We start from the raw sequence: 113,945 nt of genomic DNA, 5'->3' as shown, positions 1-113,945 counted from the left end.
AAGAGAATTTATCAAAGAGCAAGAGATGCCACTGGGGGACTTGCAGGCAGACAGAGGGAGCATTTGCTCAGCAGCCCAGGATATTACATCTCCTGTCTCTCTTCCAATGCAAAGAGCACTGCCATTCATTTTTAATAACAATGACACAGGGAGTGAACCTGACTTCAAGGCTGGAATATCATCTTCTTCCCTCTGCATATCTGTCCTGACTCATCTTCTGTTCCAAGAGCTCTCCACAACTTTGTAACCCAGCAAAGAAAGAAAGGAAGAACAAAACTGAAAAAAAAAAAAAAAAAAAGTGGATCAGACAGCAAAGCATCAGAGTTAGAGAATCATTCTGGGCAAGCTACAGTAAACATTGGGACTTCACTGGCTCAGGGAGCCAGGGAAAATTAAGGGTCTGGGAGACCTAAGTATATCAGGGGGCAGGCTGATCAGAGGCTGGGATCACTTGGAGAGCTGAGCAGGGATCTGATAGCATCTGGATACTTGTAGGTCTTGAAGATCTGCAAAAGGGGCTGGACAAAGCAGGGGCAGAGCTGGAGCTGCCCAAGCCTGTGGTGGCTGGGGGGGGGACAAGCTGAAGAGCCCTGCAGTGGCAGAAGTCTCCAATTTCAGTGCCACAAAAGGGACAAGTCTCTGCACTGTTCTAACTGCAGAGGTAAAGAGTGAGTGCAAGTGTGAGGAGCATAACCAGAGGTGGAGAGGCTGCTGTGCAGCCTAAGGACACAAAAAGCTGTGCTTTTATCCCAGAGATGATCTGTCTTAGCTGGGGAGTGAGAACAGTGCACCAGGCAATGCAGAAACCCTTTTGTGCCTCGAGATGGGGCAGGAGAGGTGGGACTGATGTCCATGTGTGCTGTTGGCCTCGATCTTCATTGGACTGTGTGGCCCCTTTGGGCATCCACCATGGACCAAGATAGTGCAAAACTGTATTTCTGCACTTTGGTGGGTGAATATGAAGTGAATACAGCTTTGTCAGATGTTTAAGGTTTTCCCCTACAAAATTGGTATTCAGACATCTCAGAAATTCAGGGGCTGCTGAGAGAAGCCATGCCCCAGGCCTGCCCTGAGTACTGGGGTCTCACCCTTTGCTCCTCGGCTCCCAAGGGCTGGAGCATGGTGTGATAGGCTCTGCCCAGGGCTGAAGCAAGGCACAGTGACACAGGGTCAGTCCTGGCTCATTGTCCCAGTGTTTGCACAGCCTCATGGCTGGGAGCACCTCAGAGCAGGCTGGAGCAAGCCAGCCAGCTCAGTGCCACTCCATGCCCATGGTACCGCCAGGAGCTTAGTTGTAGCCATGCCACAGCACTGTAGCAGGGTGGACAGGCTCCAAATTGTAGCCAATGCAGCAGATGGCCATGATGAGCAGGCAGGGGAGCACAAGAATGTGGCACCGAGGAGCTGTCAATTTGGGCATATCCATCTGCCCTAGAACAATCCCTTTCCAGTTCCCAAGGCAGGGTGTCTGGTGCTGTGCCAGCCTCCTGCTTGGGCTCTGCCCAGCCTCCTGGAAGAATAACGTGGAAGATGCTCTGACATTCCTATGTTGCCAGGTCTTGTGCAGGGGCATGGGGTGTTGGGTTTGGGCTGACATGGCAACACGGCTTTGAGCACAAGGACATGCTGGCCACCTCGTCTGCACCAGTGGTGCAGACAGAATTGTTAACCCAGTTTGTCATCAGGCAGGTACATCCTTGTCCAGAGGACAGCGTGCAGGCTGCCCTCACAGAGCCCTCCTTGCTGCCAGGAGCATGGGCAGGACACAACAAGGGGCAGGGTATCAGAGCACAGCCTCAGCTGTGCCTTCTCCCTTCCCCTGCTCAGAGCAGCTGCAAATGCCCTCTTACCCATGAGCAAACTTGTCGGTGTTCTACAAAGGCCACCTGCAAGGCTGGCTGAGGGAGGCGCAGGTGGGAGAATGTTCCTCCCACGGAACCCATTAAGATGGTTTTCAAAATCTAGGGGTTTGGTGTGTGACTGAAAACCTAAAGGGATCATTTTTTCATGTCTGTTCTGTTAAATGTCCACCTAGGACAGGGGCTGGAAAAAGGCCTATGCTGACATTAGTCAAGAGCAAATTCGTGGCATTCCCATGGGGACCCTCTCTTCCAACTCCTGTGACATGACTTCAGATATCCACGGGAGTAAATCAGAGGAGAATTTGACCAATCCTATCCAAAGATGGTTTTTCTTGATAGGTTTCATTACATAAAGTATTTAATGGGTTAAATCACTAAAACATCCAATCTCTTCACAATACTGTGAGGTCCAACCACTGTCTTGATCCCTTGGGAGGGGAGAGAGACAGTCCCTGTCCCTGCCGTGTGACACTTTTTAAATTTTGGAGCCCACAGAACCTCTGCCGGGGGAAACACCTGCTCTGCTGCAGTGAAGGCAAATTTGCATGGATACATTGCATCAGCTTTCATCTTGGGAAGGAGAAATCTCCCAAACTTCTCTCCTCCGGGGCATCTCCAAAGCCGGGAGGAAGGGAATTCCCCCTTCTGCCTGCTCTCACCCACCTTCTCATCTCTATTTTTTTGTCCAACCGTGAGTGAACGGTCCGCTGCTCCTTTGCCAAACCGGTTACATTTAAAAAGCCAAAGTGATCCGTCTGGACGAGAGAGTCAGTCCGAGAGCAGAGAGGAGCAAACCGCAAAGCCACAGAGCTGCTTTTTGGAGCGGCCGATCTTTGCATGGAGCAGCCTGGGGGCATCCGGAGGAGAGAGGAATACCCGCCGCGAGCACAGGCATTTACAGGCTGCGGGACCCTTCTGGGATGCGAGAGGAGATCGGCAGAACCGAGAGCGCTGTGACATCTGCGAGACTTTGCCTTTGATGAGTCTCTTTGATGAGTCTTCTAATGCGATGTTCATTTTCCTCTCTCCGGGAAACAGAGGGAGACTACAAAAGTCACTCGTCTTCCGCACATTTCAAGGCTGCAGATTTGCCTCGGTGCTTCTGCCAGCTGCGAGGGGGGACGGGAGCTTTGTGAGACAAAGTTCTGCTGTGATGTACATTTTTTTCTGCTTTCAAAACGTAGGAGTTGCCTTTCAGATACAGCCATGGGAGGGCTCGTAAGATGGTTTTATTTCCCTCTCAAAACAGGGCTCAATAATGTCAACGAGTCGCAGGACCTCATGCAGTGTTACATGAAACACAATGTGAGTGTTTCCAACTGAGATTCAGCTTTGCTGGATCGCTCTGGTGTATTTTAATGATGTTACTTCGCACCAGCCCGTGGGATAAGTGCTTATTCCTGGATATTACCAGTAAGACAATTGCCGGCCAAAAGCGGGGACTACACATATCTTGCTTTGGGAAAAAAAAAAAGAGAAAAAATTTATGATGGGGAACAGGACAAAGACAATTCATTTGCGTAGTTCTGGGATCATTTCCTAAAACGAGCAGTAATAAAAACCTACCACCAGATGTCATCTTAAAGCCAACTAATAACTCCCAAACCAGCAGGGACGAGGATACTGGGGAGTAGGGAGATACTGGGGTTTTTTAACGGGGTACAAAGTCGCAGAAATCACTGGACCCTGACATGGTGAAGGACCACGTAGAGGTTCCAGAGCTGGCTTTGTAAAGTCTTGCTGGGATAAATCCCAGCAAAATGTAAAGCATTGAAATTTGACTTAAAAATAATAAGTTCTAAAAAAAAACTTGCTAAAAATCCCCATTCTGAGACTCAGTTCTGCTTGAGTATAGAGAGAAGACACTGATGGATCTGGGTAGTTCCATCTGCTTTGTCACTCATTAAAATATGATGGCTATAATAATAATTTTTTAATGGCTTAATTACTAAAGCATTGCTGCACCCTGTGTTTGAGCTGTCATTAGAATAGATGTTTGCATGTGGTTGATATTTACCATTTGTGAGTGTGGGAAAATTTCCTGTGAAGGAAAGCCAGGAGGAAATTAAGAAAACAAGACATTTTTTGCCCACACACAAAGTACTTTTAATCTGTTACCTGTGCAAAAAAAATTATTGTATTTTTTGTAGTTAAACATACAGAGAAAGTTTCACTGTAGACTCGATTGAAATTCTGAGACTAAATTTAATCAAGACATTGCAGAGTAGAGAGATTTTAATCCAACTGTAAGAATAAGTCTCTGTTCAGTATTTAGAGTGGGTGCTAATATTTCCAGCATTGAACTCCCTCAAGCACATTTTGGATCATGCTGACAACACTAGATATAAAATTAATGACTAACGATAATGAGAAAACTTATTACAAATATGGTATGGCAAACATTCTTGTCCAAGACCCTTTTTAGTTACAACTCCTCTGGTTTTTAACTGTTCGGGATTTGGTTATTGTATCCAAGACTGTACAGTATATGAACTTTGTTTGTTGAAGAGCTTCAGTAAAAATAGCTCAGCCTCTGCCAAAGATGAGGTCAGGGAAAAAATCAGCCTCTCGCCAATGTAAAACAAAACCAAACCCCCCTCACAACTGTTTAATGAGATGTTCTAGTCCTGCCGTGCTTTGGAATGGATACTTGGAATCAAGCAGTGCGTCGCAGCAGGAAGAAAGGTATCTTTTTCCATACCTGTTACAGGCTGCCTACATGTGGATAAGTGATAATTTGAAAAATAACAGTTTGTACGTGAAAAACCCCAGGCTTATTTCATCTTGGCAGCCGAACCCTCAGAATATCTGAGCTGGATTAAGCAGGCTCCAGGCAGGGACCAGGAGGGCCGAGCCGTGTGACCGACACCAGGAGCAGGGTGCAGGCAGATGGGAAGAACGGGAAGAGTAAACGCTGAAGTTTCAAGTCCTTGAGAGAAGAGGAGACCAGAGAAAGAGATGAATCCTGTGGGCAACAGAGCAGGGGACGGGTAATTAGGCAGTAACAGCAGCGTTACAATCACGGAGCCCAGCTGCGGTCACCGAGAGCTGCGTGCGAAGGGGTCAGGGGTGGGCTGGGGTGGGCTGGGGACGGGGACCGGGACCGGGACCGGGACCGGGACGGGGACGGGGACCGGGGACCGGGGACCGGGGACCGGGGACCGGGACCGGGACCGGGACCGGGACCGGGACCGGGACCGGCCGCGAGTTCGGGACGTCCAAGCACCCGCCCCGCTGACAGCTTCAGCCACGGCCGCTATAAACACGCGATGATTGGCTGCCCTGCCCGTCCATCACCGCCTACCCCGCTCTCCTACTGGCTAATTCTCTTATTTATAACCCGCCCTCAGGGGCTGACCAATGAGAGCGAGGCGCCCCTAGCAACGCCCCCTCTCTTTCCTGCCGCTGCCTCCCGCGTGTCTCCCGGGAGTTGTTGTCGCTCCTGTGATTGGTCAGACTGTCTGTCGCTCAAACGGCCCACGACCAATTGGAAAGGGGCACTCACGTGGACTACCTGCGAATCCCTCCGCCCGGTTTCCTTTCTCCATTGGCCGAGAGGCACTGTCCATCACGCTGCGCCTGGCGCCGATTAGCTGCTGGGGAGGGGCGGTTCCCGCAGCCCGGCGCTGTGGGCGGTGGCGCTCGTGTGGAGGAGGAGGAGGAGGAGGCGGAGCCGGCGGTCGCGTCCCCGGGTCCCGCAGCCGGGCTCCCGCCTCACATGGGCCCCCCGCGCCGGCCGCAGCGGCGGGGCGGACCCGCGCTGGGGTGCTGAGGGGCCGCGGGTGGGGGATGCGGCCATGAAAGCCCGCGCCGCCCGCGGGCCCTGCAGGCGCCGCCGCTCAGGTAACGGCCGGCGCGGGGGCGGCGCGGGGCAGGTCCGGGCGGGTCGGCGGCGGGGAGCGGGGCCGCCCTGGGGAAGGGGCTCTCCGCTAGCGGAGGGGTCTCCCTGCGGTGAGGTGAGCGGGGCGTTCCCGGGAGCAGGTGCGCGGAGGGGCCGTGTCCGCCCCGGCGGCGGCAGGTGAGGGGTGGCGGGCGCCGCGGGAAAGCCGCGCTCTGCTCCAGGGGCAGGGGTCTGGGAGCGCCCGGCGCGGGTCTTTGCCCGGCCAGGATTGCCTTGGAAATGTTCGCTTTGCCAAGAGGTGTGAGGGCTTGGCTCAGGTTTTGCTGTTTAAGTGCTACCCTGTAAGAATACGTGAATCACGCGTTAATGACAGGCTCGAGTGTTCAAGTGTATGTGCATATATGCTTGCTTTATGGCCTTCAGGTGAGACGCGCTGTATAAATGTACGTGGTCACTCTTAATGTTGTATTCCTTGGAGGGTCGGAAGGGTTTTTGCTTCAAGTGCGGGGGACTTTCCACTTTGGTGTTCCTGTAAGCGGTGCTGCAGTAGTTGAAAGCTACAATTTCAAGAGTAATGAATTGAATTTGAAGACTACGGAGTTCAATTTTATTTAAAACTTTTTGTTTGCCCCTCTAAAAAAAGCAACAGCTAACATTTAGGCTAGTTTATGAGAAGCCTTTGTGCTTCAACTGATTTTTTTTTTTTTTTAAATAGAGATCAGAGTTCTAGCATATTTTACTGTCTGCAAAATCAACAGACTTACAGTTCCATGGACTTAATTAGGCAGTGGAATTTGCAACCTAAGATAAGAATTTTTATGAGAAACTCTGACATGCCCTGTGGACTAGTCATAAACCTTTCCATTTAGTCATCATCCTTGGAAATTATTGTTGCATGCCAATAAAAATGTCATTTTCTGATTCTTGCAGTGTTCAGCTGTAGACATGGCTGAGTAATTCCATTGTCCGTTTTGGTTTGTGTAAAACTTTTCATGCAAAACGAATAGTTTAAACTGAAGGCAGAGGTGTGTTTGCTGTACCTGGTGGCAAGTGTTTGCTCTCCTGTTTTTTGCTTTGATTTATTTTGTGGCTTTTCATTGGGATGAACAGCTGGCAGTGGGGCCGAGCACAAATTAGGGCCTACAGAGCAATCCTTGCTTCAGTTCTTAATATTTTTGTGACTGTGGAAGGACACAGTTAGTTCAAAAGACCAGCTCTGGTGGCACAGGCCTCCTTTAACCTAGTTACACCCTCTAATTCCAGATATTTGCTTTTGCCATTGTAATCCTTTATGCAAATGGTTTCACAGACTCATGAAAGAAATACAGGGTTAAAGGAGGGGACTGTTGCTTCTGTGTTTGCTGCAGAAAAGAATGAAGCTTGTGGTTCACTTGCATCATAGGTTCCTTTTCTGTATTCTTCCTGTAGCAGACAACCATGCATTTGCACAATGGCAAAGCTCTTTATTGTGTCCTTGCAGAGTGGCATCTTGCAAACTGGCACAAAAATAAGAGCTCTGCTAGGCAAGATCAAAAAAAGGTCAATGTTAATAATTTTTTCTTAAAGCCCTTTTCTTGCTTGTTAGTTCACTAATATATTCATTTGGAGTGGTGTATTCATCAGTAAGTCCATCTAATAATCAGCAACTGTATCACACTGGCTCCATCTGTTGTCTGTTGCCAAGTCTTCTTTCTGACTTAGATTGTAAGCTTCTTTTCATATGATCCTGTCACTTTTTGTTAAGTTGAACACATTGCTGGTAGTGGCTAAGCCACTTTCTGGTGTGATTGTCCTGTTGGTTGCATTGGAGAAATGTAACAGCTTTCGCAGCCAGGAGTGGGGTTGGTTGAGATAACTTTGCTTTTGAAGGATGACCTTGTACACTCCAGGTCCATGGCTCTCAAACTATGAGTTAGGCATTTTCCATTGTACAGGGAGCTTCAGACTGGTTTGTAAATACCAGCAGACTTCAGTGTCTGCAGTGCCTTAAGAACAATGTATTTGGGAAGCCCTGTTCTCACTTCAAAAATTCATAAATTAGTGAAGGTTGTGTTACTGTTCCATTTGTGCAGCCGCTACCTGCAGTAAACAAGGTACTTGGTGTTTCACTGTAAGGTGAAACCAGTAACACAGGCTTGTGCTTAGTAAGGGTACACTACAGAATGTGTCTTAAATATTTGTTGAGATGATACTTTTAGCTGGAAAATACAAATATTGACTGCCTTGTGCATAAATATAAGATTGTGTCCAAGAGATGTCAGTCAGGTATGAAATTCAGCCTGTTTACTTTGCCTTCATCCCTCTTTCAGGCATTCATGTTCTCTTCCCTTTGCTTTGCTGTGCTGGATTGTCTCACTGGCTGCATTGAAACAACAAAAGTTGCTTCCAGTCTCATGTGAAACCCCCAGTGCTAATAGAGCTGTCAGCCCTCATCCAAAACCCAGCGGAGAGACTGGGGAGGAAATTCCTAGATTGAGATGTTACAATACCTGTTGGTATTAGAAGGCTTTGATTCCCTTTCTTTTTGTTAAGAGCTCAGCAAATGTCAGCCTGCTGACACCTGGAAGGCATGAACAGCTTCTCAGTGTCTCTACTGAGCTCTGTTTTGTTAAGCAAACACAATGTATTAAAATTATCCATTTAAAGCAGCAGCTGTGTCTTGCACATGATCAACTTGAGTGGTTATTTAACTCTAGCGATGCTCTGTAACTAGGCTAGAGCCTGTCTGCACTGTGGATTGGAGTGACTGAAACCAGGCTAGGGGAGGAATGGATTGTTGCAAGGTTCCTTGTATTGTAACTGGACCCTAGAAAATGCTGGCAATTACACTGTGGGCATAAGGATTTCTTAGTTTTTAATATTCTCCCTCAGTTACATTTGCCTTCTAAATATGTGCTAGAATTTATGCCTATGCATGATGAAAATATTTTTAAACCTACAACCTTGGCCCTGAATCCTGAGCTCTGCAGTAATAGCTGGTCTCTCTTACTCATTTTAAACTTGGCTACAGTCACAAAATAAATGAACTGTTTGTTTCAGCTTAGCCTCTCGTGGAGGTCTGTTTGCATTATAAAACCATGATGCAGTTCAGCAGACTTCCAGTTTCTGGAGTGGTGTAGTAGGGCTAATGCAGGTCTCTTCTGACGAATGTCAGTCCTAATTTGCAGGAAGGTTGTGCTATGACAGTACTCGCTAGAACTGCGAATTATTCTGTATGGGGGAGATGAAATGAAAGCAAAATGTTATGTAAGTGAGAATAGAAAATATTGGGATTTTCGTGTTCAAATGCAGTGTTGTAACTAAGACTATAAACTAAACCTAAAGACTTGTCCCATAAAGTAGTCAAAAAAGGCTTCAAGTTCAGGATGAGCTGGGCCAAACATAGCCCAAGCTCTGGTATTTGTAGCTACCTCATCTGTAAATATTTCATATTGTCTTCCTCTCAACGACAAGAAGCTAAGTTATGGACAAACCAAGGAACTTTCCTCTGCTAGGGAAGCAGATGACAGCAGCTGAGAACAAAATTGTTGAGTTTAAATTCTTGTGTTTAATTTTTAAGCCTTTTTTCCTTGTTTTTATTTTTTTTTCCTCCAGGCTAAGGACCTCAGTCAATTCAGTCTTTGGAAAATTTTGTTCCTTACATTTCTTTGAAATCCTTCTGAAATTTGCACAGTACTACAGTGAAGTCTTCTTCCCCCTCAAGTTATTTTGTTGAGTGACACTTGCCAGCATAATTCCTTTAATTCCTTTATGTTTTTGTAGTGCTGGCTGTTGGAGCTGCATCAGTCTACAAGTTTAAATAGTTAACTCTTGGCAAATGACTTTTGTCAAAGCTTTGGCATCTTGTTCTTCAGAAAACCTTTTCAAATTAGTAACATGCGTCCACCAGATTTATTGCTTTCCAGGCTGAACGCCTAGCGACTGTCTGTGTGTCTAAAAATGGTTGTTGTTATTAGGGCCATCTTTTAGGAAACTGAGTTTGACATTTGAGTGCAAATATGCACGTATTTATAAAGATACTGGGGACAGAAAACCTCTTAGTAATGAGTTGAAAAGTTTTTTGGAAGGATCTTGTTTTATACTCTGGGGCATTAAAGGGATGCTGCTGAAGTTGAGGAGCCTTACCCATTTTTATATCTGTGATGTATAAAATGTTAATTACTGGCTAATATATGCCACCTGTTAGTTTGACACTGATGTTTAGTGTATAACTTGATGTGCTGTTGTGGGGTTTCCATCTTTAAATAATTACAGGCTCAGGCACTGGTTTTGAAAGGTAAATCTCTAATTAACCAAATTAATGCTGATAGTTGTATTTATAGTAATTTCTACAATTAAAAAATTAATGCATTCATGCAGTGAAGAACCTCATCTTAATATAATATTAATATGGCTTTTTTTCTTCAAGGTGTTTTTTGGTAAGCCAAGAAGTTAAAATGTGGTAGGGCATGAAACATTCTGAAATTGTGCTTTTTAGAAATGTAAGAAATGGCTGAATGGGGCAGATGTGCATTTTGAGAGGTGAATTTCAGAATTATTTTGGTCTTGGCAGAGTGGGGCTGCATTTTTCTTACGTAAGGGTGTCAGAAAAATTGTTCTGAAAGGTGAGAATTTATTAGGAAATGTTTTTTCTAGTGTGTAGTGTGTCTGTTGAGCACAACTTAAGAGTTTTTGAGCTGAACCTTAATATGAAAAAAATCACCCAACAACCTTTTAGTTGGTTACAGGATTTGCAGGATAGTCTTGGATTCTGTTCAGTGCACTTTAATTAACCATACAAGGTAGTAAATTAAAGTACCTCAGGCTGACTTGACAGTCAATTAAACCTTGGTTGATTTCATTGAGAATGTGATCATTAGTGTAATTGGCCAAAATGACAGGAGGCCCACTTGGAATTAGGCCCACTTGAAATTTTCCTCTGATTCTGTGTATGCAATCCTGGGCAAGATAATGGAGCTGTATCCTAATAATTTCCAAGGATTTTGCGTAGCTGTCTGGAAAGGTAAACTCTAGCAGGCAAAAATGAAGGAATGGTTTACTTGGGAATCCAGATGGCAAAACCTTTTGGGGTTTATTTTGTGTGAAGTACATAGAATCTCTTCTTTCACTGTGGAATTTGTATAGTTTTGCAAAGTTCACCATGTGATTTCAATCAAAAGGATGTGTATATGTGTGAAGGAGATTTTTTGCTTTATTAAATAGATGTGGAAACTGTGTTGCGGCCATCTTTTGTTAATGGCATCTGGTACTTAAGAGAGTTAGTCTTTTCCTCCTGTTTAATATTACTTATCTAACTTGGTATCTTCCTCTAGTTAAAACAATAGCAGTCTTTCCTATTTTGTTTTTTTGTTTTTTTAATCTTGCTTTGCCTGAGAACTTTTGGTCTTTAGTTTGCTGGGTTTCGGTGTGGATGTGTTGTTTCACTGGATTTATTGGGGGGTTCTGCAAGCTCCACTTTCTGTGGAGTGGTGATCCTATGGTATCCTGTGATACTGGATTGTCACACTGTGCCCTTCCAGGGGCAAATGCTTGCCTCCTTCCAAGGGAAGTGTCTGGTGCATGTGGGTGCTACTCTGATGGAAATAAGTTCTAAAAAGTTGTTTATTCAGTTGCAGTAGGTTTTCTGGTCAGTCTTCAAAAATAGCATCTCCTGATCCAAAAAACAAATTGTTAATACTATGATTTCCTCTGTCTGTCCTCCTTCCATAGACAGTTCTTTCTTTATCTCCTTGAAAAGTAACCAAAAGATAGCTTGTCTTTTTCAGATCAAAAGGAATTATTTAAGTGGGCCTTGAAAATTCTGAGGCATCTTGTCCGTAGCTGAAGAAGTTCCCTGGGCTGTTTTTCTCCATTGAGGACATGTAATGGGCTTTATCTTCCTGTGGTGCTTCTGTGCCTTTTCCAGACCCTCAAGGCTCCTGAGTCAAGAATATGAGATCAGAAACTGGATCCTGATCTCCTGTGTGGCAGTTGGCCACCATCATCTGAAAAGTGCAGTAAGATCAGGCATATGGGAGTTTCCATATAAAATTCTGTAGGAAAACCATGATGTGGGATTTGATAGAGATTAAATTTTTGTAATCAGGCCTTGGTAAGAGTCTCTTATACCCACTGGCATCCATTTAGAGAGGTGTTAAGATGTTTGAAATAAACACCCTTCTTTTTTGGAGCGGACAACCTCAAATTAATTCCAGACAGTTCAACAGAGCTTATTTCTGAAAGCAGGGAAGGACTATGTGTTTGCCTGATGTGTTGGCACAGAGCATCTCTAAAAGATACACTGCATACAAAACATGGGTATAGCAGCACTGCTGTATTTTCAGAGGACAGCTGGTGTGCCTCTGGTTTTGAGATGCTTTTCAAATTTAGTGTATTGTTCAGGTTCTGTACATCTTTGTAAATAGAAGTGTAATTGCCTGCTCTGTGGTTATTTTGCCCACCTTTTTAAAAAATTATTTTATTGTTTCCTTCCCCTCCCTCTAGCTTTTTATTTACCCTCAGGGGAAAAAAAAAAAAGAAATGTATCCTCTTTGTGACTGTTCACTTTGTTCAGGCTTTGTAGGTGCTCAACAAAGTGCTGTAAATGAACAGTGAAGTTTGGAAAAGATGAATAACCTCCTAAGTCTAAGGTTTAAAGAAAAAATAAAAGCAGGCCACCTGTCAAGTTTGCCGGTCCAAGCTGAATTTGATGGGCTCCAGAGTCATCCTGATTACTTCATCATCCTCTTAAAAAGAAAAAAAATTGTTGGTCCCCCTCCCTTTTTTCCCCCTTTTCTCCTACTTGGCAAATGTAGCTTGTTTCCTGTGTTTTCAGTTGAACTGAAATTAATATAGTTTTGAAAAGTAGCTTTGTGGGGAAAATTTGTCTGGCAGATTGTTATAAGAATACTTTCTTTTTGTAGCAGGATTGTAGGTGTTTTTATAAATTTTGGGGCTACGTGTTCAGTGGATATAAACTTGTGTTCCTAACAGGTAAGGAATTGGTCTTGGAATACTTATAAGTGGAAACTTTAAAAACAAGGTTTTGATACTTCAAGCTAATAACTTTCTTTATGTCAATTGAAAGTTGATCTTTTTTTTTTTTATAATTTGGGATCCCTTGTTCACTCACGAAAGTGAAATTGTTTCTTGCTGTTGTAGATTGGCCACCAACTGCAACTGAAGTAGAATAGACTGTTACATTTTGTGGGTTTCCTCCTGCTTGGTTGCTTGCTTTAGCAACCAGAACTTAAGTAAAAAAAAGAATGGGTTTGACGGGAAGGGAATGAGAGTTGTTACCAGCTAAATTTTGAGTTCCAAGCCTATTTGTTTCAGAACAGCCAGAGCACAGGGTATTTCCATTAATCTAAAGGAAAAGTTTATTAGATTGCTGTCTTTACTGTTGATGTTATGTGGTGGTTTGTTATATTTCTTTATTTTTTGTGCCACTGCTTGGATATCTTCTTTCTTTTCTTACTCTCTTAAACTGGTGTAAGCTGGGTGTTGGAGTCCTATCAAACTTACTAGGTATCTTCACAATAATGGCAATCTCAATTTCTTGTATTTTAGGATCCCACAAGAGTAGAGAAGACAGCAAATTGTCTAAGATGTGAGAAGTCCTCCCGTAGTGAAATAAAGTCTTGTTTTCAAGATGGACCGAAGTAAGCGGAACTCAATAGCAGGATTTCCACCACGCCTGGAGCGCGCTGAAGACTTTGATGGTGGCACTGGAGAAGGGACTGCATCCCAGATGGGAAGAGTTTGTACCTCTTCATACAGAGCCCTGATAAGTGCCTTTTCCAGACTTACTCGTCTTGATGACTTCACATGTGAGAAAATTGGCTCTGGTTTCTTCTCTGAGGTGTTCAAGGTGTGTGTTTAGTTTTTTCCTCTCAATGTTGATTGCTTCCTGTTTTATGATGAGAATGTACGAGAGTGTCAGCCAAAGTGCTCTCCACTGAAGTCAAATGGTAGTCCTTGTATTTGCTTCACTCAGGATGAGTGAGTGGTGAAGAACTTTCAGGCTCCAAATACTTCTCCTATCACTCTTCCAACTGTTTTTTTGTCACTTATAATTTATTTGAGGAATTGAAGAGCTATTTGGGAGAAACAGAAACAGCTAAAAATAATTCATTTTATTTTTTGACCTCTGCCATGTATTTTTGCATTCATGGAGTGTTAAACACTGATGGCTGTTGGTTCTCCCATATGTAAGTGTAAACGTCTTTAATTTAGCTCGTTTATTGGTTTTGTGGGATGGTACACATTTGTTTGGTAGTCTTTGCCTCACAACACTTAGATGCATGTGTTAAGGAATTCCATACATGGTTGCTGAATTTGGAACCACAGATTTTATTGCACTGAAATTGCAGTACAATTAACTGCTCTTCTCTGTTTCTTTTGCTACTAATGCCACACTTCTAACTTGAAGAGTCAGAGATTGGTTTGAAGTAAATAATATGAATGAGAAAATCTGATGTTGTCAGTGGCTTGCTGCTGTGAATGTCGGATATGGAAAAGATCTTCTTAAAGCAACTTGTCAAACCACTTTTATAGTGTTTCTGCTGCTCTAACTGTTCTGGTAAAGTTTATTGTAGAGGAGCAGGACATTGAGTTGACTTTCAGGCATTGAAAAAATAATTTGTTTCCTTGTTCTAGTTCCTGGCTTTACATGAAGTTACCCTCCACGTTACTTCCATTTCAGTGAAATGCCAGAAGACTATCTTACAGTATATTATGTCCATTCCGTGACAATTCATGTATTTTTTTTCTTGAAGTTAAACCAAAAAACCCTTTATCCAGTTTTATTGCTGTAAATAGATACCTGCATTAGAAAATGGAAATTATTTTTGTATTGCTTTAATACCCAAAGGCATTCAGATCTCCGTGTATACATCTCCCCTTGTGTAAAGGCAAGTCACTCCACAAAAGTTATTCTGTTTAGCTAGATATATGAAATTTTAGTTTTCACTAACACAAGTTTTAAATTCTTTCACATGGGTAGACATGAAGAACTTTATTTGGAGTGTGTAGGAGACTTGGTACAGGATATTTGTTTATAAAGCCAGCTTCTGTAACAGTTGAAAACAAGGGTTTGTTTGGTGGTTTTTGGTAGGTTGTTTTTTTTTCTTATTTCCGTGTTTGGAAAACTTTCTGTAATGCATTTTGTAGCAACTGGTCTCGTACTGAGACATTTCCTAATGTTAAACGAATTGAATTTTAAAGTTCTGTGTTCCTGGAATTTATCTTTGCAGCTTCTGTGGCGAAGGTGCTGTGACATGTATAAAGGTACCCATAGACTTGGGTCGTGCCTAAGTAACTAGGTTTATTTTTGTGTGAATTTCAGAATTCAGGTGGAGGGAAAAAAGTATCTAAAAGTAAAGGTGAATTTCCAGCATTCATAGTAATTGATTAATTTGAGAATTTATTGACTGAGAGAAATCCCTGATATCCAGTTTATTTTTGTGTGCATAAACAAGTCCTCTAATTCTTTAAAAACCTTCCCCTGCTATTCTCCTTTGCAGTGAGCTAAACTAGGCATCCCAAGGTGTTGGATAGAGTTGGTGGCATTACTGGGGGAGTGATGGTGATAGTCTGAGTATCTGGTGTCTGTTTTCCCAGAAACAACCACAGTCCTCCTGCAGGCAGACACTGAGTGATAAAGTCTTTTCTTTCGCATCAGTTTCAACCAGAGTCTCTCCGCAGTTCTGGCGCGAAGGGGTGAGAATGCATTACGACCTTATCATAGATGCAGTTCCAAACTCATTTAAGCAGGTTTCTGTTCTGCTGCTTTATCAGCCTGACCACCTCTGTCATTAATCCTACTGTGCTGATGATCAGATTTCATGTGAGAACCTTGATGTGCTTCCAGTAAGGAGAGCCTTGTGGCTTGCCACAGTTAAATTTCAGTTTGATCTGCAGGCTCACAGGTAAATGATTGAAGTTGAGAAGAATCCAGGATAGTTCTAGACTTACTGTGTAAATAATTTTACAAGAGCAACAAAGCTTTCCCTTTAAATCATCAAAGGTGTCTCAAAACCCACCATGTCCCCAGAGCTTTTCCAGTAATGTATTTGTCTATTGTTTTGTGTCATATGTTGGGTTCACTCAAGTGATTTAGCAAAAAATGCTTGGACAGTTTGAGGATTTGGGATTTTTGTTTTGCTATGTAGCTGACAGGTTTTTTTCAGTGATTTCTTCCCCTCCATCCTTTTCTGTGGAACTTTCTTTTAAAATATAGTCTATTGTGGTGGATAGAAGTTGCTTTCTCTTAACTTGGGAATAGGAGTATGTTACAGCTCAGATCTGTATGTTAATGGTCATATGTGCTATGAAAGATCTTTTAACATTTCTAGTTCTTGTTTATTCATAAATATATTAAAATTTGTGGTTTATTCAGAACAGAGTATTAAACTAGCATTTTGACTTGGTGAGCCATCACTACAACACTTCGTGTTCACTGAATACTAGATGTTATAGAAACTAATTTAGAAAAACTGAACTTTGTCAAAATACCAGCAATCTAGTTTGAAACAGCTGACTGACTAATACCTGTTCTAAATTTCAATGGCAAGTGCAGCACCCTGAGGTTTGCTTTTAAGATCAAGCTAGGCAGAGACTGTTTGTATAAATGAACAGTGCCCATGATCCGAAACCCTTAAACTCCTAGTTGGGAAAACCAGTAATGGCTGATGAAGGTGTAAGGAATTGTGGGGGCATTCAGGCATCATACTGAAATGAAGTATTGTATTAGGAAATAGATACTATTGATTATAAAATGTGTGTTTTGTAACAGCAGTCAGACTAAAATCCAGGATGATCTTCTATTCAAATTTACCTTCAGGTTCAAAGTCAGTACTAAATATTCAAGTTGCTGTAAATTTCCTTCAGGTGTTCTTGTTGACTCCTCATTCTGTAGCTGAACTTTTGAGAGAGACTGGAAATACTTGTGACATTCCAGCATTAAAAATGGACTTTTGCAGTTTGTTATTTGGTATACATGAGAACAGGAGTCATTGATCCAATATAGAATTGTACAGATTTGGAGTCCTGTGCGTTTGTTTGTAGGGAAGTTGTGTTGCTGTACAGGTTGGTCACTGGGGAGTTTGCGCGTTTAGGCTGTTGAGGAACGATGAAGTCTTTGGACAGCCGGGAAGCAGTGTATCAGTAGAGTTTGTATCTTGAGTGTACACCTGGGGAGGTTATTTATGTGAGCAGTGAAAAAGGGGTGTAATACTTTAAAAAACAGTTAATGAGATGGTTGTTTTATGATAGATGGGCAAAGGTGAATATAAGATGTACAAGACACAGTGCAGAACAAATGCCTTTTAGAACAGAAGCACTAAGCAGCTGTGTGGGTGTCTCCATAGAAAAATTTTGAGATGAAAATCAGCCCTCCTATTTCAGCATATTTACTGACAGCACCATATGCTAAGCACTCAGTTTATGATCCCCTATAACTTGAGATCCTTTCTGTAGAACTTCTGGCTACATGGTTTTCTTGGTTTTGCACTTGTGCAGCAGATTGCCCTTTTTTTGGTATTGCTTCCCATTCAAGCATTTCTAAAATTTTCAAGAGATTCCTTCAGTCTTGATAATCTTGAAGTTTACCTGTGATCCACAAGCTACTTTTTTGATTATGATTTTACGTTGCTACTTTATAGTATTTCCTTTTAGATCACATTTGTCTCACTTATTTATGAAAATGTCTAGAGAGGTACATTGAAGCCATATGAGAAATAAGATACAGTGAATCTTAGTGCTGATATGACTTGGAAACAAATGCTGGCAAAATGTTAGTGCTATTTGATGATGTATGGACTCCACACATAACGAAACTGGCACTACGAGAATGCAAGGCCAAGTATAAATACAAAGAGAGGGCATCATACTTTTGGATGACTTAAGATGGGTGGTGGGTGCAAAAGGGTCTGTATCCTCAGGGTATTTGTGCTGTATGGGCTTGTACTGTGAGGCCTCCTGTTTGAATACCCTGGAGTGATGGTCCTCATCAATTAGTTGCTAGTCTTTATTTGTGTGGTCAAATTTATGTTCTCTGAGTTTCAAAAGTGCTGACTGATCAGGAAAGGTGTGCCTGTCCAAATATGTACCTTGTACCTGAGGCTAGGATCCCGTTTCTTGTATTTATTTAATGTCTTTGAGGTGTTTAAAGATAAGCAGCATCCAACTGTCTAATGTGAAAGGAGAAATGGGGCTGGAGCTGTGCTCAGAGGTACTGTGAAGAACACATATATAATTCTTTTTATCACGTACTTGTAATGCACTTCTGGTAAAACTGGTAGTTCTGTTGCCTCTAACATACAAATCATAAATGATACTAGATAGTGTATAATTTGTGATATTATGTCTCATGGGTGCATTGTCATGCTGGTGGGCTTGATCTCTGGAACATCTTGTTCTAGACTGTGGGAGATTGGAGAGATTACTGATCTGGCTTTCCCAAAGTGACTCAATGGGAAGTTTGGGGTTTTTTTGTACTTTATGACTTCATTTCCATTCGGATTAACACTTCTCTCTGTCTGTAATTTTGCAGGCCTTGAGGAGTCTAGTGCAGAAATGTTTGATGTCACTTTCTTCTGTTGCCTCTGACCTCGGTATGACAGGACTTGCTTACTAGAATAACAGTGCAGAGTAGGAACTGAATAGTACAGTAAGTGAGGGATTAACTCACGAGATTTCAGACCCAAAAGTTATGAGAGGTTACTTGACCAAAAAAAAGAGTATCCGTCTTGGTGGGCATGAATATCTCTATCATGTTATACTTTGCCTGTTATGTCTTACAGTTGAACTGTATATATAAAAAATAAAGGCATTATGAACTTCTCAAACAGTTACGGTTTGGAAGATTTACTGGGTCATCTACATGCAGCCACATCATCTGAGGTCTTTAAATTTTACCAGCAACTGGAACTTTGTCTAGAGTGTATATTGACACCACATACAGAACAGGTATACCTCCCTTGCTGGTTTTTTAATTCAGTTCTGAATTGAAGATCTCAAAAACAATACCATGCCCTAGTTTTCTCAACAATGGCATGTAAAAACCATCCTTCAGCTTTGTGTCACACTCTTATAATGCCCATCACTTGTTGCTATCATGGCACATTAGTGCCTTATGTTTAATGGGTGTGGAGCTCCTGTTCTGTAGCCTTCAGTCCTTGTTTGTAATGAAAGTTTTCATTTGGATATGTTGATTTTTGCTCAGATAGATTTAAGATATGAAGTAGCCTTCACTATTTAGTGAAATAACATGAACAGGGTATAGGTTTGAATGCTCCAAACTTAGAAGTTTCAGATTGTCTGAGTGGCAGCTTCCATCAGGAGGAAGGCAATGCAGAATACTGGGTGAGAGGAGCCCTTGCTTGGTTCTTCAGGAAGCTCCATGAGGAGACTCCCCTGTCTTACACTTGGATATGACCAAGCAGGGTATCTTCAGCTGTCAGAGGCCAGGCCCTAACCTGGTGGTAGTTGGTTGTGGCATGGAGTCAGATGCCTTACAGAAGTCTATGTATGTTGCTATTTCAAAACATGTATACATTTTGCTTAATCAATCTTATCACCTAAATTGACAATTAATGTAAATCTAGGTAGGGGTCTTGTGAGAATTACTACAGTATCCTTAGGTAAGCCAGGCATAAGTATTTCTGCTCTGTTCTTGCCAGCTACTTTTGGCTTGTCCTGTAAACTTCAATTATAAAAGATTCTACAGCCTCCTTTGGTGTATCCAGGCTGTAATTTATTATTTTTAAATGATCCTTCTATAGATAGAACCTCCCAGTTTGAGTTGTTTCTACAGCTGGTCCTTCCTATTTGCTTATTGACTCTACTAGCAACTCATTACTGACAGAGGGTTCCATTTTCCTGTGGCATTTAGTCAGAAGAGTAACACGTCTGCGAGTATGTGGAAGGAGGGAAGCAGATATTTGAGTAGTTATAAAAATGAACGTGCAAGGAAGGGAATGCAAGTTCATATTAAAAGGAGAGTATGACTGCAAAAAGGACATGGAAAAGGTACAGGGAAAAGGGCAAGGGACCTGCTGCTTGCTTTTCAGCCCACACTCAGCAAAATCCCACTGGAGAAGGTGTTGGAAACAGTGTCTCAGAGTTTGCAGACAGCACTTTCCTGGACTGGAATCTTTTTTAACTTGGGTTTTATCAGATGGACAGGCACTGCAATATTTGAGCTGTCAGTGTGTTTTAAATCTGAGTCTGTGTGTTACTGCTGATCTTTGCAGGATGGCCAAGAACAGAATTGGTTTGGAGCTCCCACCTGCAGGACAGGGCCTCAGCACTCTCCCAGGGCTCTACAAGCAAGTTCTTACTCTGCTCTGTGTGCCTGTTTGCTGCATAAATGGGATGTCAGTCTTCAAGACTGTCAAGCCAGTACCTTCCCTGCTGAATTCTTTTGAGGAGGAAGGGGTTAATTGTCAGCATAAATCAAGGCGAATCTGGGTATTTCAACTGGAGGCAAACTTTTCTCAATTCTATCATACCCTTTTGATTATTATTTCAAAACTCCCAACATAAACACTGACAACAGGAAGAAGTTTATTTTTTTGTTAATACCAAACTAAGAGATAAATTTGATTCAGTACATCTCTGGCTTTTGCTTATGAACAGTTTCACTGCTTTGTCGCCAGACTTTAGGCCAACATGACATTCTTCAAGGTGATGTTAATATCACCATAAAGTGACTTAATTGGGGGGAATGTTTGTGTAGAGGAAGATAGGAAGGCTGACTGTGTGTAGCTGTTTTTCTTTATGGTAACTGTTGTCCATGAGACTGAGAGTTGCTGGAACCATAGCTTGGTTAGCACTGTGTGTGTATCATGTCCCCAGACTTATAAGGCAGTAACAAGAGTTCTCCTCTTGTCATTAGTATTGTATTGCAGATAATCACACTGATTTTTTTTTTTCTTCCCCCTGAAAACTAATTCTTTCCCAGTAGGCATAATTGCTTTCTGTAAGTTTTGCTTAACAACAAGGTTTGGTGTTTTTATTGCTGTCTAGGCCTTCTTGCCTCACTTTAAACCTATGTTTTTCTTGGCTTTATAGATTTATGGAGTCAAAAAGCATGGAGAGTGGGAAAAGGCTTCTTGTCATCTTGCTCTTAATCCTTTTGTCACAGGGCAAGAGCAGCTTTATGTCATTCTGTGTGGACAACTCCTTAACTTAGTGTTTAAAGCTAATAGTAGAGATGACTGCAGTGGGAGGTACCCAGGAGTTAGTATCTCTGAAGAATCAATTTTATTGAGCAAGAGAGGAGTAGTTGCATCATAACCACACTGGACTGAAAAGTCTCCAACAGTAGATCAGGCTGCTCTGACTTCCTGTGAAGATGATGTGCATGGTTAGTCCCTTCACCTGGTTGAGGTGGAAGGGCAGAAGCTCCTGGAAAAGGGATGGTACAAATTTACTGAGGAATTGAGAAAGCATCTGGAAGAATTGTTTTCCATCATCAATAAATGCTTTCCTCATGCGTTCTCTATCTAGAATGATTGTCACTTTGTCTTAAGGAACAAAATAGTAACAGTCAATTTAGAAATTTGAAACACAACAAAAACATCTTTCTGTATAACACAGATTTTCTGGTATTCAGGTTAAAAATATTCTGAGAGCAGCACTGATAATGTAAAATTTCACTGGAAATCTCAAATCTTTCTCATGCTTTTTCTTTGTCCTTATGGCTTCAGTTTCAAAGTTCTCTCACTTTGTCATGTGTTGCTCTGAACATTTAATGAAAGGTTTGCACTGGAAAAGGATCTTATTTGCCTCTGGAATTAGGAGCCTGATCAGACTGAACATGTAAGTGTTCTTCAAAAACTGTAAAACATTAGAGGTGAGATCACACAATATCCATTATATTTGTGGTACTATTTGATAGGCTTAAAAGATACTTCATTTTAGTTATTCTATGAAATATTTGTAGGAAACTTTCAAGTTGTAGGCTTTAAATACTTTTTCAACATTGGATATTTGACTTGTCTGAAGTTGGAGATCTGTAACACTTGGTGTTAACACATGAGGACAAAAAAACCAATAAAAATTGTTTTACTAGAGAAGTGATTCAGTGGATGACTTCAGTCTTAATGTGTTTGCTGTACAAAAATTGTCATTACAGTGCATAAACAGTCTTACAGTAAGGAAATAGTTGTTTGAAGGTGCTCTTCAGTGTAATGAGAAAGGCAGGATAAAGCCCTATGGCTACAAGCTGTGATAAGAATTGTGCTTTTTTTAGAAAATTAAGCGTCTATGGGACCTGCCTTACCAACCAAAAATGTTCTCTCTCCTGTTGCTTTATTTGTGATATTTGTGGCCATCTTTATTTTTTTAATAATGTTCTTGATTAAGCTTGGCAAAGTGTTGAGAAATTTAGAGCTTCCAGCAATTTAAGACCACCAATTCTGGAAAGCAGTGGTCTGGACAATTAGAATTTTTTTTTTAACTGATGTGTGTATTTTTTTCCTCTTGAAACTGCTGTAGTTACATCAGGTGAAATGAGATACTTCAAGATCTGCTTATGACAAATAGTGGTAGAAGCCATCCTTTTAGGTGGAAAAGGAGTAGGGAATGAGTTAAGTGGATTATCCTACGTTTTGGTTATGCAGATATAATATTTGATCTTGTAGGCACAGGGTATATGCTTTGTGACTGAAAAGTGGCACCCATTTGACCAGGGCATATCTTCCCTCACTCAAGTGTAGAGCCATTGGACTTGTCCCTGCTCTCCCTGTGTGATAAGATGCCTGTTAGAAAAACAGACAGCAAGTCTTCTTGTCCATGTATGCCTTTTGGCCTGATTTTTTATAGGATTAAATTTTAAGCTGAAAATCTTTTCCTTTTGACTAGTGAAGGAAACTCACCTTGCTCAAGGTGACAGAAACAAGGTATTGGAGGCCAAAGGTCTCTTCTGTGAAGTTACAATGTTAAAACAAACTACTAATTGTTTGGGAACACAGTCACTGTATTATGTAATCTAGCCAAGGAGGCTAGAATAACTCTGAAACTTCACTTCAAGCTCTGGAGTTGTATCAGAGAGGTGATTCTGATCTGTTTCTTTCTATTCTGGTTCTTGTCAGGAGTAGGAAGAGGCACCATTGCAGGATTGAGATGAGGCATAAATCCTGAGGATGCTGGTGCTTTCTTAGTCAAAGTAGAACTCTTGTGAGTTTGATTTTTCTTACGCTGTGTGAAGTATAAGCCTTTTGGAGCCCTTCTTCCAACTGCTAAGATGATTTGTATGGTAACCACTTAACCAGGCAGTTGTCTTGCTAATGGTTTTTTTTGCTATTGAGGTGCCAAGCTGTTGTCATCCTAGTCCTTGTCACTTAATTAGCAAATGCTTTTGTAGGGCATAGGCTACAGTGAGAAGTAGTAATAAATAGGCAATACTCCAACAGATCATAATATAGGAATTAAAAACCTCATCTGTGTTGTTAGTCTTTACAGATTGCACCATTGGGTCAAAACACTTCCTCCCCACTTAGGCAATTCTGAATTTTAATGATATTTGCATATATTTGAGGTGTAGAGCACTCTTACTTTTAGCAGAACTGAAAATGCTTTGAAATGCAAGGTAGAACAGAGGGCTAATTAATATTTGTTACCTGAAACAAGTTCTGGTATTTATTGATTTATTTTCTGGGTAGAAGTCTTAAGATATGTGTGTTATAATAATCTTAAAACATCATCTGAGGAAACACTGGGATTAAATAAAAAGCCATCACCAGGCAGCAGATTTAATGAAAGCCTTGTGTTTTGTAGTGGTGTTGAAATACTTTAAGAAAATTTTCGAAACTGTACTTCCATTATGCTTCTTCCTACAATCCTGCTTGGCATCACTACAGTAAAGTCTAGAACTCTACTGAGTAACACAAATTAAAACAGGGTGAAACACTTCTTACACAATGTTTCACTTTCTCTGTTTGGGTCAGACAGCTTCTCTGCTGAAGAAAGAAATATTTAGAAAGTATGATAGAACTACCCGTAAAATGAAGGATTTGTTTGATGACTAAAAAGCCAGAACAAAAATCACTGAAATAAACTTAAATGTTAAAAGAATACTCAGTCAAAAAAAAGGAACATAGTTTAATGTAAAATTATCCATTTTGAAATGTATATTTCACCTGTTTGGAAACTTGGCCTCTTCTCAGCCTTGCTGAACATCTGATACGTAGAATGTCCGAGGTAAATCTTTGCTGTCCTCGCAAATAGAGAGAACGCTTACAAATTCTGTCAACAGTAAGAAAGACACTTTGATACTGTAACAAGCACCTTGCAATAGGAGATAACCCCTGGTTGCATTTTGTGTTTAGTACAGTGACTGCTGTAGTTCAGAGTCCTTTGGGCCTTTGATTTTCTTCTCTAGGAAAAGTTGTGCCAATCTGAGTATCATTGTGCAGTTTTCCCAGGGCAAAACAGGTGGCAAGTTTCCCTTGGCACTGAAATGTTTGTGTGCTTTTTGTCTTGTTTTCCATAATAATTTCTCAAGCACGGTTAAATGAGATCTGTTTAGTTTTCTGTTCTGGATGGAGATGTGCTGGGTTGGCAGCTCTGGGATTTTCTGTGTTTTGCCAGCTGGCAAACATGCACATTTGTGTAAGCTCATTCATAGCTGATACTGAGAGACAGGTGCTGATTTACTGTTCTTCAAATAACTGTGCTGGCATATGTCCAGTATTAACATGACTGTGCCTAGAGAACAAGAGTGCATCACTCAAAATCTTTGTGAGACACCTCTGAGGCACCTCTCTGAATGCTTATTTACTGGTATTGGCAGCAGGGGAAAATTAAATATATTTCAGTCATGGATTTCACTGCCTGTGCCTGGGGAGTGTCTGTGATGTTAATGCACACAAATGCATATGTGTTACTGCCTAATATGAAATGTAAAAATGAGAACTGAAAACTATTATTGATGGCACTAACAGAAAAGAGATGCTTACAGTTGCAGATCTATAGGGAACGCTTCTCCTTAGCTCCTTAACAGCATTGGAAGTGATTAGAGAAAGGAACTCCAAAGCCTGTATGGCAGGGCTTCTGTTAATCTTTCCTGCTCCAGTTGTTGGTATTCTGTATGCAAGTGATCCAGAACTCCTCTTCCCAGTAGAATCTGAGGCCGTATCCAAACTGTAGGAATGTCTTCCCCCATCCCTGTCCTTCCTGTGTCTGGGAGTCGCCGCAGCTGTCGCCCCTCGCTGTGCTTGGCACAGCCTGGGAATGCTTTCAGGTGGCTGCAGGGCCCTTTGTGCTGGCAGCAGCTCTGCAAGGTGGGGGCTCTCTGTTGGATGGTCTGGTGGCATTAGGGGTTGAGGGGAGGACAGAGGTCCGAAACATCCGCTGGAGTGATCGATACCGAGACAGCGTTGCTTTGTTAACTAATCCGGAGCTGACAATGTGTCTAACACTGACTCACTGGTGTCTCTTCGTAACTTTCACGTGAGCTGCTGCAATTAAGTCCTGCAAATCTAATTCTTGTGTTTCCTAGCCTTTATAGGAGATGATGAGAAATAAGAAATTGTATGGCATATTTAATTAGCTACTTGTGTAAGAAGGGGAACCTAATTCTCAAGAAGAGCAGCTTCATGAAGGCATAAATAACAAGAAATGACTTGGAATTTTTGGTTTTGGCTGTAACCTGAAAGTTATTAACTGTATCAATTTATAAAAGCTGAATTATCTTCAAGTAAGCAAAATGTGGCTTCTTCCTGCTCTCTTTTTATTTGTGGTTGTGGTCAAGTTCTAAGTGCTGTGATTATAATAGTAATAGTTGTATGTCAGTGGGCTCTGTTCTGAAAGGTGAGACAGACTTCCTTACTCATGCATAGTAATGTTTATTTGAAAGATTTATAAAGGGAATCTAAGGAAACTATTTCTGCCCCAAACAGAACTTTCTGTCAAGTCTCCCATACAGATTTTGAAAACAAACCCAACAAATGTGTTTGAATACCAATGATGACGTTATTGGTGTAGTGGGGGGATTGTGTGCTCAGTGCCAAACTGTTCTTATACTGTAAAAGATAGAAGATACAATTTCTGTGTCAAGAAAATTCAGTCCAAAGTATTGTTTTGCTTCGAAAACATCTGCAGATTATGTAAGTATAATTATCTTTCATACAGGATAAACCCTTAGTAACATGGGAAATACTTGATCCTAAGTATTAAAAATTAAATGGGAAAATAGGAACACAGATACAGTATCTGATTATGTATTATCTTTGGATGTTACAGCAGTCATTCGCAGATGTAAATCTTCCAGTTTTCTGACAGGTAGATAATACCACCTCAATTTTATAGAACAGTTAGAGAGGTAAGAAAAGAAAAGTAGTAGCATGCTCAGGGCTGCTTAGTGAGCTGAGGATAGCTAACATTGGAAATTAAGAACAAGCTCCCAGTTCTGTACTTCAAACTCAATATTTCTTTTTCTTTCCTGACTATGGTACTACTCAGGTATAAAGTACATGGCTGAGCTGTTTACTGAGGTTGTGGTAAAACAGTGCTCACCCAGTGTCCATGTTCCATGTCCTGGATTGCAGAGAAAAATTTATATGGTTACGTTCTGCTGAACTGGCTAAAATCAGTCAGCTTCCCCACCCTGGGCTGTGCCTGTTTATATCTCATCTCAAACTGTGGAACAACAGTCCTCTGATGAATTTGTGCTTTCTCTCAAAATAAGACTGTAGTCTTTTTTTGCCTTTATGGCTTGATTGAAATCAAGTTAATGGCAGAGATATGTGCACAGATTGCTATCAATAAATGGTTTGTTTAAAATAAAAGGGTGCTCTATTTTGGGTCCTGGTTCTACATTTCAGTGGCCAATGAAGAAAAACAAAATACAAAAGAAAAATTGAGGGGTTTTTGGCACACAAGTGGATTTACAAAGTATCAATGGTACTGATGTCTTACTAATTAGAAATTCACTTAATTTGGAAAAAAAAATTTGAAGAATTAATTTGACTGTAGATGTGGAATATTCTCTAGTAACTGAACTTATTTCTTCGCTGAATTGGCAATGCTAGAAGTTACTCAAGTTATCAAATTAGGACCTTTGTTTTACTAATACTGAGCTTTTGTACTAAAGGGAGAACAGTAAACTCTCCAGCTTTTTCTGTGTATTTCTCTCAACTCTTTTTAGTAGTAGAAATTAGTAGTCACAATTACTGTCTGGTGTTTGAAAGGTTTTGGGGTTTATTTTGTGCCTAGTTTCTGTAGATCTTCTGAACCTGTGCTAAAGCTCTTGTAACACATGCTGACTAGTTTTGTTTGGCAAAGTTTTGTTGCATTTGGCAGGTCTCTTTCTTGCTGCAAGAAGTTAGAGTATAGCAACACTGAGTATTACTACTCTGAAAACAGCCACAACCTATGTGACTCTCTGGCATCAACACAGCAGCTTAGTACTATTTGGACTGATGTGTTTCTTTCAGCTTCTATTTGTCATTGCAAGTTTTCCTAGTGATATGAAATTTTTGACTTGACATAGGCACCACTACTATGAATACGTGTATCTGACAGTGGGTATGTTTTAATGTTGAGAAAAACATTTCAGATTACAGACTTACAAGCAGTGTGATCTGAAGAACAGGTTTGTCTTCCTTGCTGAAGGGAGCTCTTTTCAATCAACCATAGAGTTAAAGTGTTCTTCTAACACATTCATCCTTGAGGCATGAATATATGTCCCTCTAAATGTGATGACTTAGTGGCTTGACTGAGAGACTTGGATAAAATACAGCTGACCCTATTTTTTTTTTTTAAGATTTCTTCTGCTGTCACAGCAAGGAAGTAGTCAGTTTTTGAGAGAAGTTTTGTATCAGAGCCAAATTGCTGGTCTGCTTCCCTATGAAAGACTTTTCCCCTGTCATTTAGTAGGCACTCTTATGATGAAGCCTTTTCTCTTTTACAGTGATTACTTCTATCCTCTCTTGTGCCTCACAAGCTTTATTAACTCAGTCAATCAGAATTAAACTGTGTAACATTTAGTGCAAATGGCCTAGAATGGTAGCTAAGGGAATGTCTTCATCTGTTGTCATCAAAAGGAAAATACTTGTAAATGAAGATGAAGAGAGATATGCAAACTCAGGGAAGGTCAAATATTTGGACCAGATGGGACTGCTTTTAAAATGGTGCTTTGGACACATGGCAGCAAAGGTGAAGGTGAAATGGCCAGATGAAGACCAAGGTGTGTAAAAGAATGAACAAAAAATTGTGTGTGCTAGAGCAGCAACATGATTTTATGGAGTAGGTTGTGTAAGTAAAGATCTGTAAATGTATTTAAGCAGTGAGGCTGGATGCCAGAAGAGGGGAAGGTAAGGAAAAACTGGAAAGCAGTTAAATGAAGTTTTGGAAGAGAACTGTGACAAAATACTACCAGCTCTATAATGATGATTTGGAAAATAATGAAAATGCAGTGAAAAACTAGGAGAACAGCTGAAAGCTGTGTTGGCAGATTTATAATATCAGTATTAGGAAATGTTCTTCAGATGTTTTTTCCAGGGCCACCTGGAAAGGTATGGTGAATACAGATCAAAAAGTCCTTGTGAAAGATGAAATCAGGCTAGATTTCAGCTATTGCTTAAAAATACCTCCCCTTCAGTCCAGCAGAAAGTGGAAGTAGTATAAATGTTTGGATTTTCAGAGAGCCATGACAGACCTGTAAGACATAATAAATAAATAATAATCTAAATTATATTTAATTTTTTTAATAATAAAAAACTTTACAGCTAAGCAACAAGCTGAACATTAAACCCACCAATTTTTGCATGATAATCCTCATAAACTTTATGTAGTGACTACTTCTCTGGAATGTGAGCCCTGCTCAATCATTATTATTAGATATTCTGTAAATACATTGCTATTTCTTTACCTGTATCCATGAGTTCTGCTTCCCACTTTCTTCTAAAGAAAGGGGTAAGGATCAGAACGTGGTCTGATGTGAGCAGACAGGCCATGCAGGTAACCATAGCCAGGTCAAGGTACAAAGTACTTTAGTCCTGGGAGAATCAGAGTGCAAAGGGACAGTTTAACTGCCTGTCAGCAATAAAACAGGGAGGCAATATCTGGTTACTGTGACCTTGGAGATGGAGTCACACACATAGGTAAGCAGACTGAGAAGCTGGAAGCATGTGCAAGGCAGTTGTAGGATTGTCAGAATGTTTCTAAGCAGAGGCGCCATGATCCAGACATTCCTGAAAGCTTATTTGGTCTGATATGCAAGGGGCCCTAATTAATAATGTCAACAGCTTTAAAAGCTTCACAGCAATCAGCAAGTTGCATCAGTGAGAGGTTTGAATTGCATGAGTGCATCCCTGTTTATGTTGAGTATACAGGGATATGCCTGAGGCAAACTGGCTTTTAAACAAATGTTAAATTGGATCAGCAGTATTGCCAAATTATTTACTCATTTTCCTTCTGGAGTGGTCAGGTGGTTGAAACATCACTTGTGTTTTTATGGCACAGAGCAGGCCTGAAAGGGGATGAAGGATTAAAAACCTAAATAGCTTGGCAGGGCTTTGGCAAGGGATGCCAGGATAGACCCTAATTTTGTCTAGGGTGTGACTGATGGGTAAGTAGGCGGAGGGCAGAGCTGACAGCTCCTTCCACCTTGATGATTCAGAGTTTGACCGAGACCTTAAAGACAGAACCTGTCAGTTCCTTGTTGTCAATTTGTTCTTGCCATAGAAATGCTGTTTGCCAGTTGTGCTTCACAAGAGACACATGGTTAGTCTTGAGTATATTCCAAGTGATTAACGTTGTGCTCTATAATTTATAAGCTAATACTTGATTTTATTCATAATATTGAGTATTGTCCTCTTGAAAAAGATGTCCTCTCACCTCCAGTTCTGCTTCTTCCTCCTAGCTTTTAAAGGATAGCTAGCAAGAAAGGAAGAGTCCCTTTTTTCCCCATCTCTCCTTTGGTTTGATTAGGAATTTTGCTGTTGTGTCAGATCTTGGCAGAACTTCAAATAGAATTGCTGATGTTATCTTACCGGTGTCTCCTTAAGTGAAACAAAACATAGTGTGATGTAGGGTACTGTTTTAGAGACCAGTTAATTGGACAGAATATGCTGCTCTATGTGTAAGAAACTCGAGAAATTTCCAAGCATGGGAAGAGTGATTTTATAAAGCAAACAAAAGAAAAACATGCTGACCTTGCGACTGAACCTCGTTCAGTCTATCAAGATTGAAAAGACTGCAGGATAGCCTAAAACAGAGGACGAAAAGTTTTGTCTTTGCAAAAGCAGCTCAATTTTCTCTGGATGTGGAGAGTCAGACCTTTGAGAAGCAGTTGTTGACCACTTCTTGTTGCATATCAGACGTGAATATCCAGGAAGCATGCAGGACACAGTGACCCAGAAAATTACCCACCTTCTTTTCTGAGGTTTCCTTAGCTTAAGAAGAGCAGTCTGAACAAGGAGAAAGGCCCTATGATAAATTCTACTTTTACCTCAGAGTTGAGGCAGAAGAGCAGGAAATTTTGGCATGAAACTGAGTGAATTATAGAAATGGGCAAGAAATTAAGAGGTAGCTGGCAGAGTTAATGAGAAGGGAAAATACCGTTTAAGACCACGTTCCATCTGAGTTCCTGCTCACCTTCTACCTCTATTCATTCCCTTTTGGCAGACCTTGAAGCTTCTGTGTTGGTGGAAAGCTCGTTTCTGAGGAAGTTCTGTTGAGAGCATCTCTGACTGTAGGAATTAAGTTACTTCAAATTCTTTCCTGTTCCCTGAAAACCCCAAATTACTTCACCACAACACCCAAGATTCCTAATTTTCCTCTCAGAGGAAATGTGTTAATTTAGCTGCTGCTGTGTATAGATTCAAAGCATAGTCCTTTTTTCTTAATTTAAATTTACATTGTTGAAGTTTTCTATTCGTAAGTCTGTGAAAGCATTTTAAAGTTTTTTCCCCTCACCCAAGGCATTGCTCCTAGTAAAACTAATGTATAACTAAAATATGTTTTTAAAGTCTGTATATAGACATTGACCTGTCCAACTTAGTTGGTTCATTCAAGTTGGCTGGGTATGCAAAAGCTGCATAAAATTAAAAATTAATGAAAGTACACAACAGACACAAGAAACCTGGCAAGTAACAATAAACCTCATCAACTTAACATGCAATCATCCTGCTTAAAACCCATAAGCATGCCAAACAGGCAAGACAGGTTGTGTTGAGAATGATTCTAGATTATCTTGTTGTAATGCACTAAAGCTGTAGTTTGACCAGTTTTATTTTAAAACCAATATTACCATGGAAAGGAGGAGTCCCATGCTTGTGAACTTGCTGTTGGTTTCTACTCGGTGCTGATTTCTATATCCTTCTCCACCCCCTTTCCCTGATCCTTCTTGCACTGGGATTACTGGGTGACTGTAGGTGAGGCATCTGAGGAGCTCGTGTACATAAGCAGGGGGGAAGCAGGAGGAAAAGCATGAGAGCTATTTTTCTACTCAGTCCCTCGATCTTGTTTACCACACTCACCTGTAATGTTTCCATTGCTACCCTATACTTGAAACTAGGGCGGGAAGAGGCAACTTAGAAGCATTAAACCAGACACACGCCTGAAACATGACACCCTTTCCTCCCAGTACATCCCGGTACTGAATTCATGGGCTTTGTGTCCAGATGAGAATGTTTAGCTGAAATATGCCCCTTGTTCTTGCAGATAGTGGTGTGCAAATAAAACTTGAAAATAGGTATCACGTGCTGCCTCAGAGCTACCAGGCAGCCTTACCTTCAGAACCCATACCCTATTTTCTTCTTGCATCTGCTTATCATGGGTTCAGTTGTTCTTTCTGTAATTAACATATCACAGCTAAAGGAGCCTCTTACTGGAAAAAATGAATAGTCTTCTGGAATAAAGACAGATGAGCTGCCGTTGTTTAAAATGTAGGTAGTTTGTATGTACCTATGTCATAATCTTGATTTCAGTTTTAAATTAGAAAGCTGATGAGTCTTAAATTCCTGGAACACAGACTTTCCTGAGCTAATCTCCATAAACGTGAATGAATTTGCCATGGGGTAATTCAGTGTTTTGGGAAGTACTTGTTGTCTATTTATGAGCTGCAGATACTGATGTAGGAAGACGATGGGAACATAATTTCCAGGAATACTACCAGTACATGTGTGGGAATGCCCAACTGCAAGGAAATTCAAAGGGTTGGCAAGACTTATGCTATTGTGACAGCTCCTTTCTAATAGTAGCACACATCTACATAACACTTGACAGATGGGCTAATTTGAGTACCAAGTTAAAAATGGCCACAGTCCTGCATTTCTGACCAGGGAAAGTCACTCTGAATGAGGTGCTGGTGCAGCGCAGTTGCCAGAGAATCCTCTTGTTCCTGCTGACACTCTGCAGCCACTACTGACACCCTGGGAGAGGTGATCCCATGTGCAGGAACCTCTCTGCTTTGCAGCAGGGGTTGGCAGGAATTCTTTCTGTCCCCTCAGTGTGGAAGCTGGATCATTGTTTATTTTCAGAAGTAAACACTGAGTACGTCCGAAATCTTCCCTGTAGCTGTAAGCAACATATAACACATTCTGTGAACAGTGACGGCAACCACTGCAGGGGGAGAAGAAGGATATGAGTGGAATAAAGATGAATTTCATAGGTCTTGGAGTGGGAAACTTTTTCTCTGTGGACAAACAGATGGCTTCCTTAACTTGTACTAAGAAGCTGATAGTTGAGTTTTTTTCAACTTCTCAAGCTTTCTGTCATCATGAGTTGCAAGAGAAGAGCAAAATGTCATTTCACATTTGCATAGTATGCTTATAGAAAGTCATCTCTCTGATAAAGATTACAGAAACTGGTGTATAGATCACTTTTGTCATGAAGGATCTCTGCATTGCACTACAACAATACTGGTTCTTCACTCTTTCTTTTCATATCCTTACCATTCTTTTGCTTCTATCCAATAGGTAAGGCACAGAACTTCAGACCAGGTAATGGCTTTGAAGATGAACACACTGAACAGCAACAGAGCAAACATGCTGAAAGAGGTTCAACTTATGAATAGACTCTCACATCCAAACATCTTAAGGTACACTGGCTTTTTTCTGAATCATATAGGTTGTCTTTAGTAGAGCTCTCCTCTTTCCAATTGTTCCTTATTTTTTGTTGTAGATTTATCTGTTGTGAATGTGTTAGGATCAGTTGCTAATTTAATAGGTGAATGGGAGGAAGAAAAGACTTAAGAGAAAAAAACCAAACATGGACATGATTTTGGTATCTGGAGTTTGCCAGTAATGAGTAAGTTATGTAAGAGTAAAACAAATGCTCACATTTGAAATTTCTGATGAATCAATAAAGTGATACAAAGAGTGAAATTTGGCTTCTTATTGTGAATTTAAATTATTGCAAATTTAACACTATTCAACTAACTTATGGTTACTAATCTTAAACAATGTAAAGTGCCATAGGTGTTTCCTATTCTTAGGTCTGCCTCCTAGTTTTTAGCATTTTCTTATTGCAGTATTGCAAGGTGGGATAAGAGGGACTAAAGAAAAGAAGCTAGCGTTGAACTAATCTAATTTTTATGCTCCTGAAAGGAAAAGGGTAATTTTTCCTTTGCATTAGGTTACTGCATGCAAATCCAAAGTGTTCCAATGTGTGTCTTGTTATTTCTTGAACCATTTTACTCTTGATTTCTCTTCTATGGTGATGTGACAAGCAATTAACATAATTGGCTGAAGCCATAACATTATGAAATTTAAAGATGTGATGACAGTGCACCAAATGACCAGTTCTCCTAAGCTGCTGTTGCATACCTGGGATCCGTTTCTGATCTCAGCTCTTTTTGAAGTTTTGGAGACACAGTGAGGTCTGCTACTTAATTTCCTTTTCTTCATCATTCTGTTACATAGTACAGACATTCCTAAAATCCTTTATAACCAACTTTTCTGATCCTTGAAATCCTATCTCAGTCTTCATCAACTGATTTGTAACAATATTATCATGTTTGTTTCCTTCAGTATCTACGTCAGAAGCATTTGAAATACCTTTAGGGAGCATTCCGTTAATTGACATCTGTTTTCTATTATTCTTTTTCTTAAAACCACAAGAACCTATTAAATTAAAGAATTCTTACTTGTAGTAAACTGTGTTGGTTTTATCACAATATATTTATTCACACGTTGTAGTAAGCTGTCCCTAATTACAATTCTTAGCCTGTTTTCTCTGCTGCAAAGTGAGGTGCATTCCAAGCAACTCCTCCTTCTGTTTGTTTGTTGTTGTTCTTTTTTTTTTTAAAATTAGAATTATATCATCTGTCTGATTATTTAGGTTTCAGGATCATGAATTGTTTCTTACATCTATCTCCCATGTCTTTTCCCTCATTTCCTTTTTTTCTGAATCCTTTGATAAGTAGCATATGACCCTGGGGACTGATAAAGCTGCTTTTTTAGTACACTTTGTAGAAAGAGTAACTTTCCAAAGTAAGATTGGCATTGTCAGAATCATCAACTCAGTATGCTTTATCAGTTTCTTTATCAACTTTGTGTTCTTGGTAAATCTTACTTTAAAAAAAAAAATCTAGCTCTACAGCTCTGTTCAAAATGAAGAATTTAATTGGGGTTGTGATGAGGGAAAGTAGGAGAGGGATATCTTGACAGGCCAAAAGCATTTCGTTGTACCTTAATGTAACCCTGCCCCCTCTTGAATGGAATTACAGAGGTGTTGCTGAGAACAGAAATTATTGTGCTTAGTCCTGAGTAATTGCTGAAATTTAGGTGTCTTGTGATATAAAAGAGATCATATTTGTGATGTACTGGTCCCCTCTGGCCCTAGAGCCTATGAATAATTGGAAGTCAGCAGTGTTACACAGATGGTCCTGAAGGAAGAACAATAATGTATTGATTTATGTATGAAGCAGAAAAGGAATTTCATTTGTTCTTCCAGTTATTACCCAGGATTGACAGAGAAATCTTTTTTGTGTGTGCTCAAATAAGCAGTTATGAGTGAATACATCAGAAATAAATTACTTAAATAGAAATGGTCTATCTTTGCACAGTTTGGTTAGAAGAATAAACTGCATTTGATTTATGAATTGCTTGATTTGAGGCTTCCTCAAAAGTAGGCTCTCTGGTAAAAAATACTGCCTTTTTCTTATTGGTTAGGTAAGTCCCCTTGTTACAGGGGGCAAAGATATTCCTACAGGAAATGCAAATGATAGAACAGTATTTAGTTTTAGTTGTTCTTTTATTCAATTGTAATACACAGTAAAAACTATTACTTTTCTGTGTAGCAGATAGCTTGATGGTTTTGTGTGTTAATTATGTGTCATTTAAGTTTTTGTCTAAATTTTACTGCAGTGTTTCCAATCCCTTTATGTCTGGGAGAAGATTTTGCCCCTCTTAAATGTTACCTGCCTGTGTGTCTGTATATACCTGTATATAAACACACACACGCAAGTATCTCTATTTAGCTTTCATAAATGTGTAAATCATTGGTGCTTTTACTAGTCATGTAAAACAACCTGTTTCCCAATTTAGAAACACATTAAAAATAACTATGAATAGTAGTTTGTGCTTAAAGTGGTGAGGTTGTGTTGCTTGTTTGACAACATTGTGCTGTCAGATAAGAGCAGCTGGAGTTGTATTGTCTTTAGGAAAATCTTCTGCAGCAACATATTCCCACTGAAACATTTTCTGGGATTATTTTTGGAAGTTCCAAGCTTGTATTAGTATTTAAAGGGAACATCCTCTTCCAAGAAGTTCTAATATATAACTTTTCCAGGGGCTATGAGCTATCTCAGTTTGCTGTTAAATATTTTCTTCATTTAATTTCTTTCCTTTGAAGTTCTTCTGTATTACTGAATAAGGTGTTTTGTCACCAGCATCAAGTTCACTTCTCTATTGATTAGTCACTGGATCTCCTCCGCATGCCTTGAAGATGTTCTCTGATTTTTATGTAATATATCTCTGAGCTTCTTAATCTCCTCTGAGCTCTGGGACTACCTGCGTTAACTTACACTATGAACAAGTTTCTTTCCTTCCTGTTGTTAGCTAGTAAGGATAATAATGGGTTCTTAGGCTGAAATGTTGAGATCATGTTGTGCAGCTGTTACAGCAGCTGAGGGCTGTGAGGTGCTCTGCTATCAAACGGCTTGTAAAACTATGAAATTGGGTAGATACTGGCTTCACAGCCTCCAAAATTTGCTCTCAAACCATTTCAACATGTGCAACATAGCAAGTTAATGTTCTAGAAAGCAAATGTCATGCTCATCAATGAGGCATTTAGTTTAGTACCCTAAAAACTTCCTTAAGCTGGGAGCATGATTGTGTTTTTGGACATCTTGATGCATAATACCTCAAATTTGTTATTGAATCAGTGTTTTTGTCCAAAAGCTTCTGTGGTTTATATAGTTAAGTGTTAAGGAAGGGAGAAGTTTATCTTCCTCGTAGTGTGTTTGGCAGCCCAGGATCATCATTATCCTTTGGGTGATTAAAAAACCCATCCCTTTGCCAGTGCTCTAAAATATATAGCAACTTTTTACAAGTTGTCAATTCCAATGTGCCCACAGTTAATTTCAAGATGTTATTGCAAAGAATTTGGTATTTTTGCCATTGATTGCACTGATGTGACTAATAAATATTGCTGACTGTTTGAAACTGCTTTTGCTTTTGTGCTGTGCGTATCAACTCCTTTTCAGAGTTACAGATGCCTCTTGAGGTTTTTTTCCAGGCTCTGGTCACTTTTCTGGCGTGTGAGTTTGTCAGTAGTTGCTGACTTCCTTCCATTCCTTAGCTTGGTAGAGGTTACCTACAGGCGGGTCTGTGTTTTTACCTTACTGACACTTTTGTACATCTTGAGGAGATGGAATTGGGTCAAGGTGTTTCAGTTTCTCTTGGTGAGTTTGTTTTACTTGGTGAAGTACTGATCTGGGTATTTAGGCTTTAAAAGCAACATGCTTTATTCACCATGGAGTGAAAGCCTAACTTTAAATCTCCATACTCATTTCAGTATTTCTGCACTCAAATTCTGCTCTTGGCCAGCTATATAAATCCATCTTGATTAGAAGAGAGATGTAAGCGAAGAGCTTAGTTTTCACTTACCAAGTCCCCAGTAGGTCTACCATCCCCATGGTAGGATCATAAAGATTCCAGTGGTCAAATAAGTTTCTAATGTGTTTTCCATGAAGAAAATGAGAGACTGCCCTCTATCAGAGGATTTATTTTGGCAAAATGGAACTTCTTTTCAGTCTGCTAAGGATATTTTAGAATAGAAGACTCCAGCTCTTGCGGCTACACAGGCATGATGGTAAAAAATAAGGGGATTTGGGAGTTTTTTTGTCTCCCTTCCCCTTGATTCCTATTTCAGCTAGCAGATGTGATTCTAGAGGCAGAGGAGGTTTTAATTACAATATAGTAACTTTTCGTTCAGTCACTGTCTGGTGTTCGTAACAAACTATGTATGAGAGCTGCTTATCTTTTTGGTTTGCTGTTTTTTTCCCCAGGGTCCAGGTTAGGGACATTTTAGGAGTGGGCAGGGCAGAAGCAGACGAATGGTGTTCAAGAAGTGTTTTATTCTGTTTCTTCCATCAACCTCATCTCCTGTCTCCATCTCTCTCCTGCACACAAGTTAAACATGGAGAACTAAAATGCTTTTCTACCACTGATCTACATTTCTTCCTGCCTTGGATGTGGGATGTGCTGGTTTTATCACATCTTCCCTCAGACAGATGGTGAGAGGAGGTGTGGAAAAGTGAGCTGAGGCTGGGGTTTGTACCATGTGATGTTTACTATAGCCACTTTAATATAGGTTAGCTGATACATGGCAAGACTGTAATTGCTGGGGTTAGGGAAAGCAGGGGTTTGGAGCATTTATCTACTTCCTTATTAGCTTGTGTCCTATTTAAAGTGCAGTGCTGTTCAAGGATTGGGTTAGATCAGGTACCGTGGTTATGAAAGGTCTGGTTTATGCTTGTAAATGTGTTTTACCATTTTGCTACTTCTCTGAATGCTGATGTACTGCTGTAGCCATGAGTTTTTACCTAAATCAAAGTAAGAAAATAGGTCTGGAAAGGACTCAAATCTCCATCCTTGTGTCCTGAGCTTGGGAGCCTTCAGGCTGCAGCCTGACAGACCTGATACCTTTTCTTTTTGGTAATATCTTACAGGTGTGTTTTTCTCATACAAATGAAGCGGTGTGCTACCAGAGATTCTCCATCTCTTGTGCTGTCTCTTAAATTAGTGTATCTTCAATTTTGAGGTAGAATTTCAGTCTTTAGTATCACTATTGTTTGCATGAAAAAGTATTTCTTTATTTGATCTGTACCTTGGGGACTTAATTTAAAACATTCTGTACACAGAAAGTCTTAGCTCATGTCTTAAGTGTTCTCATGGGAGCACTTGGAGGTATTGCTGTGTGTTTGGCTGTGAGTGTGCAGACAGATTGACTCATTGATTAAATCCACCTTCTTGTGTGTGCAGGCACACAAATAAGCACACTGTGTGCATATTCCATGAACTCCTTTCAAGGAGAATTTTATTTCATCTCCTTTGAGACAAATCTATCACCCTGGGAACACAATACCAGAGATTTTTTGTCTGTGTAGTTTTATCTGTTCAAACCTTCCTATTCGTGAAATTGCTTGTGATGGACTTTGTTACAATAGCCAGAAGGATGGACTTTGTCTTTTAGCATCCTGTACTGAACAGTGCTTTAACAGGAAAGAAAATAGCTTTTGCTTCTCTTGGTGTAACGTGGTTATCAAAAAGGAGTGTTTTAGAAATACAGTGTACAAGGCAGCAGAAGAGGCTGTATGTGTTGTGTATAATATGTTGCAGAAATGATAGATTAAATGCATTACCTCTGTCTAGAATCAAAATGCAAGTGTAGAAAACTTAAAATGCGTTTTTAATCTAGCATGGTGCCTAAACCATATAGGAGGACCTTAATGCAGGCTTGATACTTTTAGTCACCCTCTTCCAACAGTCAGTGCAATGAAATAAGCATATGTCTTCTGACCTTTTGTCTCTGTTACTGAGCTTGTACTATAGACTTTTGCATTGGTGTGTTTGGTTTGTTTCTTTTGTTTAATGTTATCAAAATGCTGCATTTTCTCATACAAGCAGTAAATTTTTGAGGGCATCAATTTCTTTTGTTGAACTGTAGCTCTCTGGGTTTATCCACAGAACAGGAATGTGTCCCAGTGAAGTTCTTTTAACTGGAAGCATGTGTTCAGTGTCTGGATATTCACAGAGGCTATATGATCTGGATATTAGTTTTGTTTGATAAATTAAGGCAAAGATTGCAGACTGAGGCTACAGTATTTAGTCTCCCATTTTCTGTCCAGGATTTTCTCCCTTGCCATCTGAGTGAACTGGAAGTAGTTTGTGTAACTGCTGTGAGGGGCTAAGAAATATCCAGACTTCTCTTGGTCTTGTTTAGGAGGACAGGTTTTCCAGATTGATTGTTTATAAATGAGATTTCTAACAGCTGTATAGATTGCTGACATTTAGAAAGCATTAGGTGGTGGAAATGTGCTGCGCTGTATTTAGTTGGGTGGACTCGAGTATCATCCTTCCTATTTTCAGCTTCTAGGAAAACTCTCCCAACCAGATTTTGGAAGTGTTTGCTGATAAGGCCAGATACACTGTCTTGAAAAGAAACTTCCTTAAATCTGCAAATAGTCTCCTATTTTGTGGATGACTGGCTTATTTGAGCTCCTTCCAACTAGAAATGCTTATAGGAAGTGTAACCTTTGGCTGACAAGACATTCTGCTGAAGTTCACCTACAAGCACATTTTGGCTCAAGAGACAATGTGTCTAGCCAACAGGAATAATCTCAGCTGTGCTGGACCAGCATGTCAGCTTCCTATCCACAGAACTTGGAATCTCATCTGGGACAATCTCAGAAATTGAAACCATGTTAAATCTTGCTTGGTAATTGTATTTCCTGGTAGCAGCTGGGTGTATTATCTTTTAGTGAAAATCCTTTCTGACAATGTTTTGTAGCAGTTCTTGGCTTAACCAAGTGGCTTATTATTGCTTGATAAAACAGCTAAGCAGAAGTTTTCCAGGAATTTGGATCACTACAGGTCTGTTCTATCAATCTATTTTCCAGAGCCTGAAAACTGAGATTCATTCACACAAAGTTTAAATGGCTTCAGTATGTTGCTTGTAAACTCAGTAATTCTGTCTTTATCAGTGTATCTGGTTTCTCTTTTCCTGGGTAATAGTTTCTAAATATGTGGGGTTTATAAATGTGTCTTTATGTCCAGATTTTTTTCCATGAGATCATGATATGGAGCTTTGTTTTTGACTTAAAGTTAGAAATGTATGTCTATTTCTTAGTAGAAATCCTAAGCATTTAAGAATTTTTAAACTCTTGGTAACTTGATTCAATATGTCTTGGCTGCCTTAAGCATAGGTTCACAAAGGTAATGAATATGTTTCCGTTGAGACTTCGCTTGACCGAAACAGGTTGGCAGAAAACGTTAAATTCTACCAGTCTTTAAGTGACAGTGATGTTTTTCCTGTTTGGTAAAGATGAGACAAGAAATTAAGTTTTTCCAAAATTTTGATAAATTCTTAAGTGTATTTTAGAATTAAGTGAAATACAATGAATTCTTAATTTGTAAGTAGTGTGAAACACTGTTACAAAGGAAGAATTGATCTATAGATGAAAACATTATTCTTTTAAATTACTTAATCTCAGTTTTTGTTGAATGAAAATATTGCCATAGCAGGTTAACTTTGTGTAATTGATAGAGAAAATAATACAGAAAATAATACTTTAAAAAGTTGTCTTATAGAGGAATTAAATATTGGATTGGTGTGCTTTCCACTTTTGCTTGTGAATAAAGCCATTAACACCATGCCTGATAGCTCTGGAGACTTTCAGAATGCACTAAGAAATAGATGTCTGCTCTGTAGAAGTCTGGGTTTCATCATCTCAGGAAGCTTAATTTGTCAACTTCTTTACAAAATTGTTCATTGCTGTATGAAGTGAAACTCAGGAACAGCAATGTTTTGCGTAGATGGTGTATCTAAAAGAAGCTGCTTCTCTTTCCTCTGAGTACCTGATCATGCCTTATGATTCTACATTAAACAAGAGGAATTGGATTTTCAGTGTCTCTAATGAAAATTCCTATATTCAGGGAATATTGTTTGAGGTGAGAGCAGGCAGTAGATGTTCTAACACAAGTCTTGCTGCTTCTCTGGTTATAAAAACAGATTTCCACAGCTCAGCTTATGCAAAGGACCTTACCTATATTATTTTTCTTTGGCTGCTTGTAATTTACCAGTCAGCTGTTAGACAAGAGAACAGTGAGGATCATTCATTTCTTCAAAAGCAGCTTAGCTGAACTAGCACTACGTGTCTTTCATCATTTTGTTTTTAAATTCGGAAGTGTTTCAGGATATAAAAGGTCCTTTTCCTTTGAGTTGTTGTCCACGAGATTCCTGTCACATTTAATGAGATCATACATGTCTACCTCTTACTTGCAAAATGGAAATTTCTGAACATTATGGAAATGACAGACAATTTGTTTTTGCTTGCCAAGACCAAAATCTAAATGCTAAAACTGAGAATTAGGTAATCTATAAAGAATAAACACTTGTACTCTGCAGGAAAGGCTCTAAAATGTTTAAAATTTCAGCTTTACTGAACTTTCTCGTGGGAGATGTTTACTAGTAGTATTATTTTGCATTTTGTCACTTTTAAGTTCAGCTTGTATGGTGGTAAAAATGAGCTTTCAGTTGTTTATGGCACATTCTGTTGCTTTCCAGACAAACCCAAGGGTGGCAATCATTACTGTTCACAGCGGGAGTCTGAAAATTGTGCAGTGTAGGTAACATTTGTGGAATGCTGGATACTATTGAAACTTGCTTCAATCCAAGTGTTGGAAAGAGGAGTTTGGGAAGGGGAAGTATACATTGCATATGTGCCCTCATATTCCTGAGTGGTTAAGAATAGGATAGGAAGAAACATCTTTATGCTTGAACAGCAAAATGCAAAGGGAAGTAATTTTCTGTTTATGCAGACCAGCAGTGGTTTACTTGGCTTAAACTTCCTTAAAACAGAATTCGGAGACTGCTCCTCTCTGCATAAATCATTATATGCTGGCCTTTGCTTATAGTCAAACTAGTAACTTTCCATTTTGAGGTTGAGCTGTCTCTTGTGCTCTCTTGGAACTGCTAATTCAAATTATATTGTAGTGTAGATACATGGTTTTGTTTTGTGCTGAGATGTTTAAATAATCAATGGTGAGGTATGCAGTGTCTGTGAGGCTGAATTTTTTCTCTTTTCTACTTTTCTGGTGTATCTTATATTAGTTTCTTTAAAGAACAAAAAAGAGGGGGGGAAAAAAAGCCCAAACCACTTTTCTTTTCTTGTTTCTTGTAGGTTTATGGGTGTCTGTGTGCATAAAGGACAGCTGCACGCTCTTACTGAGGTAAGGCTATTTCAAAATATACATACTGAATATGAAATACTCAGTTCTCGGGAGAGATTCTGCAATTGCCATTCACCTTGAGTGAAGTTTCTTTTATGGTGACTGGTGAGTTAACCACTCACTATTTCCTATGCTAAGGGAAGACTGCAGAATCAGTCCTCAGAACTCCACTCACAGCCCTTGTATGTCTTTTTTCCTCATAAGCACTTATTGAGGTGGAAGAAAAATCACAGTAAGAACATAAAACTTCACTGATAATGTTCTAAATGAGAGATGTGCACTACCACTGAGCTGCCCCATAATATTGTTTCAGTGGCATTGCATTGTATTTAAGTCTTATTTATACTGCAGTTTTACATTTTGCAAGTGAATCTATAACATTTCAGCTGGGTCATATTGTATTCAGCCCCTACCATTTTCATATTACAGGTTAGTCTGGGTACCATAAGAAGGAATTATTCCATTGCCCAGGTACCCTGGCGAAGATCTAGGTATCAAATAGGAAGCTGAAGTTTCCATTCATATGAATTCCCACCCAGCTTTATTGAGTTGTGTGTTTAATCCCCCTGTAAACTGCTCAGGAAAAACAAGAAGAGAGTATTCTCTTGTTAGGAATAGTGTTGCCTGTTTTGAGTCAAAATCAATAGAATGCTTTGCCCATTATATTGGTTTGAGTACAGACTGAAAGAAAACTCATGGTTTGTAACGTTAATGTTTCTTATTTTCTTCTGTGTTGTAAGAACTGCTCAATTAAAAGATTACCCTTTCCCACCCTGCCAAAGACAAGTCTGTTATTAATTAGCAATTTAAGCAGGTTCCTGGTATGGTGTGCTTGCCAAGAACTACTGTAAAATGAGGAGACCGGGGAGCTGTATGCCAATTAGCAGGATATGTGTCACCATCACTTTCTGTAACTTACGTATGCAACTCTGAGGCAGAGAGGCACATATGTGGGCAGTGAATTTCTTCACCTTCTGGGGTGACAATTTTGCAGTTCTCATTCTAGCTGCTGTTGGAGTGATGCACTCTGGTTCAGTGTCTGTATTTCTAGTGGAGCAAAGGTAAAGACACTTCCAGAAATGTCAACATACAGCATGCTTGAGCACTTTGCTAAGACAGGGACAGTTTATTTGATTTTTTTTTCTCAACTTTTTTTTTTCCCCCTCTCCCTGTGCTCAGTAGAGGAAATACTTCTAAAATGGCTGATCAAGTTCTTCAGGCAGGCTTTGCTAACATTATTGCTAATTTCTTTCGAATATTCGATCAATTAAAACAGGGAGGTTTTGGGCCATTCCACTCACTAAACATTATCATAGAAGAGGTGGAGCTTCATAATGCTTTATCGTACCAAAAATTGGAAGATTTTGCTCAATGTGGTTTTTTTTTGTTTGGTTGTTTTTTTCCCTTCCTTCACAGCAGTTGCTTACCATTTAAATAACCCTCCCCACCCAAAAAGCCAAGAAAATGAAAACAGCACAGATGCTTCCTCATAGTGAGCTAACTTTGTAGCTGCTGCTTTGTGCAGCTATTTTTGAGTTCTTGGCAAGCAAATAAATCTAAGAAAGACTTCAAAGAATAACTTTTTATAATTATAATTCAGAATAGCAGAAGAGATTCTTGAACCATCTTGAGACCAAAAAGGAAAAGTTTTACACTGAAGAAGTTTGCTGCAACATTTTGAAAAACAGACTAGCTTTAGTGACATATTATAAAAGTATAATTAGTAATTACTGCTTTTCTTCTGTGGACAAAGGTAGGCATTTAATGCCTTCAATAGGAAAATCTATGACAGAAATTGATGTTGTAGGGAATCCACACACAATTTTGCCCAGTGCCATAACTATTTTGTTTTTTGAGAGCTTTTCGAAGTTAAAAATTATTTATGTTCCAAGTGGCAGAATTAATTGTCTTTTCTAGCAACAGTAGTGACACTTTTCATCTTCAAGTGTGTGTAGAGTAATAGTTGAATTCTGAAGACTTCTGGAGGTTGGAGAAGGGGGCTGAAATTATGAGCTGAAGGAGTTATTAGTAAGACAGGCAGGGTGAATCACCAACTCAAATATAGCCCAGGAGGATAAACAAATCAGCCACTGTCGTGTCGCTTTTTTCAGCTTGTGGTCGAGAAAGGTGGCCTCCTTGCTTCCAGTGCTCAGCATAATTGACACCAGCCTGGCCCTACAAGTGCTCAGAACTTCTGCCAGGGTTTCAGTTCTTTGGAGATGAAACTGTTGATTCAGAGACCCGTTGGTCAATAGGTGTCTGAGTCACTGCAGGGAGAATCCTCTCATGCTTGCCTGTGCTGGACTTGTTCTGTAAGGAGCTTAATTGTCTATCCCCTCTTGTGTTTTGAGAGTACAGTTGATGATATGCCCATGTAAAAGGGATGCAGCATCACTTAGAGCTTATGTCTGAGGGCAGCATGATGGGAAATCATGTTTATTTTATATATATATATATATATATGTTTCCATAACAGAAGAAGTTGAAAACGTGTGCCAAATGTTTTGGTGACTAGATTTAGACAACTTGTACTATTAACAGGCAAGGCAACCACAAATGTTGTTAGAGGAGCCTTGAGGATTTTGTAAGCCTGTTAAGGGGCTATATTAGTAATATGCAGCACTTTGTTGTTGGAAGGCAGAGTTTGAAGCATTACAGATTTCTTTTCTTGCATGTTTACAGACACAGGAGGCTTAAACACAGGAGTGGATCGTGCAGAACAGGTTTTTTGCTTGAGGAAGGTGTTGATCCTGTGTATGCCTTGGGATTTTCCCTTTTGGCAGCATTTTGCGTTGTTTTAATTTTCCCCTCTCAAGTGGCTTTTGTTTTTAAAACTCTTGAGCAAGAGGCAGTTTCTGTTTGTTTTGGTTTGGTTTTTTCAAAATAAGAATGGAATTGTTTAATTATAGACTGCACTAGGACTTTGGCCTTATTCTGAATCCACAGTCTTATCAGTTTTGATAATCCAAGATTGTTTTTGAAGTTCTCAAGCCAGAAGCTATGGCATATGCCTCTTCTGAAGTAATTCAATATCCTTAGATTGACAGAATAGCTTAGACTGTCAAGGACCTCTATCCCTGCAAGCACTAAGTTAAGAAACATTTAAGGAAAGCAAAGTAAAGGCTTTAATAGGTGTATCACCCAGAAGAGCTGGCAGGCGTTAGACTGCCTCACTAATGTTGAGCTCATGAGCACAGATTTGCCATGCTTGTTTTCTCTAAAACCAGAAACTGGGTATTCCTTTCTCAGCATTCAGCTCTAATCCGAAGCTGCTGGTTTGTTTCTTTAGCTACAGGAATCTGCTGTGCTTCCTGCTGTACTCACATGCCTTTCCAAACTAATTTCAGCCTTTCCCTCAAGCCTCTCTGTGTTTTCCAGACACTTTCCTAATCTGACAACTCTCTTCACTTCCATTTCCTGGCACACAGCAGCATCCTAAGTCTTGGAGAAACTTGCACAGTAGTGGAGTGTCTGGTATCAGCATGAGATGCTGCTGAGCATTGAGAGGCCGGATTGGAGCTGCTGCCAGGCGAGCAGCCAGACAGGGTGTGCTCAGGGGACATGGAGCCTGAGCCAGTGGGGAACAGCCATGGCTCAATAGCAGTTGTGTATGATTTTATCCCATACACATGTACCATGGAATGGCTGCTTGAGCAAACATCCATTTTAGATGGGAGGCAAACAAATTTATTTGTGTGTTGGAGATTTTATAGGCCTGTGCTATTATACTGAAGTAGATAACACAGCAGCATGAAATCTAGCATATAAAAACACTTAATATCTTCTTGCAGATCTTGAATTGTTTGTTGAATTCAGTTAAACAGGTTTATCTGAATTTCTGACAGACAGGTCAGGCTAAAATCTTGTTATAATTAGGTGTATATTTATATATGCACAGAATGAGTCGTCATACCTTGGTAATTCCTTCTTGAAGGAAGGGAAAGCCTTGGCAGTTGTGTGTATAGAAGATGAGGAATGGAAAGTTATTATGTGTTGATTGGGATATCTTGAAATTGCAGTGCTTCAGGGACAATAGTTAATTGTTGACACTGAAGTTTTATGGCTGTTAATTCATACTGGATGATAGTAAAAATGTGTGCAAATGCCCTGCTGCCACCATCTGATTGCTCAGTGTGGGACCTGACATTCATTGGAGCTTTCTCAGGTAGAGAGCAGGGCTGTTGCAGTGTGATAGGAGCCATGTGGTAGGTGATGGAGGGGTAGGACAGTATTATTTCAGCCAGCACCTGGATCTGCTGTCTGCCTGGCATGGTCTCCTGAAGTCTCTCAGGTTTGGTCCTTGCTGGTGAATTGCAGTGTCAGACTCGTGGAACATGTAATACCACACCAGATATGTGGGGTGGAATCAGAAGGACTGAGTGTAGTTGGGCAGCCATGGTTTTCAGGTGCTGTATGTGTCAGTGGGACAAGTGCTGAAGCTCATCTTAATGAAATGCCCATTTGAAGATGGAATGCACTCTCCTTTGAAGAGAGAGGGTTCTTTTCAGTAAGTTCTTCTGTGATAACTGGAAACTTCCCTTCTCTGCTTTCCCTCCCAACAGCAATCGTGTAAGTAAACTGTAAATGCAATTAGTGGAGTTTTGGGTTTTTGGAGACCTTCCTCTTTTAGCATTTTTTCATTTTTACTTTTGGAGATAACACTGATTAGAAAGAAAAAATATTAAAAGCTTAAAAATCTCAGAATTGTTTCAGTTGTGCTGAGTTCCCCTTTTACAAGGAATAGAAAGTAAGTTCTTAAAGCAAGAACGTTCTTCTGAAATACAGCTTTCACAAGCAGAATATATCATTAAAAGTATTTCATTCTTCTTTCTTTTTTCCTTCCCTCAGTTCTTGGTTATCTTTCTGTGGAGAGCCTTTGACCCTAGAATGGAGAAAACCATACAGACATCACTTAGCTCTCCCCTTCTGAAGCTTTATGCTACAGCTAAAATTGTAGTCATACATTGCCTTCCACATGGCAATTGCACACTTGTGAGAGTTTTAAAAAGCCCTGAAATACCATTCCTTTCCTGCTCCCTCCTTTCCTCATCTCCTGTAAGACTCCCTAATCTCTGCTTTTGTTCCCCCAGTGTGATTCATATTGTTTGAACAACTTTAGTTTTACTCATGTAGCACTGTAAATATTTAACCCGGCTTTGGTGATGGCAGTAGGCTGTCAGTTCTAGAGAACTTGGTGTCTTTGGAACTGTAGTTCCTATTGTCAGTCATTCTGCAAATACTTCATGCAGCAAAGGAATTGTTCCTGCCTTAGGTATTACCTGTTTACCAGCTGACATTTAGTTCCTGGGTAAGTTGGCTCTGGTGGTTGTTTCTCCCAAAAAAAAAAAAAAAGAGAGAATAGCTGTAGTGTGAAGTTGATAAGCCTGAACTGGGAGACAACTGAAGAGACAGTTACAGTTGTGTTTAAGGTGGCACTAAGTAGAAAATGAATAGAAATTAAAGGATTCTTTTTCATCCTGTTAGAAAATATTACTTATTTGCTGGATACTACTGTCCAATTTCTAGCAAGAAACCCCAACAATTCAGAGAATTGTTAGAGAAGCCCTCGAATTCATGTAAGATGAAAGGTTTAGGTACTACCTAATGTGTTCAGTGAAGCCATACTGAGTAGAGGCTCTGAGATCCATTTGTATTCCTTAATATCATGTACTTAGCTAATGCTTGTGCATTACCTCCCCATGCTCATTTAAATCTTTCTTAGACACTTTATATAGTCCTTCTGACTGAAGCATTGAAAAAAGAAAACTCAAAAGTAGGAGCAAAAAAGCAGAGGGGTGTGAGAACTCTAAAGGTAATTTTGTCCTTTATCTCCCCTCAGATTTGGGACCTAATTCTGCTCCAATTTGGTCTCATTTACATACATAAAGCATCTTCCTTGAATCTATTAGAGGTCTTGGGCAGTATGTAAAGTTATTTGGTTTATGGCTTTGTGGCACTGGTCACTGCTTTGACTTTCTGGAGGAACAAAATGAACAACGGTGCAAGCGTTCTCTTGGATGTTTCTGTTGACAGCTCTGAAGATACAGAATGTACTTGTTAATTCTAAATGTCTTTGCTTTGGGGGAATGAGTCTTGATACAGAATAGTGTAAAAGAAAAAAAAAAAGGGCATTTACTTTGGAGTAACTTTTAAAAAAAGGTTATCATGAGATGATGACAAAAGATCTTTCGGATGACTTTCAACAACTGACGGCCAGAATTTTTAAATGCCTCCGGCTGTAGGATGCAGCAGAAGGACTGTGGTTTCAACTTTATAAGAACTCTAAGTATGTGTAGAATTCTGCAGATTAAATTGGTCCTTGTGATCTCTCAGCCAATTAATAACATGACCTGTGGATTAATACTGTAATAAACCTCTACTTGCAGGCTCTATCTTTTTTGTCCATAGTTCGGATACTTTTTGTAGCATTAATTGGAACTACAGCTGCTCTTCAGGAAAGAAGAGTTCTTTCAGTGGTGCTGTACTAGTGGTGGAAAGTAACACGCAGAGGCAATTCACAGGTACAAAACCCAAGCTGCAGAAGAGTAAGTTTAGCCCTATTGAAAGTATGTCAGAGGCATTGAGTCCTCTGCTAAACTATGGTTAGTTTGTATCTTTTCTGGAATGAACTTGAGTTTTAGACCTGGATGTATTTGGTTCCAGGAATATATGCTCTGATGACAAGAATGGTTATGTGGTATACAACTAGAAGTATCTATTGCTATTATTTGCTTGCTTTTTTTGCTGCTTCTGTCATAAGACTGGAAGTCCAGCCAGTACATATCCATGTTATTTCCTCTGTTAATTTGGTTGTTTGGGTTGTTTAGCTTTTCCCTTACAGGAGTCATTAAGAGTTAGACCTTGCATATACTTGCCTCAGGGTGAAGAGAGCACCATTGACTCAGAGCCCAGGGATTTGACCTCTAGAGAAGAGTAATGGTAACCTTGTCTGGTGCAGCAGCAGTAGTTACACTCCCCATTAATGACTGTGTTAGGATTCACTGTAGGACCTGAGAAGAGCAAGGTTATGGCAGCAGAAGTAGAGTTTAGGACAGACTGGGGAAATAGCTCAGGTGTTAATAAGACTAGGCTACTCTGAAATGTAAAAGGTGAGAAATCATTCCATTTCATTGGCACTGTTTTTTCCAGCGCCGAGTTAGAATGAATGGATCATGAGATCTCTCAGGGCTGTTTGCTCTCTGTATAGTATTTTCACAGAATGGTTGAGGCTGGAAGGGACCTCTGGAGATCACCTGGTCCAACCCCCCTGCTCAAGCAGGGCCACCTGGGGCTGGTTAGGTCTGGTTGCCAAGGTCCTTGTCATAGAATCACAGAATGTTTTGGGTTGAAAGGCACCTTTAAAGATCATCTGGTTCAAACTCCCCTGCCATGGACACGGACACCTTTGAATAGGCCAGGTTGCTCAAAGCAATTATAAAACCCCTGATTCTTTAAAGTGAAAAGCTTTGGGATGTGCTTCAGATTTCTTATATCAAAGTTTAATTTTTAGCTTTTGCTTAAATTATTGTGACAAAAAGAGAGATCTATAAATTTGAATATTAAGTACATGTATTTTTTTATGTATCTGACAAGTTATTTGTTTGGTACTACATGTAGACCTTGGGCTTACTTGTTTCTGTGGGTTGCAAAATGATTTCTACTACATCTTTGATCATTTTGAAATGCAGTTATAATTCTTTTTATAAACTTGGTTCAGTGCAGACACTTCCCTTCATCTCTTGATTGTTCATAATAGAATTTAAAAAATACTTGTCAACACTCGAGCTGTATTTGGTCTTATTTTTGCGCTCTTCACAGCATATGGACTGTCAGTTTCAGTTTTGCTGGAACAGTTCTCTTAGGTTCCCAGTTTAATTTATAAAAAGTGGCTGAATGCAGTCTCAGCAAATGTAGTTTGTGGCTTGACAGCCAGCTCTACTTCATCCTTTCTCTGTGCTATGCAAGGCATCATATTGTTTCATCTTCAAAGCAGTGTCCTTTTTCCTCTGGTTTTATTTATTCAGGGGAGTACAGCATGTCTCTCTTCACCCTGAGAGATCCCCATATGAAAGACGCATACCAGCTTGCAAAACTGAAGAGAGCATTCCTGTCCCCTTGATCCTGTCAAGAAGCACAGGTACCTCTAGAAGCAGCCATGCCCTGATTAACTGGAGAGTGCTAGACTAAACCAGCTGTACTGGCTTAGTGGGAGGGGTGTCTGCCCAAACTATATTTTTTGAAGGAGTGCGGGAGAAAGCAACAAAAATTAAAATTCTATTTTCAGTGACAGTTCAATATAGGTTATCAACTCTGAGAAAGCTGAGTGAGGGTCAGAAGAATGTGAGCACCTTCATCTGTTTTATCAGCTAAAGATGTTTGATTTTTGTTGAAATAATTCTGTAAACACTTGGACTCAGCTTGTTCCAACAGCTGAAGAGTTGCAGACTCTGATGCCCATCTCTACCTTGTTATGAGATCTGAGTCAGGCTGAGTAAAGGTAGGTGTTAACCTGACATTTGTATGCAGCAGTGGATGCAAAATCACATCTAAACATGGTACATGTAGTAAGTAAATTAGGCTGTTCAAAGTAAGTAGAGTTTAAAAAGCTTGTAGAAAAGGGAGTTGGGTTGGTGGTATTTGGGGAATGTCACACCGTTTAAACCTTGTTATAACTTTAAGGCTTCATGTATTATTTTGTAACAAAAAAAAAGCACGGTGTGTCTAAGAGTGAAGTTATTTCACAGAAGTTTAAACAAAGTACATATTCTTTACTTTGTGTATATGATTTTCCTTGGAACCCAATATTTTTGTGGATTTGTTAAAAAGGAAAAACATTTCAGTCCCAAGCACAGCTTGATGTGATGCACATACCAAAAAAGTCCATTTAAAATCACACAAGGGGGCCTGGCTTTTGATGACAGGAGGCAGGAAATTTAGTGTTCTGACTGAAATTCCATCTCAGTTCATACTCTTGCCAGCTTCATGTTGTGGCATATGTGGTGTGCTTGACCCTTTGGTTCTCTCTCCAGCAAAAATGATACATTTCTCCACAGGAGTTTCAGCTAAGTCTCTCTGATTTGTAGCTTTGCAGTTTTGAGTGCTTAAATATCAAAAGTCAGGTTTTTGGAAAGCATGTAAAGGACCTTATTTAAGTTAGGTGATAGTTCAAATTTTTTTCCCCTACATCTGATGCTTACTTTTTTTTTAATGAATGAAAGCTAACCATTTTGTCTGATTGCAGTGATCAAAGACCTGGGTTTCCAGAAAAACACTTAACAGAGCATTTAAAAAAAAATCTATTTGGGCAGGTTGTACCTAGTCACACAGAATTCAGGGGCCTTCATTTTGGTAGGAAATTCATGCTGCTGTACCTGGTCATGACACTTGTTCTGAGGACAGAAAGGTGGAATCAATTCTCAAGAAGTTGCAGTAAAAAGCTCAGTTACAGATAGAAAAAAGCTGACAAAAATATTTGCTTCTGGAGGACACAAGCTGGCCTTACCGGCAGTCGTTGAAGTGGGAAGTGTTGGCAAGTCAGTTAAAGGAAAAACCTATTGTGGGCTGGTGGTGATCAGGTAAATTAAGCACACAGAGAGCAACTCTCCAGACAAAGTCTGTGCTTTTACCAAAAGCAGATAAGCAGTGAAAGCTCTGTGAGCCCTGCGTTGTGCTGGAGGCAGTGGGAAGCTGCTCAGATGCATCTGCACTGTGTGGTTAGGCGAGAAGAGTGGGTTCTCACAAAAAGAAAGTTCAGATGTGAAAGGAACTATAATCAAAGACACTAAAGAAGTCCTCATGTAAAGGCAGAAACCAGGGCTTTAAAACTAAGAGTCTAACTTGAGGTGCACAGTCTATATTATGCATGCAGGTGCTAGATCAGAAGTGATGAGCAACCAGTTATTTCAGCGAGAACTTCTGGACGTGCAAGCTCTGCAATTCTAGTCTTTCTTAAATGCTTGCATATGAGCTTAAGAGCTCATAGTTAAACCTCCTTTTCTCCCTTCCCTCCTCCCCTTTATTTTTAAAAATTAAATCTTGGCTCTGCAGGCTATACATTGGCTTTAATTATTTTCCCCTCCTCTCTCATAGGAGGATGATTGACTTGTTTTATGACTTCAGAGCCTGTAATAGTGCACAGGCAACTTTTATTCATTATTTTATTTGTGATAGGTGCATCTAAATGTGTTCTGAGGAAGGCTTGCTAAATATCTTGCTAGTACTAAGCTCTTCCTCCTTTTTAGAATGTCTCAAGGATAGAGGAAAGATAAGAGGCAGATAAATATTCTACTGCAAACAGCAAGTTCCATTGTCTCATTCCTTCTCTCCCTTCCCCCCTTGTGTGAGGCACACACAGGTGGGTGGGTGCTCTGTGTGTGGGTTTTTATGGAGATGGGTTTTTAATATCTCTGTTTTGACACTCACAGTAAGCCTACTGGACCATTTACCATTGCCTCAAGCAAAAAAGTAAAACATTTTTGAATTTCAACCTCTAAATTCTTTTATTGGTGGCTGGGTTAACAAGAGTGAGATGTAAACTTCTCAGCTATCACAGTATGAGGGGGAGAGAGGGGAGGAGAACTGAATACTGTCTTGAGTGCTAGATTTTCCTGTTACTTCTGTATATGAAGAGATGCAGTCCAGATAGGTACTGTGATGCTGGCCACTTCAGAGCCTGTAATAGTGCACAAGCAACTTTTATTCATTATTTTATTTGAGATAGGTACATCTAAATATGTTGTGTTCTGAGGAAGGCTTGCTAAATATCTTGCTGGCACTAACCTCTTCCTCCTTTTTAGAATTGGAATTTTCTTACATATTTTCAGTAAATTCAGTTTTAGTGCTTTCTTTTCCTTCCCCACTCTTCAGCCTGGATCCCAGGAAACATGCTCTAGAATTAACAAGTGTTTCTGTAGTTTCACTTCCTCATTTTGCTTTACTTATCAGCCATCCAAAACATTCAGAAACTGAGTTGTACAAGAAAATTCCTTTAATGTTTGCTTTTGCACACACTATTAATAGAGGATCTTGGTGCCTTCTATAATTTGAGCACCCTCAAGCAGTGGATGTGTTGAGCGGACGTGGGTGTGTTGAAGCTTGGAGATACACTCTGAAACAGCTCAAAAAGAGTATTCCTTGTGCAGAATTTAAACAAAGTTTGTACTATGAGAGGTGTTCATGTGCTATAAGCTTTGCTCTCAGTAGATCCTTGTATCTGTTTCACAGACTTCAAAAAGTGAAGCAAAGGGGTTATTTTTCTGCCATTTTGCAGGCATATAATCTGTGGGCTGCTGCTGCTGGTATTTTTGTGGGGAAGGTGAGAAAGACCTTATTTAAATAAGAGGCTTCTTGTCAGGGATTGCAGCTTCTCGGCAGAACTGAATCTAGTATGTTCAAAATGCTGTCAGTGTGGATAGAGCCTTCTGCTCTTAACAGAAGTGTTATTGTAGAGATGCTGTTTCTCTTGCCTGTGTCAGCAACAAGGTACTTTCTCTTCTATGCCTGTGTGCTAATTTATGCCATATCCCAGATTCTTATCTGCTCTGAGACTGGGCTCCACTTAAAATCCAAATGATTGTGACTTCAGATTATAAATGCAGGGGTTTTTGTTAGGCCTTCTTTGCTTTCTGTTTTTTTTTTCTACTAATAGAATTACAGGAAAAATGGTTATCAAGGTTAGTTTGTATAGACATACTGGGAGTGTTTTCCGGTTCCAACAAAATAAGCTTATTTCCTGCAGCATTTTAAACCTGAGTGTGAGTGAGCGTCCATAAAATTTCCTTCAGCCATATGGGTTGCAGCAGTGCATTGTTGCTATGTGTCTCAGCTAAAGCCTTACCAACAAGAATCTGTAGCAGCAGGCAACCAAGTGAACATTACATTTTGATTGAACGAAATGACAGAAAAGGACTAAATTCAGCATACTGACCATAAGAGCTGTTGGAATTAGAGAATTAAAGGGAGACAAATCTTGCTGTATTCTTTTCCATGCCAACGCTTGAATGTTTGGAATGCAACAAATGGTTTTCATTACAGCTCCTTCCTGAGCTAGTGCATGTTAATTCTTGTTTGCCCTTATAAAAGATGCTGTGCCTGTACATGCCTTTTCAGAAGGAGGAGCCAATGAATTAATCAATGCCACAACTGACACAGAAGAAGAAAGAGGTAGATCTGTTGCATTTCTTGGCTTTTGGTTCTGAGTTCTGATGAGTAACCAGGCTATGGCAGTTGACAAAGCTGACCCTCTCCTCTGTGAATAGCTGGCCCTTTTAAAGTTTATTTTAATCCTGTAATGGTTAACACCTTTAAAGAAAATACATAATTTTTTATTAAAGGACAGGATTGTTTGTATTGGTTGAAAAGCAGAAGAGAAATTGATTTTAGGTTACAGATTATTTTCCTTTGGTTTTCAGGAACTGAGAAGCAGGAAAGTAAAGCGGCCTTTAGATGAAGACTTTTGGCTTTGCTTCTGGTCTTTCAGTCAGGCTGTTTTTTCCAAGCCACTTGTGCCCTTCTGATCCCTCATGAAAAAGTTTGAGCTTTGGTCTGAAACGTGTTCACTTCACCTGTGTTCCCTTGCAGTGCTTGTGCGTTTCTCCCTGGCAACATTGGTTGACCTGCTGACCAAAAGTGTACTTGCACAGCCCAAATTCAATATTCAACTTGTTCTGTTTCAATGATTAATTTATTTTGTTTTATGCAATCAATGCATTAGATATTTAATGGAAATGGAAGATTACTGCTTAGAGGTACTTGGGTCAGATGGTTTTGTAGATTTTTAAATTGTGGGATTTTTAACAAGTGGAGGTTTATGAACAACTTCAAATTTAAAAAATGTTTAATCTCATAGTCAAACTCAGTGTATCATCTTTTAGTATCTCATATTGTAGTTTTGAACATACTGATACTCTTTTCCAGTTCTACACAGCTGAAGCTAATGAAAACAGGTTGAGGGAACAAGAAAACTTCCAGTCCTTCCACTGTAGCTAATTATGCCAGTTGTCACAGAAGGGTGCATTGGCTCATACAAAAGCCAGAAGTCTTCAGAGCAGTCACTTAGAGACTGCACGGTGTGACAGATGACTGTTAAACATGAGAACTGAAGATGAGGTTGTGTCCTCCTTAAGACAGGTGGTTTAAAACTGATTTTAAACTTCTGCAGCAAGCTTAGTGAAAAGCTCTCAACCTTCTCACTTTAGGCATGAGTGTTACCTTCTTACTTGCAGCATTAGAAATGATACAAATGTGCAAGCTCTGTCTGTTTTGACACTCTTCAATGCATTTGTCAGTAGTGTCTGCAATACTTTATTTTGCTTTCCAGGCCTCCCTTCAGAGTACAGCTTCTTGCTCTGGCTTTTGCTCTGACATCTGTCTTGCTTCTCCACACTGAAGGTGCTGCTGCCACAATTCTAGTTTCTCTTCTCTCCTGCATCTCTACCTGTTTCTTCAATGGGCTTTTGTAGTATATTCACTTGTTGCTATCTCAGTGTTTGTCTTGTAGTGTTCTGGGTCCCTGGAGCTCTTACTCTTTACTTGCTTCAGTTGGTTTGTCACCTTAAATGCACTCTCCACACCTACTTTTCTTAACCACTTAATGCCTTGTCTTTGGCAACATTTGGCCTACAGTACAGGGGTGTCTTGTGATTATTTGTTACTTTTTAAATGGCAGGCAGTGACATTTAAAGTCATCTAAATAGCAGGCCAACTTCTTTTTTTCTGGCTTTCCTGTGCAGTATCCGTTGGCTTATTTATATCAGACCTACACACTGAAACACCATTGGTTTTCAAAATAGCATTGAAAACTCTTTGTAATTCCCATCAGTCTTCCCCCTCAGACCTGGCAATATTTGGAGTCTTTGTTTTTGAGAAATAACTGCTAGAATTGTGCGAGTCTGATGTGCCTTTTCTTTATAAGCTTCTAGTTCTCATATTAGTGTTTAAACTTCTATTTTGAATTTTGAAGCTAAAATCTGACAGCTGAAGTTGGGTATTATCTGACAGCTGAAGTTCAGTATTAGTCTCTTGAAATGAAGCATATAATGCTGTGCTTAAGTACGGCTATATGCTGAATTTCTATCCATTCTTCATTTCGTATGCTTGAGTCTGATGATGTGACTGCAATTGTGTTACAAGGCAGCAGTCCTGTTATGCTGGTTTTAGGTTAAAGTGGCATGATTCCCTGTCCCCTGACTGTTGTATGGGGATGAGTTATACACTGCAGCTTCTGCATTTCATAGCAGTAAACTATAACATCAGAAGCTTCTTCAAGGTCCTTTGATCCAGATATCATGTGTGCTTGGCTGAGCTTCTGAGTAACTTGTCCTTCAAAGAAGATACTGCCCTCTTTCATTATAAAGTTTGGGAGAAGTACCAGAAATACAGTTTTGCTGAACTTTCATTCTCACAACAAAGGTATGAGCTCTTACCTTGGATTTTTTAAGAAACAATATTTTTTTGGGCTAAGATGCCAAGGTCTTTTAAACCAGCATTCAACTTGCTGTGTTAAGTTGTGGTAAATGCAAAAATAACCTATAGCTGTTGCTTTCAGACTGGTAACCAGCTAAACTGGCTGTTGGTGTCCAGTTACATGGCAGAAAGGTAGCATGAGGAATAATGGGTACCTGTTTCACTGCAACCTGATGATACAGGGTTTAAAAAGGTCTGAACACTGCTCCATTTAGCTGTGATGTCTCTAAGAAATGTAGTGCCCTTTGCTTTCATTGTCATAGCCCAGTCACATCTCTGCTCCAGTTGCTTGTACACTTGTGATGGCTGTTGTTGTTGTTGTAGTAGTAGAATAATGCTTTGAGATAATGCGTGTGCTGTAGCCTTGCTGTACCAGTACTGTGTCAGGGACAAAATAAAATCCAGTTTTCTCTTTGGGAGAGGTGCATTTACTATCCTTCAGGATATTCTTACCACACAGAGCTGGTTTCTGCCAGTAAGAGATTGAGAACAAGTATTTTTCTCTTTCAGTTGCACTGGCAATTAGGAAGTAATGTACATAGTTTTGTGTCTGTCCTGAAAAGGCATTGTTGAAGTGCTCTGAAAAAATAGGCCATCAGGCTGGCTGTTTGCATTATCAGCCTGAATGACTGAAGAATTGGATTACTTACATGACACTGAGGGAGCACAGTGCAGTGCTTGCCTTAGGAACAATTCAGGTCTCTGCATACAAGTATTACCTTCTGGCCAGCTAAAACCTGAGATAAAGTCTTAAAGATGTCTAGGAAGATCTTAGTTCAGTTGTTCACATGATGATTAGCCTCCTGTGCTTCATAGGCATATACTAGAAATTAGAGCCAAAGTCAGAACTCACATCTCTAATAAATGAAGGCTGTGCATTTGCTGGGTGGCAGTTTTGGAAAGGTGGCCTGGTAGGTTTTGTAGATGTGCTGGAAACAGGTTTGAGTCTTGCTTTTGTAGCTCATGAATGCTGTGTCCAATGTTTCTGTCAGCTATTGCCCAGTCCATGCTGGGATCTAGTCCTTGCTGTTAAGACGGGTGAATGACCCTGCAAGCCAGTTTGACTGGAAGAGTGCTGCAGGAATAGATATATTGGATGCACTTAACTAATATGGCAACAATGGATCAAATCAGTAGGCTGCTATATTGAAAAGCAAAGCAAGAGCATGCTCGATACAGTAGCTAGCTATTGTCCCATTTCATTGTGTGTGTCAATACTCTTAGGGGCTGCGTGTTTATTAGCATTTCTGGAGCAATTTGTGTCATGGAATGGCACAGTTCAGAGAACAGAAAATGGAAGGCAGGTCAGTGATTCCCTCCCCCCTTGCATTGTCTTTCCAGTGAATTCAAGTGTGGTGGTGCTATATGGATGGTCTGTTACTGGCCTGCCAGAAAGGTGAAATAGTTTGGGATAATTGCTTAGTGACATATTATTGTTGGGTTATTCAGCCAGGTGCTTTGGTGTTTTCTGTTCCAGGTTGGTCAGTATTGTTCTGATTTGAACATAACTGGATGAGAAGTGCTGTTTGCACTGTTTCAAGGAGGCTGGGAATATATAAGATGTTACTGTCGAAATCTTAGTCACCTTTTTTTCCTTAAGCACGATAACAACTTATGATTAAAAAAAAAATCTAATTTTATTGAGCATGGTTATTTTTTTTCCTTGTGTGCTCTATAAGGTCATCTACCTCCCTTAGGGGTTCAGATAAAAGAAATGAGAAAGATGAAAGCTGGAAAAGCTGAAAGCAGCATTGTTTCCAACATTGAACCAGGTTGGCTGCAGCTCTAGTTGGCCTTGAAAATCTCCAAGGATGGAGATTGCATAGCCTCAGAGTGACCTGTTGCAGAGCTGCTCTGCTCTCCTGGCACAGGAGCTCTCAGCATGAGGAACAGGTTGTTTTGGCGAGAGGAGGGTCGTGCCCTGGAGTGCCGGTGAAACGCGCTGCTGTGCACGGGCTGGGATGAGCCCCGTTCCCGAGGGATGCGCAGCGGAGCCCCCGGCTGCTTTGTGACGCCCCCTCCCGGTGGGCTCTGTGCCAGTTAAAATCGCTTTGTGCCTCCTCTGCCCCGACAATTTTGCCTCCTCGAATGTTACTTGTGGAACTTGTGTATCTGCTGAAAGGGTTTTCGAAATTCACTGCTGAGATCAGCAACAGGTAGGCCCAAGCTGTAAGGAAGAAGCTGTTTCTTGTAGACTGTCCAGGAGGTGACCTGTGACCCCCAGACTTACCAGTAGAATCCAGCTTGTGTGTGTCCTTTCCTTGCTGTAGCACAGCCTCAGGACATCAGCTATATCCACCCACACTGCAGGGTGTACGGCTCGTGTATGGCTCACGTTTGCCTTGTGTCCCAGGCTCCAAGACACAAAGAAGAGCAACAAAATACAAGCAGGTTCCAAGTTTCTGAAGCAACAAGAGCTGCAATTAAGATTTTTGTTTTAATGTGATGATGGTGCCACATGCTTTATCTGAGTGAATGACACAGGAAGGTCATTTGAGAGAGAGTTGGAGACCTGTGTGGCACAGAGAAGTGAAGTTGGTGCAGTCTGACACAGGGATACATGCGTGGGCCAGGCTCAGGAGCAAATTGTCCTGTCTGCTTCACTTGGGTTTCCTTGACAGAAGTCACTGCATTGCTGCCAGGTTTTCCTTCTGGAGCAAGCTACTCTCTTTGCTTGGTCACTGGAGGAGGTCTCGGAGTGAAACAGGAAGCTGCTTAAACACTACGTAGCTGCTGGTATAAAGGGTCTATACATAAAGCATAAGCCATGTTGCTGTAATGATTATTCAAGTGCTGGGATCATCATGTCTTAACCTGGGTTATATTACTTAGTATCATTTAGGTGCTGCTTTGTTTCACTGCCTGTTGTAGCATTTATCTTTTTTACTTAATGTGCTTTCCTTTTCATGAGGGCTACCATTTGATGGGGTTGATGTAGTACTGAACACACTGGGAATCAGATTGCTGATTAGAACTCATAGATACAGCAGTGAAAAAACAGAACTTACAGCAACACATTGTAATATTCTTCTTTGATGCTGTTTCAGTTTAAGGAAACTGGGAACTTGATCAGGCTCCATGACCTACACTTGGATACTTAGCTCTCTCTTTGTTGATTAATACTATATGAAAGCCAGCTTTTCATTGTTTTTGCCCTAATTTTCTTCAAGCTGAAATGAGAGGGTGATATGATATTGTAGGTATTTCCAAAGGGTCTGTTTAAATACCATAGAGTTAATACAGTGGTGACTGTTGCATCTTTAACATAAGGGCATTGGTGCAGGTGGTAAAGGGAGATATTTTCAGCTTCTCTTGATCTGCAAACATTGTGCCTGCCAAACTCATATGAAAAAAAGGTTTTACTGTGTAACTGAGCTGAGGTCACCTGTTGTAATGATGAATTTTACATTCCTGACAAAATGTTAAGTATTAAGTTAAATAATTAAATACAAATGTTGCTTTGTCTTTTCAGTATATCAACTGTGGTAACCTGGAACAGCTACTAGATGGTAACCAACATCTGCCCTGGACGGTGAGGGTGAAACTGGCATATGACATTGCTATGGGAATCAGTTATCTTCACTATAAAGGCATTTTCCACCGAGACCTTACATCCAAGGTACTGCTTATAAAATTAAGGGAACTTCTTAATGAAGGTACTGTAACTGATTCTTGGGTTTTCTCCCTTTCTCCATTCCATGCAGAGAATTGCTATTTTATAAGTTGTGATCTAAGACATTTTGAGAAACAAATTGAAATGCAGTTTATAGAATTAAAACTTTACTGACAATGTGTTCATAGTTTGTATGGAAACAGGAGAAATTATTATCCTGAAGGAAGGTCATCCCTTAAATGAGTTCAGATTAGGATTTCTCATAAAGCAGCTGCAGAGTTTTTTTAGTTCTGAATTGTGGTTCAGTAAAGTATTTAAATCCTTGGGTAATTAAGCACAACAATCTAACATTTGGAACAGGATAATCATATAAAGAACCCAAATTGAGGAGATTATTACAAACATACTTTAAAATCTCCTTGTTGTTTTTGTTTCCCCGTGTATTTCAAAAATTTTCTTCTGTGGGAAGAGTGACCTTTTATTACTAATTCTGCATTAAGTGTTGTGTACAATCCTGGTTTGTTTTCATTTTTAAAGTCAGTAAGATCAAAATAGCTTGCCTAAAATTTTCAAATTTTGAAATTTCTTCCAGAATAATATATCAGTGGCAGAGTTTTCAATGGGCATAAATTTTTTTTTTTTTCAGTTGTTTTGGTGACAATTTGCATGAATTTAGTTGGCTGAAGTAACTGGATAATTCAAGCTCAGCTAGAAATATTGACATAGGAGCACTAAGATGTGTGAGCAGATTGTCCCAGTATTCACACTGGCTCTTACCACCCATTGTAGCCTGTGCTGAGGGCTTTGCTGTCCTGTCTGTCCTGTTGTCTGGTGCTAATGAGCTGGTTTAAGCTCACTGGGGACCTGCAACATGAAAGTCTTTCAAAACTGTTCTTGAGAAGTCTTCATCATGTCACTTCAATCAAAAGCATCCAGCAGAATGTTATCTTAATCTGAAAGGAATTATTTCTTAGGATTAGAAACAGTTTTTAAGAACAAAACCACAACAGAATGTGTTTGCCAGTAAGGCTACTAGACCTTCATCCAGTTTAGGGGGTTTTTTAAAGCTTCCTTAGTGCAGTGTTAAACAGATGTAGAATGTGCATTTAGTCAAGGTGGAAAAAAAAAAGTTCAACTGGTAGATGAAAGTATTTTGGTGAAGTCATAGAATATTTCCTTGGCTGTTCTTTCAAGTGAAAGGCACTGAATTCTGTACGGAAGAATATCAAATTTATGAAAAATGCCCAGCCTTGGAGTCATGTTACTTTGACATGATACACTCAGAAAGCTCCATTTCAGTCACCTTGGAATGTGCAGATAAGAGATGCATAAAAATACCTGAAAAGACAGCTTGGTGTTCCCCTTTCTTTTTCAGCTCAGGATGTATTTTAATGCACTTAAGAGTAGAGTTACTGCAAGGAACCAAAGTAACTAAGGAGAACTCAATGCCTGCAGCATTTGTCGTAACACGTTCTGTGATGGTCAGTCATATGAAAATCCATTTCCTGGGATCCCTGTGAATGCCTTTGTTCCAAGCTTTACATAACTGTATGTCATTCTCTGGAGCTGCCCTGCCAATGCTTCAATGTTATCTATTGTTGAATGCCAGTTGTTTAGGAAACTGCACCCGCTGGGAGGGGTTCGGGATGTCCCGGCAAGAGCAAACTCATCAGAGGCCACGGGAAGTAGTTAAGGTTATTCAAAAACAAATGAATGACAAATCAAACCCTAAGAATATACTAGCAGTTATGCTATGTTTGGACGGTTCTTAGCATTAAAGTTCTAGTATCTGTGTAGGTCATACTGGAAGCTGTCAGCTTCAAGAATAATACAGAATTTAATTGATGACAGCTATAGTCTGTATTTTTAAATTTCTTGGGGATTTTTGGGTTGGTGGGTTTTTTTGGTTTTGTTTGTTTATTTTGTTTGGGTTTTTTTTTTACATGATCTATGTATTTTCCTTGTTCTGTTTGGGAAGGAAGTAGATGAAACACCTGGCCTTAAACACTCACCTTAAACAACTCACGGATTTTATTAGTGTATTAAGGTATTGATGAAATAAACTTTAAATCTATTGGGCAAACAACTTCCCTTTCGGGCAAATGTTTGCCCTGCTGGCTGGCTAAGTTTTAAAAAAGTCACTTTGTTCCAAAGCAAAACAATGAAGATAACCATAGGAAAAACCTGTCATCAGATTTTCCATTCTCAGACTATGGCTTTTGGCTACTGATTGAGAAGATGCCTTGGCTTTTACCGGGCTTGTACTGGTGATAGGATGAGTTGTCTTCATTCTTACTAGTAAACAGTCAGTGTGTGAGCAAGCTGAAGGAAGATGTGATGGACTCTTTCCTTGGGAGAGAAATTGGATTGAATAAGGGCAAATTCAATACTGTTCTGTATTGTCCTCCTTTCTTCAGTAAACTTCAGTAATTGATGGGATGGCTTTATTATTCAAATGAAGGCAAAGACAAGGGTTTAGACGTTGTCAAAAGTCAGAACAGACTGAGTTTGCTGAGTCGGAGAGTGGAGCATTTTTCTATGAAACTTGCTGGCCTTGACTGAAGTGTGAACAGAATGAAACGGAGCCTTTCCGTGCAGGAATGTCTCTGTGCTTTACCTGTTACACTTAAGACAATAGCCCACTTCAGACTGTCTCTCTAATATGAATTCTACTTAAAAATCATTTGTAATTAATTTAGACCCGTACTTCTACCTTTCTATTTCTGGCAAACCTCTAATTCCTACAGCTTCCTGGAGTGGATGGTGTGATACATAAATTTTACCGCGTCAGTTATGGCAGCAGAGTTGTCTTGCTCTTAGCATTATATGTGTCAATATATTTGATACCTAACAATTTAAAGAAAGAAAAGTTCTTGTCCCCTGCCAATCTGAGATTGGAAAATAAGTGGGTTGGGCCATTAGTGTACAGCAGAGTGGTCTCTCCCCCTAATTGCACCATGTGGAGAGGAGCAGAATGGCATTGGTACCGCAGGACGCCAGAGGGAAGAATGGTTTAGCAGAGTAGATGTAGGTCATTATAGTCGATATGACAGCCCATGGGGATGTCAACCCTCATATCCCACTGGTGCCCCTCCCAATGTCCTTCTGTCAAAGAGAGAGGCAGTGCTTGTTAGAAGGGATATGCTGCCCTGACAGCCGGTGCTTCCCCATGTCATGAACAGCTCAGTGTCTGGGCTCTGGGCTTGGGCTGCTGTAGCTGATCAGGCTGAGCTGCCCTGGTTGATAGCATCAGACTGGCCATTTGCAGCCTGCACAGAGTAGGGGTGTGGGCAGGGTGACTTGAACTTTTTATAGGCCAAGAAATGTGGTGTCTGCACTTTTGACTTGTCATGTAAAGGTTCATGTGGAAATGAAGTCATAGATGGGTTCTGACAGCCAGCCTTGTTGACTTATTCCTTGTCCCCTATCTATATCACCACAAGCCCTATGAATTGTTTTTCATTTGGGCCTTGTTGAGTGTGCAGAAGAAGAATTTGCATTCTGGAATCACAGGAATTTTCTTTATCTTTCAGTGACTGTCAAGGAGCTCTGGTTATGAATTTTAACTCTGAAAATCTTAGTCATAGAAGATGCAATCATTAAAACAGAAATTGTACTGTGGAAGTGTTTCAACAGAAGCCACTGAATTATGATAGAGTTTTTTCTCAATCTGACTTGGTTTTACAACATTCTAGCTGTTGTAACTTAAAATTGAAACAGCCATGTTTAGGAAAGCACAGGGAAGAAGTATCCAGCCTGCAAAAAAATTACAGCAAAATCCCTTTTTACCTCACCCCTCAAAATAACTGTCTTACTGCTACACAGTAGTTTCTTCAACACCTTGTTTGCACTGTACTTGCACTGCATTCAAACCCTGCTCTGGAAGCACTGTTGATTTCCTTGTCAGCTTATGCCAATGACTGCCCTAATACCAGTGAAATTATTCTTACAGTATTCCTGAGATGAGGGAGATGAATAAGATCATCCGTATTACAACAGATTAAAAGCAAGAATATTGGTGAATATTGGGTATATGCTGTAAGACTTTTTTTGGAGTATTTGCATTTTACATGTTTAAGTTCAAAGCAATATGCTCACTGACTTCAGAGGCAGTTGGAAGCATTACAGCACTTATAAAATAGTCAGGTTTGACCCCTGGAGGCAGAGAAAGCACAAGATTAGTAACAATATGTGGAAGATTTTGCTGAAGTAGCTTCCTTGTTACAGAATTCTTCTGTGATGCTGAGGAAGGCCAGAATCCAGATCCCAGGGCATCACTGCAGTAGTCTTAACCACAAGACAGAAGAGCTTCATTTGCAGTCCAGGCTTTCCTTTTCATCTCTTCCCAGCCTTTCTGCCACCCTACTGTTTCTGTGGGAAGAGTGGTCAGAGTCCTGGAAATAGTGGTCCAAGTATTTTATGTACAGCCCCAATTCACCACCAGCATGAATCCATTGTGTGCTCTAAAACATATGGATGCCAGGTGAAAAACTGTCATGTAATTAAGGATGTTACCTTAATGTGTATGCATACGGGGAAAAAGGAAAATTGTTGCAGAGGTTTTACATCCCATCTTTTATGTAATATTATTTTATGATGTAGTGTCTGTTGTATACAACTTCCTATCAGTTTTGGAAAAAATGGCATTATGCACTTCATTTTAGAGTTGGAAGCTTGAGATTCATGGTAGGGGTGTCTGTTGCTTTAGTTAATACAGTAACTAATACATGAAGTATTTTTAATTTGTATTTGTTGCTACTGTTAATTAGTATTGCTGAAACACATTGTGTGGTTTTGCTATGGAAGAGGAATAGGGAGGGGAACAAGACTCCTTGGCAGTGAGAAGTGAACATCCAGGAGTCTGCCCGTTTTTCCAAGACCAATCACACCTAGTCTGTTACTATCCAATACTTTCTGCTAGTGTACGATGCCAGTCTCTGGTCAAGCATTTCATCCTTGTACATAAGGGTTCTTTTTCTTTTCTTTTTTGTTCCCAGTTCCTGCCCCACCAACCTTATTGGTCAAACAATTTGTCTGGCTGACTTCATTTACTCTCTTCCTAATACTCCTGCTCGATGCTTTATTCAGTCTCTTTGTGTTTTGGTCTTTAGTATGTTTAGCCATTTCTAGCTCTCCCCAGGTTCTGCTGCTCCAGGTTAGTTCTGATCCCAGCCTGTTTGCTGTATTTGCAGTTCTTCTGTCCTTGTAATAGTATGTGGGTTTTTTTTTTCCCTGGCTCAGGACCCTGGTCTTGGTCCCTGCCAGTCCCTGGCTTGAGCTTATCCTCTTGTCTTGTCACCTTAGTTGTGCTCTCAAATTCCTCACGCAGCATATACCGTTCTACTCTATCCCTGTCTACTCTTTGCAGAGGTGGCAACAGGAGCATCTTATACAGAGGTCTCTTCACATTTCAAGTTGTGAACATGCCAAATTTGGTATGATACCATAGGCTGATATTTTGATGGTTTACACCCCCTCCCTAAAAATCCTCTATCAAAACTGTTGGTTAAAAACAAACAGGCAAACCTCCAAACAAATGCCTTTTAGTTTTGCAGAATTATGTATAATTGAAAACAAGGTTTTATAATTAATAGTAGGTTGTGAGCAGTTTTAGGGAACCTTGTGAGCTCCATTGATGATAAAATCTATGAAGAAATTGTAGTCTCTAGGCATGTGTATGTGTGTGTATTCCTGCCGACATCTGCTTTCACTTCACAGTGTGTAATGGCTCAGCCTTCTCTCATTGAGAGAGGAGCAGTCTCAGTTACTATGGGACAGAATCATGTATGTAACCAATTACTGTGGATTATCTGATGTAACATGAATTCACTGCCTTTGGGCTTGAAAGTGACATGCCCTGACTTCCTACCTTGTATGCTGTTTTCTTCTTTAAAACCAAATAAACCCCAGGCCGTGAACAGCACCTTTGTCTGATGAGTTTCATAGTTGCTGTGGCAGTTGCAAGGTCCCCTTTGTGCTGGAATAAGCTCTTGTCTGGATATTTTGCACTGCAAGGGAGGGCTTGCACTGAAAAAAATAGCTGTTACAGATGGCTATTTCTAATGATAGTCTCAATACTAAACTTCTACTGATACTTTGGGAACCAAATGGAACCTCTCCCTTAAGCATAATAATTTCAAAAGTCTATCTAGTACTGTAAACTTCCTGTTACACATTTAATTCTCAGTGGGGTTTCTCCTAGGGGATAGCACTTTTAAAACAGCTGATACATCTCAGTTGGCCTTTAATTATTTTAATTCGGTAACAGTCATCAGAAGGTTGCAAATGACACTGCAGTAGCATTTCTGTGTTTTCTGGAGTGCAGTAAAATCTCTGAGCAGTTTAGCTTATATGTAATATAAAATAAAACGATGGTGTTTCTTCATCTAAGCAACTTAATTTTAACTCTTGAGTCTATTTTCATTTCTGTTTATGTAAAAGGAAGAGTAGAATATTGCATTCGTCTTAGTAGGATTATGCTGTGCAAAGCAGATGTTAAGCTCCTGTAACACAAAGGGGGCTTTATGTTCTTTCACATCTGTCTGCATAAACAGCTCTGTTAACTCTTTAGGACTCATGTGCAGAGCTCCTTGCTTCTATTAAGAGACTGCCTCAGGAAGGACTGATGAGGTCCCTATTTTGGGAGGAAAAAACCCTCAAAAACTCAGCTGAAGTCAAATACTGTCCTCTTTGACTGTGTGAGCTGCCAAAGAAAAGAACATCCCTGTATGTAGAGGTCCAAAAAGAAAGCCTGAAAAGGTCACCAAGTTTTATTGCCTTGCAGCTTATACAAATAGTGCAATAGTAAGTCAAAAGTGCTTTCTCAAAGCTCATGTTGTGAAGCTGCTTGGCGTTTCATTTCATAGGCGGTGGTTGAGAGGCTCTTTGCACTAGTGAGGGGTTTGAACTCTTGCATCTCTGAGCCAAAATCCATTAATGAAACTACTTCATGCTGCATTGAAACATTATTTTTTTAATAGAAACTGAGAATATCACTTTGTTGGAATAAACAGTGCAGTTTGTACTATTGTACCTTTCCTACTAAGATACTACCTCTAGATTAAATTCAAAAGCTCTTTTCAACCTTTTCGTCTCTAATGAAGTTTTGTCCCTTTTCAATCTTGATTTATTTTGTTGGTAGAATGTGAATTCTTTGTCTTCCATTGGGTGCACATGAACCACAGTGGGCTGTGTTATGTTACCTATTTATGAATTGCATCTTAAATCTGGTAACTCCATTATTTGTGTTGTGGGTTTGGCACAGTGTCGTGTAATGGCATTACTAAGATGGGAAGTGTGGAGAAGGAGTATAATGGTGCTGAGGGTTGGCCTTGACTGCTTGGAGAATTGCAGCACAGAATGCAGCTTTACCATCTGCACAACCTTGCCCTGAATGAGCAGCACAGGCTGGAAAAGTGACATCTGACCATGCTAGTGTATGTAGAAAGGGCTTACTACTGATTTTGCTAGGAATGGGCTTTCATTCTTTCTGTGTTCCAGGAAATTGGTGCTTAGCTATGTAAAAATTTGCCCCAGATGAATTAAATCAGTTTAGTTTCACCACAGTGAGCATTTGTAGTGACACTGGAATTTTATTGTATGGTGCATGTCACCTGCCTGTGGCTGATTTAACTAGGAATACAAAAGTCACTCCTGTACTGGAATACGTATCCTAATGAATTTAAATTCACACTCATCATTTCTTCATGTGCAAACAAAAGACAAGCATCCACTAATGAGAGAGAACAGTTTAGCTTCCTTCTTTATGTAATTTAACATTGTGCAGCCCACCACAGCAGAAGAGCTCATCAGTACTCTACAGCAGGAATGTTGCCCAAGGCTTTCCCCCAGTGCCTTCTCCTGGTGTTAGTGGCCTCTCCTGCAGGACCTGTGGACCCCACAGCAGTGGGGTGTCTGTGCTGTTGGGTCTCTCCAAGCATTTGCACTGAAAGGCAGCCTGGCTCTGCTGCAGGCAAATCCTGCTCATCGGGGAAGGGGCTCAGAGCTGTCAGGCAGCGTTGGTTTAATGTATGATTTATCTAGGAATAACCTACTTGTATAATAGTTCAGTACTGTACCTGAAAGCTGAGACTGCCTGGGGCTTGGGGGGCAGAATTGTTCAGCTTCAGTTGGTGATGTATCACTGTCTAACAGGATGTGATTAGATACTGGTAAGAAGCTGAAGGAATATTTGCTGTCAGGATGATGTTTCATTTAAGCTTCCTTTTGGTATCAAAGCAGCCTTGTAAATTATTGTGGATCTTGAGCAGACAGATTTTTAGTTATGTTGAAAATAGTTCTTAGTCGGGATGTAAATGTTCCCCCGAAATTTTGGAGATTGGGGGTTATTGGAGAATAGCAATAATCCATAAAATCCAGAAGGTAAAATTAAGTACTGGAGTCTTGCTTCTCAAAATGAACAAAATGTAAATAGTCATGGTATAATGCAAGAAGGAAATCTATATTTTAAAACTAGTGTTTATGAATTATAGAGTTTTTTTTAAAAAAAGTTGAATTAAGAATCATCTTCAGTGGCTGAACAATCTGTGGCTGAAAAGTAACCTGAATTTTTTTCTGCATAAAATAGTATGAGCCTTCTCGAACACTGCAAAATCTTTGGTGTCCTCATGGACTTGTTTCTGTGTGGTATGCAATGAAATTCCACTTGTCTGAATCCTTGGAGTAAGATTTTTCAGTTAAGTTTTATCCTTCTCAGTTTTAAGTCCACTTACAGTGACCAAATGTTTAAAGAGAGGCGAGCTGAATGAATGCACTCTTTGATAAAAGATAACAAAGCCCGCAACTGAGAAGCTTTGCTGCTCTTTGGGCAAGCACAGTTGATTTAACGTGGTACGTGTTTATGAATCCCCAAACTAACTGTAGTTGTTATACTTGAGTCATGCTAAATAAATAAAGCTTTGCATCTCAGAAGCCTGGCATGTGTTTCAAGAGGCTGACATGCATTTTCCTTACATGATCACAGGAGTGGCTTGCTTAACCTTTTAATTGGCAGGAAGAAAACTCTCTTCATGGCCTGGGCCACAATCGTATCTGAATAATATAAACAGTGATGACCTGAACTTGATCTTTTAGACAAGGGACTCACTTTTCTTGGTAGTTGCATTATACAGACAAGCTAATGCTCTGGGGTCAGCAAGGGGCTTTTGTATATCCAAGCACAATAAAGCCAGAAAGTGTTTCCTGCTGTTTAGCTAATTAATGCAGGGTACCACTCGGTAGGAGTCGGCAGTAGGTTTGCTGCCTGTCACTGCTATTGTACTGCCCGCAGGAGGATACGGGACAAGGCATGTGGGAAAGGAAAGAATTCTCTGTCTTGTTCCACCTATTGCAGGATAGAACAAAATGCAGGGAATCAGCTATCGATTCATTTGGTGAAATGGGAAAAGATGTGGTACTGGAATGGTAAAAGCATATTTCTCAGAGTTGTAAATAAATGACAAAAAGAAATCAATAATACCCTGTGTGTGATGTGATGCTGTTAGAGCACAGTTATCTCTATGTGTCCTTAAGTTGCACTCCGTCCTGACACTGGAGGGCAGTGAAAGGAGAAGACTGACAGCATTTCCCTATTAGACTTTTCTCTTAAATCATGTCTTATGATATACTGTAAAATAAAAAATTTTGAGACCCTAAAAGCACATATAACTTGGTTATATCTTACATTTTCTGATGTAAGTTTACTGCAAAGCAACGAGTTCCTTTTCAATAGCTAATGTAACAAAATATATAAAGGCATTTAAAGTCTGCTCTGATCTTGTATTCTGGTCAGGTGCAGGCAAATTGTAAAGAGAAAATATAAGGTGTCATAATGAACAGCATGTATTGTATATTTGAGCATAAGGGAGCTAAATCATCTTAATTCTTGTGAAAACTTAGCAGGGTATGTGCTGCCTGTGGCTGCCTGCCTTCTCAGCAAGTTTTTAAGTGGATTATTAGGTAAGTGGAAGGCTGTTTGCAGCATCTTAAGTTTGACAGACGTGATTGTGCAGGGGGATGGTAGGGGAAAAGTGTTGTTGCTCTCAGACAAAAGCTTCTCATAGATTAATATCTTCCAAACTGTATTTTGTAGTCTTTTTTATCTATTTTTAATCTGGAATGTTATAGAGGTTTCATGCCCAGACAATAACTCTTCTGTTTGGTTTTCGTTTTGTTTTTCCAGAACTGCTTAATAAAACATGATGAGAATGGATACTCAGCAATAGTTGGAGACTTTGGTTTAGCAGAGAAAATTCCTGATCACAGGTATGCGAGCTAATCTAAATGGAGTGAGAATTGCAGGACAACTGCAGGTCAGAAGCTCTAGTGAGCCAGATCCCTGGGGCTGTTTTTGCACTCTGGTACAGAATTTGCAAAACATACCCTCAGTCTTCAGTCTGGAACTGCAGGCTGGATAGCCAAGATGTTCCAGCCTTAATTACTGTCCATTTTGATATTTACTGGTGACATTTATTCTTCAAAAAGTTTCCAATCACTAGAGGATTTGCTTCAGCTTTTCAGTAGATCTTTTAAGCTGGTATTTGGGAATTTTGGGTTTAAAAAAAACCAAAACACAAACACAAAAATACTGTCCAACATTCTGGATTGGGATGATTTTGTAATAAATGTCATTTGTTGATTTTAAGCAACTTTATCATCTTTCCTCTTTCATAAACAATATTCAGTGGCATTCCAGCATTATTCTTGTTTAACCTCTGGGTTAGTTTTTAAGATCCAGGTTTATAACAGAGCAAAATAAAATTAATTATAAAATTACTGTCTAACATTATCTTACCATTTTACTTTCCCTAGGATGAAATTATAATCTTAACTCATTTGAGGAATGCACAGGGGACTGTCACAAGCTATTGTCACAATTGAAAATAGTCCTTTTGTCATCCCTCCATTAGAGAGATCAAGGACAAGGATTTCATTGTTCTCTCTGTATATTGACTTGTGTATTTCAAAGTATTCTGACTGTGAAATGTGCTGTCAGATTTTCTCCAGTGTGTGTTTCTGCGTAAAATAAATAAAAAGCCTTCCAGCACTTTTGACTGCATAGAAAACAATAAAAGTTGATCTCAGCTATGCACAGTTCTTAAACTGCACATATCCAAAAACCATATCTTGAGAGGTCTGAAGGCTTGCATGAATATTGGTGAAATTTTGGATCTTAAAGCTTAAAGTGAACATCTTAATTTCCAAACTACTGATAAGTACAGCCAATGTTTATCTTGTAGCTGCTGTGGAGTACCCAGTGAAGTGCTGAAAGCTTCAGCTGTGTTCAGATGAACCCATCACAAAATCAGGAAGGCACTACAGGTGCCTTAATGTGTCCTTAATACCCAGCTTTGAGATGCCCCGAAAACTGAGATTACAGTTAAGGTAGCTTGAGACTAAAACAAGCAACATTACCCACTATTTTGTTTTTATCTAGCTTTACCTCCATTTTCAAATGCAGCTTTGTTCTTTCCAGTTGGCTGGTAACAAGCCATGCTACTTTGAGGCCTTCAGAGTCCTTTTCTTTTTTAAATAGGTATTCCCTCAAGGTCAGCTAGGTGTAAGGCTGGAGGCCTTTTTTAAGGCCCCACTATTCGGCCTTATGGAAACTCCAGGTTTTTCAAATTGGGTCTATTCTGATTACTTTTAGTTTTTCCATATTAAAGGATTCATCTGGTCAATCTTGATTTTTAGGGTTTTTTTTTAAATACAGTTAGTAGATCTTTATTATTTTAAATACAGTTTGACTTCATTCAGAGCTGCATATACATGTAGGGATGATACTTGCATGTCTTGCTGGGTGAATGGAGAGCTTGGCATCTAGCCCAAAACTGATGACCACAAGCCTTTTTATGTGTAGATGAAGGAACCAACTCTGCCAAGAGTTTGGCAATAAAAACTATTGAACAGCCGTGATCTTAAAATAAAACATTCTTTTAAAGTGGCTGGGTACTTAAAAACTAGAAATAAAATATGAGTAATTGATTGGGAAAGTTAGTAGCAATGCTTGAGCATTTAATTAATGGTTCTTCCTTCTCTCCCACCACCTCCTATCCATATCTATCCCACATCTATATAGTGAGAAGTTACCAGTTGTGGGCTCACCCTTCTGGATGGCACCAGAAGTTCTCAGAGATGAGCCCTACAATGAGAAGGTAGGTACATGATATAAATGCAGTTAGCTGTCAAATGTTTCTCTTCTGTAGTGGTATGCAAGATTTAGAATTTCCATAATATTAAAACTATTGTTATTTTCACTTGTGGTGTTTCTGTACTTAATAGATCATTCAGACTGAAGGAGAGTGAGAGTTAAATAGCTAATGTTTTTAATTCATGGTGTGTAATCTTATATGGAGATAGAATTGGCTTTAGGATTGTTCTCTGTTATGCTATTTCCATTCTGAAACTCCCCACATACTGAAATATAGTAATGTTTTGTTGATGTAACACAATTTAATTTAACCAAATCTCACAAGAAATGAAGCAAAGTTGCTTCCCTGACTGTACACTAGTGAAATCTGGGTAGAAGTAAAAGGTCTGTGTGTAAATTTGCATGATTCTGTGTGTGTATATATATATGGATGGATGAGTATATATATGTGTGTATAAATATGAAATATAAAGCAGCATGTCTTAAGATGAGAGAAAATGTTGTCCATCAATGCCTTGATGAGACAAAATGTTCTCCAAAGGTATTCCTACGTCTTTCTGTTCGTGTCCTCAGGAAATGTTTCTTTCAGAGGAGGATGAGATCACACTGGTTTTTAGAAATGGTGTTTTCAATCAATCTTTTCTTTACACAGGATTTTCTGTCCATTACTTCAGCCCTGCGAGTGTAGCTTTTCTGTGATAAAGCCCATATCCTGTACCTCTCTATATCTAGAAGTCAATAATCTGTTTAATTTGTGGTACTTTTAACTTGCAGGAAAGCAGTAACTACCTCAGTAACGAAAGTAATAATTACCATTTCAAAGCTTTTAAGGAGTTTTAAGTGACCTAAATTAATAATAAAGTACCCAAATCTATGGTGCCACATTCTTTATTAACCCTACCAAGGGGAAGACTAAAGAGGAAGCAGCATGAAAGGTGACATATAAGCCAGTCTGATACATAAGGGATGAGGGATGCAAGCTTCTGATCTGCAGACTTGTATTCCATGTTTTCTTAAATTCTCTTACCCGAAAAATTCAGGTGGGTGGAAACCTGAGGAACTGTGCAGCTCCAGAGGTAGTCAGATAAGTGGTTACTAAACGTCATGGAAATTGAGCACTGATACGCAGTGCTGCTAGATATCTCAAGCTTTGGGAGGACTGTTTTTTCCAGAGGTACTGAACTGAGAAGAGGAAGATGTAATTTTTCTTAACAGCAGCATTAATGTTCTGGCTAGGCTGTGATCATGTGTATTCTAAACCTGTTTTTCTAACTACAGTGATATATAGGCATGTCATGTTTTGGCTGTGTTTTTAATTATTCCCATGTGTAAGATATCAAATGGAACTTCACTATTCTTTGTGCAAGGAAGGATTTTTTTATTTTTTAAATTTTTACACTGCTGAATTAAGAGTGATTTGGTGGGTTTTTTCTTTTTTTTTTTCTTGAAAGAATTTTAAAGTTATTGCTTTTGTGCAACAAGAATGCTTTCTGTGAGTATGTATTTCTTCACACAGAAAATGTTAGCTCTAATGCTGTTGCTCAGTGTTGTAAGGCTGTGGTGTTGTTGTTTCATGATAGCCATTTGGGGTAAGGAGAAACTCAGTGGCAGATAAGAACGCTGAGTATTCATAGCTGAACCATGTGTCTATTCATTTTTTCTCTCAGGCAGATGTGTTCTCCTATGGCATAATTCTGTGTGAGATTATAGCAAGAATACAGGCAGACCCGGACTATCTGCCTCGCACAGAGGTGAGTGGTTGTGTTTACAACATTGGTGGGAGGTGGCGAGTCTGCCATGATAACGGCTCAGCCTTTAGAACTTCTGCCACTGCTGCCAAAGATAGGATGAATAGGTGGGACATTAAAAATAGCCTGTAAAAGGCTGTTGCTCTTTATGCTGTTATTGTAGGAAGCTCCATTGAAGACACTTTCTCAGAGAGTTTGTGCTGCTGCAATTCTCATGGGAATCCTTTCTGCCCCTAACTGGCAGTACATCGAGAGCACTGCAATGCAAACTCTTCCTTTTGTGGAGCGATAGCTCATGTGGACTTCTTGCCAGGTTCAAAACGGGGCACTTTAGGCACACTGCACGCACTAAGCCGCCCCCCCTTGTGAAAGGGGCAGGGGCTCTGTTAACAGCAGCTAAAATAAATTCACCCTTATTTTGTGTGGACTCTACTAAGCACTGTGGATCTGAGTTATAATTGACTAATTAAAGACACTTCTTTTCTTTATTCATCCCATCTGCAGGGCAGCTTTTGACCCTCGGTGGGGGTTATTCCAAATTGTCTATCCCCCTCCATTTCTGAAAATGGAAAATTGTTTAGGTCTCAAACTGCAGTAAATAAGAGATCCTTTTTTAGTCTGCCCTTCAGATTTTATAGACATGCACATAAGGAACTGGATAATTTGTATTACCAGTACCATCCACTGAGAAGTTAGCCATTTTAACTGATAACATTTCCACCATAGCAAAACCTCTGGTTTTAGAGTAGGCTGTTAATTTGCACTGTGAAAGTCACTATAGTGAAACATCATAGTATAAGGTATTGTTTCCAAATCCACATGGGCAACATTTCAAATGCAGTGGACTGCATTTGAATCCAGGAAGAAGGATGGGCTTTGGTGTCAGCCCATTGTCTTACAGCTATCCTGTATCAGTAATCCACACTGGGAACGCTGCAGTTCGGAGTGTGCATGGAGTTTTCTCAAACTCCTCTGTAATTGTGGTTGCTGAGAAGGTGTTCATGGTTATTCCTGATGATTTCACATAGGGACCCCCTAAAAAAATGATGCTTTGAGCGAGATGGAAGACCTAATTTGTTTCTCTATGCTTTGTTGTCGTTTGTACAGAATTTTGGATTAGATTATGATTCTTTCCAGCACATGGTGGGAGACTGTCCTCCTGACTTCCTCCAGCTGGCCTTCAACTGCTGTAACGTGAGTATCTTACTTCAGGGGGAGAGATCTAAACTGGAGTTCTCTAAATCCCTCTGGCTTTTGAAGATAAAACTTAGAGCATTTACAGAAGAGACTTGAAGAGCTCACCTATAGAAGCAATGTACCCAGAAGTCCCTTTCAGTTTTTATAATCCTTCCCTTCCCCTTGCTAAAAGGTTTGCCTTGTGTTTTTGCAATTCTGTGTTCTGTCATGCCAAACAAATAGGTCTGGCACACTGAACAGCTTCTTGCAGGCTGCTCAGGCTGATCATAACCAGTTGGATGCCATTGACACTGGCTAACCCTCGGGCTGACAAAATCCAGCTGTTGTTGTGTGCAGACCTGCTGAGTTACGAAGGAAGGACTGAGTTGCTCTTACAAACAGAGGGGACAAACAAATCAAGAGCAGGCATTAAACTACTCTAAAGTGTCTATATGATGCCTTTTGGAAAAGGGCTTTGACATCCAAATCCTTAGCCTGTGTCATAAAATCCAAACTTGGACCGAAATGATTTAATATCTGTAAGGCTATAGGCCATGTGCTGTATGGAGAGAATTTTCTGGCAATTATTCAAGTAAAATTGTGATAGGGCTGGATACCTTCCTGGCTCCTTATTGTGAAAACTCCAGGGAAGTAGATCTCTTCTGCTGGTTATCCTGTAACAGAGTTGCTAGTACCAACGTACAGTAAACCAATTTATATAAAATAAGAGAACCTGAGCTTCCACCACATTCAACTGAAGTTGGGAATGTCCAGTTTACTCAACTTAAGTAGAGGCAGCTTTTAAAAATTTTACTGCACAAAACTTGGCCCTGGATTCACAACCAGGCTGCGCTGGAACCGATGCCAGCACTGTGTCCAAGTGAGTGCTTTGAAGAAGTCTCATCTCTTTGTGCTTTTGATGGTTATTTTTGACCCAACCTCTCTCTTTACTTTGTATTAGTTCAAAAGCCCATGCTCAAGGAGAGAGCAGTATAAAGGTGAGAATGGGGGCAATGACTGACTGCTGCTTTTGGCACCACATAGCATAATTTAATTCTAAAAGTGTTTGTGGAACTTACTGTGGATGAGCTATGTAGCTCCTCTTGTTTCACCTTAGTACAGCAGAGCTTACTTCACCTGGACAGTGGTACATCTGACTCATGTTTATGAAGTGCTTTGATTACATGAGCACTAAAGGGTTTGGTTAGAGGTAGGATTTGACTTTGGAAATCTCAACTCCCAGCTGCAGACTCCAGAAATGGTACTGCATCCAAGCACATGGTGCATGATTCAAAGCAATTTTTCAACTCTGAAAATCAGAGTAAAACTGTTCATGAAGGAAGGGGCAGTAACCTTATATTCTCATGTAAGAATTTGGTGTGCTCAGAAAAAAAACGGTTTTCTCCTACTCATTACTGTCAAATGCAACTTCCTGTATAATAAATGTCCCTTCACTGAATTGAAATGGAAATTACTGTCTTGTGATCCAGCCATTAATATGCTGATTTCAGTGTGGGGCATGCTGGAATTCATATACCACTCACCTAGGAGAAGGAAAATGGAGTAAACAGATAAAGCTTTCTCATATCTTCCTAAACATGCTGTTCTTCAGTAAGAGGTGATTGCTGTGGTAATTTGCTCTGAGACATGGACATTTATATAGCTTTTTATTATTTAATAGGTCAACAAGGTGTGAACTGTATAGCCCAGCTGAACTAATGTGCAAAGCCCTAAGATTTTCTACAGCCAGCAAATGTGTTTTAAGGCACACTAAGAAAACCAGCAATAACTGACATGTATGAGTAGTGGATTAAAATTTAATTTACTGTTACAAAGTGTGAGGATTTGTAAATAAGCACCTGCAAGGAAGGCTCCCCAACAATTTTAAGCATACATGTGGGAATATTTAATAAATATAATCATAAATTATCATGCAAAAAGCTTACCAGGATGAGCTAAGCTGTGGGCAACTGCTGCTTTGAGAAGGAACCTTCTCTTCCATTTGATCAGAATCTGGATTTCTCAGGGATGGAAGAGACAAATACTGCTCTGAGTAACTTTTCCATTGCTGCTCTTGTCTTGGAACTTACCTAGCACAAATTAAAATAGCCAGAGAGCTCTTTTTACTTCCTGTAACTTCCTGTAGCTTGCAACAGCTCCCTGAGATTCCCAAATTAGTAAGTTTGTCAGAGTACAGTGTGTGCTTCAGTGCTGCCCCTGCCCTACTCTTTCAGTGAAATAGGGAATGCAGAAAAATATGTTTTCCAATGCCAGGAAATTCCAGCTGCTGCTTTAGAACAATTTTCTTGCTGCTCTTGAGCTCTTCAAGTGTGGTTTCTTTGTTTGGTTTTGTTACTGTACATATGAATTTTTAGCCTTTTACCCCTTGTTGCCAGAAGGTGTTCTGGCATTGCTGATCATACCAGTTCTCTTCAGAAAAATCCATCTCAAACAAGCTGCAGGGCAGTATCAGGGAGGTCTTTGGGGTTTGTTGTGTAGAAAGCACTACTGTTCCCATTGTAGAGGTGAGATCTGTCTGGGCTTGTCCATTCTGAAAAAGCCTTTAGAAGGCTGGAAACAGCAATCAGGTCAAGCGGAATCTTTTTTATTACTGGAATGAAGTGAACTTTCGGCTGCTGAATTAGATGTTGCTACCTACAGTAGTGAAGCCTATGACATATATACAGGGTCAATGCTCAAAATGATGAAATGCCTTCAAAGTTACTGCTTAAATGAAGCTGCTTGCCCTGTGGTACAATTTTAGTGTTGGACTTTGTTTAGAGATCTGTATCTGCTAGCATGAATAAATAAATACACACTGAGAAATACAGACTAATGCATATTGATGAGTAGGGGGAATATTTTACCTGGGAGATTTTTCCTTTTCCTAATTTATAATTTTGTCAAATTATATAACCACCCTTGCTTCTTTACACGATAGACCAGTATACCAAATAGTATGGCTAATTAACAGATGGAAAAATACAACATTTTTGGCTTTAAAATCAGCAGTGCCATTTAGGTCTGTTTTAATTAAAGCCACAAGGAGATGATGGAAGAATTACAATCTTTTAAAGGCTGACATAGCTGTGTTGTTTTGTGCAATCCTTTTGAAATAACATTGGTGTATAATCTGTTTGATAACCAGAGTCCAGAAAGAAATCCTGTCCTATGCAAGCTGTTTCAAGCAAACCAACCAACCCCCCTCACAAAGCATGAATCTGACAGTTTCCCACCTTTTCAATTTAAAATTTATCCTCTTCATAGAATATTTACAAGTTGCTAACTAAATGTGAGAGGTGTAATAGAATACTGCTTTTCCCCTTCTTTACGTAGGATTTTTTGTAATGACAACACACTTAAAACTGTCTCGAATTTCCTCAGTTTCCTCAGATTGTCCCTCTTTCTGTCCACCCTGTAAGCAGAATAGCATGGACAAGCCCACAGGGACTTATTTGGTTTGTGTGCATTCACAGATGGATCCAAAGTTGCGTCCTTCATTTGCTGATATTGTCAACACACTGGAGGAAATGTTAAACCGCCTGAGGAATGAGGACTCAGAGAGAGACAGAAAGTTCTTGAACCTTGACAACAGTGAAAGAAAACCAAAAGGTAAGTGTCTGTATTGTACAAACATTGCTTCGTGCTTATAAAGAGGAGACGAAGCTTCATATTTTGAAAACCGGTATTTTGGCTATATATGGTGTTATTTAGTTTGTGAAAGACTTTACTCAAACACTGAAAATTATTCTGGAGCAATGCTCTATACTTTGCATTGCAGAATGTCTTCTGGTGAAAAAAAACCCCAGCTGTTTCTTAAAGTGCCTGATAAGATTCTGTCCCCAAGCTCTTGAGAGGAAATCTAGAGTTCATTTGGGAATGGTTTTGTAAGTTGCTAATAGTATACGAAAATCCATCAACTTTTTATTTATCACTGCCATACTTAGTACATATACATCATTTCTTTGGTGTATGTTACATGTAACATTTAGAGGCTTCTTAAATTCCTTCAGGAGGAAGAGCGCAGAAGATGCAAGAGTATTATAAAGTACCTAGAAATACTCTGAAAGACGAGAAAAGATGAGTCCCAGGTCTGCTTGGGAATGTTTGCCTTGAAAGGTTTTCTCTAAAGCTGTCTGGTGCCACCTGGTGTGGGGAGCAAACTCTTGTAGCCTGGGCCGTATTCTGACTTGGGTGTTTTCTGTTAGTACACTTCTGGCATTAGAAATTTAAGAGTACATTAAAAATAGTTTCTCATATTATGTGGCTATACAAATGTGCAACATATGGACATACCTGTCAATCTGTAATATAGTTGTAGATTGAAATAATTATTCTCTACTTCAAACCACATAGAGTTAATGCATGTGGTAATTCTCCCACACCTGGAAAGCATCTAAAAGAGGTGTGAGTTAAAAAGGAAATTTGTTTTGTTTGTTTAGGGTTTTTTGTTTGGGTTGGGTTTTTTGTTTTGGGGTTTGGGTTTTTTTTTTTCCTTTTCATTTTTCTGGCATTCTCCCTTTGGAGTACATGTACAAAACAAGTACTTCTCAAATAAGTGTTACATGCTGTTCTTTGACTTGCATAGTGTTTCCTACATGGAATGACTGTAGTCTAAACCGTGGCAATATTTAAAGGGAAAAGTGAAAATCCATATGTGCTTATTCTGGAAATGGTAATCAAAAGGAGATATCACTTCTTTATACCCATTTGTTATCACTCTAACATGGCTTTTCAGAGGTTCCTTGAGAGCCCTGCCAGATACAGATTCCAAATATTCAAGGAGTTAACATCTACCATTTTCTCATCCTAGTCTAGTGATACAGCTTTTATTTATAAATATGTGTGCAATAGGTGCAAATACACAGGCATATGTACAACTTTTAAACTCCTATTCATTAGGGTCAGACTCTCATATATCCCTAGTTTTATACTGGATAATGTACTGAAAGAAGGCTGGGATAGAATGATTTAAAATCTGCATGGTACAAGGAGGAACATTTATTTTGGTCTTAGACATTTCCCATCAGGGTGAAAAAGTCCCAATTTCTTTGGCAGCTGTGTTTTGTACTGGTTCTCTTTTGTGGTCAGTAGCACCAACAGACCGTGGGCAACCTCTGCTGGAAGCCAGGATGATAAATCCAGAAACATGCAAATTGCTTTTCTCCAACACCACCCTGTGCCATCTCTGCTGTGGCAGTGTACTGGCAGCAAGGAGGTTTGAAGGGGCTCTAAAATACACTGAGAAGAGAATGGTGTACTTGTGTTTGTGCAGGAACTTAAAAGGAAGGAGCAGACTTGTGCTTATGGAACATAGTTTGGAATATCAGAAATGCAGCTCTTTTCTTTACAGTTGTCATGAAGGCTCTGAGAGTGAGCAGACATACAGCTATATAGAGCTTCTTTAAGCTAAGAGTATTTCTCTTTTTCTACTCAGGATCAATTGACAAAGGACCAGGAGTAAAACGCTTGAGTTCCTTGGATGATAAGATCCCACCCAAGTCACCCCGTCCGCGTCGGAATATCTGGTTGTCACGCAGCCAGTCAGATATCTTCTCCCGCAAGCCTTGCAGGAAGATAAATGTGCAGGACCCCTACTACACACCAAGCAAAGGGTTAGGCCGGAAAGTTAATCCCTTTAGTGCCCGGGAGGACCTCAAGGGCGGAAAAATCAAATTCTTTGACATGCCAAGCAAGTCTGTGATTTCACTCGTGTTTGACTTGCATTCTCCAGAGGCAGGTGGAGGCCTGAAAGCCAGCCAGTCCCAGTTCCGGCAGGCATACAGCACAGACTGGCAAGAACTTTCCCTTCTTCCTGGGAGGAGATGCAGATCACTTCCACTTTCTCCTGAATTACCACACAAGGAATATGGCCTGTTTGGAGGACTGTCTTCAACTGTTGGCAGGTGTGACCCAGCCCAGTTAGGTGCAGAAGTTCGGCAAAAACTCTTGAGTAGCACAAAATACGGTGTGTCAGAGATTCCCCCCTTTCACGCCAAGCCTCACAGGCCAGAGTTTCTTCTTGCACCAGGACAGGAGGAGGATATGGACTGTTCAGATGGGCCAGTGGCCCAGGAGGAAAATGGGTTTTGCCCTGTTGAGAACACATGTGGAGATCCAGTGTGTGATCAGCCATTAGTGCTGGCCCAGTCTGGGCCACTATCTTACAAAAAGCTCCCAGCTGAGAATTCAGTGAACTCTGAGGGACGTGGTTCCCCACAAATGTTTTCAGGTTGTCTCCCTTCTGAAGAGATGGAGGTAGAAGATGATCTATTGAAAATTACTCTGTTAGAGTCTACAAAGCCTCTGTTCAGTGTTAGTCCTTCCACGGAGCTGAAGAGAGAGGCATGGCCCTTCAGGGAGCAAGATGGGGACAGTCCTGCCCTGTTGTCTCAGACCTCCTCCAACATCTCAGCAAGTGGCAGCACAAAGTCAACTTGTGACATATGAAGAGAGGGCTCAAACTGAATGTGTCCTTAAGAGAACAGTTGTTCCCAGTTGCTTAAACTGTTTTCCTGCAGTGCTGGGCTTCACATTTGAAAGAGACTCAACGGATGGTGGAAGCCGGCTGTCAGACAGATAGCTGCAGACAGTGTCTGAAGAGACTGATTATTTTATAAAACTCTAATTCAAATTGTGCTTATTCCCTTTCCTGATTTGTGTTCGGAGGGGGAACTACTCCAGCCAGAATGGCCATGTGGGTCCTACAGCCCTTCCAAGAGGCAGCAGCCAGAGCAGGCACTATGTAAACAGTTTGACCTGGATTTCCAGCACAGGGCATTTTAAGGTCTTAAGCTCCATGTAGAGTAGAAAGAATGACCCTTAGATTTTTCCCTCTTCCTCTGACTAACCAGCTGCTCTACGCCACTGCAGATTAGTCATTAACATTCTGCATCAGTGCACGTGAGTTGGAGTCCCTGTTTTAGAAACAGGCACAGAAGTCTTTCCGAGCTATGTTGAGCAGATAGGAATGCTCTCTGGTCCCAGAGCTGCTTTGAATGCTGTTGTAGCATTAAACAAGCTCTTCTTTCAAAAGCAGCAAAAACAAAACCGCTCATGCTGGTCACAATCTGCAGGCTGAGTCACATGACAAATACTTTGCAATTAACAAGAAGAATCTGTTCCCTGGTGTTTCATTTTCCCTTGGGATTTAGTAATGATGTTTAATACATTTGTGCAGGGAAGCTCTCTTCCTTGTAAAGCTCTTTATGTACCTCAGCCCAAATGTGGAGGAAGATTTGCCCAGGGCACAGAGAGGCATATTCCAGGCATTGCCATTTCTGGGCTTCTGAAGAAACTGCTCCTGAAAGTACCAGCTGTACTGAGCTTTTGGCAGGGGGTGGCCTCTTATCTCTGAAGAGCTGAGTGGACATCATAATCTGTTTCCACAGAATAATTAAATACAGTAGCTACATCACAGTTGACTATTAGCACTAAACTAGAAGGGTCACATTCACCTTCCTCTCTGGTACAACATCCCATCTCACTGATTTCACTGCAGTAATGATGGCTCCTCACCAGACTGCTTGACAGAGGACAGGGATCTCCTGCTCAGGGGAAGTTGCCAGTGGTGTTGTACCCCATAAGTGCTCTTGGAGAGGACAACTCACAAGAGGGCTTTGAATTGTCAAACTGAAGAAAATTAGCTTGTCCCCAATTTACTTTTTGTTTCCTCTACAGAAAGAAGCTGCTGTCTTTATTGGTTTCTCCTGTCATCGAATAAGATAATCTTTTTTTAAATTTTTTTTTTTTTTTTTACTTCCCTCCACCAGCAGGTACCTGTGAAAGAAGCAGCAACATGAGCTTTATTGCTGCTTGCTGGAACCAGCACCAGTGATCCCTGCTCTGGGATGCAGTGTATGGGAAAGCTTGTTCTGTGACATTTGTGCAAGATCCTGCCCTTTTCCACTATCATCATCCCAAAAACATGGGATTTAAAAGTTTTATTTTATGGGGTTTTTTAACCTATATTATAATTCCTAAGTGAGGTAAACATTGCACACCTGCTGAGCAGATGGTGATGCCGCAGAATCCAGAATTCATCCAGGTAGCCTGTTACAGTCTTCCTGCTTTCTTGTAAGGCTGGATACTGTAAGCTAGTCTCTGATGGAAGCCAGTCTATTTCTACTCCTCTTCCATCTCAAAGAAAGGATGAAGAAAGCCATAGTTCTTTCTTGGCTGGGGTGTGTATTTCTCCAGAGGTGTAGGAGGCTATTCTTTGAGTTACAGCTGTGACTTCCTCTAGTGAAGTATGTGTTAACCTGAGCAGCAGTTCTCCCTTTGCAGTGGCTGCCATGAATGAAATGAGAAACCTGCTGTTGCTGAGTCATTAAATACAGTCCATGCCAGATTAGGCAGCTGTTGGCACTTTCAAAGAGAAAATGCCTGTGCTAAGATCACCCCTTTTGGCCCACACCTCTCTGCCTCTTGAAGGTGCTGATCTGTAGAGTAGTCTCTGTCTTCTGTATCATGTCTGCAGAGTGCAGAGCAGCTTGTATAGCTGCCAGCGTGTGTGTGTAACTTCGAGGACAGAGAAACATCAAAACTCAATTGCCAGTGAGTTGCCTGCCTGGTGCCTGCTTGCTTTTGCTTTTTTTTTTTTTTTTTCCATCTTTTTATCTTTGCTACAATTGTATCTTCTGGGAGGGAAACCATCAGCACCAGCTTCTGTTGTCACAAGATGCATTTAGGTGTGTGACTTCAGACAAACAAGCAATAATGAGTAGTTTACTTTCGGATCACCACGCTGAGGGAAGCTGTCCGGCACCCTCCAGCAGCCTGACCAGAGAGCACACGCACAACTCTGGCTGCCCTGGGGCTCACGTGAGTGAGCCCTGGCTGTCAGTGCTGTCACCTCATCATGAAGACTGCTGCCCTCTCTGACACTGACTGCAAAGCTTGAGCAGTCAGGCTTGGAGTATCTCCAGGGCACCCATTGCAGTGACCTCATCTGTTCTCTTACACCGCTGTCTTTACAATGTTTCCCTGGCCTGAATAGCTCTTACAAAGCAGCACAGCTAAAATTTTATTTTCTTAAATGTCCGCTCTAAGCACAACCAGTTGACGTGCATTGGGCACAACTATCAGCTTTTCTGGTTCTTTGTACTGAAGTGGAGATGTCAGAAATAGAAAGGCCAAGGACTGGCAGCTCAGACCTTTCCTAGATTGCTCTGCATGGGAAGAGGCATGTGTATGAAACTGGAGTAAAAGATCGTTTTAAAAATTGCAAAGTGGTTGCTGAAACCCAGTGTTTTCAAGAGTCTGGATGCAGTTGTACGTCACTACATCTTGTCCCTTTGGTTGCATAAGGCTGAATCTAGGCTGCACCTAGTAACTCCTAGGTTTTCTGCCTACTGGGGTTGCTTTTCTACAGAGGGCCATCTTCTGACAGCTACTGATAAACATGAATTTGAACATGTGGTCAGCAAACCCCTTGTTTTATAGTGATGTGACAAATTTTATTGTGATTGGATTTTACCGTGATTTTGACTTTACAGGAGCAGTTCTTGCTCTTTTAAAGTACTTTCTACACATTGCTACACATCTCCCTGAAGAAATCAAAGATGTTTTTAATTCACTTTAAATCTATGTTGAGTTCATTTAAATGTCTGTTATAAGCTATTTTTGTTGTGGTTGCAGGTTGATAAAATGCAACCAAGAGAATGCATGTGAATTGCTGCCCTTCAAAAGCAGCACAGCCGAGGGGCTGTAGCAGACTTGTACTTGTTGGAGAGGCATTGATGTATTATTTGTAACAGAACATTGGTATTTTTGCCAGTACAACTAAAGACACTTGAATAATTCCTGTTTGCACTTAATGCTATTGTTTATATTGCATGTCACTACATTTCTATGCAAAACAAATAACCTTTTTTTTGGGAGGAGGGGCAGCCAGATATTTGATTAAGTATAAAGATCTTTGCGAGATGATCTATTTTCGTATTTATGAAGGAGTTTTATGTCTTAATATTTTGCAGTCTGTAAATAGCTGAACTTGTAATTAAAGGTTTAGGAAGAAGTTTGTAGCCTGTGTATAATAGTAAGTTAACACTGCCAGAAAAAAATCTTTGCGAAACAACTTTTCTAATATTGCAAATATTTATGAATATGTAAAGAAAGCACGTCTTGTTTTTATGTTGATTGACCTTCTGACTTTTTTGAACTATAGAAATGGTCTATGTTTTATTGGAACTGCAATAAGAAGTAACCAAAGATGAATCCACTTAAATATTTTCATAATTTTTTTCTTGGTCAGGTTTTGTAAACTTTCCCAACTTGCTTTCAAAATAAAAATGAAATCAAGGCCTGAGTCTTGTGATTAAGAGGACAACTCCAAGTTTAAAAAGCTGGCTCAAATGCTTACTTAAGCTACAAATGCCATTAATATCTGGCTTGAGATTGTGTTTGCTGTTACTCAGTGCTGAGTTATACACACGGAAAACTGTCATCCTCAGTAAGTGTTATTTCTCTCCTGCATCTTGTTGAAGTGTTCCACTATTAAATCCATGAGACTCAAGAATTTTTTTTTTTTTCTGCTCAGTGTTATAGTGGTCTGAAGAGTAGGCCCTAGCTTCTGACCTACCAGATAAGATGGCTTTTGATAGCAGCCTGCAGGGCACTTGCCATGGTAGCTGCTCTGTTCTAGCCCTAAATAGCTTCAGTAGCACAGGAAGCTGTGCAGTTTCTCAGGATCACGTATCTGGCTTTCAGCCCCACTGCCTCTCCCCTTGGAACAAGTCTGAAGACCTGCTATGGCTTGGTTCTGCATGCAATTACCCTGCACTAGAATCAGCTGGCACATTTGGGACGAACTTTCTCCTTCCCTTCTCTCCTGTAAGAACAAAGGTCTCATCTGTGCATGCTCTAACCAAAGGTGCATTTCTCCCACTTCAGCCTGATCCCTTCCTTCACATCCCAGCATGCCACTAAGGAACATGGGCAACTCCAACTGAGAGCAATTTAATCAGTCAGATGTTAAAACAGAAACAAGAATATGAACCCTGTTCCCTTTTTGGAGAGTTCTTGATGGAAGAAAGAACTCCAAAACCTGGAGGAAAAAAAAAAAGCCCAGTTTAGTGAGGAGTTCTGTAGCTCTATGCACTGTCCCAGGCCAACTTTATCTTCTCGCTGTGAGCTTTGGAAGATTTAGAAAACAAGCTCTTCACTATTTGCAGTGGCACTGATTTCCCACTGAGGTACAGTTTATTATGGCAGTCTGGTAACCAGGGCCCTGCAGCAGCGTCTGTGTTTTTCCCTTTCTTGAGCATCCAGACATAAGCCATGATATAGCCGGTCATGAACGCGTCGAAGCCAGCTCGGTGTGTGCCCCCCTGTGAAGGAGGGCCCTGAGTTTCCTTTTCCTTTCCTGCAGCACCTGCTGCTTCAGTCTCAGAGATGGCTGGGTGACTGGCTGAGTCCAACCCAGCAGGAAACTTCGACTTCCTCTCCACTTGGTCACTGTCAGAGGCATTTCCCTTGGCACAAGGGCTCAGGGCAGCTGCTCCCTGGGCAGCAGTTCTTTCAGTGCTCCCCAGATTCTCTTCCCATTGTGTGCTGGCATCTGAGCTGACCTCTGTTTCCACGTCCATGGAGATTTCCTCCAGTGGCCTGCCCTCTCCACTGGGTGCGACCTCTGCCAGCTCTGTAGCAGCTGGAGGCTCATAGCAGCTCTGTTTACATGGTGGTCCCTCCTCCCCATTCTGAGCTTGCTCTGTTTTTTCCCCTGAGCTTTCCTGCTGGAATGCATTTGCAGGCACTTCCATGTTCTTACGATGCTTCCATTTGTGCTTCCGTTTCTTTCGCTTCTCCCAAAGCTTGTCGTCCTCGTCAATGATGAGGTCAATGTTGTGAGACTGTGGACACTTCAACCCTTTTGGACACCAGCCATAGGCCTAGGAAGAGAGAGAGAGAGATGGGTCTGTAGCCTCCATCTTCCTGGTTAGAACAGCAATCATCTTAACATGGAGTGGAGCTAATTATTCCCTTCCACTGAGGGCTTGTGAGGCTGGGTCAGGAACAATGTCCAGTTACAGCCCCACAGCACACAGGAAAGGTGCTGGCACGCTGCAGTGGGTGCACCAGGGAGCTGTCAAGGTGCAGCACACAGCATATGAGGAGAAGCCAAGGAAGGTAGGTTTGTTCTGCCTGGAGAAGACAAGACTAAGAGGAGGGAGATATCTAGCTGGTGTCTACAGGTACCTACAGCAGAGGTTATGGAGAAGATGGAGCTAAACTCTAGTTAGAGAGCACAGGGAGAGGGGACTTGGTAACAGTCAGGGTAAACTATGACTAGACATATAAGAAAGTGTTTTTCACATAATGATCAAGTACTGGAACAGGGGCCTGGAGTTGTTTTGTAATCTCTGTCCTTATACAGTTTCTAAAGTTACCAAACAAGCTCTGAGCAACACTGAGGTGGTGGCTGGATGAGAAACTTCCAGAGATTTCCCCAACCTATGGTCTGTGACAGAATGTGCAACATCTGGAAGAGCTCCTTTTCTCCATGAAGCACCTGAAGCCAGTTATGATCTGATCAGATGGGCTCTTTGCTGCTGTAGCTGCACCAGGACAAGCTGTTGTGGATCACCCTGTGCTACAGTGCCACATGCTGCAGACAGGTAATAATTTTTTATATCTAACGAAGATCAGGGAAGGGTAGAGGTGGCATTTCTTTATTGTAGGATAAGCCAAACTAACACAGAACTTGCAGCGCCCTCCCCCCCCAAGAGAGCAATGGATACTGTAACTCACACTATCCCACTGTTTAGGGCCATAGACTCTCTTTTGGAATTTTCCTAATGAAGCCTGTAGGATTCCCCACCTCCAAGCAGAGCACTCTATTGTCTGTCATGAAGCCACCTGAAGCTTGAAAATGTTCCTTGTACTGTGAAGCAGGCGAGGAGAAGTTCCCAGGTGCTTTCCCACCAGTTCTGGCTCATGCCACATGTGCCCCTTTCCATGGAGCCAGGAAGGGAGTGGGGATTCACGTTACTTACCGAAAATTTCTCACAGACAGGCACCTTATTCCCCCCTCCAGCATTGTGGCTTTCTTCTTCCAGAGAGCAGTAGCGGTAATCGATGTACCGGGCCATGTTGGCAGGGTAATGGCAGAACTCCACAGCGAGGTGCTGCCCGCTGGAGTCCCTCAGCTTGCAGTTCTCTCGCTTGCTGGAACAAGAGGAGCACACAGTTACTGTGGGACGGGACCAGGGCACAGAGCTAACACTGCTCTTCATCAGCTCTCAACTCCGTGAGTTTCCTGCTCTTGAGCTCAAGTCCCAGACAGCTTGCTGGAAAGAAATTCAATCCCAGGAGAGCAGCTTTAGTAAATAGTTGCTTCCATGCTAATTCAAAGGTTGTTTTTGCTTATGCTGGCGTACAGGAAGGGAAAGCAGCATCTCTGGTGAAGTTATGGGAGAAGGGGATGCATAGTTTGGTTTTTTAACTATAAGGAGCACTAAAATATGTGTTTGTCTTCATCATGTTAATGCACAAGGAAAAAACACCCAAAAATGAGATACTATGTAGACCATCAAGCAGTCACCACCCAGGCAGGTTGAACCTGGGCAATGCAAGCAACAAGGAAATGGTTTTCATTTCATGAGAAAAAAATCTGATCTCTGTTTTGTCCCAAGATCTGATTAAAAGCCCCAAAACCTTTGGAAGGCTCTACCTAATGAAAATTGTGGGTTAAAACTTTTAAGATGTCAGTTTAAAAAGTTTTTTTTTTATCTTGTCAAAACAAAGCACACTCATATTTTGAGAACAGCCATCTTGAATGTTTTTGGACCTGTCAAAGTGGCATTTCCTGAGATAAAACAGTCACTAAAAATACCTTTTCTCCTCAAAAGAGAGCATGACTTGAGCTTTATGGAGATCCCAGGGGTTGTATCACTGCCAAGGGCTTAGTTTTAGATTGTGTGGGGCCTGCAGAATGTGGGGCCAGACTGCAAAGCACAGACGTGTGTCCTGAACAAGAGCAAAGCCCTTGCCTGGAAGGAAGTGATGGGAGTCAGAGTGGGCCACAGGCATCTCAGTATGCAGGATGTGTGACAGAGCTGGTCAGTGTCAAGGAGTGCAGGGAGCACCCACCCTTTAACTGCAGTGTCCCTTACAAAACAGAATTATAATGAGCAAACCATGCAGGACAGCCCTGGTGTTTTTTCTGTGTGAGTTCCTGCCATGACCCTGTGGCACTGCTGGACCAAAGCCAGGCAGTGACCCAGTCAGATCTCAGATCAGGTCACTGTGGTCAGTCTTCTGCTGGCACCGGTTTTGAAGTTCTCTTTCAGCTGCTGCCCACTGAACAGATAAGGCCCATTAAAAACCAAACTCATTCTAGAAACAGAAAAAGCACAGGGCAGAGTCACCTGAAAAGCACCGCTCTACAGTCAGTGGGACAGTGAAAGGAAACAGCCCCCTTGCCTGGAAAAACAAACACACACTGACTTCCCCTTTGCCTTTCCTCCTGTAAGCTCGAAGTACCAGAGCGCTGCTCACCACTTCTTGTAGGCGTACTCCAAGTAGGAAGCCACAAAGCGAGTCTCAAACTCCGAGGCATATTTGGTGTCGTATATTCCTGCTGGGAACATCTCTGAGAGGTCGGCGGTGAAGGTGCCGAGGCTCTCCGGGAGGTGAGCATAGAAACACTGGTACAGGAAGACCAGGTCGATCAGGCCATTATGGAGAATGAGTGGCTTCTTTGCCCGGATGAGCTCCAGGAAAAGTGTCCGAACGCTCAGGGTCTGGCTTTCATTGCCCTGCACGAGGAAGGATCAGTCAGCACGCCTTGGCACCCTGACTTGCTGTCACTCTAGGGAGCCCTCAGAGCCTGTGGCAGCAGGATGCTGCCCACAGCTATGACTTGCTCTGAACAGAGACACAAATATTTGGAAAAGCAACTGCAACAAGTGGGTTTCAAGCAGCAGGGAGCTGGAAGGGATAATGCTGCACTCAAGAGCCCTGTGTGAGCCCACCTTCATGCGGGAGCAGGGGAAGCCACCCTACTCCCAGAAACCTGGAGCAGAGCAGGCTCAGGTGTCTGAAAGGGAGTGGGTTTGTACCTTGTCGTTGCCCTTGTGGTAAGGGATCCCCTGAGAATACTGCTTGTTGAAGTCGAAACCGTGCTGTACTAGGAACTGCACGGACTGGGGCTCAACCACATAATCCTCGGTGCAGAGCAGCGTGAGGTTGTAGATCTGGCACAGGTACGTGTTCTCGGACTGCACAAGGAGAGTGTGCAAAGAACGCAGGAACACCTGTCAGAGGGAGCTGCCGAAACAGCCGGGGCAATTCCACGGGGGAATTCCATCTCCCAGCGCGTCCCGATGCTCCCCGTTCCCCGGGAAGGACCAAGAGAACACGGCCGCACTACGGTTCGTGCACGCACCTTCTCCGGGAGCTGCTTGAAACAGGCGACGCCGAGCGACAGGACAGAGCGTGTCCTGGCGGCGCTGCAGACGGCCTTGTACCGCTCCTCGATGCACCTGGCGGCGGAAGAACGGGCCATGACGGCTCCGGCCTCCGCATACCCCGGGCAGACGGCACCGGACCGCCAGTACCGAGAGACGCACCCCCCCTCCCGCCCCACCGGGCACTCACGGGCTCAGCAACGACTTTCTGGTGCCGAGGCCGCTCAGCTCCTGCGGGGAGACAAGACACCGTCAGTGGCCCCTCGGGACCGGCCGCGCCCCGCGCCGCCGCCGCCCCCACCCCGGCTCACCGTGTCCACGGCCACGAAGGTAGCGGAGCGCAGCGCCAGCACCATGGACGGCCACAGCTCCGCCAGGTTGTCGCTCTGCACGTCCACCACCGGCACACGCGCCGGGGCCGCCATGGCCGCGCCCGCGCGGGGCCTCCGCCGCAGCGCCTGCCCGCCGCCTGCCCGCCGCCTGCCCACCGCGGGCCTCGCACGCCTTGGCCGCCCCGCGCCCAGCGCCGCCCGCCCTCGCGGCCGCCCGGTTTCTGCCGGCCCCGGTGGGGGTTTTTACCGTTCTCAAAATCCGTTCTCAACCGAAATTTGGAGTTAAGTCAACGGGCGTTTAGCTCAGACAGCTCCTTTGGGTCCTTCCCAAGCGGCCGCTTGGACCGGCGGGAGAAGGGGCGGGCTCCTCTTGTTTCTGGCTTGCTGATTGGCTCCAGCGCGCCGGGAGGCCCCGCCCCTCGCCCCTGAGTTCCGAGGGAGGGCGGTGGGTACGAGCCCTCTCCGCGCGCCTCCCTTCGATTGGCTGGCGGGCGGGCAGTGGGCGGGGCCTCCCGCTCTGATTGGCCCTCGCGCGGGGGTGGGGCGGGAGAGCTTTTCCCGGGAAAGCGCGCGGCGGCGGCGGGAGCGGCGGCGGGAGCGGCCCCGCCATGAGCCCCGCGCGGGCCCGGGCAGCGGCGGCGGCCGGGGCGCTCCGGCGGAGCGGCGGGAGCGCGGCCCCGCCCCAGGGGCGGAGCAGGAACCGCGCGGCGCCCCGCGGAGGTGCCCGGTAGCGGGAGGGCTGGGGGAGCGGGGGATGTTCTCTCCGGGGCAGAGGCCGCCAGCCCGGGCAGTCTCCGGTGCTTGCTGGGTTCTCGTAAATCCCGGTACTCGGTGGGCGTCCGCGCAGCAGCGGCTCGGTCGAACCCCGCAGCCCTTCGCCGTCTCCCACCATGCGCTGACCCCGCGCCGCTCTCTTGGCTGCAGCGCCCGCTCCGCCGCCCGCCCGGCATTTCTTCAGCGACCCGGCTGAGGTCGAGGCCCTGCGCGGCAACCTGCTCGCCTGGTACGACCGATGCAAGCGGGACCTTCCCTGGAGGGCACTGGTAAGGGGAGACTGTGGGAAGCGGGGGTGGGGAGCTACTCACTCTACCCTAAGGGAGCCTGGCTGAAGCGACCACGGTATTTTTCCCTATGTAATGCATCCCTACCTGCATGGAAGTGCTCCCAGGTAGTCCTGGCTGTTTTGTGGTGGGTGGTCTGGAGCCAGTCCCCAGGTATAAAGAGTAAAAGCAGGGCACGCTTCTCAAACAACCTTCAAGAGGACTATTTATTTCTGGCAAGGTTAGTCTAGCTGTCTTTTAATCCTGTTTTGTTCCTGCCTCTATGAAACCCTGTAGCAGTGAGTGCTGCATGGAGAAGGCTTCCCATATATTTGTTTTAAGCCTGTTGGATGTTTTTTTAGAGCTCCTGCCTGGCCTGTGTTCAGCCTGGCAGCAGTGGCTTGAGGGTGATTGTGGTGCTGAGGGTGGGCATCAGCTTTACAGCATCTGTCTGAATGGTGGGAACTGCACAGCCCCTCTGTGGGATTTGCATCTGCCTCCAATTGCTTCCTGTGCAGGTGGGCTCAGGTGTAGGACAGTTCTCTATGGGATTTTGAACCTCATAAATAAGTCTCCATGTGGGATTTCATCAGCAAGATGGTGCTTTGGCTGTCACTTGATTACCCCCAGAACTTCTGAGCGCTTGGGGGAAACATTTCTTCTATTTCAGATTCTATTGCAGTGTTCAAAACACACCATGGATTGTTTTATTTTACATGCAGGTCCCCTCTGTGGTGGGGTCCTGCGTCACCTTGTTTCTCACACTTCATCTTCTTCCCCTTCCAGGCAGTGATGGAGCCGGATGCCGACAGACGGGGATATGCAGGTGAGGGATATGTAGGGACTGGCATTGTGAGGTGTGGCTTTGGGTGCCATACTTGGAATAAACTGCTTGAAGTGGCCATAAGAGCCACTGATTCCCCTCACAAGGCTCTGGGGGGTTGGAGAACCACCTTGGGCCTGGGGGAACTCCTGTGGGGCAGCATGTGGGGAAGGTGAGGGATGGGAGGGAGTCCCATGAGCTGGATGCTGTACAGTGCTTGTAGCCAGTGCTAACGTGGCCACAGCACGAAGTGTGGGTGGCGTTGGAGCCTCTGCTCTGAACCCCACCCTGTTCCCTGCAGTGTGGGTATCCGAGATCATGCTCCAGCAGACACAGGTGGCTACAGTGATCGACTACTACAACCGCTGGATGCAGGTGACTGCTCCTTACAGAGTCCTGTGCCCACAGGCTGCCCCTTTTGGAGAGCTTGTCCACTGCCTGTGGCAGATCCCCAGTGGCAGAGCACAACTCTGCTTGTCTTTGACTTGTCCCTTTGCCTCTGTCCCGCAGAAGTGGCCAACTCTGCAGGCTCTGGCACAGGCATCCCTGGAGGTGAGCATTGCTGGGACCAGATGCTCTCCTTGCCCTGTGGTTCTCCATTAACACCCTGCTGTGTCTCTTGGAGCAGGAGGTGAATGAGCTGTGGGCTGGCCTTGGCTACTACTCCAGAGGGAAGCGTCTGCAGGAGGCAGCAAGGAAGGTGCTGGAGTGGGGGAGAAGGGGCATTTCTAAACCCCTCTATGGCTGGTGCTGGCTCACGTCTGCCCTGCCTGGCTGGGGCTGTGCTGCTGGCAGGAGGCTGTAGAGGCTGGGATCCCATCTTCCCATGGGCAAAATGGGTTACCTGCACACACCCACCCCAGCTGCTTCCCTGAGCTCAGCCCCTTCCCTACCAGGTGGTGTCCGAGCTGGCTGGCCGGATGCCCAGGACAGCTGAGGACCTGCAGAAGCTGCTGCCGGGCGTGGGCCGATACACGGCGGGAGCCATCGCGTCCATCTCGTACGGACAGGTGAGAGCTGGGCATCAGTGGACACGTCTCCTCCTCTGCTACCCAGCCCCACTCCTGGCAGGGTCCTGCTGCTGGGTCTCACAAGCCAAGGGCTCCCCAGGGTTGTGCTTGGCTCTCTCCCCACTTTGGGATGCATCTCAACTCCCACCCAGCTTGGCACGTGGGTTGGCCTCGTGTGTGTCCCTCTCCACCCTGGGAGCACCCCAGCTCCCTTCTTTGTCTGGAGCATATCCCAGTATGGTAACCCCAGCTCTGGGTCCCAGGCTACTGGTGTCGTGGATGGGAATGTGATCCGGGTCCTGTGCCGCCTGCGATGCATCGGTGCCGACTCCAGCAGCCCAGCTGTCATCGACCAGCTCTGGTAAGGGGAATGCTCTCTCTCTGTTTGGAGCTGTGGTAGTCATGGCCAAGGGCAGGATCACTCAGGAGCCTCGGGGAGCTGAGCCTGTGAAGGGAAACAGGCATGGGATATGGGAACTCTTGGGAAGTTGGTGCTGCTGGGAGAGGTGGTGAAAGGAGCTCTGTTGCCTGTGCCTACCTAGGAGCATCTCCCCTGACAGGCAGGAAGCAGGCAAAGCTCCTGGGATGCTCTCCCCACAGATCCCTGTGCCTCTCACTGCCATTTCTCCAGGGACATGGCCAATGTCCTGGTGGACAAGAGTCGCCCAGGGGATTTTAACCAAGCCTTGATGGAGCTGGGGGCAACTGTGTGTGTGCCCAAGGCCCCGCTGTGCGGGGAGTGCCCGGTGAAGCAGCACTGCCAAGCGTGGCGCAGGGTAAGTGTGACCCCACAACGTGGCCCTGAGGGTTTGCCATACCTGGGGACAAGGTGGATGAGCCTGTCCTCACTTCTGTCCCCCCTTGCAGGTGGAGAAGGAGCTGGCCTTCACCTCGCAGAAGCTGTTTGGAAACCCCCCCAAAGTGCCTGATGTTGAGGACTGTGGTAAGCACGTGGGAAGATCTCTCTTGTAGCTCCAGGTCTGGGCCCTGCAACAACTGTTACATTGCTATTTGCAGGTGTTGGGGACTGTCCCCTGTGCCCCCCAGCCACAGAGCCATGGGACAGCAGCCTGGGGGTGACCAACTTTCCCCGGAAAGCAGCGAAAAAGCCACCACGGGCGATGCGAACGGCCACATGTGTGCTGGAACGGAGGGGCTGCCACGGCGCCCCAGAATACCTCATTGTGCAGAGACCAAGCTCAGGTAATGGGGCTGGGCAGGAGGGAGATAAAAGCACCACAGCCCCTTCCCACCTGCATGAGGGATAGAGGGAGAGGCACTGGCTGCTGGGGTGGGGAAAGGAGCCCCTTGGGGCTGTGATGAGGCTCAGTGTCCCTGGATGCGTCCCTTGCTGTCTCACATTTTTGTCATGCCTCCTTCCCAGGTCTCCTGGCTGGACTCTGGGAGTTCCCAAGTCTCCCGTTGGCTCAAGATCTGCAGAAGGAGAGGGAGAGGGAGGAGCTGGCTGATCACCTTCAGGCGTGGATGGGGCGGCCCGTGGCAGCCAAAGGCCTGCGGTTTATCGGAGAGGTGAGCCTGGAGCTGGAGGGTTGCAGTGTGAGCCCTCTGTGCTCAGCCCTGGGGGATGTATCACACAAGATAAGGGTCTCCCTTCCCCACTGTCACCCCTCCCAAGCTCTACCCCACTCCTCAGAGCCCTGGCAGACTCAGTGCACTTTGCATCCCCCACTGCCTGCCAGCTGCCCATCTCACGTGTCTTTCCATCTCCTCACAGGTCATTCACATCTTCTCCCACATCCACCAGACGTATGTGGTCTACTCCCTGCCCCTGGATGGGGATGTGACCCTGGACCTTGCCTTGTCCCCATCCCGCTGGGTGACAGAGAATGAGTTCCATGCCTCGGCTGTGTCCACAGCCATGAAGAAGGTATGGGGGGCACCTGGGCCTTTCCCCCTTCCCTCAGTTATCTTGAGAAAATCCCTGGAATCTCCTCCAGCTCCATGGAATCCATGTCCCAGCTCCAGGACCCTGCTGCTGTTCAGCTCTGGGTTCTCTTGTTCTTCCTTCAGGTGCTGAAAGTTCACGAGAAGCAGCGCAGGCAGGAGAGCAGCCCTGTCAAGGTGAGCAGTGCTCCAGGGTGCCTGGGGCCCCAGTACTGTGGGACAGCTTCTGGTGTGCCACACTGAACCCCCCTGGGCTTTGGGATCAGGCCAAGGAGCATCCCCAGCCCGTGGCAGGGGAACTTGCCTGACTGGCACTGCCCCTGGGTGTCCCTAGTACTCAGGGGGAATCCCTGGAGACCGTGGGGGCCCTTGGGGTCTGGTTTAGCCCTGCTGTGTCTCCTGCAGGGCTCCAAGCGGAAGCGCGGGGCAAAGGCACAGGGAGCAGGCAGCACCTGCCCTGGGACACAGCTCTCCCTCCACGCCTTTCTCCGGGCACCAACTGCCCCCTGAAGGCACCTTCCTCCTGTGACACACCAGAGCCCCACGCTGGGCTGAGTCCTGCCCGTGGCATGGCAATGGTGTCCCTGTGCTGCAGCAAGCCCAGGACACAGCACTGTAATGGTCTCCCACTCTTCCTTTCCCCTGCCTCCCCCATGGGAGTTGTACCTGGATGTGGCCACTAGTTCTGGATTAATCCTGGAGCCAGACTTGTTCTCCCTCCTTGGCCGAAGCCCTCCTGGGGCTATTCAGCCATGTACTGGCACCACTTTGGCACCGTGGACTCAGGGCAGCAGGGGTTTCTCTCCAGTGGTGGGATGGCTGTGGCCACATTGCTCCTGCAGCCCTGTCCCCTTGCCTGCATTTCATCCACCAGCCAGTGACTGGGGATGCTGCTCTACCCTCCCTTGTTTTTACTGGACCTGAAAATAAATCTCGAGTATGTGGGGTTTTTTAAGTGACTTTCTGTCTCTCTTGCACTGTGCTAGGCTGGGGGTTTTGGGCAGCCTGGGGTGGAACATGAAGATAGCCAACAGGCTCCTTACATCTGGAATGGGGAGAGCATGGATTTCTTCATGAATGCACCCAAGAGCCCCTTGGCTGAGCATTACCTGCACCAGCAAATAAGGCACCCAGAGCAGCCTTCCTGTAAGGGCAGGCATCAGCCCCCAAGGGGTGTGCAGCTCCTGTCCATGGGCTGCTCCTCCCTGGGGCTGAACAACTGCTCCCAGGGCTTTTTGTAGGGTTTTATCCTCCTTTTACATTTCTTTGTTAGGCTGCTCAGCACTGTTCATGCTGACTGTGGTGCACCCTTGCAAAGGCACAATGCTGGGGGCTGGCAGGGACAGGGGACAGTCCTGGCGGGGTGCAAGGGGCAATAACCTCAATTTTAGGGACAAGCCCACCTTGAGCAATGGAAATGGCCTTTTCATCCTTGCCTGGCAGTCAGCACATCTTAAATATGAGGATTAAAAACCCAAAGCAGTGCTTGTTAATTCTTTAATTGAGAGGAGCAAGAGGCCACCACTCGCCCCCCACGGCTGGTCATGCTGTGGGTGGTCACTGCCAGTGAGAGGCCAAATCTATGGCCTTCAGATTATCCACTCCCCTCGGGCAGCCCCTCTTCCTTCCACGTCTGGGGAACCAGCACTGCTCTTGGCCATGCTGCAGGCTCAAGTCTCAATAAATTGGGACTCGAAACTAAGAAACTATGAAAAACTAAGAAACTAAGGCAGAAAGTTCTTCACACGTGGCCGATAAACACTGTGAACCCAGGGCAGGAGAGAATCACGCCCATCCTGGGGCATGCTCCCCTGAGTGTCTTGCTCCCACACTGAGTTGGCTCTAGATTGACCTGGAGCCATCCCTTGGTCCCTGCCCACCTGGGCCATGTCACGGGCCCCCACTGGGATCTCTATGGTCCTTGCCCCAGGGTTGGACTGGAGAGGATGGGGAGCTGAGGGAGGAGGACTGCAGTGTTGCACTACTGTTGCTGGTCCCTGTAGACCTGCACAGCTTTCCACAGTGCCCGGATATTGCCTTCCCCGAAGCCCGGCGCGCCCCGACGGTCAATGAGCTCCAGGAAGAAGGTCTCCTCAGAGAAGATGGGATGGGTGAAGATCTGCATCAAATATTCCTGAGCGGGGCTCTCCGTGGCATCAGTGCCCGGCTGGCCCTTGTCCCCAGGCACTGTGGTGTCGAGGAGGATGCCAAGCTCTGCCAGCATGTGGGGATCCTGCCCGGCCCTCTGGATCTCCTCTGCTTTGCCCCCCTGGCTGTAATAGGTGGTGGGGGGTGTGAAGAACCGTGCCCCCCGCTGCTGCAGAGCCCTGGTCGTGCTGACAATGTCGGTGGTGCAGAGGCCGACGTGCTGGATCCCAGCCCCGCCGTGCTGCTCCAGGAACATGTCAACCTGGTTGGTGCCATTCTGGGAGAGGGACTCGGCAAAGACCAGCTTGCAGCCACGTGCTGGGGTGCCCTGGGTGCTCTGCAATGCAAGGAGCAGCATGCCCACCCCCTGCCCCCCCAGCACGTACCCCTCAGCTGGCCTCTCCTGGGGATTCAGATGGAAGCGGTGGAAGCCAAAGCAGCGCTGGTACCAGTCCAGAGCTGCCCGGGCACCGCCCCGGGGACAGACGTACGTGATGTGGTCAAAGTGTGTGATCTTGATCCCATCCCCTGTGGCTGAGGGGGCTCCTTCGATGGGCTGGAAGCCGGGCAGGAAGTGTCCCCGATAACAGGATCGGTCCAAAAGGGTGTGACTGATATTGCCCACGACTGAGCTCACCACCCCGTAGGTGACAGAACCACCGTCATCGCTTAGCTCAGTGGGGGGCACCAGCAAGGAGCATCCCTGGCTCTGCAGCTGCTTGCAGAGCCCTGGCACATCATCCACCTCGAAGCAGACGTTGGAGGCCGTGCCCAAGGCGGGCTGGGGGTCTATGTCATAGAGGAAATCCCGGGATGAGGTGCTGGCAGGTGCCAGGCGCTCGTTGACGAGGAAGATGGCAGATTCCCGTCGCAAGGCCAGCTGCCGGACACACGATGTCTCCCGCATGGCCACTGGCTGGAAGCGAAAGGTGTTGGCCAGGTGCTGGGCCCAGCCCTGCCTGTAGGGCAGGTGGAGGGAGATGAAGCACGGGCGGCTCAGTGAGGCTGCCATGGCTGAGCAGGCTGTGGGGAGGATGCAGGGGGTCAGGGGGGCTGCTGGCCCAGGGGAGAAGCCATTCCCACACCTTGCACAGAGCCCACCTGTGTTTGCAAGCACAGATGCAAATGTGTGTAAACTCACACCTTTTAATTGTGAGTATTTTTAAAAAGTGTGTCTCTGCCCAAGGATGCCAAGCCATCCTACCAGCCCTTTGCTCTGCTGCCCTATGCCTGAGGTTCCGGAGGAGGAAAGCCTCAAGCCCTGGCTGCAGCCCAGAGGGTCCCCTCTGGAGCCCTGTGTCCTTTGGGAGTGCCACAGGGAGGTCAGCAGGGATTCCCGGTGCAGGAGTTGTGCTGCATGTGTAAGCAAGATTATGGGGACAAGGGTTGTGGTGGGAATGTCCTGTACCAGGAACATGGAGGTTGGACTGGTAAACATGGAGCAACACACTGGTTACACCTAAAATGTTCCTGTGCTGCCCCAGCGCCTGTCACGTGTGTCCCATGAATGGAGGGGAGCAGTGGGGTCTCGACAGGCTGATGTGCCCTTCCCCTCCCCAACAAGGCCATGGAGCCACCATGCTCTTTGCAACAGGCTGGGAACAATGACCTTGCCCTAGGGGCACAGAGGAAGGACACTTCGGCCAAGGGACCTTCCTCCCCAGCCATCCAAATAGCTGTGACACTCAAGGGGGAAAAAAAGATCTGTCCAAAACCCCAATCGGCATCACCTCTCCAGGGCATCCCACTGAGGCTTCCCGACTCCATGGCATGCACGAGCCGCCCTGGCCAGGCCCCACAGGCGTGCAGTGGGCTGGGGGCCACACACCTGCTGAAATATTCCTTTTCACCTGCCCCCTGGAAGGCGTGTGCACAGAGCTCTCCCCGCTCCTTCCCACCAGCCCAGGGCGGAGGGACCGCGTGGGGCCGCGGTGCGCACATGGGCACGGGACAGCATTCCTTCCTCCCGGCCCTGCTTCCCGCTGCGCACCGCGGCACCGGCACCATCCCCGCTCCGCTCCCGCCGCCCCCGCTCCCCGCGCCCGCCCCGCCACCCCCGTGCCCGCGGGGCCCCGCTCGCCCTCGGGCTGCGGCTCACCGGGGTCAAGGCTGCGGGCGAAGGGGACGCCGGGCGGGGCGGGCCCGGGGGAGGTTCAGTTCGCTCCTCCCCGGCATGCACCAGGCACGGCGGGCCGGGCACGGCGCCGGCACTGCCCGGGGGCGGCGGGGCGGCCGCGGGAGCGCAGCCGGCGGGGGATCGGGGGGCTCGCCCGGCCAGGGACTGGGCCGGCACACGGAGAACGCGCTGCCCGCTGCGGGTGCCGTGGTTCGTACCGAGCCTGGCGGTGCCGGGCTGCGTTTGCGCGACGAAAAGCTGCCCAGGCTGAAAACCGCAGGCACCGCGGCTCGGGATGAGCCAAGGGAGGAGGAGAGCGCCTGCCATGCGGTGGCTGGGGCTCCCTGGGACACAGCTCATGTCTGCAGGGTCATTCCCGTCAGCCCGAGTCCCAGGACATGTACTGGGGAAACGTGTCCCTGCTCAGTGCTGGGAGCTTCACGGTGTCCGGAGTACCCGGTGGGGACGTGGGGGGGGCAGCGTCCGGGAGAGGGGGGAGGGGGCTGACAGCTCTGGGGAAGGTCCGGTGTCAGTCATGAGATGGGGCTGCTCACCAATCCAGCCCACGGCCCCACATCCTTGCAGACACCTCTGAGACCCTCTGGCCCCCCAGCAGCGATCCCCTCTCCACCTGCTCTTTTCAGACGAATCCCCCCTCTGTGTGGCTGGGATCATGTTCTGCCCCCGCTGTGACTGTGCCTGCTGCCCTTCCCTGCCTTATCATGTTTTTGTACAGATCCCAGGTACAATAAACTGCTCAAATATTTGCAGAGATGTCCTTGTGCTGCCAGAGTGGTGAGCTCCTCTTGTTTGGTTGGGGGGTGGAATCCAGTGTTGCTGTGATTTCCCAAGGGAACACCGACACCACCACAGCCCCAGTATGGGGCCGGACAAGAGGCATAGGACCGGACACTGGGGGGTTGCTGTGGAGCCAAGCTTGGCCTGAGAGTGGCCATGGGCACAACAGAACAGCACGGCCTTTGGGGTGACACCCCACAGGGCAGGGAGCTCCAGCACCCTAGGATGTGAGGGAGGCACCATCTTTTTGGCTGCAGGGTGACAGAGGCTGCACTGGTGGCTCCTGTGGGACCTTGTGCATGGGTGGCGCTGTTCGAGGTCACCCCACAGTTCTGCAAGCCTTTGGTGTAAGCAATGCTTGGCAATGCCCCCAGCCCTCCTGTGCCTGGGAGGTGTGGAGCGGCTGTGTCCGTCTCTTCCCTGCAGCACCGCCTGTCACCCTCCGGCGTCACCCCGGCACCAGGCACCGCCTTGCCCCAGCACGGCTTGGGCCGGGCTGTGGCAGCAGCACCCCGAGGCCACATGGCACCGACGGGGACAGTGCCTGCCTTGTTGCTGTCCCCTCGAGGCAGGCGGTGGCGGCCGGGGCGCAGTCCCCGCTCCAGCCGGGCTCTTCTCCTCCCTCCTGGGCGGGGAGAGTGGACAAGAGATAAAAGGGGGACCAGGGCCAGCTGGAAGCTGCTGAAAGCTGCTGGAGCCGGGAGCAAGGGAGGACGGCAGCAAAGAGAAGTGCGGTATCGAGGGCTCGTTCTCGCGGGGTAGAGGGCCGGGAATTGAGGGCACATCCACCTTGACCAGATCCTGCATCTCCCTGCTCCTTCCCCAGATCATCCCTCCCAGACCCATATCCTCCCCCTTGCCCATTAAATGTGCTGGATACTAGAGGAATGGGGAATATCTTGGGGTGGGCAGGGTTAGGGGGCTGTGAGAGGAAGGGGCTTCAGACAGATGTTGGGACTCAAGGGCTTTAAAGGCTCTGTGTACCCCCAAAGCACATTGTGGGGCATCAAGGACTCTCAAGGTGACCTGAAGGTGAAACCATCTCTGTCCGTGTAACTGCTCACTGGTGGCTGAGATGACGAGGGCTGTATCCCTGCTCCCTTCTGGGGTAAAGACAGCCCTCTGTCTAGGGCTGGGTTTGTTTTGTGGGATCAGAGAAGTGGAGAAGGCCCATAGGAGGAGGAGCACTTTCATCTCTTGATGTATGGAGTGGGTGTTCACTGCCAGGAGAGAACAGGATGCTGTGGCACTGGGTGTCCACAAAAGATGGTAGCAAGGAGCTGGGTGCTCCAATTCCCCACCTCATCCCCCTTTCCTTGCCCTCTGGGGTGGGGGTCCTGGCTCCCAGTGCCAGGACCAGGCCAACACTGCCCACCAGTCCTTGTGTGCCCTGGAGCAGGGTGCAGGGAGACAGTTTGGGGTTGCAGTGGATCTGGGAGGAGAATAACACCCAATGTCCCCCTGCCAGGGCCGGGGTCCAGGATGGGGGGGCTGCTGGTGCTGGCCCTGGCCACCTGGCTGGGGCTGGCCTCGGCCTCCGAGGAGGCAGCCGACAGCAGCCGGATCTGCCAGGAGGCACCGGCATGGACCATCAATGGCTCGAGCCCCATGGAGGGGGAGGCAGGGCAGGTGACGGTGGTGGCCCTGCTGAAGGCCAGCTGACAGTTCTGCCTGAGGCAGGCCCACAGGTGAGCCCCGCTCCCCCTCCCCAGAACAATCCCCGCCGCCTCGGGAGCGCATGGCAGCCCCCTGCGCCGGGAGCCCCTCCCAGCGCCTCCTTCCCGCAGCCTCGGGGGCCTGCGGGAGCGGCTGGCCCGGCAGGGCATGGCCGATGTGCGCTACATGATCGTCAACGAGAAGGCGCCGCTGTCCCGCGCCATGCTGCCGGAGCTGGAGCGCCATGCCCCGCCCGGCGTCCCCGTCTTCCAGCCGGAGCAGGAGGACCCTGACGTCTGGCAGGTCCTGAGGGGTGACAAGGACGACTTCCTTGTTTATGACCGGTGAGTGTCCCCCGACTCGCCTGAGGCTTTTCTGGGCATTACAGAGCGTTTGATGGGCTTCCAAAATCTCCCCTCATGGCTGGGCTGTGGGGACTCCAGTCCCCCATCTTGAGCCAGGCCATGGCTTCTCCCCTCAGGTGTGGCCGCCTGGCTTTCCACATCCAGTTGCCCTTCAGCTTCCTCCACTTCCCCTATGTGGAGGCAGCCATCCGCTCCAGCCACATCAAGGACTTCTGTGGCAACTGCTCCCTCTACCCCAACACTACCCAGGAGGTAAGAGCTGGAATGCTCGCTGGAGCCGGGATGCATTCTGTCCTCCGGCACTACACATCAGCAAAAACAATCTTATCTCCGTGTTGGGGAGGGGTTCCAGATTGGCAGCTGCCCTCAGCTGTGTTTGAGAGGGAAGGTGATGAAAGGTCTGGAATAAGGGCACGTAAATAGGTCAGAGCTTTCCAGTTGAAAAGGAATTGACTAAAGGGGTCATATACCAGGTCTGGGAATGCTAACTAGGACTGTTCTGATATAAGAAAGGGGCAGGCAGTGGATGCAGAGGTGGCAAGCTCAGAGCAGAGAAAAGGGTGTAGCTCTGAGCTTGGAAGGTGATTAGTCACTTCCCAGGAGAAAAATACATCCAGAAATACTAAATGCAAAGTCACTTTTCTGGACCATAGACAGCTTGAGCCAAGGGACGCTGGTGTAGAGGCTTGTGCCCTGTGTGCTCCAGCCTCTCCTCTGCTCCCTGTGCCCTGGGTCAGGGCTGGAGAGCCTTTGCTCTGACCCACAGTTTTCTGTATGATGGATGCTGGTCTGCCTTCTTCCCAGCTCAGAGCTGTGCTCCCAGGCTTTCTGCAGGGCTCTGTGGGCATTCGCATACCACACCAGTCCTTCCTTGTGTTACTTTCCTCAGGCTAACAGTACCACAGTGGGTCATGCAACCCCGAGCTCACCTCCTGAACACGAGGGGATGGAGTCAGAGACCCCCATCCACCAGCACAAGCCCCTCCATCCTCACCACCATGACAAGGTCAGCAGCGAGAGAGACACAAACCCAACTGAGGACCACAAACCTGCTACCCATGCTCACCACCACCATGGAGACCATGGCCAGCTCCATCACAAGGGGAAGAAGCAAAAGGAGGGGGATGAGCATTAAACCAGGCTGGGCAGCCTCGCAGAACCCAGTAGTGTGCAGACCACCCCAACTCACTTCACAGAGGCATGGAAGGACTTGCTTTGGGCTGCTGGTCACCAGCAGCGCTGGTTTAACATCCCTCGTGTGGGTTGCACTCCTACGCTGTGATAGGGATGGAAATTCCCCTTGGACCCTGCTCAGTGCTGCATTTTCAGCCCCATGGCTCAGTTCTGAGCCTTCCTCTGCCACTGCCTGCCTTTCTGTGCTCAATGAAGCCTGCTGTGCAAACCAGGAGGTCTCTGGTCACTGCTGGCTGACACTGCACAGAGCAGCAGGGCGGGGGTGGAGGGGCCAGAGCTGGGATGGGAGCAGCACTGCCGGCACCCTCTGCCCAGCTAGACACCCACGGATGTCCTGGAATGCCTGGGTGTCCTGGCCAGTGAGCGAGGGGAAGGACAGTGTGTGCCCCGCAGGACGTGGTCCCAGGGGACTGAGGGCACGAGGAGCAGTGGCATGTTGCAGCTCCCCATGGTCCAAACCCTGTATCCCCACAGCTGTCACATCCTGGGCACCCCCCAGACCGTGCACACGGGTATGTGCAGTGGTGGTGGGTGGCCGCAAGATGGTGGCCTTGTCCCCTCTTGGAGACCCAGGGGCTGTATCCAATGGGCACAGCCCGAGGAGGACAGGGTGAGGATCCGGAGGTCTCTCCTGAGGGTAAGCGAGGTAGGAGGGCAGTGTGGATATCCGGAGTACGAATAAAACCTCTGTGAAGTGATCACTGCTCAGTCTGGCCTCTGCTGGGCCCAGAGAGGGCGGGGGTCTTGCTCAGCACTGGTCTGTGCTCTGGGCACAGGGAGGGACACAGGGCTGGATGTAGACCCCATGGTGCAGCAGCTGGTGATGATTTACATCCCCTGAGCAGGAGCTGGAGGCAAAGGGGTTGAAAACCGAAGAGACCCCATCTCTTCCTACCTTCTGGCTGCCTCCCAGGATGGGAGCCCAGGACATTAACACTGTGCTGCTTGGAGGATGTTTGGCTCAGCACCTCCATGCCTGGCTTGTGGGTGTGATGTTGGGGTGCCTGCCCCAAGCTGCTGCTTGTTCCCACATGCAGTCCAAAGTCACCATGGGCATCTTGTCCCCAGTGCCCAGACCAGTCCCCACTGCAGGCACATCATGGGGCTTCCCCAGCCCTCAGGCAGGTGGGTGCTGTTTCCCTGACAGGCAGTCATGCCTGCCTGCAGCTTGGGGTGCCCCAGGCCTGTCTCTTCCCTTTACTCCAGCTCCATCCATCATCCCACACTGCCCCACTCAACACCTCTCTAGGCCCCACTGCCTGAGTGGGGAGCAAAGAGATGTTTTTCTGCTCAGTGTTACATGGTGGTGTGTCCTGCTGCTGGATTTCTGCACCCTGTCTCTGCTGGAGGATGCTCTGCACCGCGACTGGGACAGGAACCAGGGTGAAAAGGAGCTCTTCCTCATGGGGATGAGAACAATGGGATCAGATGTGTCTTTCTCACCAGCCAGGCTCTCCCACGGGGTGCTGGCTTGAGACCCTGCTCCCCCTCCTCCATCTCTCCTCCCCCTGCCTCCTCTACCTGCTCCCAGTAGCCTGCAAGGGCACCTCTGTCTGCTGCTCCTGCCATCAATATTGAGGTTATCTTTTTCTTCTGGCAGCTGCTGTAATTGAAACAAAGCAGGCCGGGCCTCACGGGCTCGGCTCCTCTCGCTCATTTTGCCGGTGCTGCTGAGACAACTAATTCATCTTATCGATGCATGGTTGGCCTCTTTTCCACCAGATCCAGGCAGAGCAGTCTCCCCGCTGCAGCTGGTAGGAGCAGGCTGTGTTCCGGTGGTGTGCTGCTGGGTGCTGCTCTATTCCAGCCTCTGGTCCTTGGCTTGCCTTAGCTGGGTGCTGGCCACCAGCAGGAGATGCCAAAGGAGCCAATCGGGGGAAGAGGTGCAGACTGGAAGGATGGTGATGACTTTTGTCTCTTTCTTTGGCCTTCTGATGCATTATCAGCACTTGTGTTAAATTCCACATCCTTTCCTTGTGCAGCTCCTAAAGGAGGTGCAGGAGTGCCAAGGAAGTGACAGGTGATGAGTGGGGCATATATGGATTTGCACTCCCTCACTGATGACCAGTTCTGCCACTAGCCGTGGCAGAGAGAGGGATCCCATCTGGTGCTGGGTGTGTAGTCCAGTGCAACAGCTACCATTTGATCACCTCCCAGCAGACAAATTTCTGGCCCTGAAAGCTTGGGTGGGCATTTTGCTGTGGGTAGAGACATTGAGGTGTGGGAAAGAGCTGTGACATCGTTTGGGTGAAGTCCTACATGACTGAGTAGTGGCAAAGGTTTAGAGTGAAGCTGATGCTATTCCACATATTGCTATCCAAAGACTTGAAGGGTTTGGGGTTCCGTGCTTGGGGCCCCTGTGGCATCATTCACCCCTGAAAGCTGCTAGAAACCTGTAGCTCTGCAAATCCTGTGTCAGTGTCTGTACTCCTGAGATGCTAAGGGAGAGCTTTGCTCTGGGTGGAGTGGAGAAGAGGTGTTTTGGGGGAGGAAACAGGCTCTCTACATCACTGATGTCTTGGAGAGTGATGGTGTTAGCAGAGTCAGAGAGCTTCAAGGAATCCTCACCTGTTGGGGGACTGGCTCAGCTGGGGGGTCAAGGGCCAGAAACAAGGGCTGGCTTCAGGTCCTGACAGTGCCATTCCTCGGTACCCTGTTATCTGTGGCTGTGCCACCACCCTGGAGGAGGGTGCACCATGGTGCCCTGGTACCCGTGTCTGTGCCACCATCCTGGAGGAGGACAGATGCCAGTTTCACATCACATGAAGCCTTGGCCCTATGTGCTGCTCCTGCTGAGGGCCAGGCAGATCCTCTCAGGAAAGGAGGAACAGCCAGTCCTAATGTCAACAGAGGCCTCTTGTGCAGCGATGCTGTGTCAAGAAGAGGAATGGGTCCCTCCTCCTCCGCCCATTCATCTGGCAGCCGGGGTTGGCGTGCTGCCAAGCCAGGCTGCTTTGGAAACATTTCATTGAGGAGGCAGCTGAGCCTAGGAAAACAGAATGAAAATATACAGAGGGATCACTGTTGTTAGGCAAAATAAATGCAGGCGGCTGCATTTCTGTCCCCCAAGTCCAGCCCAGCCGGGCCCCTCTGACTTCTATGGGGTGAGGGTGGCTGCTGCTGCCTGGGGATGGCAGCCATCTATCTCCATTGTGGCTTAGGAGCTGGGGAATGAGGCTTGGAGAGATCATCTGTGGCTTTGGCCAACTTGCTGATGACCCTGGTGAAGAGGCCCAGACTCATCTTGGTGTAGCATTGCCCAAGGAGATGGGACAGAGCAGAGAAACAGCAGCAGGGATGAGCCAGCAGCAGTGACTAGTGGTCCCTGCATGGCCACCAGTGCAGGGGGGTCGATGGAAGCGATGCAGGGGCTGCAGAGGTGAGTCAGATTTTGGCCATGTTCATTCCCATCTCCCTCTTCAGCATCAACCATGGGACCAGGCTGGGCAGGAGGCCCCCCAGCAGGACAGAGTCCATTCCCTGGGTTTTCAAAGCCCAGTTGCTTGGCATGCCCCATCTTCTGTCTGCTGGCAGAGGGAGAGCAGAGTCATCCCAAAGCAGTCCCCAGGGACAGAGGGTGGAGGTGCCTCTCTGAGTTCTGAGCAAAGCTGCGTACAACAGGTTTGCCTCTCTTGTTGTTTCCTTCCTCCGAAGGCCTTCAAGCCACTCCATGGCCATTTGATGACCTATGAGAGACCCATCCCAGCTCTTTCCCTCCCTCCTGGTAGGTCCAGAGTGGTTTGGGGGAGGCATAGCTGGAGCCCCAGCCCCATGGAATACCAAAGCTCTCACCCCAGCATGGCCTTCTGTGGCTTCGTCTCCTTTCTTTGTCCATCCAGCACAGTCTGGTTCTGTTATTTACAGCTTACATCAGGGGGTTGAAAGAGCCCAGTGTGAGCAGAAAAGCCCAACCCACACTCTGGGAGAAACACATCTCACCAGCCCAACTCATGCATGGATTTGCAGCACAGGGCAGGTGCCCAGGGCTGAGACAGGATCTTGCCCTGGTCCTTGTGTTTGTAGGAGCTTTGCTAAAATTCAGGCTCCCCTCCTGCCAGGAAAGCAGACAGCAAGACAATCCTTTTTTGCCATGTGAGGGGTGTTTTGAGGGGTGATTGTGTCTCTCTCCACATGCCTCTCCTGGGGAGAGGTTGGGTGCGATGCTGGCTTCCCAAATCCTGCTGTTGAGAGTGGCCTGGGATGATGGCAGATGTGACAGTGATGGCCCTCATGGCACCTGAGGAACCACAGCTTGGTAGAGCTGCCAAAATGCCTGACTCCAACTTCCCACCCAGCCGGACCCTGCGATCCACTCGTGTTCCAAAGCCAGGGGAGACCCCATGCTAAAGGCTAACCAGAAGCATTGTTTACCCCTTGCTTTGTCATCACTTATTCATACTCTTGTAGCCTGAAAAATTATTTTCTATTTATTTTAGCATCCCTAATTAAGGGGAAGGAACTTCAGTGGCTGAAAGGGGGGTGCAGTGGCCCAAGAGGGCTGTTTTCTGCTGAGCTCAGCCCTGACAGCCAGCCTGGCTGGGATGGACATCTCTCCAGTGCGGGACTGAGTAACTTTCTGGAGCACTCTGTGCTTTTAGACTTCGTGCTGGAGAGGTGGCTGTTCCTCCTGGAAGCCAAGGGTCTTTGCCCAGCAGCTCCTCTGTGCTTAATTGCTGCCTGCACAGCAAATGCGTTTGCTGGAAGGGTGCTGAAATCTCCGTGGCAAGACAGAGGCTCAGCACTTCGCTGATCTTACAGGGCCTGGAGGAAGGCAGCCCTGGCAAGCCAGAGACGTAATGTCATGTGTGGGGGAGAGAGGGAACAACAGCTTCCAACAGCCAGAAGTCTCTGTCTGGGTGCAAGGGGGAGTCTGGGTCTGCACCATCCCAGCCTGAGCAAACACAGGGACACACAGGCAAGTAGAGCTGTTCCTGGATCGATGTGAGGGTGAAAACAGCCATCCTACATTTGATCTTGGAATTCAGCCTGTGCTTGGAGAGGGGAGATGGTACTTTCAGTCCTTGCATTTCTCTTTTGAGTACACAGACAATTGCAGTCACACCTGAAGGAGGTCTTTGAGCTTGTCAGTTCTGGAAAGTTTCATAAAATAACTGGCTGGCTAGCAAAAAGCCACTTTATTAGAGTCCCTGCTGGAAGAAGAGCACAGCAATAACTCAGCGCTAATGAATCAGTGGAGAATCCACAGGGGATTTGAATGGTTTGACAGCAAAAAGCTCCAACTCCAGTCTATGCTTTGTTGGAGACCTTACTAGGCACTGGAAAATCTAAAAATGGTGCTCAACTCCACGGGCAGCCAAATCAAGGTGTTTCTCCTCTTGCTTGCAAGGCCAAATATTTCATAAGACAATGCTCTCTGTCTCTTCCTGGACATTGGGTCTACAAGGATGCTAAGGAATAACAGTCCTGGCCAATGGATTCCTCTGCTCCCAAATGTATTAAGGCAGGGGAGCTACAGTTATTCCCTGTGTCCTTTCCCTTCTGCCTCTGCTCTGAACAGCATCAACAACACAGGAAAGGCAGAAGCAACCACACTTCCAGTGAGTACCGTATGATGGAGGCTGCAGCAGGCAGCTTGGCTGCTGATAAGCCTGTCTTTCGCTGCCTCAGAGCAGCAAATCCTCTGGGTGGCTGGAGCAGGAACTTGGTGTCTTCCTGCACTCTACTATCCTGTTTCTTTCCCATCGTTAATGGGCCATAAAGCTTCTTCTGCCCTTGTATATCTTCATCTGTCACCACAGGACTTCCCTGGTGCTCCCTGGGCCTTGCCAAGCTCTGCTGTCATCTCTAAAGGCTCAGGCAGTGTCATTCGTGTTAGTGAGGGCACAGCATTGACTGTTGGGAGTCAAAGCAATGTCAAAGCAGCATGGGAGCATCCAAGAGAGGGGGGAAGATGTCCAGGGAAAGGCAGTCTTTCTGCTGAGGATGAGGTTTGGGCACAGTGGGGAGAGAGAAGAGCAGCTGTGCAGGTGAGAGCACCCAAGGAGGTGACATCCCCTTAGGCTGAGATGTGGCACCAGCCATCACTTACCTTGACTGCCATAAAACAAAGCACAGGTTCCAGGAAGCCTGCAGAGGCATCTCATCAGCATCCTTGTCCTCTCTCCTTTTTACGGTCCTTGAATTTAGTTTCTAGTAAGATGAAAGCAGTTTTTCTTACTCCACAGCACCTGCATCTTAAAGCTGGACTTCTGATTGAGCTGGCACCCAAAGAATTTTGCAGGATATTGCATTGCATTGCTGCCTGACTGTGGTCTAAAGCCTTGGGGGCTCCAGCCCCTTTGGTCAGTCAATTTTCTAGCCAGGGACTCAAAAAAATTTACTTCCTGAAGCCAACAGGAGAAATCAGCACTTGGTGGATAACACCAGTGGTCAGGCCTCTGGCTGGAGTTGGTGGGTTGCAGCATGGGCAGACCCTGACCAAACAGCCTTGAAAACAAGAGGAGAACCAGGGCTGCCAGTGGTAGAGGCTCAGCAAATGGCTGGGCTCAGGAAAGCGTGCAGTGAATTATTGATGTACCTGGTTCCAGGCTCTGAGTGAGCAGCATCAGGGGCTGGGCGGGAGGCTGACATTTTGCATCCTTCCCCAGGGAGAAGAGGTCTGTCCATGTTCCCTAGGAGGAGACGAGCTCTCCCCCTTGCAAAATTCAAGGCAGTAATGAAAGGTACAGGGAAAGATGGGGAGGAATGGGGAGCAACAAATGTTCCGAATGAAGAGAGAGAGGAAAAATAGATTGGTTTGTCTTTGAAATAATATGCTAACCCCCCAGAGACAGGCTGGCCAGCCACTGCACCGACCTTGCTTTGATTTGAGTCTGGATTATATGTTTTATGCAGTGAAAAGTCAGCTCATTGGGAATGAATAACATCCCTGCTTGGGCTGAAGTCTAAAATCCTCTTTATTGGCACTGTCTGGGGACGACGTAAGTAAGGACACTCAAGGTTGTCACTAGGTGAGCTCTGCAGCGACTGGTGAAAGAGGGACCAGACAAGCTGGGCTGCTGTGTCCCAGCTCTCATGCAGGCTCACCCTCTGCCTGAGCAGCCCTGGAAGCTGCAGGGAGACACAGGTGCCAGCAGAAATTCTGTGACACCAGAGCCCACAGCTTCCATCATCAGAAAAGCTTGAGATTGCTGGACTGCTCTCTGCCAGGAAGGTGTGCTCCACCTTGGGCCAGAAGGGTGCTTTGGGATGGCCCTGTGAGGTCCCTCTGTGCAGCCAGGGAGGGGCAGAGGTGGACAAAGCCCTTCTTCTCACCCCAGGACCTGTCACCACAACAGCAAGCAGAGGTGATGGGCAAAATGCAGTGCTCCTGTGGCAAGTGCTTCCCGTCGCAACAAACTCTTACAGAGAGCAAAATGGCCTTCAGGGTTAAAGAAATGGGGACGTGATTCCTGGGGAAAATCTGTGTGTAAACAAATCTGTGTGCAGCTGCTGCCCCAGGCCAGTCCCTGCCACTGCTAGCACTCATTACTTTGAACAAGACCGACGGCAGCAAGGAACACCTCAGCCTTCAAGGAAAACCTCTTCCTGACCTTCATCGATTAGCTTGTGGCTTACTCTCTAAAATGGAGATCTCTCATTGCAGTAGCTCTGTCTGCTCTCACCACCCGCCTGAGACCTGATTCCTTCCCTCCGTGTCCTGTGGAGGAGACCTTGGGCTTGGAGGTATCTCGTGGCAGAGCGAAGGCACATAATTATTTCCTGTTCCCTAATTGCGTCGCCCTGTTATTCCAGGAAATGTACTCTTGCTCTGTCAGTAAGAATAAATAGGAGATCTCTGCAACAAGGGAGTAACCGGTAATGGTTTAGATGTGACTGAACTGCAGATAGGAAGGAATCGGTCTTGGATTCTCAAAGCACTGAGAATAATAGCAAGAAAACTGAACTCGGAGACCTGTGAGCTCTGCTTTTCCTCAGAGGTCTGTGACTTAAATTTAGACAGGACACAAAAACAGGAATGTATTTCTGGGGAAAATCTTGGAATGGTGTCCTGCTGGACACAGCAGCAAAACGATGGCAGGGTGTAGAGGCCCAGAGAAGTGGGCTTCAGTTGCCAGAGCCCTCTCACCATCAGCCCTGCACTGTGCCGGTCCCAGGGGTGCTGCCATCACCCCTGGCTGAAAGCAGATGCTGGCAAAGAGTCAGCTCCCTGGATTTTGGAGTGCCAACTCAGGCAGTATGTGCTGAATATATTCTTATGTCCCTTTAATGTAATCTCACCTGAGAGCACAACAGAGTTCCTGGGAGCCAGCAGTACCTATGTTTTTCATCTCCTCCCCCAAAGGCCATGTGTGCTACAGGACCTGGCGGTTCCTGTACCCGAGCACCCTGCTGTGATGCGTGGGACGAGCATCTTCACTACAGGGCTTTAAAAGAAAAAGCAAACCCTGATTCCCATGGAGAGGCAGGGCACTGCTGTCTGCTCTGTTACTCGATGTAAAGTCGTAGGTGATTACGGGTGAGGCTGGGTAACCAGTGGGTCAGACTGGGCGCTGGAGCCGGGCACCGCCGGGCACGCAGCAGGAGCAGTGCCAATCCTGCCGACACCCCCGGGGCAATGCTGCCACCTCCAGCGCCGCCGTACCCCTTTGTCTTGCTGGTCCAACTTAGGCTCCTGGCGCTCGGATGGCCCGCCAGCCCCTCACTCACCAGCTCCGTGGGGACCCATAGCCGCGGGGCTTTCTCCTCCGAGCACGGGGGGCACAGCGTCCCTTGCGTGTCCCCCTCCCGCCTGGGGACACGGCCAGGAAGACAGCGGGCGGTGCCCAGGGCCATGCCCTCACCACGGGGGGAGCCGGGCAGGTGCCTCAGGCAGCAGCTCCCCGACGGGCGGCGGGGGCGGGCGGGGGGCTGCGGAGCGTCCCGCCCCGGCGGGGCCGGTTCCCGGCCGGCGGGACCACCCCCCCCCCGGTCCCCGCCCTCTCCTCCTCCTCCTCGGCGTCTCTCCTCCCCTCGCCCGGCTCAGTCGGTCGCAGCCATGGCGGAGGGAGGAGAGGGAGAGGAGCTGCTCCGCCCGCCGCTGCCCGCCGGCGCCCCGGGCCCCAAGCGCTTGTGCTCCCGGGCCTGCCCGGCGGGGGGCACCGGGGCCGTGCACCCCCGTCCCGGGGCCGCGGGGGCCGGCTCTGCGGGGCCGGGCGCGGGGGCCAGCGGGGCCCCTCCGGCGCTGCCTGGCTGCTGCCCCGCGGCGGCGGCGGCGGGGCCGGCGGGGGCGGCGGGGCCGGCGGCGGCGGCGGCGGGGCCGGGGGGCGGCGGCGGGGGCGGCGGGACCGGCAGCCTGCTGCAGCCCGAGTCGCTGCTGGACGCGGCGGCCAAGCGGGTGGCGGGGAGCTGGGCCTTCGAGCGGGTGGAGGGCCGCTTCCAGCGCATCCCCGAGCCCGTCCAGCGCCGCATCGTCTACTGGAGCTTCCCCCGCAGCGAGCGGCAGATCTGCATGTACTCCAGCTTCCAGCCCGGCCGCGCCGCTGCCGCCGCCTCCCCCGCCAGCGCCGCCGCGGGGGGACCCTCGGCCGCCGCCGCCCCCGCCCCGGCCGGCGAGGAGAGCCCCGCCGCCGGCCCGCCGCCGCCCGCCGCCCCCGCCGCGCCGCAGGGCGAGGGGCTGCCCTTCCGCCGCGGCATCCGCCTGCTGGAGACCGGCGCGGTGGACAACGTGCTGCAAGTCGGTGAGTGCCAGGACGGGGCCCCCGGGGGCTCGTCTGTGTCCGTCCGTCCCTCCCCCCCCCCCCCCCCCCCCAATCCCCTCCTGCACTTAAGCCTTTTGTCTGGCGCGCTTGTGGTTTGACAGGAAAATCCTGCCCCGGGGGCAGGGACCGCCGTGCGCTCCTCCGGGAAGATGCCGGCTTGGGGTTTGAGAGGGTGGGAGGGCGAGGGTGACCTCCCCCCGCCTCGGG

General features: G+C 44.5%; 6 protein-coding genes across 7 annotated transcripts in view; 4 read left to right on the top strand and 2 right to left on the bottom strand.

Annotated features, from left to right (window-relative positions):
- The first annotated feature begins 5,581 nt into the window (after positions 1-5,581).
- Positions 5,582-85,479, top strand: TESK2 (testis associated actin remodelling kinase 2). Its single transcript, XM_082287612.1, has 11 exons — positions 5,582-5,705; positions 13,252-13,552; positions 32,613-32,734; positions 42,044-42,092; positions 60,028-60,174; positions 70,349-70,431; positions 72,245-72,320; positions 73,984-74,067; positions 75,172-75,258; positions 78,717-78,852; positions 80,678-85,479. Exons 2-11 carry the CDS (start codon positions 13,334-13,336, stop codon positions 81,688-81,690), a joined length of 2,016 nt encoding a protein of 671 aa, XP_082143738.1. The 5' UTR covers positions 5,582-5,705; positions 13,252-13,333; the 3' UTR covers positions 81,691-85,479.
- Positions 85,480-86,311: 832 nt separating this feature from the next.
- Positions 86,312-91,092, bottom strand: TOE1 (target of EGR1, exonuclease). The gene is made up of 7 exons (XM_082287041.1): positions 90,962-91,092; positions 90,841-90,881; positions 90,629-90,725; positions 90,303-90,461; positions 89,740-89,999; positions 88,236-88,407; positions 86,312-87,131 (listed from the first exon to the last, which is right to left on the bottom strand). The coding sequence occupies exons 1-7, from the start codon at positions 91,073-91,075 to the stop codon at positions 86,334-86,336; spliced, it is 1,641 nt and encodes a 546-aa protein (XP_082143167.1). The 5' UTR covers positions 91,076-91,092; the 3' UTR covers positions 86,312-86,333.
- An 818-nt stretch (positions 91,093-91,910) lies between these two features.
- Positions 91,911-96,623, top strand: MUTYH (mutY DNA glycosylase). 2 transcript variants are annotated; one of them, XM_082286714.1, is made up of 14 exons: positions 91,911-92,025; positions 92,809-92,848; positions 93,147-93,220; positions 93,356-93,397; positions 93,474-93,545; positions 93,742-93,855; positions 94,119-94,216; positions 94,487-94,631; positions 94,723-94,795; positions 94,873-95,058; positions 95,240-95,385; positions 95,591-95,743; positions 95,887-95,937; positions 96,166-96,623. In XM_082286714.1, exons 2-14 carry the CDS (start codon positions 92,815-92,817, stop codon positions 96,268-96,270), a joined length of 1,293 nt encoding a protein of 430 aa, XP_082142840.1. In that variant the 5' UTR covers positions 91,911-92,025; positions 92,809-92,814; the 3' UTR covers positions 96,271-96,623. The 2 variants fall into 2 exon arrangements, with proteins under 2 accessions (XP_082142840.1, XP_082142839.1); XM_082286713.1 differs by having other exon boundaries at positions 94,723-94,798.
- A 675-nt stretch (positions 96,624-97,298) lies between these two features.
- Positions 97,299-100,017, bottom strand: HPDL (4-hydroxyphenylpyruvate dioxygenase like). Its single transcript, XM_082287630.1, has 2 exons — positions 100,007-100,017; positions 97,299-98,931 (listed from the first exon to the last, which is right to left on the bottom strand). The coding sequence occupies exon 2, from the start codon at positions 98,918-98,920 to the stop codon at positions 97,742-97,744; it is 1,179 nt and encodes a 392-aa protein (XP_082143756.1). The 5' UTR covers positions 98,921-98,931; positions 100,007-100,017; the 3' UTR covers positions 97,299-97,741.
- Positions 100,018-101,532: 1,515 nt separating this feature from the next.
- On the top strand, positions 101,533-103,978 carry LOC309575998 (selenoprotein Pb-like; the record flags this gene model as incomplete). The annotated part of the gene is made up of 5 exons (XM_082286909.1): positions 101,533-101,551; positions 102,291-102,510; positions 102,610-102,822; positions 102,960-103,095; positions 103,733-103,978. Exons 2-5 carry the CDS (start codon positions 102,305-102,307, stop codon positions 103,976-103,978), a joined length of 801 nt encoding a protein of 266 aa, XP_082143035.1. The 5' UTR covers positions 101,533-101,551; positions 102,291-102,304.
- Positions 103,979-113,014: 9,036 nt separating this feature from the next.
- Positions 113,015-113,945, top strand: part of ZSWIM5 (zinc finger SWIM-type containing 5) — a 97,140-nt gene continuing 96,209 nt past the window's right edge. The window contains exon 1 of the mRNA XM_082287466.1: positions 113,015-113,717. Within this exon, the coding sequence (XP_082143592.1) occupies positions 113,036-113,717 (682 nt within the window). The 5' untranslated portion in view covers positions 113,015-113,035. The remainder of the gene's footprint in view (positions 113,718-113,945) is intronic.

This window comes from Coloeus monedula, assembly GCF_965178545.1.
Source record: "Coloeus monedula genome assembly, chromosome: 9".
In the NCBI taxonomy this organism is placed as follows: domain Eukaryota; kingdom Metazoa; phylum Chordata; class Aves; order Passeriformes; family Corvidae; genus Coloeus; species Coloeus monedula.
Note: the sequence above shows the minus strand (reverse complement) of the source record. Positions and strands in the feature narration are given on the sequence as shown.

Bases quoted from the DNA above. Each gene is read 5' to 3' on its own strand.
- TESK2 (XM_082287612.1), top strand. From the start codon at position 13,334: ATGGACCGAAGTAAGCGGAACTCAATAGCAGGATTTCCACCACGCCTG. The intron at 13,553-32,612 runs GTGTGTGTTTAG...TCTATCCAATAG, and splicing joins TCTTCTCTGAGGTGTTCAAG to GTAAGGCACAGAACTTCAGA. The intron at 60,175-70,348 runs GTACTGCTTATA...TTGTTTTTCCAG, and splicing joins ACCGAGACCTTACATCCAAG to AACTGCTTAATAAAACATGA.
- TOE1 (XM_082287041.1), bottom strand. From the start codon at position 91,075: ATGGCGGCCCCGGCGCGTGTGCCGGTGGTGGACGTGCAGAGCGACAAC. The intron at 90,462-90,628 runs GTGCGTGCACGA...CTCCTTGTGCAG, and splicing joins TCAAGCAGCTCCCGGAGAAG to TCCGAGAACACGTACCTGTG. The intron at 88,408-89,739 runs GTGAGCAGCGCT...CTCTTGTTCCAG, and splicing joins GAGTACGCCTACAAGAAGTG to CAAGCGAGAGAACTGCAAGC.
- MUTYH (XM_082286713.1), top strand. From the start codon at position 92,815: ATGGAGCCGGATGCCGACAGACGGGGATATGCAG. The intron at 95,059-95,239 runs GTAATGGGGCTG...CCTCCTTCCCAG, and splicing joins TGTGCAGAGACCAAGCTCAG to GTCTCCTGGCTGGACTCTGG. The intron at 95,744-95,886 runs GTATGGGGGGCA...TTCTTCCTTCAG, and splicing joins TGTCCACAGCCATGAAGAAG to GTGCTGAAAGTTCACGAGAA.
- HPDL (XM_082287630.1), bottom strand. From the start codon at position 98,920: ATGGCAGCCTCACTGAGCCGCCCGTGCTTCATCTCCCTCCACCTGCCC.